The sequence below is a fragment of the Acanthopagrus latus genome, chromosome 7, assembly GCF_904848185.1.
Source record: "Acanthopagrus latus isolate v.2019 chromosome 7, fAcaLat1.1, whole genome shotgun sequence".
NCBI lineage: Eukaryota > Metazoa > Chordata > Actinopteri > Spariformes > Sparidae > Acanthopagrus > Acanthopagrus latus.
This window is the reverse complement of record NC_051045.1, coordinates 27,311,147-27,453,829: the sequence shown is the minus strand read 5'-3', so window position 1 is coordinate 27,453,829 and position 142,683 is coordinate 27,311,147. Positions and strand designations below refer to the sequence as shown.

The following is a 142,683-nucleotide window of genomic DNA, read 5'->3' as shown; positions in this document are numbered from 1 at the left end:
GCTGAGATCCCCAAGGTGGTTGAGTACGGTGGAACCCTCAATGACGATCCCTACATCCCTGACTTGTCCATCTTCATCACGCACAAGGTACAGAGCCATCGTCTCTGCTGCCAGCTCTTCTTCCACATTGACCGCTGAATCACCAAAATTCTGTAGACATTGTGAAGGAAACTGGTTATAGCAGGCAGTATGTCACCAAAATAAAAAAAGACCAAACTACATAAATCAGCTACATCACGTTGTAAGTTGTCTATTATTTTAACTGACAAATTTGAGTGATGTGAACAGACACATGCAAATAATAATAATTCTGACTTCACCACTAATGAAGGTATCTGTGCATATTTTCATTCATCTACTAGACTTAGCGATATGTCTGTTGGTGCCATAATGTAGTGGGGGGCCATAAACTAGGTGGGGCATTATGATAGCAAACAGCATACAGGTAAGACACAGGTGATGACCAGCAGGTGTACGAGAGGGGAAGCAAATAGTTTTTTGACCATGTCAGTGTGGCAGTGTTTTTAAACCAATAGAAACTATTGAAATGAAACATAATCTGTGAAGATAAATCCTCTCTGGAGATTACATCTGTTGTTAAGTGGCACTATATAAATAAAATAGATTTGAACTGAGCGTCACGCCAATATGGAATTACTTTAAATTTAGATAATATTTTATGTATTAGGTGTGCAGAATCCAAACTGATTTGGATATAAGCTACAAGACTAATGTACTCTTTCCAATAGACACAAAAAGTCAAAGTGCCAATTGTTACAGCTGACTATGTATTCAGCGGAAACACAAATTTACAGATTACTGTAGGGAGAATGCTGAAAGTCATCTATTGCACTCACCTCAAACTCCTTGATTAAGGCACCCACATCTTCACCCAGGTGATCAATGAGACATCGGATGACAACTTCTCTGGTTTTCTCTATGGGAATTCCACTCTGTTAAGGAGAAAATGTATTTAAACAGCTGACAAGATTCAGCTGTCACTCTCCTCAGTGCAGATTTTGGCCCTTTTACTTTACAGATTTTACTTTACAACAGATTTGACTACACTAAAAAAACCAAACAAAATTTAGTGAAGCAATTGGTAAAACATTGCAATTTCTATTAAAATTCATTATATCATTCAGCCCTTATCTGGAGTGATCGCCGCAACCTTGAAGTCATGTTTGCCATGTGATATATTCCTTAAAAAAGTCTACTCAGAATATACTCACACTGAAACAGAGGAAAAAGGAATGAAAGATAAAACAGAGTGGTAGAGGAGCAATAATGTGAAGAGTGTATGTTGCATATGAAGAAGACAGACAGAGGAGATTGAGAAACACTGTGGTGGAATAAAGGCTGCATGAGGCATATGACCTTGTGTTGAATGCAAGAGTACAGAAGAGTCAGTTATTAGAGAAGTAAATTAGGTTTAGAAGAGACACAACAGGTGAGGGAAAGAAGTATCTCAACAGAGGAGTAAACTGAAATACCTGGAGTAGAATATTCATTTCTGTACGACGTCTCTCTCCAGCAGCACCTTTCTTGGCTTGGAAGATGGCAAGCAGTTTAGGGGTGTAATGGTCTAACATGAACATGAATTTGGCCTCAAGATTTACGGTGGTAATTCGATGGAACTCAGCGTTGACCTGAAAAAAAAAGAAAAAGAAAAAGACAAAAAAGGACAGGGCCCAATTGTCGCGACGAGGTAAAAAGGGAAAACTATGAAAAGGGAGGTGGACCCAAATGCAGTTAATGGAGGCAAGATAAGGAGAACGAAAGGCGAGCTTTAATAAAGCAAAAGCTGAATGCAAAACACCAAGGCAGACAAAACGGGAACAACAAACAAAGTAACAACCAAAAAGGCAAGACAACAAAGTGCAAAAGAAAAAGGCAAAGTAGCAAAGCAAAACCAGCAATCCAAAGTAACAAATCAGAAATCAAAGTTCAAATCAAACAACAGGAACCAGAAATCAAAGTCCAAAACATACCAAACTGGGATGGAGCATGGGCAAGGAGCATGGAGCACAGAACACAACAAGACATAGAAAAAAGGACATGAATCAAAACCAAAAACCAGATACAAGGACAAAACAGGAGTCATGACAGAACCCCCCCCTTAAGGGACAGCTCCCAGATGTCCCTCAATACTAGGGTTCAAAGTCCAAGTGAAGCTGGGAGGGTGGAGGGGGTCTGGAGGAGGGCCAGAGTCAAATCCTGGAGGGTGGAGGGGTTCAGGGGGAGGGCCAAGGTTCAAATAAACGAGGTGAAGGCGAGGACTGGGGCCCACTGGGAACCAGGGACATGGACTGAGGCGCAGACTGGAACCTGCTGGAGACCGGTGACCAAGGCGTAGGCGCGGCCTCAGACTCGCTGGAGGCCGGCGACGAAGGCGTAGGCGCGGCCTGGAACTCGCCGGAGGGCGGCGACAAAGACGCAGGCGCGGCCTGGAACTCGCCGGAGGGCGGCGACGAAGACATAGGCGTGGCCTGGAACTCACTGGAGGCTGGCGGCAAAGGCGAAAGCGCGGGCTGGAACCCCCTGGAGGCTGGTAACGAAGGCGAAGGCGAAGGCGTAGGTGCGGGCTGGAACCCCCTGGAGGCTGGTAACGAAGGCGAAGGCGCGGGCTGGAACCCCCTGGAGGCTGGCGACGAAGGCGTGGGCTGAGACCCACTGAAGACCGGTGGCGAAGGCGTGGACGGAGACCCACTGACGACCAGACTACTGGCTGGGAAACCCTCAAGGTTCTTGGCCGGACCGCCGACGGAGTTTTGCCGGGAGCTGGTGGTCTGAGAGCCGATGAAGGGTCTCTGGCAACAAATGACCTCGGCCGGACCCCTGACCGAGGAGCAGGCAGTGGACTTGGCGTGAGACTCGGCCGGGCCTCCGACCGAGGAGCAGGCACTGGGCTTGGTGTGGGCCTCGGCCGTTTCCTCTCACCAGGACGCTTGTTTTTGAGAGAATTGCACGTAACTTCAGGAAATCCAAGATTTCTTAACTTATAAGAAAAGTTAAAAAGGACCTATAATTCCCCATCTTGTATTTTAGGCTGTACATCCATCCAATCCATCCGTTGCGACTTCCAGGTTCTGTTAGACATGGGTGTTTTTGGACTAAGGCTTCTGCAACCTGTCCGACCTGAAGGCCTGTGGGATAGGCAGTGTAACTGTACATGTAATCTGCCAGCCTTTCCAGTATTTCAGACTTCAACTTGGGGTTGTTGAGGACAGTTCCATTTTTCAAAAATTGTTCATTCGCATTCCTCAGTACTGCCTCTGTTGCAACTGAAAAACGTGGAATTTCAATTTCACTTGGCCACAATACCCTTTCGGGGCTTAGTAAGACAGTGCCTTGTGATGACACTGATGATGTGCCATCTGACTGGTAGTCAGCAGAACTAGAGGATGACTGTGAAGACAGTGTTTTTGAAGTCAAACTGGAGGTGTCACTCACATTGTCTGCATCTGCCACATTTTCAGTCTCCGGTGTTGCTAATGAGAGCACTATGGATGGAATAATGACCACCTTGATTGTCCTCTTATGTTTAACCTCGTTAGTAGAATGAATTGCGAAGAAATCACCAAAGTCCTCGTCAAAGTAGTGGAGGGTGAATTCCTCATGGATCTGGAAAGTGTCCTTCACAGTCTTATGCAATTGCTCCACTGTGTCTGGCATCCCTGATGACAGTGTGAGCTTCTCACTATGATGATCTATAATCACCTTCACAACAACAGGGTCCATCTGTGTGAAAACAATTCACAACTGGAAATCAGAGTAGGATTGCTGTACCGTTGATGCTTTTAGCTTTTTCACCTACTACTGGACAATAATGTGTCTTTTTAAACTGACCATGCGTTTCCCTCCCACACAGTATGCTGCCAAGGGGTATGTATCACTAAGTTGCTGTATGTGCAGCAGAGTCACCTTCCCAGAGTGCTCCAAAACAAGTCCCCTAAAATGTTCATAATACCAACTGTTAAGCAACTTAACAATGAAATTAAGATCACTGCCTACAATCACAATTTGTGAAATTTCCACAAAATCGGGTAGACCACCGGTAGCACCATGAGGCAAAATCATCCCAACTGCATATCTGGTTCCATGATATGACAGTGCATTTGTCAGCTCCACTGTGGTTTGTGTTGGATATACTTTTTTAAAAGACTCCTGTATTTCCTCATGCAGCAATGCCAATGGAATACTAGTTACTTTACTCACACATAATGCAGGTTTCAAAGCATCAGCATGTAAATGATATGACATCATCATTTGGTGCTTTGTGGCGAGACTGAGTAGAATGTTTCTGAAACTGTTTGTGTGTCTAACAATACGCTTGAAAAAACTATGCTTTGCCTCAAAGCGCATAGTCCAGACACAAACCAAAGGTCCAAAGCATTTTATCATGTCTGGATAATGTTCCAAGAAATGGAACTTAGGAGTTAACTTAAAGTCAGGAAAAACTTCCAGCAGTCTATGGCGATGTTCAGATATCAATGCATCAAGATAACTTATACTGTCCTCGGTATGAATCGGGGATACCACGAGTTCAGTAATATCTTTTAATATCATGAGAACTTGCCATGAGGGATCACTGAATGGCACCTTTCCACCAATTATAAATGGTAATAATCTTAGTAGTGTCCAATTCTCATGTGCGTTTCCACCGATAGATCTGCGAGAAGAAAGATTTAGTGGGATGGGTTGGGGGCGGTCAGTTTTATCGGTCCAATTATACGGAAACTCGGTAATCAAATCGTTCAGTTGTAAAAGAGTGAAATACTGCTTTTTTATTTATTTTTTCATTAAAACATAGTGCCAACTCCAAAGGTATTATTCCTTCCAAGAGGTCGTGGAGCACATCTGGTGGGTACCCTGTCACAAAATGGAAATGCTTCAATTTCTCTGTTAAGGGACAAACCTTCTTTACACCGTAACAATGTACCAGATCAGGGTTTTCCTTTACAGATTGAACATGTAAAGTATAATTCTCCTTTGTTCTTGGTGGAAAAAACCCAGAATGCACCTCTTTTTGCTGGTAGTCTGAATGGTCCCCAATACAAAATCTACATATGTAATGCCCAGTAAAACTTTCCACTAGGGCTGCACGATTATGGCCAAAATGCTAATCACGATTATTTTTATAAATATTGTAATCACGATTATTAATCACGATTATTCATTATGTTAGGTAAAACATACCTTTTTATTGCACTTTCTTATTCAAACAAACAACTCTTCAAATTGAAACAAAAGGAAAGCAATATTCTATTGCAAAATGCAATTATAAAGTGCAAACAAACAGTTTGTAAACAGACAGTTGCGAACAGTTGCAGGAAAGGCACAAATGGAACCTACTACCATACAGCAGGCCTACAGATTTTTAGCCAGGAACACCAGCCTGTCAACACTCTCAGGCTTTAACGAAGACCGAAGGCAAGTCACGATGTTCCCCCCGGTGCTGAAAACCCTCTCAGAAGGGGCACTTGTTGCGGGTATACCCAAATATTTTTTGGCCAGCTTTGACAGCCGTGGGTACACTCGCTGATGTTCCCTCCACCAGTCCAGTGGGTTCTCCTCACTGTCCAGGTCAGCACACTGCAGGTACGACTGAAGCTCAGTGGCTAGAGCTTGTTGAGGAGGATGGGTTGGTCTGGCTCTCTCAGTGATCTTGAAGAAGCTCCCCAAGGTCTTCTTCTTCTTGGATGTGCTGGGTGCATCATCCTCTGCCCTGTCTGCAGTCCCACCATCACTTGGGCCCTGCTCCTTGAAAAGTGCATGGTAAATAAGATATGAATAACAAATTTACTCTAATATATTTGTAAATATATAATAAATATTTTTGACAACCACATTCAGAATCTAGATTGCAGACAGCACATGAATTATTTTTTTTTAGCACATTTTAATTCACTTAGTTTCTTGAATTCATAATAAATGGTTTATATCCAAGTATCTACAATTATTACTTACCATGCTCAGAGATGCAGCCATCTCAGACATAAGTCTGGCTTGGATCGGTGCAACCCTGTCCTCACTTGTGTATCGCAGCTTGAAACGGGGATCCAAAGCAGAAGCCAGGTTGAGCAGGTCTTGTGTCTCGGGATCCTTGTATTTTTCCTCCAGGTAAGTTAGGATTTTTGTCTTGATGGTGTTTGTGAGCTCTGGATCATCATCGTTCACTTTGAGGATGGAGGAAGTGAAGAGGTGGAGGACTGGCTTCACAAAAGAAACACTGACATACTTCTCACTGGACAGTGCATCAGTAAACTCAGTCAAAGGGTGGAGGGATTTGTAGATGGCTTCGAGGATCTCAGTGTCCTGCCATGATGGGAGGAGATGTCTGGACTTTCTGTCAGAAGACAAAACTTGAGAGATGGCCTTATGCTGCTCCAGGACTCTTTCAATCATTGCCTGTCTTGACCCCCACCTTGTGGGGCATTCTGTCTTCAGCCCATGTTCTGGAAGCTTCAGCTCCTTCTGAGCCCGTGCTAGCTCCTTTTTACGCCTCCAGCTGTAGGAGAAACTGCTCACAAGTTTTTTGCAGATCCCTACTGCACGGTCAATGCGAGGATCTTTCATTGCATTCTCTGTAAAAGAACATGAGATTCATAATTAAAACAGAACAAAACCTTGCATACACTTGCTCTTTTATTTTCATGTGTTGTTTTAAGATTGGATTTGATTGAATTGAATTGAACTTTATTGATCCCAGAGGAGGGAAATTAGTTTGTTCCAGCATCACATGAAATAAAAGGCCAAAAACTGTACATAAATAGATAGACAAGCACAGTAAAATTTTGGTCAGTTAAGATGCACAGATGTTATGCTATTTCAATCACTTGTTTATTTATTTATTTATTTATTCACTTATTTGTATGTTAATTTATTTAAAATTTAAAAAATGCCTACACATATGATGACCAATCTCCATCATATTAGCACAGAATACATATATGTCGATTCAGTTATGTGTACTTTTTGTTTTTATTTGTCCTACTCACCAATTGCTAGATGGAGCCTATGGCCAAAGCACTGGAGCCTCATCCATTTATTTAGAGAAGCTGCCTTGATGACGTTAGATCCATTGTCTGTGGTGATGCAGACTTGTTTCTCCTCTCGCAGGCTCCAAGAGGCCAGTGCTTCCCGCAGTCCCTGGGCTATAGCTTCTCCTGTGTGATCTTGTGGGAAGAATGACGTCTGCAAGCACCGACTCTTCATTGTAAAATCATCATCAATATAGTGAATTGTCAGGGACATGTACGGCTCCATTGTTCTGCTGGACCATAGGTCAGTCGTAGTTGCGAAATACTCGACTGTTGTTATTTCCCTCTCTATTTCCTCCCGACATTTTTCATATAGTGCAGGCAATGCCACTTTGGAGAAATAATTGCGCGAGGGGATCACGTATTTCTTGTCCAGTATTTTGACCATGCTTTTGAAGCCTTTGTTACTTACAGTACTTATTGGACACATGTCTTTGGCCAAATAAAACGTTATTGCATCCGTTATTTCAGCGTGTCTTTGAGAGGTGGATGGATACGGTATCGCCCGGTGCAGAGTTGCTGTAATGGTTGTCTGGGTTGGCGCTGGACACTGACGGGGATTTGGTGGACCAGCGTTAGCTTTGGCCTTCATGCATTCATCATATTTTTGTTTGTGGTGTGTTTTCAAGTGGTTAAATAAATTGGTTGTGTTGCCTTTTGGCGCGGAAACAACTCTGTGGCACTCTTTACATATCACGTCCTTTTGGTCAATATCACTTGCCCTGAATCCAAAAAAACTCCACACAGTAGATTTTGCTGCTTCACGAGGCACCAGCGGCTCCTCGTCTCCAGTCGGTGCTAGCGCACTTGTGTCTCCTGCCCCCGACATTGCGCCTCACTCTCTCACAAATCATTTGAAAATGGCGTTGCTGCCTGCAGGGCTCGCTCGTTTGCGGTTTAGGCAGCGTAATGATGCCCAAACCTATCGGTCGCCCCCTGGTGGTTGGTTGAGAAAGTGCTTGATTTGACATGCAACAGAGCTCGCTTTTTAAATGTTAAAATCGCCGACGATCATCTTAATTTAATCGTGGCAGCCAAAATCGTGATCGTGATTAAAATTCGATTAATTGTGCAGCCCTACTTTCCACCAGGCCACTCAAGGAATGAGCACCTAGATTATCCGCTGAAACACAAAAAACTGTTCCTCTGATATTTTTGCCACTGGCAGGGAAAAAAATGCCTTCTTCCTCTAATGTAATAAGGTCCCTCAAGAGAGGCTCCAGGACAGTTTCATAGCCAAATTTCTTAACATCATTAGCTTTGCAAAGAAGTGCCAAATTAATTGATGTTAATTGGGATCTCATTTCTGATGGCACATCTGCAAGTAGCCAATACACGGCTGTCACTTTGTGTTTTTTCCGTGAGGTTCCAAGTGGATTACATATTTCAAAATCATCCACATACAGTATAAGTGAAATTCTTAGCTCCCCATCCGTGTGAAACTCATTTAACTTAAAATATTTGCCATCTCGAAAGGATGAAAGCTGTGATGCATTGCCTGAATGTCTTGTCAGTATTTTACTTACAACGTCTTTATTGTTTAACAGTTGCTGTAAGGATTGTAGGATGGGTACATATTGGAAAGAACAACTGTCCAGTGGATCAAATATATATTCAACTGGCTCGATAAAATGGAAGTTTTCTTTAAAGTATTTCTCCCTCTTATACTTAGAATGAAAAGGACCATCAGGACCAAACGCTTTAGTTAGAGGATTACAGAGTTGTAATTTTTCAACTAACTCACTGATAAGATTTTCATCAACAGTGCAGTTATTCTGTGTCAAAATGTCTCTCACTAAATTTGGAATGTACTGCGATGATGATGTGCAAATAAACTGGAGCTGTTCCACCAAGTCATCTAAACATTTACCTGTGACATGATAAATGCTTTCTAACTTCAACAAGAGAGAACTAATTACTTCCACAAATGCACTTGTATGTCCTTCGCAATCCAAATCTACAGAAGTATCCAATTCCACATCATCAGTTGATTCCACTGATGAAAAATGGCTTTCTTTCTGTTGAACACTGGTAGAAATAGGAAGTTTTACAATCACATCAGTCTTTAAGTCATCACATGAGTAAGATTGGTGCTTTCGACTTTTGTGAGTAGCATAAGTGCCATATATGTTTGTTTTGAACTCACAACCATCAAACACACACTCTATTGTTTCTAGTCTTTTCAGATGAGAGTTAATGTGTTGAAAATAATCTTTTGTATTTGGAAAGCACGAGTCACAAATTTTACATTTAAAAGCTATCACATCTCGTTGATTTTCAGTTTCCTCTGATTTGTGAGCTCTATACAAGTGTGTATGCAAGCCACCCCAAGTTTTAAAGGAACACGAACAGTTCAAATGAATACAAGGCAGAAAATGTCCACGACCAAAATGTCCATGTTTCAGTCGATAGTGTTTAAGAAGTCCCCCCTTCGATGATGCCACAAATGTGCAGAGCTTACACTGCCATTCCATACACTTTTACCTTACTGTGGGTTAAATGGGGTGCACCAGTGGCTCACAGGATGGAGATTATGCCGTAAGGCTCTCTTTTTCCCTTGGTGATCTGGGTTCAAGTGAGGCTTGCTGCCCTTTGCTGCTCGTCCTCCCTATATCTTTCTCCTTCACACGTGCATTCCTGTGGCTCCCACACTCATTCTGTAACATAGGGACAAAATTTTCAAAACAAGAGCACAATAAAAACCTCTGTTGCCACAGCAAGTTACGAAACTAAAGTCAATATTCCCACAATAAATTTGGAATAAATGTAGGGTATGCTTTGCTAATATTAAACAGAAACAACTTACCTCCCCTCTTTTCTTGATCAGTTGTTTCCCATGCTGAAAAGCAAATTTTGAAAATATATTGAATGCATGATAAAACCATCAATCTTATGGTATTTCCTTCCATAAGAACCTAACACACAAGTCACTATGAATTACATGCTTTTATATCTCGCTGAATACAAACCAGTCTTGGCTTTAATAATTAATTCTTTAGTTTTTTCCTGTGAACTTTTAAAATAAGGCTACTAGAGATACACGCACTCTGTCGCTCCAGTGAGTGAGACGAGAGACCTGCACTGGAAATTAAGACAGAGCCCAGCCTGAGACGTTCAGGTACATGGCAACTTATTTTTGCCATTTCCTTGCTCGTGCTTAATCTCAATCACTTACAACTCAATTTTTATCGTATTCTTTACACCTTAGAAATATTGTTTACCTTCCATGCATGCCGATAAAGCTTATGACATTAAAAACAGAAAGAGACGAGAGACGAGACGCCTCACAGCAGTCGGAGGGAGGTCGTGTTCACGCCACATAGTCCGCTGAGTCCGCAATACCTGCGATAATTCATACATTGTTTCACATTTCGGATAGTTTGCGTTTACAAAGCGAAGCCACCAAAACAGGCAAGGAAGCGGCGTGCCTTCTTCGACCGAGACCACCTCGTCCAGGTGGACTAGAGTCCAGTTGCTGGCAGAGGACTCGGTCGGCGTTTAGCGCCAAAAGACAGCCAGCCCGTGCAGAGCCAGCCTGAAACCACTGAAATGATAACTTTAAATTACATGTGTCCTCCAGCTATATCCTGTTAAGGTTTTAACGCAGTCTAGAGTTATCAACGGGCCTGCAAATTAAAACCCGACCCGACCCGCAGGTGCTAAAGCCCGGAGCGGTCGCGGTCTGACTCTCTAGCACTCACTCACAGCCCGCACGCGGCCAAAAACAAAACATAACAACGCGGTGCAACAGCGCCCTGTGAGCTGTTATGTACATCCGCGATTTTTGGTGCCAGTCGACACGGCACCTTTTGAGAGGCGGGGCGGGGGTGCTACTCCGAGCCCTCAGCCCCGACTCTAACCCGCGGGTCGGTTCGAGTTGGGTCGGGCTCGCCAGGCGCCTTCAGTACGCTAACGCGGTCTGAAACCTGCACAGCTAGTCTGTGATGCATCTTCGATACGGTTATAAATGGGTGCTCTGGTTAACTTGGCAGGGCGAAAAGTTTTAGGTTTTATTCCCAAACCTGCCTCAACAACATGTTGCAGTTACACACATTAAATGTTGGAGCTACGCGAAAGAAGCCTTTGACTAACTTCACAGTGCAACGAGTTGTTCAGACGCTAACAAGACAAGTTAACTAGCTAAGCTAGCTGTAATGTCGAATGGCGCGATAGTAATGTTTGTCAACTGATATTTCATGCTCATGTCTGTCTTCTGTAACTAAGGAGGCTTATGAGAAATTATACATTTGTTTAAAATTACTTACCGTCGAGTCAGGTTTAATTCAATCCGCCGTGCCCGCCAAGCCTGCTGCCATCAACCTGTTCAGATCTGTCCCAGAACCGTTAGAATGACGTCACTTAGTCAGTTCCGCTCTGTTTACTGGATTTTTTAAGTTGTTAAGTTACGTCTCAAATAAAATTGAGTTGAGTTCTATAATAATTGCACTTATTGAAACGAATTGCTTTTCGTAGTGTATTCTCAAAAATGTTGTTGAAACATACAGTGATTATTACAAATATTTAAACCATGTAATCTGTCAGTCAAATAATTGTTTATTTCAAAGAAATAAACTTGATGTACATGTGTATATTTCACACAAAGGTTCCTCTTTGAGTTCTACTAATGGATTTTGATGTAGTCAAATCAAATACTCATCATAATGATATTCAGCAGTTTTATCAAGCATACATACCTATATATTACTGTCACATTTACTGGGTCCTTTAATTATTTTTTAGAGTGTACAACAACTAATAATCTTAACTAGGCTTATGATTATGCTAATAAGTAATCCTTTATGATAATGACAATTTATCTTATATTTCAGGTGCCGCTTAGTGCTAGTATTGGGGCTAGTCATTGTCAGAGTAACATGAGGTACAGGAAGTTCTCCAGGAACCACCAGTGTACCTGCATGTCCCTCACTTTTCTGGCTTATCTGAACGAGGGCTGTCAGTTTAACACTGCTGTCCTTGATAGAGTGCTGGCAAAGGGAGGTTCACTTTATGTAGGTGTAAAACAACAGCTGATCCAGGAAAAAAGATTTCGCAGTGACCATCTCGCTGTGGAAGAACTGCCCAAACAAGTCCTGACTGACACAGATATGTGTAACGTCCACATGCCTGAAATCAGGTGTGGACTTGTGAAAGCCAGTGGAAGCTAGGCTTGGTATCTGCCCCTTGCCACATAGTTAGTGTCTGTCAGGTGAAGTTAATCTGGCTTTAGTCATAATAAGTCCAGAGTGTATTGCAGTTTTCCGTGACCACTCAGGCAGGTATGGTGTATTTGATTCACACTCAAGAAGTGTGATGGGCTTACCTCACCCCCACGGAACTGCAATTATGAAGAAATTCTCAAAAATCAGTGACTTGGCTGAACACCTGCATAAACTCTTTGCAAATCGCGGCCCTTCTGCCATTAATGAGTTTGTGCCGGTGTCATTCGAAGCCATTGGTTCAAGAGAATGCCCTCAGGCATCTCTGGCACACAGTGTATCCAGGACAGCTCTCCCACCAGCAGCAGAGCGCGTCCTCAATGCGGCTCCTTCACCACCAGCAGCAGAGCCCGTCCTCAAGGCGGTTCCTACACCACCAGCAGCAGAGCGCTTCTTCAAGGCAGCTCCTGCACCACCAGCAGCAAAACGTTTCACAAAGTTGCCAAAGCAACAGCGGCGAAGAGCAATGCGTCAAGCCAGCAAAAACCAACACGCATTACTGTCTGGTGAAGAAAAAAGGAAAAAGGTACAGCAGCTGTCTAGAATTTAGAAGAAAAAAAACTCTAAGCACAAAGAAGATATGCCGAAGACAGTCTCCATCAGAATCAGCGATTACTGTCCTTCAAATATTACTATGAAAATGTTCAAGATAAGAAGAAGGAAGAACTCGTCAAAAGATTCAGGGAGAATGCTACTTTCAGGAGACAACGGAAGACTTGCATCACAAAGAAATACAAGGAAGATGCCACGTTCCGCCCAGACAAAAGAAACACTTTAGAGATAGATACAAGGAAGATGCCACGTTCCGGAGCAGACAAAAATTTGTCATGTCTCAGAGATACAACACGGATGAAAGCTATAGCCAAAAGAAAAGGCAAGATTTCAATCTTAGATATCACAATGATCCAGAATTTAGACGTCATTCTAATCAACATTGTAACCAGCGGAGAGGAACCAAATTGGCCACAAATGCTGCCTTTAGCATATTTTACAAGATGCAGCGAGCACCTAGAATCAGGAGAAAATACAAACAAATTGTGCCCCACCGCCCCCAGCCCCTGATTGATCCGGTGATGGAAGCAGCCATAGCTGCCTTTCGTGAGTCCATTAGACATGGACCCACATACATTTGTACCATTTGTAACAGAACCATGTTTCCTAATCAGTCGTAAATAATTTGGAGTTGGCGCCCATCCCCCCAGAATTGGCTGCACTTAATTTGAGAGGCAGCTGATTGCAAAACTCTTGCCATTTGCAAAAATTGTTGCTCTGCCAAAAGGCCAACAGAGAGCAGTCCACGGAGCTGTTGTGTGCGTTCCATCAGAGGTGGAAGCGACCGTCAACAGTCTCCCAAGGCCCAGACTAGAAGCGCAGCTGCTTCAAGTGAAATTGAAAAGGCACATCAAATACAAAGGTTACCAGCACTTTTACAACGTTAATATGAAGAATGTGCTAGCTGGCCTTGCGAAATTGGAGGAGAGAGGAAGAGGAGCCCATCAAAGAAGAGGAACCCAGACAGGAAGAGGAGCCCGGACAAGAAGAGGAGCCTAGCATACCAGAAGAGGATAGGAACGTCGATTTAGAGGAAATTTTTAAAAGCCAAAACGCACCGGGACAGGTAGAGGCAGATGAGGAAGAACAGTAGGAGCTGAGACCAGGCCTCTCCCTGGACACTTGCATGCAGCCCCCCTGACATTGCACAGGGAATCCTTTCATATGGCGACGGAGTATTTAGTGTTGCACCCGCGCAAGGCAACAAACCGGTTGTTTTTTTCACCACACCCAAGTTAGAGGCCATGGCTTTTCCTGTACAATTTCCGACAGAAGAGAACACGTTATATGAAGCTAGAACCGTCTCCCTGTCCCCGAGCCTGTACTTTAATTCTAGGCTCTTTGCTGCAGATACGCATTTTGCAAGTGACCAGAGTTATCTTTTCTTTGCTCAGTTTGTTACAGAGACTCACCTCGCGACAAATAGTATGTCTATACAAATGCGCAAAGGAAAGTCGAAAACCAAAGACGGCTGTAGGATTAACAATGTCATTCTCCAGGACAAGGATGAGGTAGAACGGCTCATTATGAGCCAAGATGCAACCAGGTTTATGCAGCCTCTTAGAGTCACTCCAGCCTATTGGAATAAAATGCTTAAAGATGTGCACGCCATGGTTCGTCAAATTGGAAAACCAAGATCTTTTGCCACATTCTCCGCTGCTGAGATGAGATGGCCTGAGTTCACAGAGGCCATCAAAGCTCAGCAATGTGAACAAGGGCTGTTTTCAGATTTAGATTGGAAAACAAAATGTGACATTCTGAGCAGTAACCCCATCACAGTAATGTGCATGTTTGAAAAGAGAGTAGAGGCTCTCATGACGAACCTCATCCTCTCTCCTTCACAACCGACTGGTGAAGTAGAAGATTATTTTTATCGAGTTGAGTTCCAAGCCAGGGGAAGGCCACACATCCACATGCTTATTTGGATAAAAGATTCACCTAAATTTGAAGAGGACCCCGATAGACACGTCATGGAATTTATAGATAGATACATTAGTTGCAAAATGCCCGACCCTGACACAGATCCGGAACTCCACAAAATAGTGTCAGAGGTTGCACAGCAGGAAACATTCAAAGTCCTGTAAGAATGGAAATGTAGCCTGCAGGTTCGGCTTTCCAAAACTACCGATGGATAAAACATTCATCACCAGGCCCCCCACTATTAATTGCCACCAAAAGAGGATCAAGATGATGCAGACTTCGAAGCGCAAATAGAGGAGCAGAAAAGGGCCCTCGCAGAAATGCAAAAATTAGCTAAACAAACGTTCCAACCAGTTAGAGATCTGCTTGTGGATCCAGGCGCTTCGTTCAGCAGTTTGACAGACTTGCTTTGCCAGTGCAACTTAACTTACGAGCAATACTTTGCTGCCACGCAGCGCCTGGCAAACACCCATGCCGTGATGCTGAGGCGCCATCCAAATGATTGTTGGGTTAATGCCTACAATCCTTATTTGCTTAGAGCATGGAACGCAAACATGGACATCCAGTACGTCATAGACGACTGCAGCTGGATCATGTACATGATGTCATATGTAGCAAAACCGGAGCACGAGATGACGGAATTCCTTAAGAGCGCCATCAAAGATGTTAAGACATCTGATGTTAACAAGCGCGACAAAATGAAACAAATTATGCAGGCCTACTCTAAACACAGAGAGGTCAGCGCTCAAGAGGCTGTTGCCCGTACCTGCAGCTTACGCCTTAAGAAGTGCTCCCGATCCGTGGTGTTTATTCAGACCAACGAGGAAGGTCTGAAAATGAGTCACCCAATGAGTACACTGGAAAGAATGGAACCCTGATCAGTGGATGTATGGATGTCGGCGTTGCCTGAAAAATACGTCAACAGATCTCTCACTCGAGTTTGAACGTATGTGCCTGGCCGAGTTCGCTTTAGACTACAGGGTAGTCTACGGCTGGCAAACAGAAAGCCCAAATGCCATTCCATTGTTGAATGATCAAGGATTTATTCAAAAGAGAACCGTAGGAAAACCAGCAATCATTATATTTACTCACTTCTCTGAGGAAAAAACTCCAGAGAAGTTTTATAGAAGATTGCTGAAACTTTATCTCCCACATCGATCCGATGCCGATCTGAGAGATAAAGCGTACCCCACTTATGAAGAGTTTTATAAGTGTAGTAAGAAGTGGGGCATGAAAGTAGAGGAAATAGTGGGGCACAACATAAAACGTTATGAGGGCCAAGGAAAAAACATGGAAGCTGCGATTCAACCCATATGGAAAAGATATAGATACATTTTGCTAAGTTTTTATGTGTTTTGTCTGAAACTTGTAAGTAATATATATGACAGTCAAACCAAGAACAAGATCCTTAGTAAATTTGTGTAAAATCAAACTTATATAATTTGGGAACCTATAAGTACTATATATGACAGTAAATCCACAAACAATATCCTTAGTAGATATGTGTAATATCAAACTTATATGAGTTGGGCAATCATTAGTGAAACTGAAATCTTGCAAGTGTTGTATTAAAACTTTACAAGATATATGTAAGATGCCACATACATGAAACATACAAATAAAAAAAATAACAAATTCTAATAAAATTACAATGAAAATTACATTAGATGACCAAATGAGTTTTGGGTATTTTTTATTTTTTTTTTAACATTTTATAACACTTCCGAAACCCAGGTTTTTAGTTCACTTTCTTCTCTCTCAAATTATTATTTTTTCTAAAATGATCACATGGGGAATATTTGTTGTTATTTTTAATTTTATAATAAATGATATATAACAAAATAGGCAAAACTCATTTTTCAAGTTCTGTATGCAGCAAATATTCAACATTGTGTATTCAATATCAAGCAAAATAAAAATGAGATTAAAAAAGACCCACTCCCTCCTTTCTTGCTGTAGAAAGATTTTAATTTTTCACAAAATTAGCATATGACATTACACAAGTTGCATATTCACTTAAAATTCAGAAAAGTGGCAATTGATTTTTTTTTTTTTTTTTTTTTACATGACCCAACTGACCCAAGTTGATTAAGATGCAACTTTAAGTTGTTTTGCTCTTGTGTCCTTTTGGATGTTAATTGAAATACATACAAGTTGATGACATGCATTGCAAAGGTATCAAAGAAGAACAAATGTATTTGTCATCCTGATATGTGCCATTTCATCATAGTTACATTGGTAATAGATTTGTGTTTCTCACCTTAAAGTTAAAGAACTTACAGTTCAGTCACAGTACAACACAGCACATTCAATTACAATAACAGTAATAGCAATTAGTTACTTTCCAGCTCAGCGACCTTAAATTAATAGGTGACCATCTTCACATTTAGTTCACAATCATTCATTTACAGTAATATGTCTTCAGCAGCCGACATACAATCGAGCTGGACTGTGGACACTGAATATACATACATGGTCCAACTACCTGAGTAGTGTTTATGGCTTTGTGAAAGCCTGTGGGAAAGTGCACCGTTGACATATAGCTCAGTGGAGTTTTGATAAGAGAACCTCTGGCTAACTTCTGCACTGTGCATTTACCATAGTTCCCTATGGCGTATAAACACTGATCACCCATGTCAACAAAGTGGGAGACTCTAAAAATACTCCCATCCTTCAAAAGTACAATAGAGTTGTTTCTTTGTTTTGTTTTGCTGTAGGTATGTCCATGTACAACTTCTCCATTTACAGCAATTCTCTTGTAGTAATTCACCACATAGTTTGTGGGAACCTGTTTCACTGTGTGGAGAGCAGCTTGATCACCAACAGATATTAATCTTACATTTGGTGGACCAAGGGCAGTCACCTCAGCAAACTTTGCAAACTTCTTGACATGATGCTTTTCGGTTCTCATTTCATTACAGAAATCTTTAACTTCTGCTGGTGCATTTGTTAGGAACTGTTTTGCTAAACGGGGAAAAGCCCGGGACAACATTACTCGTTTGCATATTTGTTGTGGTACAGCTTGACTACTTTTTACTTGTTTCAGGAGGTATCCATTGAAAGCTTCAAACATAAAGGCTGAGTGGGCCCACAATGGACCCCAATGCACAACACTCTGGCTTAAATGCAGAAGTGAATGAACATTGAATGTCATGTGCCCTTCCCCATACAGCGCTTGCACACCTCCAACAAAGTATACTAATGCATCATGGGCGTGATTTATCTGCTCTGTACTTAATTCACATCCCAACAGAATGCTTACGCCCTCTATCAGTAACGCCCAATGAGAGTGATACTTCTGTGGAAGTATGCCTTTCAGAACTGGCAAGCTATAATACAGAAGCCAGTGTTGCCACTCATGGGCTTTCCAGAACTTGCGTTCAGTGAGAGATCTTGGAACTCGAGCAACAATACCTGGTGGCTTTATAGACAAGAGGTGTCTGTCCATGATTGCTGTTTGTGTGCCAATGTACCATGGCTCAGAATAGCTCTTAGAATCGATCCATAAAGTCGCCATTTGTCTACACACGCCAAGCAACACACAGTGCATATAGTCAGGGACCATCCCATTGATTAGATCAAACTTTGCTAAATCTACAATGGCAGATGGGCCCTTTATGCCCAATATAGTCTTCCCTTCTTTTTCAGCAATTTGTCCTATTTCTACTGTGGTTTTGTGATTTCTGTCACTTGGTTTTTCATCTGAACATGTGTAAACCCTTGAGTTTCCTTGTCCTTTCCTCGTTTGCACCCCAGGGTGAAGGCAGACTCCACAGCCATATTCACCATTAAATTGCTTAAAATTCTGTAGTAAAGGCCTTGCTACTGCATCACACACACAGCACAATGGATGCACCTTCACGTGTCTCCATGACTGATCAATAGGATGATGCCACTTAAAACCAGTTTGTGAAAGATTGGCACATTCCTCCACAAATGGTTTGAAGAAACAGGTCATGTCTGGCTTTTTGGAACCGAACCACAAAGCACATAAAAGTACATGCTTATCTCTACTCTCAGGGGGTATCTCATTAACACAGCACAGTATTGGCCAAATACTAAATTTAGAGGACTGAAAGACTGGTACACCATCACAATTAAATGTAAGGGACAGGAAATCCTCTTCACTGTTTGACTGCAAGGCCTGATATAAGGTGCCATCACATATATCATTTACTACTTGTCTACTACTGTCATCAGCAGGAAAACAGAGATCATGCATACCCTGATTCTCAAGAATATCTTTCAGTTGGTCCTTTAATGGAATACTGATAAAGAAATGTCCTTCCTGTAAACTGGCTTTTACTGTTATGGATGAGGAACATGACACGCATGTAAGTGTTTCTTCTTGTGACTGTGAAGTGCCAAGGTACTTAGTACATACGCTGCAGTAATGATGTTGTTCAAATTGATCTACAATACCAGCTAATGGTTTCTCCAAAAAATACTTGCTTGCTGGAACTGCACTTGTCCCAGCAGAATGTAACTTTAAAAGTTTCAGCAGGTCTTCCATCAATACAGCTGTAGTGTTGTGTCTCAATGCAAAGGAGAGAATCGAGATGCAACTTTGCTCTTCCGTTAGTCCATGGGTGTGGACATCATCTATTGCTTGGGGTACATTGTCCTAAAATTACAGAAAAAGAAGCGTTGTATTAAAACTTATCAGGTTCTGTGTTTTTATTTTTCCACTACATAACCTTGTTTTGGTGTACAGCACAGCACAATTAAATGGAATTCACAACACACAAAGAATCAAAACAGAGGAAGGACAGAAAGTGTCTGTACACTTACATGAACTGCGGAAATGAATGTGTGAATGTTGTCATTGCACTGGTTGTCTTGTGATAATTAAATGTCATACCAAATTATGTAATAAACTTTATAAATGTGTGCACCGTAGTTTTGTCTCACCTGTGGCAAGGTGAAAGGTTCTGCTCTCTGCTCTTCTCTTTGGCTGGCATCTTCATCACTTTCCTGAGAAGAACACAAGACCACTATTCACCAAAAACACAAGATAAAGAGGGAGAGAGATGGGGTGGGGGCAGAGACAGAGATAGTAGCTGTAGTTTAGGAGTGTGTGTATGTGTGTGAGAGAGAGAGAGAGAGAAGATTGTAAAATACTGTAGTTTTGTCTCACCTGTGTTAATGTGAACGGTTCTGCTCTATGCTCTTCTCTTTGGCTGGCATCATCATCAACTTCCTAAAAGGAACACAAGTTCATTATTCATAGAAAATATAAGATAAAGAGGGAGAGAGATGGGGTATGGGAGGAGACAGAGATAGTAGTTTAAGAGTAGTAGTTTAAGAGAGTGTGTGTGTGTGTATGAGAGAGAGAGAGGGACAGGAGAGAAGATTGTATAATACTGTAGTTTTGTCTCACCTGTGTTAATGTGAACGGTTCTGCTCTCTGCTCTTTGCTTTGGCTGGCATCTTCATCAATTTCCTAAAAGTAATACAAGTCCATTATTCATCAAAAATATAAGATAAAGAGGGAGAGAGATGGGGTATGGGAGGAGACAGAGATAGTAGTTTAAGAGTAGTAGTTTAAGAGAGTGTGTGTGTGCGAGAGAGGGACAGAGAGAGAAGATTGTATAATACTGTAGTTTTGTCTCACCTGTGTTAATGTGAACGGTTCTGCTCTCTGCTCTTTGCTTTGGCTGGCATCTTCATCAATTTCCTAAAAGTAACACAAGTCCATTATTCATTGTTGTTGAAATGTTCATGCCAGTAAAGCCTTTTGAATTGAACTGAATTCACTTCACGAGGTGAATAGAGCTGACTAACAGGAGTTGCTGTAAATGCTGTAACGTTACCTATCGTTTCAACATGATGTTACATCAGCCTTAAGGTCTTTAAACACCAGGTACGTTATGAATAAACAACATGAAAAACACCTGTGCCAGCTGTGCACATTTTGGTGAAGCTAACGTTATCCTTTCAGATTCACAACTGTTGCAGTATGTCCACACATGTCAGGGCTTGAATGATATTGTGTATGGCAGGCTATAAGTAAAATAGTATCTTATAACGTTACATAACTATTGAAATGTATACCTTAAGCTCCTAAACAGAGAGGACAAGAACCGGGCTGCACTTACATGTCGTTGAGCAGTGTGTTTTTCAATGTCACTCAAAGTTTTGTTGATTTTCCTGAGGAAACAGTCGACAGTAACGTTAACTGTTACTATATTAATTACACCAGCATTAAGAAATAAACGTAGCACAAACCTTTTTTTCCATCTTGTCAAAGTACGTCTTGGAACATTTTCTCTCAACCAATCTGTTTCTTCAGTGTTGGGAGTAACGTTGTGTTTTCTTTTCGACATAGCTATTACCGTTACTGTCTTGTAACGCAGCTAACGTTAGTCAACTAGACTGGGGAAGCAACGCTATCTCACGTCAATGTCCTCGGCATCCACGCTGTAACTTAAACATGCTGTAACCAATTTTACCGCTAGCAAGCGACCGGTATCTTTACATTCAGTGGAGGGATTGTGCGATGCCCGGGAAGGGTCACTGTGCGAGATCTCGCGAGATCTCACAAAAGCAAGCAAACTATCGGTAATTTTACATTCAGTGGAGGGATTGTACGGTGCCCGGGAAGGGACACTGTGCGATATCTCGCGAGACCTCACAAACCAACGGTACTTCTTTGAATGAAGACGAACGGCGGTACTTGACGGTGTGGCCAGATTTTGCTTCTACACAACTGGGTGAATTTAGAGGTATGTGAATTAACGTATGTGTTTAAATGTTTTAGCTTAAATTTGACTTATTCATGTAACAGTTGATCTTCTGTCTGGCTAAAGTTAATTCATTTTCAGCGTTCATTTAGCTAGCTAACTTAACAGTCACTTAGCTAACGTTAACCTTAACCGTTAACATTACCCAAAGTGGCGCATTTTAGAAGGTAACATAATGTTAATATAAATTAGCTCTAATAGGATTTATGTTTGCAGGAATAGATAAAGTTACTTTAACTCATGTAGCCTAGTAATTAACGTTAGGCTAACATTACAGGGATTATTGGAGAGCGAAAATGATAATTTCTTAGATCAGTGCAGATCTAATGAGAAACAAATTAGAGCAACTGGTAGGGGGTCTCTCATCTAGATACAGGTGAGTCACATAGTCTGCATGCAAGTTACATTTTCTCACTAGAGCATCGTGAGATGTATATACAGCATAGCCGCCTGTGTTTGCTTATAAACAAGGGTAATGTTAAGGTGGCTGGTGATCCGGACTGAACAGCTGTTAACTAGATTGATTTTTCCAATGGAATTATCAGTTTACAAGACAGAATCATGGGGAATGAATAGATTACAAAGGGTAGGCTTATCGTTTTAAGCACAAAATATATAATATTCTATTTGCTGCAATATAACAGAATATTTGTTTTTGATCCTAAACTTAAAATGTAACTTATCCCTTTACATCAGTAAATAAAATAATTATTTATATTATATATGTGCTATATCTGTTTGCACAGCCTTTGGCCAAAGTAACCATAATCAAGAACATCTTGTAACCAGTGATGTGTTTCCTGCATCTCTCTATTGTCTGTTATAGCAAACACCAGACCCACTTGACCCTCTCTGGTTGGTTGTAGGCTGTAGAGGCTCCTTTCAGATAGGGCTAGGCTATATGAAAGAAGTAAAAATCACAATAATCATCAGGACTTTTCAATATCGATATACTGTACATCACAATATGTGCTCACCTATGTGGAATTAAGATTTATGTCATATTTAACTGCGTGGTAATGTAAAGTGTGGTTTAAAACCAAAAATGCAATTTTCAATTATATTCCTTCAAACATTTCAGATCAAATTAAGGAAGAAATTATGGTTAATATGTGCTTGGTGTTATCAATTTAGATAACAGAATTGTATATAACAATATATATGACATTTGTCTTAAATTTAATTCTGAGTGGCATCAAAAAAACGTAAATCTAACTAGCCTAACCCTGCAGATACCTGAAGTGTTTTTTGTCCAAAAAAGGATGTTTAGGTTATTCATATTTTCTGTCTAAGGACACATGGAGAGGAAGTTTGCCGTGGTGCAGTGGAGTGAAGGGGAGGATTTTGGGAAGCTCAGCGAGATAAAAACTGATGCCATAAGGGGGTATGATGATTCCAAGATGGACCACGATGGAAATCCCATTTCCAACTATTCAGCTGTCATTGAATGGCGCCATGGGAAGAAACAACGAGGAGGGTGGCCTCACTACAGAGGCACCATCATCTTTGTTAGTGGTAAGATAGAGTTACTATGGCTTTAATTGCAGATTGTCCTCTTGAATTTACAGCATTTCAAAAGAATTTGTTAGTTGTTCAAACATGAATAGGGCGAGATTCAGCCTGTTTTAGCTCATGTGTTACCTTTCATTGCCAGTTGACAGAAGACATTCTCGCATTTGTTGTGTTGTATAAATGATAAAATAATTGGGAATGTTATTGGTGGAATGTGTCCACAGCAATAAAACTGTTAAAGTACAAACTTCAAACATTCATAGAAGTCAACCCATGTTTTAAAATGTAATTTGGTTAAACAGAGCTCATACTTTTGTTGTAACAGTTTTGTCACCATTTCATCGTGTATACTGAACTACAAATGCAAGAAAGTTGTTAGTTGGCAGTGAAACCTTGTTTCTGAAACATGCAATCATCTACAAGTTAACTTGACTAAAAGTTAATGCATAAGCACAACTAATACATGCTTGATTCCTTAGTTATACCCATTGTACTCTAGACAAACACAAGTACTGTGTTGTGTTTGCTGAAAGTGTCCTAACATATAAGTATGTCAACTGACAACCATGTCACTTGACTTAGCCTCTGTCAATTTGACATTGAAGGTGACATAATAATACTTTGACAGTTGACACCAGATGGAGCAAACCTTTTTGAATGGTTACGTATGTTTATGTCAGATGTCATGTTTGCCTAATGCATAACCCCTTCAAATGAAATGCACATAGGAGCACACATCACCAGCTTGAAGTATATTTTCAGTCTTAGTGTTACGAAAAAGTGATCTGCCATTTGAGTATAACTCTGGTGTATGTCTTTTTCTTTCGTTCTTTAGCTACTCGTTTTGAGACAACTTGTAAACTTAACTCACTGCTGAAGGAAGACGAACCTGCAGAGCTGACAAAGAGGGTGTCAGTGGCCTCCCAAAAATATGGGGATGATTCAGATGGCTCAACCGATACTGAGACTCAGTCATTGCAAGTTAAGGTGATGTGAATTTACTTTTAGCTCCTGTGTATTGACCATATTTCCCAGTAGTAATGTAAAAAGAATGTGTAAGGGGTTGGCACTACCTTGTAATAGGCATTACATCTAGCTAGAAAAGAAAATCTGTAAAGATTACTGATTCTTGATGTTGATTCTGTTGTACAGTATGGCTGCTCAACTCCAGCAACAACCAGGTTTTGTCTTTTGGTTTTCTATCTGATGATTCTTTTTTTTTTCTCTTGACACCCAGAGGTCAAAGGTTCCCACAAGGACAGACCCCGCAGACGAGTTTCTTAAGCAATACGGTCAATCACAGCCTTCTCCAGATAATCATAACAATCCGAGGAAGACTGTAGTTGAATTAAAGCAGGAGATCAAGGACCTAAAAGCAGAGAATGCTAAATTGAAGGAGATGGTTCTTCTAGCTATCATTATATCAATAATTGACCCATTAGACAACTACTACACTTAACTAATTTTTTGTTTTTGATATACTATGTCTAGATGTGCCAGGACTCCTACAGAGCATGAGGAATATAATTGATTCGGTTGCATCTCCTGAGAGATCCAGGTTGGAGCTTAACACAACACCGCTGGCCCTCCCAGGTTCTCCGCAGTCCGGGTCCAGTTCTCCATCTGCCACTTCACTGCTGTCCATGCCCAGATCTACGCTGTCCAGTTCCAAGTCTGCATCTGTCACTCCATCACTGACTGTCTCCCAGTCTTCTAAGGTAATTGTTTTATAAAGTATAAATAAATATAGCACATAAAATAGACCTTTTAATGATTATGGCAGATCTAATGTGCTTTTATGTCTAAAATCTGTTGGGCTGAACAAATCATACATTTTCTAACTTTAAATGCTTACGTTGTGTCCTTGTCTAAACAGGTTGAGATCCATCCTGGGACCGGAGTCATGGTTGAGAGACTGGCATGGGCCTATGCCCTCAATGCAAATTCGGCCTCAGTATTTGTAAGACATCTGCTCACCGCAGTCTTCCCGGTAGAAGTACTGCTGGTGAGCAATCTTCGGGGGAACAAACGAGGCAGAGGAGATGCTCGTCTACCACTGGACAAAAATAAATTGGATGCCATTTACAGTACGTTTTCAGCTTTTAATGGTCATTTATTTGTCATTTTGTCACACCTCAGATTCAATAGGTGTTTCCCCAATAGTCTGCTTTTGTGTGTTTCCTGATTTTAGCCCACTGTACTAAGGTTTTACATTCTTGTTTTTTGTTTGTTTGTTTTTGTTGATATGTAGGTGCAACTCTTGAGAGGTGGCCAGGGACCCAGCTCTCCAGCATTGGAAGCACGATCAACGCCAAGATTACCGAGCTCCGGTCAAAAAGTAAAAATGTTGCTGTGTCCACAGCTCTCCATTAAACTGTTTTGTTTGCTGTAAGAGTTACACAAGTGTATCACATAGGCCTTGGCCTAGCAAATACTGGTAATGACTACTGTCTGCTGGAAGCATGTATGGCACCATACTACGCACTACTTAGTGCTTGTTTATTGTGAGATATGCAGTGTGCAGGAAAAAAAATCGCCGTACTTGTAATCCATACTGTAGATGTGCTGGTACATTACATGAATGAAGCATGAAGCAAACAGTAGGCAGTACTAGCATTTGCTCAGAGATTTTTGCCAATGTTCAAACTTACCTCTATTCAAGTTAGGGTTGAGTGTGAAAAACGCCCGTGGTTGTTGCAGATGTTCTCTGTCTCTGGGGCGCAGCTCTGAATGACAGCCAGCACCGTCATTTGACGTCACTGGCGGCGGAACAACAGATTTTGCAGCTGCGCACCAGAGACACAGAGAACATCCTCAACAATTACAGATGTTTTTCACATTATATTGCTAACTCGGATAGATAGAAGTAAAATTGAAAATCTGCAAAATTTCCCTTTAAGCCCTGTTTCTCCTTTCTTTGAATGTGAAGAGGCAAATCAGTTAGATGTGTACACCTGTTTGTAATAACAACAATTAGTTAATGGTGACACTGTTCCCATATTAGAGAGGGAGTAGAATAAGCATGTGCTCTTCATGTCTTTATGCAGGCATGACACGTGTTTGAAAATATCTAAACAAATTGTGATTCATATTCCCATCTTGCTACTAGTTCATTCAAAGGATATCTTTGAAAACACGATCTTTTCTAAGATTAGAGTTTACTGCTGTCGGCACTGTAATCCCAGCAATGTTCCACTGTTAATAAAGACCACTGACTTGAAAGTTTGCAGCCATGTTTTCAATGTAACATATCTATACAGACTGCATTTATATCGCTATATGGTGAAATTAGTTGATCTGTGTGATGACCAGGCAAACCATGTCTTGCCACTTTTAAACTTGTTTGATCTAAGACAGTATCAGTATGGGAACAAATGACATTATGTCATTTTAATATGTGATTCATATGTTTTTGATTATATAAACTTGTATGAAATGTCATAAATTAATACATAAAAAGCATATATTTGTTATACTGTAATGGTAATTTGCATTGCCAGACATATAAGAATCTTGTAAAAAAAAACATAAACAAGCATAGTTTACACAACATTAACATACAAAAAACCTATATATGACTGTATATATTCATATATAAAAAGTATATGTTTTTATACTGATACGGTAATTTTAATGGACTGACATACAACAGTCTTATGAAAAACATATAAAGAAAGCATAGTTTACCTTTAAATTAAATGCACTTTACACACAAAAATCATATATATAATATAATAGTTTTATATAAAAAAGCACATGTCTTTATAACTGAGACATGTAATTAAAAAGTACAAACATTATATTGCACATATATGGAAAGCATAATTTGCCATGCGCATTCCTTATAAACAATATATGTAATGTTTACTTGATTCATATATAATTCTTATAATTATGTTGTATGAGAAAAATGCAAAAGTGGCCACTTTCATGAGTAAATCATAGTATGAGACATATAAGTCTTATAAGACATACAATACATATAAAACATAAACATTTACTATTAGAGGCTATGGGAATTCTCATAAGTTTTTACTATTTCTTTTCCATATGGGAACAGCTTCAGGTGTGCTGTTCTCTCATAAATGCCTGGAACTCTTTTGCGACCGAAGTTGAAGTTGACCAGCTGGAGTGCATGGCTGAAACCTCGTGATCAGGAGCAACACAGTGAAGATGTCCCAGAATTCGGCACTAAGAAGGTTAAGGGGAGCTCTATGCCTAGAATAGATGCTCCAGAGTTGAGTCCAGACTTTGTTAGGAAAATGTACCGAAGTCTGAATGAAACTCAGGCTTCTGTTTTCTACAGTGTTCGACAGTGGTGATTTGAACTAGTCTGGGGCCACAATCCAGAACCATTTTATTACTTCCTGTCGGGAGGGGCTGGATGTGGCAAATCGCATGTGATTAAGTGCATTCACCACAAGGCAACGAGAATTCTGCGTGAGCTCCTGAGATTTCGGGACCACGCAGACATGTCCCAACCCACAGTGCTGCTGACTGCATTCACAAGTACAGCAGCATTTAACATATCAGGAAACACGTTGCACTCCATTCTCAAATTACCAAGGTCCTTGAAGCGACCTTATCAAGTTCTTGGGAATGCACTTGACGAAGTCAGAGCAACACTGGCGAACGCTCTTTAGAGACCATATCCATGGTCTCTAAAGAGCTATTTGCCTACGTGCATTGGCGATTTCAGCAGATCTGGGGTAATCGGAAGCCATTTGGAGGCATGTCTGTCCTTGCTGTAGGTGACTTTTATCAACTGCCGCCCCTTGGTAAAGCCAAGCCACTGTGTGTGTATGAGGAGACTGAGTTTGATCTCTGGAAGGATAACTTCAAAATGGTCACCCTGACAGAGATCATGCGACAGAAAGACGATCAAGCTTTTGCTGAACTCTTGAACCGTCTCAGGGTGAAGCAAAAGGAAGATTCTTTGTTAGATGAAGACAGGCTCTTGCTTACACAGGCAGTGGCTGATAGTCAGCATTGCCCAGCCCAGAGTCTACACATCTACGCCACAAACAAAGAAGTAGACCGTCACAACGCCGACATTGTAACTGCTTCCTACAAGGATGCGATTGGCACTGCAGCTCGTGATTTTCGAAAAGACCCCAGAACTGGCTGCATGACGTTTGTGTCTGGGGAAATTAAAGGACGCAAGTGAGATTTGCCCGACAACATAATAGCTGCTCAAGGAGTACGCGTTATGTTGATCCGAAATTTAGATGTGGAAGATGGCCTTGTGAACGATACATTTGGAACCATTTCTAACATTGTAATTAGAGAACCGGAAGGCGTGAAGATGATTGGACTCCTGCTGGACAAACCTACAGCAGGACAGAGATACTGCAAAAAAATCTTAGGTCCCTCAGATGACTCTGTGTACATCGAAAGATCTGAGGAGAACCTAAGTAACAAGAAAGGGGTTGTTCGCCGGCAGTTCCCCGTGAAATTAGCTCTTGCTTGTACGGCCCCCAAAGTTCAAGGAATGACCATGCCGTCGGCGGTTGTGTGTCTGAAGCGTGTTTTTGAACCTGGTATGGCGTACGTTGCGCTCAGCCGCACAACCTCGCTTCAAGGTCTCACCATCCTTGACTTTGATGAGAAAAAAATTTACGCTGACCCCAAGATCAAGACAGCCCTGGAAAGTATGCCTCATGCATCTTTCCAGAGCTGTAGACCATTGTTAAAGTTTTTGAAATCTATACAACAAACTCCAAAGGTTTTGACAATTGTCCACCACAACATGCAGGGTCTGCCATGTCACATCACAAGCTCCAACAAGCAGATGTGATTTGCCTTACAGAGACACATTTGTCAGGGTCCTCTGTAGCTGAAAATTCAATTGGAGGTGTGCCAAAAAAGAGGGAGGTGGAGATGCAATGTACTGTAGAGACACTGTGCAAGCAGAGCCTCGCAGGTACATGCAACAGGTCACTGATTTGGAATTTGTTGTCCTTAAAATTGAGGCTCCAGTCAAAGTGCTAATAGCGACTGTGTACAAACTGCCAAGTTTTCAACTGGGAATCTTTCTCCAAAACTTGTTACATGTTAAACATGTTAAATCACCAGCCCATCATTGTTTGTGGCGATTTTAATGAGGATCTCATTTCAAAGGGGAAAAAAAAAGTATCAAAGATGTATTTCAGTCCAGAGGTTACACTCAATTAGTAGCAAATTCAACAACCGAAAAAGAACACATTGATTGACCACATTTATATTTCACATCCTGATAAATGTCTTCAATCAGGTGTTCTCCAAACGTATTACAGTTACCACAGTCCAGTTTATTGTATTTTGACTGAGTAATGACTTATCTCCAGCTGTTAGTCCAAGACCTGTTGTGCCACGTTTTGACAGTGTACCTGGAGCTGTGGTCCTCTCTGGGTGAGTATAGCATCCGAGTGTTTCTGATTTCAGGTTGTGATTGATCTTCCTGGTTAGTTAGGGAGTGTGCCAGCTGGGCAGAGCAATCTGTCCTTCCATCGGTGTACTATTTGTTATTTTGCCTTTTTTATTTTCGAGGCAATCCTGGGTGGAGACATATTTCTCTGGTGGGGGCGAGCATTTCAGGGCCTTGGTCATATGGCTGAGGTTTACTGAAGTTTTGCTTTAAAGAAGCCTTGAGCCTGGCACGTCTCAGAAGATAGTTAGGTTTAGTTTGGAGTTAGGCAGGTACCAGGGGGCTTGCTTGGATAATCATTTGCACTCTGCGATCTGCTCACTGTGCTCACTAGTGATTGATGTCATTTATTTCAGGATTTAGTCTTGTTTAGTCTTTTAGTGTGTTTAGTCTTATGTAATTGTTTTTCATATGTATGTTGTTGCAGTGGCATGTCTTGGCTGGAAATAGTTTAATCGCATAATGTAAATGTGTGTGTGTGTGTGTGTGTGTGTGTGTGTGTGTGTGTGTGTATGTATTTGTTTATTTTAGAATGGGGTCAGCAACTTTTTTCAGGTTCTTATTATCTCTTGAGATGATGAGAACGACCAGGCCAGTGTGTTAAATGTTTTGTAATTAATAATTTTGTAAATGCCTTTAAACATTTTTTAATATATTTATCATGTATTTATTGACATTGTTTGTAAAATCTTAACTCATGTTGTTCTCATCTATTTAGATGAGAATGGCATGTGTAAGATACAATGTAAGCTGCAATGTAATAGCTAAGCTCACATAAGAATTACATAAACTAAGCTTACGTAAGTTATGTAGTCATGTAATTAAGTAATTTAAGGATGTATGTTTAATGAATCATGTATTTTTTTATTATTTTGTATCATGTAATTGTATTTTTTTATTGTGTTTTTTGTTTGTTTGTTTTGTTTTTTTTCTGCTGGGTTGTTGTCACTACATTAACTACGTTAATCTTAGCTAATGTAGTGTAGGAGTGTCAGGGAGGAAGCTGAATGTCCAGCTGAGATGCAGACCAAGCTGCATGTCAAACCAGGTGCATAATAAAGTAAGTATGTTTCTTTTTTTTTCTTTTTTTTAAAGTGATTCACTTGCATTGAGTGATTTAACTCAATGATGATGTCATTGTCTTTCAAGGACGATCCAGTGAGAAGGACCCTCTCTCCAGCGAAGACAAGAACCCAGAAGAAAATAAGGGAAGTAATATTTCACTAAATTCTCAGCTTTCACAGATGTTTATATCAGTCTTTTAAATCTGTAACTAATTCATGTCTTTTAAATCTGCAAAACATGTATACAGGCTACAGGAAGAAGACCTCCAGAGGACTGCAGCAACAATAAGGGAAGTAATGTTTCCTTTAATTCTCAACTTTCACTTCAAATGTTTCCATCAGTTTTTGAAATTTGTAACTAACTGATGTCTTTCAAATCTGGCAACATTTATACAGACTACAGGAAGAAGACCTCAGAGGACTGCAGCAACAGTAAGGGAAGTAATGTTTCCTTTAATTCTCAACTTTCACTTCAAATGTTTCCATCAGTCTTTGAAATCTGTAACTAACTGATGTCTTTCAAATCTGGCAACATTTATATACACTCTAAAAGGTAATAGCTATGCTTACTTAAATCATTATAGTGTACTTTACTTATCTGTCCCTATCCTGTTGATTTAACTCATGGAATGTAAGTATGTACTCATTTTTCCTTAAGGAGGTTTAAATCTTAGTTCATTTGAGTAAACGGGACTTGTAACATTCTGTTCCTGGAATGAACAGGCTCAGCAGAGCACGTGCGCATGAGCAGTACAGAAGTTTCCAGAAACTGTGTGGACAAAAACGAGGGAAGAAAACAACATTTTCTGGGTCTTGTGGTAAGTTGTTCAAAGTCTTTCAAGTTTCAGCTATAATTTCATTACTTACAACTACATTTTTTGCAGGACATTTTTTTCAGAAGATAGATATTACAAACATTTAGCGATAACTAGGCTAATGCTATTGTTAGCAAAGATTAGCCAAGGCAGCTAACTAAAACCGCCATTATCATGTCATTCACACGATAATTTATAGCACATAAATGATGTGATCATGATGCAAATGCGAATTTGAAGCAAAATGACAAAATAAAAGAGATTATGGTCATTTGGCGGCAGTAGCATGACACTGTGTTTCTTGAGACCTGATGACCAGGCAGGCTGGCTGACCGACCGATCTCTTCTTGACCAGCCCGAGCTGCAAACACCCTGCGGGAGAAAACGGAGCGGCTGGTTTATGCTCCAGCCCAGTCTCTCCTCTCCTCTCCTCTCTCTCTCTCTCTCTCTCACACACACACACACACACACTCTCCCCTCTCATACACAGGCCGCTCCGCCATTCTGTTTTTTTTTCTGCTTCACCCGCGGGGTTTTTGCAGCCCAGGGCCGATCAGGAACGGCTAAAGACCGACAGACTGGGCGTCTCGATCCCGCTGACCTGTGACTCACCGCAACCGCGGAAACTACAGATCGACCGACGACTCTTTTCTGACAAGAAAGTCAGCCAATTACAGGCAGAGTAGGTCGGGCTGTCAGCCAATCAATGGCAGAGTAGGGCGGGCCTTCACTGAATAGTGGCGTTGAAAACAGCAGGTACTCTTGTGGCAGCAACAGTGACTGGGAAGAGAAATGTAAAGGAGTGAAAAGAGTGAAAGAAAAGCGGCGAAAGTGAGTCACTGTGCCATGGCTTGTGCTAATGTATAAATTGTAATGTACAATTAAATTCTAATGAAGCTTAAACATGATGATGCTGCAAATCATAATTGATTACCACTACTATAATTCTTTCATTTTGTTATTCTGCTTCAAAGTAGCATTTACAAATTTGGTAAATGAATTTGGGCAGAGCATGCAGGGCCAGAACCAAATAAGCAACAGCCTGACTTATTGCTCAGAACTGTATAGCTGTGGTCATTCTGGATCTTAGAATGAGCAAAAATGGCAATAAGAGATGCCCTGCTTGGTCTGCCAAAATTTATTGACCTCAAATGTCTTCACTTAAAGTATTTGAGCCATTTTTGATGCCATTTTTGTGACCTTATTTATTTATTTTACAGCTTGACGACAGACAACCAACACTGATGCAGTGGACGTGTAAGTTTTGCAACTTCACATGTGAAAAGAGAGGGCAGTTACTTAAACATTATAGATTGAAACATGGTGGTTACACAAGAACATCACCATTACCATGTGTTCATAAAGAGTGCCCCTGCACATTCAAGTCCTTTAATGCTCTTAAGGTACATCTATCAAGAAACTGAAAATGAAAGTGACATTGAGACGCAACTGATTTTCAAGAAGAGGATTTGACTGCAGATAATACTGATGACTTGGAGAGGCAGCTTGAGCATAATTTGGCAGCCCTTTTCCTTAGAATGCAGACCATACTTAAGATATCGGAAACTGCTGTGCAAGATGTAATACAGCAAATAAGGCAGATAATGGACCTGTCAAAACCTTTGCATTTTTCTGCTATTCAGAGAGTACTCTTGAACTACTATCCTGATGCAGACATGTCTATTGCAAGAGAAATAGTAAGTGCAATCTCAGAGAGTGATGTCATTCTGAAACACACTCAAAAAGGAGGTTCCCTATCCACCTCCTGCAAAAGAGCCTCTTACATGGTAAAAGAGTTTAAAATTGGGGAACCTGTTGAGTTTATTACAGGTGAACACAAGCAGTCAGTTGTCTACATACCTGTCATTAAAATGCTTCAGACTTTGTTAAACAAAGATGAAATCTTGGACAAAGCTCTCACAGTTAGCAATGGTGATGTGCAAGGATACAGTACCTTCAGGGATGGTTCACGTTTCAAAGAAAATCCTTGACTAGTGGAGGAAAATTTTCAGATTGCCTTGGCACTTTACATTGACGACTTTGAGGTTGCAAACCCTCTGGGGACCTCTAAAAATAAACAAAAAATCTGTGCAGTATATTGGGTTCTAGTAAATCTTGCACCCAAATTCCGTTCCTCTCTCAGCTCAGTACAGTTAGCTCTTCTTTGCAAGACAAACACTGTCAAAGCACGTGGGTACTCTGAAGTCCTTCATCCACTCCTTCAGGATCTAGTGCTTCTTGAGAAGCATGGTGTATATGTTGAAAGATTAGAAGATTAAAATATGATGCAGTTTCTTCAGAAAATGCTCTTCCTTATTTCACTGTTTTTCCCAATTGTAGACCCATGATATCGAAGCCATGAGGACTGCTGTCCTGCGATGTCTTCCAGTTTTCCTCGGGGATGATGGAAGTGATTTTTTCAAAGTCTGTTTTGTAAGTGTTGCATATGTAACACACTGAAATCAGACGCTGTAATTTCAGGTGTTATGGGGGGTTTATTTTCATGCAACACACTTATCTGTAAACACACAAACAGATAAACACACACCAGTAAAATTGTAGCGAGTATAAACTGCTAAACTGCAGCGACTCAGACCGGACCCCTTGAAGGTTTTGCACTATGAAGCCAAAATTTTCAAATTAGTTTTTAACCTTCCTTTATATCTGCAGGACACTGATACCATCGCAGATGTCACACAAGTTCCTGTTGGGGTCTTGACTGTTATACCTGAAGACAGACAGCAGCCAGGTACACATGCCCTGCACCTTGAACCCTCCAGCATTGCTATCATACTGGAAGGTAATATCGTCATGGATGACATTGGAAGCCACGCACAAGCTTTTTGTGTTACATTTGGATTATCCAAAAAGACTCAGGAACACCTTTGACTTCATTCAGAGGATGATGCTCAACCTGGGTGTAGGCAACCTGAGACCAAAACTTCAGAGCTTGAAAAATGCTCTTTTGCAGTAGGTGGGTGTACTGCCGGCAGATCCTTAAAATAGCAAGGGATCCTGAAGCATATTGATTTGAGTGTGAAACTCATATACAGTGGGGCAAATAAGTATTTAGTCAACCACTAATTGTGCAATTTCTCCCACTTGAAAAGATTAGAGAGGCCTGTAATTGTCAACATGGGTAAACCTCAACCATGAGAGACAGAATGTGGAAAAAAAAAAAAACCAGAAAATCACATTGTTTGATTTTTAAAGAATTTATTTGCAAATCATGGTGGAAAATAAGTATTTGGTCAATACCAAAAGTTCATCTCAATACTTTGTTATGTACCCTTTGTTGGCAATAACGGAGGCCACACGTTTTCTGTAACTCTTCACAAGCTTTTCACACACTGTTGCTGGTATTTTGGCCCATTCCTCCATGCAGATCTCCTCTAGAGCAGTGATGTTTTGGGGCTGTCGTTGGGCAACGCGGACTTTCAACTCCCTCCACAGATTTTCTATGGGGTTGAGATCTGGAGACTGGCTAGGCCACTCCAGGACCTTGAAATGCTTCTTACGAAGCCACTCCTTTGTTGCCCTGGCTGTGTGGTTGGGATCATTGTCATGCTGAAAGACCCAGCCACGTCTCATCTTCAATGCCCTTGCTGATGGTAGGAGATTTTCACTCAAAATCTCTCGATACATGGCCCCATTCATTCTTACCTTTACACAGATCAGTCATCCTGGTCCCTTTGCAGAAAAACAGCCCCAAAACATGATGTTTCCACCCCCATGCTTCACAGTGGGTATAGTGTTCTTCGGATGCAATTCAGTATTCTTTCTCCTCCAAACACGAGAACCTGTGTTTCTACCAAAAAGTTCTATTTTGGTTTCATCTGACCATAACACATTCTCCCAGTCCTCTTCTGGATCATCCAAATGCTCTCTAGCGAACCGCAGACGGGCCTGGACGTGTACTGGCTTCAGCAGGGGGACACGTCTGGCAGTGCAGGATTTGAGTCCCTGGCGGCGCATTGTGTTACTGATAGTAGCCTTTGTTACTGTGGTCCCAGCTCTCTGTAGGTCATTCACTAGGTCCCCCCGTGTGGTTCTGGGATTTTTGCTCACCGTTCTTGTTATCATTTTGACGCCACGGGGTGAGATCTTGCATGGAGCCCCAGATCGAGGGAGATTATCAGTGGTCTTGTATGTCTTCCATTTTCTAATAATTGCTCCCACAGTTGATTTCTTTACACCAAGCGTTTTACCTATTGCAGATTCAGTCTTCCCAGCCTGGTGCAGGTCTACAATTTTGTCTCTGGTGTCCTTCGACAGCTCTTTGGTCTTGGCCATAGTGGAGTTTGGAGTGTGAATGACTGAGGTTGTGGACATGTGTCTTTTATACCGATAATGAGTTAAAACAGGTGCCATTAATACAGGTAACGAGTGGAGCCTCGTTAGACCTCATTAGAAGAAGTTAGACCTCTTTGACAGCCAGAAATCTTGCTTCTTTGTAGCTGACCAAATACTTATTTTCCACCATGATTTGCAAATAAATTCTTTAAAAATCAAACAATGTGATTTTCTGTTTTTTTTTCCACATTCTGTCTCTCATGGTTGAGGTTTACCCATGTTGACAATTACAGGCCTCTCTAATCTTTTCAAGTGGGAGAAATTGCACAATTAGTGGTTGACTAAATACTTATTTGCCCCACTGTATTTGCAACTAACCTCTGCAAAGTTAAGTTACAGTCTGTCACAGATGGATGATTTTGGTTACTTGTTATACTTAAGTTTCTATAGTGTCTCAGTCTGTGGGATGGAGGGTTAATCCCATCTTGATTAATCTAAACTAGTTTGTGAAGTTTAGTAAATAAAAGCTTGACTGAAAGTGGCATTAGCAGTCTTTTGAAGAGCAGAGTCATTTTGAGAGGTCAGACTCAGGGAATGAGTCAGATGATTGCAAAAAACCTCCTTATGTACTTATCCAAATGTTTGTTTTAAAATGTTGGGACACACCACCCCTAAATGTTAAAGATGTTACAGAAAGATTTGATGGCAGTGAGCCTTAACTACCAGTTAAGTTGTACTATAGATGCACCAATTTTCTGTCCTTGTGAAAAAATATTGAATTTATTTGTTGAATTGTTTGGATTTGCTTAAATTATCTTGCATTCTAGATAACTCAGACCATACCAGCATTAATACACCTAGTTTGATAGTGACCCCAAAATCTTTAGGGATACTTCTACTGCAAGTTGTTAATGTCGATGGAGCTTTGGGGAATTCAAATACCCAGATTGCCTGTATAAATCCACCTATTTTTGCATTTTGTTTTGTTTATTGCATTTCAAGCATATGCATTGTTTGTGGTTCATTTAACTTGAAAGCTGGCTGAAGCTTAATTGAATATTGGTATTGTGATAAAAGGAGCTTTGTTGTAGTCTTAAGTAATGTCAGAGAAGTTTTCTACATTTGTTTAGAAAAATTTGCTTATAAATGATTATTTTACAAGGCTTACATTTTTGTTTTTATGGTGAAATATCATTCGTTTCCACAAACAGTGGCCTTGGCTTAAGGTGCACTGAATTACATGTTGTTCAAATAATAAAAGCCTGCAAACTTATCATTCTTTGTTCTGCTTACTTGATTTTTTTAGTGCAATCGGTTTCCTAGATTCTACTGAGTAAACACAACTGTACACTTAAGTAAGACTAACTTGGCTTACTTAAGTTGGTAACACTTAGAAAGATCAAGTTCATTATACTTTCTATTTTTAAGTTTAAATAACTTCACAAAATTAAGTAAATACAATTAGATTTGAAGTAAACTTAACAAGTAGATATGAAGTAAACTTAACTTCAGACTGTTAGTTATATTTACTTACCTTCTTTAGTGCAATCGGTTTCCTAGATTCTTTTAAGTAAGCTCAACTTGTCACATTTTAGAGTGTAGACTACGGGAGGAAGACCTCAGAGGACTGCAGCAACAATAAGGGAAGTAATATTTCATTTAATTCTCAACTTTCACTTTAAATGTTTACGAACCTGTAACTAATGAATGTCCTTTAAATCTAGCAAAAGTGATCCAGGAAGAAGACCTCCAGAGGACTGCAGCAAAATAAGGGAAGTAATACTGTTCTCTTCAAATGTTAACGTGATTATTTTAAACTAATTCCTGTCTCACTCTCCAGTGAAGATGTCAACCCAGCAGCAGAGAAGTAAGGGAGATTTAACATTGAATCTTCATTAAGTGGTCAGAGAACACTTCCAACCCATCTGACTAAATGAATATTTTTAATATTTTAGGAGGAACAACAACTCTCAGACTCTGGATGAAGACCTCCAGGAAGAAGGCCTCCTGTGCTTTTGGAGAGAAATAAATGTCATCCCTGTTACAAGATGTTGGTGTATGCCTGATGAATTATTTATTATTTGCAAGTTTAGTTTTAGTTTGTAACAATGAAAAGATGAAGACACTGAGAATGAATGGTAGGTGGTGAAGTGAACACATTGTAGCATTGCATTGTAGTATTATAGCACTGACAATCCTCATTTCCCATTGACAGTGAATGGGGCTGGGTGAAAAAAATGAAACTTTGTTTTTCAAACATCGACATCTCTGGCATACTTTAACCTGGACACACCATTCAAAGTTTAAAATGTATATAAAAGTCCAAATTATCAACGTGGGATTTTGCTTTAGCTTTCATAGTTTTTTCGTCACAGGGCAAAGAGCACCGCCCATTCTCGCGATTTCCCGGCGGGGAATTGTCTAGTTTTTATTATTTTTTCACTAATACAGCCCTGAATTAGCAGTAGCCTACTGAAGTCATTAAAGGTAATCCAAACAAAAGAGACTGACTGAAACGTCGGTTTGCGTCGGAAAGGCAGAAATATTTTTTCACATTCCACATATTTAGACTATGGCGGGTCAAGTTAGACTATGGTGGGCATCCACAGTCTCTTTAACGTATGGGAAACACTCAGTGCATTTACATGCGCAGCTTAGTCGGATTACAGTCATGGTTCGACTATGCTACTCAGTCAGACAACTGCAATTGTCCGAGTATCACGCTGGAGAAAAAATCGAATTGCTGGCCGAAGCATATCAAACCCCGGTACGCTAGGTGGTGCTGTACCCATTTCAACTAGTGGTAACAGACCCAACTCTGGCTGACCTCTTTACGTCACCAGCTGCCTCGGCATTCCAGAAAGATCCCATACGAAGAGCGAGGAGAAGCTACATTTTTGTACATTTCGTATATGGTGTACATGTTAATTACACAAACTAGATGCACAATGGCGCGCTTGCTTGCGGTTATTTCGAAGGAAAGCCGCCGCTGCCGCCACCACCGGCTCAGCTCCTGAATAAAGTCCTGATGCTATAGCCTTTGAAGTCATATATTCCACTTCCTGTACTGTCAAAAAGTTCAATTCAGTCCGAACATAAAAAAAAGAAAAACAACAGCATGAAACCTTCTACAGCGAAAAACCTCACATTTACAACCCATATGAACAGCGAGCATGACTACTCAATGCCGATGGAGACAGCTAACAGTAGCAACAAACGGGACAGAATGTCGACAACCACTTCAATTACTCCAGAAAAATCTCACACGGAGAAGAAAGCGAAAGGTACGCCTCAGGAACACGATTCCAACACATCCATTGACACCATACTGAAAGCTATTGTTGTTCTTGGAAAACATGTTGACGACCGCATGGAGGACGTTAGCAAACATGCAACAACTCAGCACCATGCTAGCTTCTATCACTAAGTCAGGGCAGCTTAACTCAGAGGAGCCGAAAGAGTGTAAGACGAAGATAAAACACCTGGAAAAACAGTTTGAATCACTCACAAAGGATAATGATGACATTAAAGGCTGCTTATTGAATCAAGTAATATACAAAAGGCGATGGTACCTTCGCATCAAAGGGAAAAAGGAGAAAATAAATGAAAATATCAGAGCAGAAGTGGTGGAGCTTCTGGGCAGAATTGCTCCTGACCTGAAGATGGATGAAGCGGTTGACGTTGTCCTCAGAGTGGGGCGAGTGGTGGGGAACAAGCATCAACAAATCGTCAGTCTGTTTGCGAGAAATACACTGAGAGATGACATCTGGAGACGGATGAGGGCTTCTCCTGTGTGTAAAGAAGAAGGGATCCGCTTTGCTGAAGACCTGACCCAAGAGGACTGGAGGTCCAGACAGGCAATGTGGCCAAAAATTACCTTTGTTCACGTGTTCTGTGTTCCAGTTGAAAACTGACATTTCTTTTAATTCTTTTAATAAAAGGGAACTTAAAGACTCACAAGCAAATTGCATCTTTCTCCAGAAAACTCATTCTGATGAATCTGATGTGAAGTTTTGGTCACAACATGGGGAGATAAAATCCTCTTCAGTCATGGTACCGACCGTTTGGCTGGAGTTGTTATTTGTTTCAACAGATGTCCTGCTAAGATGCTGTGTAACAGGGTGGATAAAGATGGACAATGGGCCACTTGTGTTTTGAACATTGATAACATTCTGATTATTTACCATTTATGGGTACAACAATGTTTCAAAAAATAAGAACTTGTTGAATCAAATATCGACAGTTATAAGGGAACTTAATACAAAACTCACCACTGATCATATGGTAGTTGGAGGTGATTTCAATGTTACCCCTGATGATCGATGGCCTCCAAACCTTTCTAGGGAATATAGAAACCCAATCATGGAAAATTTCACTAACAACAACAAATTAATAGATATTTGGAGAACCTTGAACACAGACGTCAGACAGTTTATATGGCACAAACCTGATGGTCAAATTAGATCATGTATTGATTACTGGTTGGTGTCAAATTCAATTTCTGAATATGTTACAGAGACAACAATCTCTAACTGTCATTTAAGTGATCATTGCACTATCAATCTGAATTAAAAAACAGAGACCAAAATAATACATTTAAAGATTATTGGAAATGTAATTCCCAGTTGCTAAGGAATGCAGAATACTGTAACTTTATTAAAAAAATAATTTTGGATATCAAAAATGATGATGCCTTTAGCACATCGATATACAAATGAGAATATCTAAAATTTAGCATTGAAAAACCTCAATTGCAGGTTGTAAACAAACAAAACGAAACAAGCAAAGGAGAGAGGAAGAAACACATGTGGTCAAAGAACTTATGAATCTCTACAGCAAGTTGAATTGGACTGAGGAAGAAAAAGAAAGAATTAATAACCTGCAATCCAAACTGGATATGTTGTATTTGTATAAAGCCAAAGGTGCTTATATGAGGTCCAGGGCCAAGTGGATGGAAGAGGGAGAGAAAAATACAGCCTATTTTTGCAATTTAGAAAAACGCAAACAAGAATATAACTCATTCTGTAGTCTAATAATCAATGGGGAGGAATGCACAGATCCTAAACGTAACCCAAATGAAGTTTTGAATTTTTACAGTAACCTCTACAAATTGTCATACTCAAAACAAAATTTTACATCCTTCTGACAAAATGAATGATTTGATTCTGGTAATTGATGATAACTTTAAAGAAATTTGTGATGAAGACATATCAGTGGAGGAATTTGGTTGTGCTATTAAAAACATGGCATCTGACCGCTCACCTGGACCAGATGGAATAACAACACATTTCTATAAACATTTTTGGGAAGACATAAAACCCCTATTGTTCCAAGTGTTAATTGAATGCATAAATCAAAAAGAGCTCATTGAAGCAATGAAACAAGGGGTAATACAATTGATTCCAAAACCAGGAAAAAATAAAAATATTCTAAGCAACCTAAGACCTATTACACTTTTAAACACAGACTACATTTTTTTTTTTTTTTTTTACAAAAGTCCTTGCAGAAAGAGTAAAAACAGGCATTTCTGAAATAATTAGCCCAGGGTTAAAGGAGGGTTGATCCATAATAATATCTGCTTGGTTTTGGATATTTTTGATTACAATCACCTAATTATGGACAGTGGTTTTATGTTGTTTCTGGACTTCCACAAAGCATTCGATTCTATCGAACATGCTTTAATTATGAATACATTTAAAAGCACTTTAGTTTTGGTAATGCATTTCTTGACATGATTGCTATGTTACACACTGATATTGACAGTTGTGTTTCCCTCTCAGGAGGAACATGCTCCAGGTTCAGGGTTGAAAGAGGGATCAGGCAGGGTTGCAGCGTTTCACCTCTCTTATTCATTGTAGCCACTGAATTACTAGTCATAACTGTTATAAACTCAAACATTAAAGGGTTAGATATAAACAATCATACACTGATTATAAGTCAGCTTGCTGATGATACAACAATCTTTCTTAAAAATAAAGAACAAATTCCGCTGGCCCTAGACACAATAAAACGGTTTTCTCAAGCCTCCGGTCTGCACCTGAACCTGGACAAATGTGAACTCATGAGTATCCATAGCTGTTCTCATTCTTCACTGTATAATATACCTGTTGAACATTAGATCAAATATCTGGGAATTTGGAAAACTAAGTGTGCAGAGGATAGTGAAAAAAAGAATATTGAAAACACTAGTGACAAATGCAAAAAACTTTTGCAATTGGCTGCAAAGGCATTTAACACTGTTCGGTAGGACGATGTTAACCAAGGTTGAATCATTATCCAGATTAATCTATCCAGCATATTCCCTAGCCATCCCACCAAGAATAATAAAAGAAATTAATAGAACAAATTTCAACTTCATATGGAAAAATAAACACCACTACATCAGAAATAGTAACTTGATAAAAGACTACGATGAGGGTGGTATAAAAGCAATTGACTTTGGAATCATGAATGGAATATTAAAGATCAAATGGCTCCAATCCTTCTTAAAAAATGATGATGAGATTTGGTTCTCAGTACCTTCTCTTGTTTTCAACAAAGTCAGAGGTATTGAGTTTCTATTAGTATGTGACTTTGAAATATCCAAACTGCCCATAAACTGTCCAAAGTTCACCAACAGTTTTTGTTAAATTGGAAAATGATGTTCAAACATAGTTTCAGCCCCAATAATGTCCCATTGTGGAACTATAGGGTGATATTGAGTCGAGGGAGGTCGATGTTTATGGAGGACTGGATGACAAAACAAATTTGGTCAGTTATATACATAATGGATGGGAATGGAAATATACTTGAACTGAATGATTTTAATGCTAAATATAACATGAGTTGTTCCAATGAGATCTATAAGAAAGTCTCACAGAATGTCCCAAAAGCCTTTCTTCAATCGATAAAGAATATTTGGAACATACCCACTCCAAATTTACCATACACAAAGTGAAGATAGATGATTTAGACTTCGTAAATAAAAAAATTAACAATACGTTTTTAAGGCAGTACTTGATAAACACCTTATATGCAAGTAGAACAAAAAGCTCACTCACTCTCAGAGATAACAAATTTGAAATATCAACTATTCGAACAAAATACTTTCCCAATTTCCCCAAAGTGTAAAGAAGTTCATTTTAAAACTATAAACTACATTTATCCTTCAGATGAATTAATGAAAAGTAGATTTAAATTTATGGTAGAATACTGTTACATATGTACAACAAATCTGGAAACAACAGAGCACCTGTTTTGTGAATGTGAGACTGTCCACAAGCTGTGGAAATCCCTCCACGACTTCATATCGTCCAGCTCCAGGAACAATGACTTCTGGTCCTTTCAAAAAATTCAAGTAGGAGTAATCATCAAAGACAAAAAAATGAGTTCCTAGTGAGTAATCTCATTATTATTACTAAATATTATATACACAAGTGTCGGTATGCCAAATCTAGGTGTATTAATCCGACTATGAGAAATCCGATCCGGTCCGATTTTAGTCAGACTAAGGCAGCCATGTCCAAACTATTCCACAAAGGGCCGATGTGGCTGCAGGTTTTCTTTTCAACCAAGCAGCAGCACACCAGACCTGACTCATTTAATCAACTGGTCTCAGTCTTCAGAAAGCTCATTGGTCAAACCGTGTGCTCTTGACTGGTTGGAACAAAAACCTGCAGCCACACTGCCCTTTGTGCAATAGATTGGACATGCCTGGACTAAGGTGTATACATGCATCTTAAAAATCTGATCATAGTCGGACTAACCCAGTAATTCAGTTTTCTTCAGTGTCATGTAAACGCACTGACTGCTCGATTCAGGCAAGAAGCAGCCCCCGACCACCCGCTGTCCCTCGATGGACGCTTCTCAGTCCCGCCTCCAGCAGGGCTCAGGCCAGGGTGGCCAGGATTCAGTGTGAGGTGGCCACGGCCACCCCCCTGCCACCCTACCCCCCCTCATCCTGGGCGGCCCAGGATGAGGGAGCCAGACCAGGGAGAGGAGAGACTGCTGCAGAGACTGGAGGCTCGAGCTGACCAGAGTCCGAGATGGGAGAGGAGAGTGAGGAGACAATAGCAAGACACGAAGGAGAGCGAAAGGAGAGAGGGAGGAGAGGAGGTGAAGAACCATGGAGACCCGAAAAGAAAAGAGCAGAGACACACAGCCTATCTGTTCTTGAATACAGCTAGTTATGTGTTCCCTGATCAACTTCGCAGTCAGTAACTAAGTAACAAACTTGATATGGTAATTTATTTTTGTAGATCAGGGATGTATTTTTTTGTTTTGTTTCAGCGAATGTGATATGTATGGTATTTTCTCTTTTTCCTCCTTCTCATTAAAAAAAGTGTTCATGTATTAGGTTAGTAGCAAAAGGACATGCGGGTCCACTTCTGGCAAAAACTGAAAGGCAGAGGGTTTAAAGGCTAAATGAAAAATGTACACAAAGTCCAGGCTGGGAGCTCTGGTGTATAGTCTGAATTGAATTTGAATTTGAATCTCATGTTGGACAATTTTAGTGAGCTTACGAGATCACCTGTTGAGGAGATCTCTGCCACTAGGGGGGCCCTTTCACTAGGAAAGGCTTCACCCCACACCCACCAGCCGGGAAAAGGGAGACAAGAGTAAATCCCCGAACAAGTTGCAAGACCAAGTGTCGTTCCAACCTTACTAGTTATTTTAGCTTAGCGGTTGCTATTATACCACTGATTGTGTTCTGTGACATGTGAAGGACAGAAAGAGGCCCTGAGGAGAAATATGATGCAACATAAGGGAATCAAAATGGTGTCGTTAAATGTTAATGGTATGAACAATCCAGTTTGACAAAATTTATAATGGAGGAGAGGTGCATTATCTTCCCACAAGAAACTCATCTATCAACACAAGGACATGAAAAATTGAAGACATATGGATACAATAATACATTCTATAGTTCATTTAAGCAAAGTTATAGGGGAGGGTTGGCTACACTAATTAGAACATTTGAAATAAACAAAGAAATTTATCATAGAGAGGGAAGTGTCAGAATAGTTGAGATCCATTTACTCCTGTCCAACAGAAATACCAGCATGTACACACGCATGCACTCAGACACCCAGACACACACACACACTAACATACACACATACGCACACAAACATGCAGACACATTGTCAGACTCATGCACTCCTGCCAGGCACAAATACAAGAAATGGACATCATACATAGTCCTGAAATGATTCTGAAATATATCAAAGCTCTGCCTGCTACTTTATGTTTGTCATAATTACAGTAAAAGAATGTTAAAGCGAGATTGAAACAAATGTAATGAAGATTAGAAGTTTTATGAAGGAAAGGTCAGTGACACTGCACTGTTTGGCAGGAAAAGGGGAATTGTGCACTCAGGCCCTGCCATAAGCACAATAAGAATTAAGTATTAAATTTGCTATGAGTGCAGTAAAAGGATGTGCAACTTTTAACCAAGACTGAAATAAATGGATTGAAGTTTAGAAATTTTTTGAAGGGAATATTAAATCAATATATTAAGGCTGTGTTGGAGGAGGAAGCCAAGAAGAAGTGACAGTACTGTGTGGTAGAAAAAGGGGAAGTGTGCACTCAAGGCCCTGTCAGGGGGAGAATGATCAATTTTGATTATGATCATGATCACAATAAGAAGTAAGTGTTAAACTTCATTATCAGTATACACTGTAAGAAATGTTCGTCAAATTTACAGTAAAAAACTGTTAAATACCAACAGTAAAAGACTGTAAAATTGAAACCAGTATATCAGTGTAGTAGATACATAGGATTACCCTAAATTAACAAACGGTTCGGAACTTTAATTTATACTGTAACAATATGTAAAAAACACATAATTTTACTGTGGAAAATATAATACTTTGGTAAAATTAACGGGGAAATACTATAATGTCACAAATATGTAATCACACTAAAATTAACACTTTAATGCTGTTTAAATTACAGATTTTGCTGATGTGTACTTTAAAATTTATGGTATAAAACTGTTTACAATTCAGCAAGAACATACCTTAATTTATACGGCAATAAGATGGTAAAAATATGGTAAAAAAAATGTTTGAAAAAAAGTGTGGTCATGGACAGTAAAACATCAGAAACCAAGAAGAGTTTACCACCCTAAGTCAAGAAATTATACATAACTTAAATTTTTTGCTGTCATAATCCGTTTTTACTGTGGAAATATACATTTTTGGTCAAATGACCATTAATTTGACCAAAATGTATATTTTCACTGTAATGTCAAACCGTAATGTCAGATTTTGCAGATCTATGTGTACTTTTGAGTAGGTGAGTTCAGCATTATAATCCTCAAAACGGGCCTGCTGTGACTGCAGAGTATGTGGAGAATATTGTGTGCACATGGTGTGTACTCTGCTCTCAATTGACTGGTGGGAGGAGAGGGGGGAGGGGGCCTGTGAGGCCCGCCAACCTGTAACGGAGATAGAGACGCGCGCACACACACACACACGAGAAAGAGACACGCGCAACGTAACGGTCACGCAATTCAAACTGCGCGGCGGTCTGCACAATGCAGTTTGTTTTTTTCTTCTGTGAGGATTAATTTGTGATGGCACAACGCGACTAAAGAGCACGTAAGTAAAATTATCTTAAGATATGCCTGCATGTCTCAAGAATGTGTTACCAGTGTGATAGCAAACAAAGCTTTGTAATAATGTTATTACGTCTGCGACATACGTCAGGTTAAATTCAACGCGGTCTTTTCTGCAGTTTTGTGTTGCCCTCGCTTAAAAGGTGAATGTTAGTTCTCCTTAACTTTACAAAATTTGTTAATTTTGCTAAATGTCAGTTGAGTTGAATTGTCTTTTGTCACACTGTGTAGCCTATGTTGTGTCGAACATTAGCTTAGCTTAGTAAGTCGCTGTATGCAAAATGTTGAATTGTAATTTCTGTGGTAAGTCTGTTAGGACTTTGAGAGGTTATGTGCTTCACTGCAAACTTCACAGAAATGAACCGCGCTGTTTATTTAAATGCTTTGGAGATGGATGCAAGCAGACATTTTGCAGGTATGGAGCTTTTAAGGCTCATTTTTACCGGAGGCATAATGTTGTATCTGCTAATGAAACTGTCGGGACGGCTATGACCACTTTTAAATGTGTAGTGGCCTTGTGTGAACGCCAGTGTCAAGACACCAAAGAACTGATTGCTCACTTGAAGGAGCATATTGTAGAAGGACGTGCTGTAAGTTGTCCAGTTAGAGGATGTAATACTGATTTCCGGGTCAAGTCTTCATTTACTGCGCATATGTCACGGAAGCACAGAGGTTTTACAGACAGCAGTGTAAGTAATGTGTACAGAGAATCTGCTTCTCATCCGTCAACATCTACTCCACCTGAGTCAGGTGACTTTGTCCCTCACTGTGATGCAGGTCCAGCTACAGGCACAGATGAAGTCGATTTGGACATATCTGAAAACTTCAGTGATCTTTATCTTAGAAACGTGAGTTTGTTCTACTTGAGATTGCAGGGGCAGTTCCTTCTGCCTGCTTCAACTATACAGAACATTGTTGAGGAAATGCAAAACATAAATGAGTTGGGTCAAACATATACTTTGAGTAAACTTAGTTCACTGCTAAAAAATGACACATCATTATCAGATGAGGACATAACCAAGGTTTGTGAATCTGTCAAGGGATTTGACCTGTTCACTGCATGTCATGCAGGACCAATGCGAACACCTTATTCAAGAGCCAAGTCTTTCAAAGAGAAATTCAACTATGTGGAGCCCAAGAAAATGTTTTTAGGAAGAGATGAGAACAGGATAGATAGGTATGCCTATTATGTGCCTGTGAGAGAGACTTTGAAATGTTTGTTAGAATCTGATCTGTGGCAGAACTGTGTGTCAGGAGAGCACTCACCAGAATCTCTTTCAGATGTTCTAAGTGACATTAGTGATGGTCAGATATTCAAAAACAATGATTTTTTTGCTCAAAATCCATCATGTGTCAAGGTAGTTCTATACCAGGATGCCTTCGAAGTAGTTAACCCTTTAGGCTCTGCCAAGACAAGACATAAAGTTTTAGCTGTCTATGCATCTGTTGCCAACTTGCCACTTCATGTACGGTCTGACATAGACCACATGTCACTTGTCTTATTGTGTCGAGAGAAAGATTTCAAAGCATTTGGGCATGCTAAGGTGTTCTCTGAACTAATAACAGACTTGAAGGAATTGGAGGAGAATGGGATTGTTGTATCAAATGAAATAGTCAAGGGAACCTTGTTTTGCATTGCTGGAGATAATTTGGGCTCTCATTGCATCGGTGGATTCTCTGAAAATTTCAGCTCCTCAAAATATTTCTGTAGGTACTGCCTAATAAACAGATCTGACTTTCAGGGTGATCCAAATCTGTGTGGACCAGAGAGGACCATTGAGAACTACAATTCTGCTGTTGATCGCCTCCAGACTGAAGATACATCACCACATGTGGAAGGAGTGAAGTTTAAGTCAGTATTTAATTCTTTGAAATACTTTAATGTCTGTCTGCCAGGTTTGCCACCTTGTCTGGGACACGACATTTTTGAGGGTGTTTTGTCTTACGATGTTGCACTGTATCTGAAGTATTTCATAAAGAAAAAGGCTTGGTTCACGTATTCCATTCTAAATCGACGCATTAATCAGTTTAAATACTGTGCTTCTGATGCTTCTACAAAACCATGTGAGGTCAGCCCCCATGGAGCTAAACTCTCAGGTCAAGCTGTACAGAATTGGAATTTTCTAAGGCTGTTGCCTCTCATAATTGGTGACAAAGTGAAAGATACAGCAGATAACGTGTGGCAGTTGACTCTGCAGCTAAAAGACATTGTGGACATGATATGTGCTCAGAAAATCTCTGTTCCTCAGGTTGCGTACCTTGATGTACTCATTCAAGAATATTTAGAGTCAAGAATGGCTCTATTCCCAGAAAGTGGCCTGAAACCAAAGCATCATTATCTACGTCACTACCCAGAAATGATTCTGAAATTTGGGCCCCTGATCAGACTATGGACAATGCGCTTTGAAAGTAAGCACAGTTATTTCAAGAGATGTGCAAGGAATTTGAAAAATTTCAAAAACCTCTGCCTTACTCTGTCTGAAAGACATCAGCTGTTACAGGCATATCTTTCAGCAGGATCAATGGGCAAAGCTGTCTTCCAAGTTAAAGATGGTTCTCCATTTTACTCAGGACTATACAGTAAAGCCATTCAAGATGCAGTCAGACAATTTGACTTCACTGAGACCAACACAAAGGTCACAGTAGAAATTCTGTACAAGGGAACATCATATAAAAAAGGGCAATTCCTTGTCACAGGGAACATTGACTCCATGCAGTTTGGTGAACTAGTGCTCATTTTGATTAAAAATGACACTGTTCATTTTCTGATGTCAGTATACACAGCAGAATTCCTTTCTGAGTACCACCTTTACTCAGTGAGGAAAGACAATGAAAAGATGCAGTGTCTGAACATCAGTGACTTGATTGATTTCTATCCATTGCCATCTTACATCAAAGATGGATGCCAAATAGTTCCTTTGAAACACAGTGTGTTATCACATTATTAACTGTCTTGGACTGTCATTCTGGGGTTAATTGTGCTTTATTCACTTTCACTCAGAAATGGATGATGCAGAGCAAATCAACATACGCAGTGCCATCACAAAGGTGTTGCCAGACCTCCCAGCCTCAATCTTGGATATTTTAGTGGAGACACTCCAATCATTGGGGGTAGAGACCACTGAGGACTTTCACTTCATTCAGGAAACTGATTTGCTCTCAACACTGAGACCAATTCAAGCAAGAAGATTGGTAGCTGCCTGGAAACAAACCAGTAAGTAATTTTGACAAGCTTTTTTTATCTCAAGTCTTTTTATATTTTTGTGTTAGGTACAAAACAAACATTCAGCAACATTCAACCCTCCCAACCCCATCGCACCCCAATTCAAAGTAATTAACAACAACAATAAGAAGAAAAATCAATATGGGGAAAAAAAAAAGAAAAGGGGGAGGACATCCATAGAATTTACAGCATTACAATGTCATTAAAATCCAGGGTTTCCACTAAAGTGAAGACAGGCTGCCAAATATAGCAGAATTTAAGACTGTTACCCTGGATATGAAACCGGCTATGTTCAAGTGTCAGATATTGCATTACATCATTAATCCAATGTTTAAATGTAGGAGGGGATTTGTCTTTCCATTTCATTAGTATAATACGTCTGGCAATTAGTGTTGTAAATGCTATAACTGTTTTACCAAAGTCGCCTATGTCGCCTAGTTCTTCAGGTGCTACTCCAAAAATACTAACCAATGGAGAGGGTTCAATATCCACGTTCAAAGCTTTAGACAAAAAGACAAAGACTGAATTCCAAAACTCAAATAATTTTGGACAGCTCCAAAACATGTGTACTAGTGTAGCGGGTTCAACTTTACATCTGTCACATGTTGGATCAATATCAGGCAGGCATAATCCTAGCTAGCCTTGTCTTGGACCAATGTAACCGGTGGAAGATTTTAAATTGAATAATAATATGCCTGAGACAAAATGACGATGAATGTATATTTTTGAGAGCAGATTGCCATTGTGTGTCAGATATGTCTGTATCCTAGCCTGGGAGCCAAACCCCTACAGCTAATGCTGTGCCGGGGTCTGGTAAGACTCGGCAGCAGTGTGGGCGGGATAAACGTTGTCTGTCAAGTCGTCTTTGCACTCAACGCCACGTTATAGGATGGGCACCAACCAATCAGAGCGAAGAAGAAGGATTACATAGTCAGCGCGACCGGAAGAACACGGCGGAATGTAGTCCAAACTGGGAGTGTAGTAAACTTAAATTAAACTTTTGCCGTACCCGGTGGGCAAAACTCCAAATACGTCCCTTTTTTCCCAAAGAAAAAGCTTAAGTGCCATTTTCTGCTCCTCTCGCAAAGAAAAATGTATTTTTAAATCGTCTAGCGTTGCTGCCAAAGCCAGATCAAATGACTGTTCGCGGTGAGCAGCCATTGTTGTCTACGCCTCTCTGGACTACACAACGAAATGTTGCGTTTATGTCGTCACTAGGTAGGCTGGCCTCCAATCCCGCTCCTCACGATTTGATTGACCCGATCCAATTTGGATTTTCAGCGCCTCAACATTCTAGACGGCTCCTGTAGCAAATTCAATTTGCGGCCACAAGGGGCGTCTAGATTTCTAGGCTATCTGTATCCAGCTCTTCCTCCCATTTGCTTTTTAACACTATTAATTGTTCTAAGTTGCTTGTATTAAGTACACAATACACTGTTCCTATTGTTCCTTTAAATTGAGGAAGGATTTTAATTAATGTATCTAAGAGAGAATCTGTCTGTGGTGATGGGAAAGATGGAAAGTGCATAGACACAAAGCTACGGAGTTGCAGATACTGTACCTGTAGAAGTGTGAGCTGGGGATGTGGTTTTGTGTTTGGAAATGTTCAAAGGATCCAAAGACCCCACCAACATAGAGATCTTTGATTGTCTTCAGTCCCCTCTCAGACCAAACCCTAAAGGCATTTTGACAAGATTTTTTGAAGTAGGTCTGTAACCAAGGATAAAACACAATTTAAATACATTTTGTTGATTCCATTCTTTACAGCACAAACCAATGAAGGCCATAGCCAGGCAGCATTGTCTTCTCCATCTTCCTCAACATGCTCTTCAGTCAGTCTCTCCCCATCGTCCACCCGCTGGATTACTCCTGCAGACTGGGTTAACGACTTCCAGATCCCATGGACGAAGTTTCCTGAAGACTTGATGCAGTGTTTAGAGAGGGGAAAAAGGCCAAGTCCGCGGCTACGCAGAGAAATGGTCCGGATTGTAGTTACTGAAATGATGAAAGCCTGTGCCTCTCCCAGTACAAAAGCCTCCACAGAAGTTGCCAAAAAAATGACTGCAAAGTATCCACGGTCACTGCAAGATGTCATAGCAGGTGATGTGGTTGGACTAGGATATCACTCACTAGTCAAGCAGTTACAAGCCCGAATTGAAAATGTGAAGCGGTCTTCAACACCAAGGATAAAGAAGCGCAAACAGGTGTCAGATGAGTATGACACAGATGAAATCCCAGCTGAACAAAGGGCAGCTATGCAGGACACCTATGGTTGCGTAAAGTGGGAAATGAAATATATGCCATTGAGTGAGACACCAGAAAGCCAACAGCAGAAGAAAGACAAAATGAAAGCGCTCAGTGAACAGACTAACTTCAGCCCAGGCGAGGTAGAAACTCTTATGAAGTGTACCTACTACTCCCAACGTAAAGAGATAAACCAGGGAACAGATCTGCAATCCCTCATGGAGGAGTGGCCTTTTTTGTTCCAGGAGATTGGCATGACAGTCCACTTCCAAGAGCTCACTGGCATATCGCTGAAAGAGACTTTCCTCACCAATGTAGAAAAAAAGGGAAAACGGCTTCTGGACTTAATGAGGACCATGTGTGCAAACAAGAGCAAAAGAATTCTTCAGGCTGTCACAAAGCTGGAAATTCTGAGAGGACAGTTGGAGGGCTGCTCAGAAGATGTCAAGGATATGGTGCTCCTTCTTCTCTCCTACTTTGATGAAAAAGAGGAGAACCTCTTCCACTATGTTGAACAAACATGTCTGGCAAAAGAAGTACAAGTGGAAAGCTTGCCTGTTACACCATGCATCATTGTATGTGGTAAGTTTTGATAATAAGTTTCACTAAGTTAATGTTTTCAAGTATTACATGAAAACTGTCATGCACTGTCATGTTTTGAAGTGCTGCTTCAAAGTAGGGATGCACCGATCCACATTTTTTTACTTCCGATCTGATCCTGATACAAGAATTTGGATATCTGCCAATACCGATACTATTCCGATACCAGAGCTTTTTTTCTTTTTTGTTTTTGCTTTTATAGTATATGAAGCTGTAATAAACTTCTCCCTATAGGCAAGTATGTATGCATGCATTAATGCTCCAAAAGGCAACTTAAGGTAAGTATGAGAACAGCAAAGGAAGTCAGAAAAATATATTTATTCAATATAAATTCCATGATAGTGTTAAACATCAAATAATACCTGTGACTATTTTCAACAAAATATATAATATCAATATAAAATAAATATATAAAACAGTGAGCACCTGCATAGCACAATTGAAGGTGACATGTTAGCCGGCTGCTATTGCTAGTGGCTCGGCAGGCTGCAAACAGCGGAATGGATTTCCTGAACAGATGTGTCTCATCACATTCCACAGTTTTGCAGGCACCAAGCAGAGTAGCCAGCAGGAGTAACTTTTGGAATTATTTCAGCAGACAGTGAAAACACATGTTTAACAGATCGAAAATTTGCGCAGGTTGGATTGGATTTTTCCGATCCGTGAATTACACTTGTATCGATACCCAATACCGATACTGTATCGGATCGGCCCCATCCATACTTCAAAGCCAAGCAATTTTGGTAAGACTGCTTTTGGATGGTAATCGTTGGTTTGTTATTCTACCTGTTCTTTGCAGGAACATCTTGCTATGCCTCAAGGCAGTTCATGCTGAGTGTAGATGGCAAAGTTGTGAATGACCACATCCCCAACTTCATCTCTGCCATCTGTTTGATGTTTGGAACCTACTACTGCCTCAATATCCATTATCCTGTGGGTCTGGGCTCCACACTTGAGTTCCTTCAGAGGTAAAGAAATGTTTGTTTGTTTTAATTAATAAATAAAAAAAAAGATTTCCTCATTTAGAAAAAAAAATCTGTATATTTAGTGGTTGATTATGAAATTGTGTTCAAAGGTGTTTCTTCATGATCAATCCTGAGAGGGGCACAAAAGTTGAAACAAAGAAGAACAAGAAGCAGCTGACGGTGAACCCAAGAGTCCTCACCCTGATCGCAGATCTCTCTGACCAGGATTGGAGAGGGACATGTTAAAGATGGACTTATCCAACTGAACTGTTAAGTCTGACCTCTTGCACAGCGCCACCTGTATGAACCGGTATGAAACAATGTACGCAAAGGCTGCAACTAATCATAGTTTTCATAATCAATTAATCTGTGTATTATTGTCTTGATTAATTGATGATTGATTGATTGATTGGTTTGGTCCATAAAATGTCAGAAATGGTGAAAATGTGGATCACTGTTTTCAACGTCCCAAGGGACGTCCACAAATGTCTTATGTCCGATTTTGTGTATTTTTTGCCATTTTTGTTAGAGGCTGTACTTTCAGTTAGGTCAAACAATTTGAAGGTTTTACTTGAACAATAAGATCAAGGCAACAGCAATATAGTGTATTATTTATTTATTTTTTGCCATTTTTGTTAGAAGGTAATACTGACTTTGGTTACACAATCCTAATTTTGCATTCCATGCAGGGAGTTTTCTAGTTTTGGCTTCTTGTTTTATATTATGAGAAGCAACTTTTCAGATGCTGTTGTGTTACAGGGAACATTGACTCGATGGAGTTTGTTTAATAGTGTTTATTTTGATGTGTTGTCTGAACATCAGTGACTTGATTAAAGTTTGAGTTTTGTTTTCCAGTTTTGACTTGGTTTTTGTTCCCAGAAGCAAGCTTTCGGAATACTCAGTAATTTGAATTATGGTACTAGCAGTAAGTTTGCAAAGCTTCTTGATGCATTGGAGTTGATTTGAAGGTTTACATTATATTAGGTTTAAAAAATGTACATAGTAATTTACCGTAAACTAAACAGTTTTCAACCATGAAATTTACAGTTCTATAAAACCATACCGTAATGTCTTATACATGGTCACCATATTTATTTCGGTAGTTTACTGTAAAATAGTTTACATTCTTTATGTTATTTTTACAGCAAATGACTGTAAATAGGTCAATGATATATCATTTTTTTAGTAGTAATTTACTGTAAATAACACCATTTTCAACCTTGAAATTCAGTTTTATAAAACCATACTGTACTATTTTATACATGGTCACCATATTTATTACGGTAGTTTACTGTAAAATAGTTTACATTTTACCTGTTATTTTTACAGCACATTACTGTAAATTGGTTGATGATATATAATTTATTTAGTCGTAATTTACTGTAAATAACACCATTTTCAACCTTGAAATTTACAATTCTATAAAACCATACCGTAATGTCTTATACATGGTCACCATATTTTTTACGGTAAAGTTCTGGCAACCACAGCTGCCAGTATTTTACCGTAAAATATACGGGTTTTTTTTTACAGTGTAGTAAAAAGATGTGTAATGTGTAACTGTGGTTGAAATAAATGTATTGAGGGCCAAGAGAAAGTGTTAAAGAACTGATCAAGTTGACATGAGAACAAGAGGAAAGGCCACACCTCGGCCGTGGGCACAGGACGGTTGGAGCGTTATGAAATCATAAACCATCATCAAGAGACCGTTAGCCACTGCCCAAAGTAAGAGAGTATATAAATCAGAAGCACAGACTAAGGTGTGTTCTTCCACTCGCCCCGGCCTTGAAGCAACATCTGAGACAGAGTACGAGAGCAGCCTAAACATTTCAGAAAGTATTATGTTACGGGCCTCAGTGAAGCAGGCCACGCGAACAAATAAAGTAACCTGTACAAAGCAGGTAAAGAAGAGAAGAATGATCAGGATGCGTCTCGCTCTCTCTCCAGATCGCTTCTGGTGTTTTTATTCACAACAATCAAAATCATGAATTTCAATACATTCCTGTTTCTTTAAATTTCAGTTTTCTTCTTTATGCAAGTCCATGTACTCATAATAACTCAAATGGTTCAATACAACGTTCTCTGTCTCTTTAGTCTCTGTAATCTCTTTATACTTCAAAATACACTTTTTTTTATCAAATAAACAATATTTATGTTTTTTAACAAATTCTCTTTTCACAGGGAGCTTCCTGTTTTTAACTCTCACTTTTAGTGAAAATAAAATACAATGAGATAACCCATTTCCCTTTTTGCTATCTTTGCAAAATACAATGTACACTCTCTTTATAAAATATACACTACAAAATACACTGTAATAATTACAGGATACTGAAATATACAGGATGCCTTGAAATATAAATGTATATGTAATCAAATGGCATTAAACACAATAGAAAATAAACCACAAAATAAAATATATAAATGAACAACTTCCTTATTACAATGTGCAGTCATAAATGTAAACAAAGTGCATTTTAATTAACCAGAAATTATTTAAGTCTGAATGTAGCCTTTTACAGATACATTGACGCTGTTAATTGACTTAAATGATGCCAGCAACACACCCAAAATGGCGCCGCTGTGTGCGAACTCCATCAGAATCAATGTACTTTTACTGACTTTTTTTTACATATTTAAAGTTCTCATAACAACATAAACTCTTCCTAAACACAATCATAAACACTTCCCGACCTCATAAAATACATTTCTAAGACACATTCACCATATACTGACCTGTACAAAGCAGGTAAAGAAGAGAAGAATGATCAGGATGCGTCTCGCTCTCTCTCCAGATCGCTTCTGAGGAGACAGCTGTCAGGTTGAAACACCTAAAACATTCATAAAAACAAAGACTAGACAGAGAAAGAACAATCAGGCGATTAGTTTTACTTGCAAGGAGAACAAAGTGTGCACACTTTCTCATGCTCCAAACTGTTCTGCCGCACTCCCTATTCTCCTATCTTTTATTTCCTCAGGGTGGTTACAGAAAGGTCATTGTGGTTAACTCTTGCACAACTTTATTTTTCTCAGCACATGCATCTGCTAATATTGTCTTCCTCTTTCAAAGTAGGACATAGTCAAGGTTTCTCTTATCTGGTTATGAAGCAGCTGCACAGGGAGTTCGTGGCCTCGCTATAGTAGCAAGTGTGTGATTTCTCTATGCAGACAAGAAGCTGACTCAGCAACAGTTACTCTTTGCAAAACATTCAATAAGCGAGTGATAATATGTACAGTGATTCCAACAACAGCGGAAACGCCCCTCCCTCAGGTGCTCCCCCACAGGTACCCCACAGCAACGATGAAAACAACAAGGTTCCACCTGACCAAAAACACATATTCTCCTCTCTCATTTCTATGTGCTAAATAAATAAAATTTAGAAAAATTAGTAATGAATGTGTGTCTTCAGAAAATAATAAATAAATGTGTACACTTAGTACAATAATAAAACAAATAATACATTTACTATTATTAAATTGTGGCCATTCCATGGGTGCCACACTCTCCCCAACAACAAAAGTGGCTCCCGACACATATTTTAAACCTTCACTCTCTACTTAACCCCATTTCAAACTGTTTTCACCACTCAGCACACATACACTGAGTAAGTAACAGGTATGTACGAATATTGAGGAAGTGGTGTGCGCTGAAATGGCAGTGTGTCTGGCGATGAGCACCAAAGGTAAGTGTAAGGCATGAGGTGAGTATAGGGGCTAATGTAAGTCTCAACAGCATTTACAGTGGGGCAGGACTGGTATGTTGGGTGACCCAGGGATGAGTAAGTGAGCATTTTGCCAGGCCGTCTTTCCCTAGTTGATCTTCTCAGTGGCATAGGAGGGCCAGGACCAGAGTGTTGCTCCTGCTCATCCAGGTGTTCACACTGAGGCAACTCTTGCTCATCCTCAGACTGGGGTACATGAGGGATTTGATGAGGAACATCCACCCCACTCTCACGTTGTGGTTCAACATATTCTGGTAAGTGTTCCTGTTCCACTTGACATCTTACTTGCATCTCAGCCTCGAATGTTGTTGGATCTCCTTCAGGTATGGCATGGGCCCCTGTCTGTTCCTTATTTTCACTGTGTTCTGCAACTAAGTCCTGTACATCTGTCTCTGGATGTGGATACTCATTGGTGAACAATCTCTCTGTCGGTTCATGTTGGACTCTGACCAGTTTGTTAGGGGTCTGCATAGATTCTTTACTATAAGAACTTCTTGTCTCCCGTACTGGTACTTGTTCTCTTTGACACATGTTTGGTTTCTCTGAGTTAACTGTTGTTCTTGGCTCATTCCAGCTTGCTGGTATCCTCAACCAGTATCCTCCAACTGACTCACTGTCTGAGTCTGAGTCCGATGTGCCAGTGAACTGGTCTCTTGCATCATTTACTTTCCCCTGAGGATTTCCTTTCCTCTGTGATGGTTTCACTTTCTGTTTGGTTGATGGTGGGGGAAACTCCGCTGGTAGGTCATTGACCTGCAAAAGCAGATTTGTGCAAAGTCCGAGTTTTCTCTTTGTCACCGCCTTCTAGGTGGACAATGTACACTGGGTTGTCTGACACTTGGGCTTTTACTACGTATATTCTCTTCTCCCAGTAAGAACGCAGTTTCCCAGGGCCTCCCCTCTCACCTAGGTTCTTAACTAGCACCCTGTCCCCTGGCTGTAAGACCACCCCTCTCACCTTCTGGTCATAGTGGGACTTTCCCTTTGCGCTAGACGACAGGCTGTTTTTAGTAGCAATCTGATATGCTTCTGTCATCCTTTTGTGCCACTTTTCAGCATATCCTCGGTGTGTCACTTGATGTGTCTCCTCTGACAGTCCGAACAGGAGGTCCACTGGCAGGCGAGGATGTCGACCAAAGAGGAGGAAGTGAGGTGAGTATCCCGTGGATTCGTGTCTGGTGCAGTTATATGAATGGACAACCTGAGGGAGATGTTCTTTCCAGTTATCCTTTTCTTTGTCAGTCAGCGTACGCAGCATTTGTAGCAATGTGCGGTTAAACCGCTCCGCAGGATTGCCTTGTGGGTGGTAAGGGGATGTGCGGGAGTGGCCTACCCCAGAGAGTCGCCCCAGCGTCCGGAAGAGTTCATTTTCGAACTCCCGCCCCTGGTCATGGTGGAGTTTGTTAGGGAATCCAAAGCGTGGTACGAAGTCACCATAAATGCGCTCAGCTGCTGTGCGCCCCGACTTATTTCTGGTTGGGTAAGCCTGCGCGAACCTTGTGAAATGGTCGATCACAACTAGGATGTACTCGTAGCCCCCTTTACTCTTTTCGAGGTGCAAGCAGTCAATACAGACCAGTTAAAGGGGTGAGCTAGATTTCAGGTTGCTCATGGGTGCACACACATGAACTGCAGGTTTTTTCGGTTTTATGCAGCAGCATTTCTTAGTTACATAGTCATCAATACACCTCTTCATGTATGGCCAATAGAACCTCTCTCTGACAAGGTGGAGTACCCTCTCTGTACCTACATGTCCCATATTGTTATGGAGGTGCTTCAGGACAACAGACTGATACTTTTGTGGCAATACTAACTGCTTTCCCTCTGGTGTGCGTCGGTACAGGACCCCATCCTCCAGCTGTAACTGGTTCCACTCATGGAGAAGCTTACAAGCAGTTCCTTGCACTGATCGCCGAATGTCATCTGTGAGTTTATCGCTTGCCTCTTTGAATTTTACGATTGGTCCAATTCTTGGACTAACTCATCATGACTTATTTCCTGCAAGGGCGGACCAGGCTGTGGGACAATGTCCAGGGTGAAGGCAGAGAGAGCAGCTACCCAAGCAGCATCCTTCCCCTGAGCTACCCGACTACCCTCCCACACTGCATTTACCACATCTTGCGACAGCTCCTCTGTGCATGTTGGCATATATTGCTCAATATCAAGGGGGACACGGGACAGCGTGTCTGCGTCAATATTCACCCGCCCCGGCCTATACTTGATGTTGAAGCGAAAGTCTGACAACTCCCCCACCCAACGATGACCCACTGCATTAAGTTTCGCCGTGCTCATAATGTAAGTAAGGGGGTTGTTATCAGTGAAAACTGTAAAGTGCGGTGCATAAAAGAGATAAACTCTAAATTTCTCGCACACTGCCCATTTAAGGGCGAGAAATTCTAGCTTGCCGCTGTGCAAATGATTTCCGTATTTCTCTCCGTAGGTGTCAAGGTGCGGGACCCGTATCCAATGACTCGCAGCTTTCCGTCCTGCTGCTGGTAGAGAACAGCTCCAAGGCCTCGCTCAGACGCATCAGTATGCAGGACGAATGGGAGGTCAAAGTCCGGATAGGCAAGAACTGGAGGATGAGTCAACAAGTCCACCAGTTTCTCAAGAGCTCCTTGATGCTCAGCAGTCTAAATTATGGGTGCCCTTGATGACAGCTGGGGCCCTTTGGTTTTACTCTGACAGGGTCGCACTTGTGCTGAAGATTTCACTTGAAGTAATTCATAAAGTGGCTTACCTATTTTCGAAAAGTCTTGTATGTAAGACCGATAGTAACTCAGGAAGCCGAGAACTCTCCTCAGATCACCAACAGTCTCCGGTGTTTTGCTTTTCAGAGCTAGTACCGCCTCCAGATCCCTGGGATCAACACCTTCAGCAGAGACAAGTCACCCGACATAGCGAACTTCCCTCCTGAACAGTTCACATTTCTCAGGTCAAAGCTTCACCCCATGCCTCTGGAGAGCTTGAAGCACCTTGCGAGTTACCTCCACATGCTCCTCAAATGACCCAGAGTAACAGAGAATGTCGTCAAGATAGGGTATGCAGCAGTCATCTCTTAGAGAACCCAACATCTCCTCCATACTTCTCTGAAATGCTGCAGGAGCATTAGGCAGACCGAAAGGAATCCTCACCCACTCGTCCCCAGGGTGTGACGAAGGCAGTGAGGTGGCGTGAGCCTTCAGCCACAAACCCTTGGTGGTAGGCCTTACCCTGGTCAAGGATGCTGAACCAAGAATAACCCCCCAGAGTGTCAAGTAGATCCCTTATTCGAGGCAGTGGATGTCGGTCTGGCACTGTTTTCTGATTTAGCAGACGATAATCTATGCAGAGGCGGAGTGTTCCATCCTTCTTTCGCACACACACAACCGGGGCAGAATAGGAGGACTTAGATTTTACTATCCATCCTTTCACCAGGAGATCTTGGACGTACTCTTTGACCTCTTTCAAGAGCGGTTTTGGTATGGAGGTGTACGCCCTCTGCACAGGAATGTCATCCGTCAGATTTATCACCATTTGCAAGCTCGGATTACATCCAATGTCATTTCCATCCTTGGCAAAAGCATTGGACTCCTCATACAGCACTTTCCTGACAGCCTCTTGCTGTTGTTGCTCCAAATGATCGAGGTTTACTGGTGGGTTCCATAAGGAATGGGTTGGCTCCAGTGGCTGAATAGTTACCTCATTAACCCTCGCAGCAGGTGTTGGACCACCAGGGGGCTCAACAACCCTTTCAATGTGCTGTAAGGTGCCAAGGGCCGTTTTCCGTGGTAAGTCAATGTCATGTCTTGTGTTATTGCCGACTGCAATTGTGACGTAAGGCTTTGCAGGATTCTGTGTTTCCAACAAACCTTCTCCTATGTCTAGTTGTTCTAGTGGTTGACTGTTTTCATCTGCTTCAAACAGGACCAGCCGGTCTGGAGGATGTACAGTTGGGGGAACCCGGCACCTAACCCATGTGACCTGACCAGCAGGGATCACCATGTCTTTGATACCTGTTCTCACACGTCCTGGTGACACCCTAGACTCTGTTGTTTGAATAAAGCTTACAATGGCTTCTGCTTTTTCACTGGGAACAGAGATTGCATTATGAAGCAGTTTTGTCAGGGTTGGGGCTAGACTTTGTGGCTGTCCCTCGATGAGCTGCTCCAGCACAAGAGGTAAGATCGGGCCTAAAAAATCCAGCCCGACCCGACCCAGGCCCGCAGGCATTAAAGCCCGACCCAGCCCGAGCCCGACCAATTAACTTGATTTGCAGGCCCGAGCCCGAAGCAAACCCGAAATTTCAAGATTACGTTCACGAAATGTGAGCCGTGCGCAAAGCGTGCTCTTGCTCTGCGCCTCCTGTTTAGTAGTAGTTATATAGCAATTACCTTACAGCGCCGCCTTCTCTGTTTTATCCAAATTATTTATTTACAACAAGTATTCCTTAGTTTAGTGTCCACACATCGTTTTAGTATACATTTTTATAAACATATATTTATTTTTAAAAAAAGTCAGCGAGAGAGAAGCCCGAGCCCGACCCGACCCGAACGTAATGATTGACATTTTAGGCTCGGGCTAAAGTTCTTACCTCTATCCAGCACATTAAAACCAACCAATGGCCTGTCCATGGTCAGACTGCTGACTAGAAACGGGACACAGATGGAGAGACTGGGGTCCTCATTTCCTGGCAGATTGGTCATTATGGCTACCCAGCCATCAAATGGGATAAGTTCGCCATTTACTGCGTAAACTTTCAACTCATCTATCTCCTCAATGATTTCTGACATTGGTCTGATTTCAAGATCAGGCAGATGCACGTCCTTCCAGGCACGGCTAATTATGCTGACTTCTGCTCCTGAATCGAGCAATGCAGTTACTGCCAAGCCACTTAGATTGCACTGGATCAGAGCCTTTTTTCCAATCAATTTAGCCACAGCTTCACGTTTAGCACTTGCTGGCTCAAAGGAAAACTGAGTTGTAGATTTATCTCATTTACAGCGGTTTTGGGTGGCAGACTTGGCTGGAGTGTTGAATAACTGAGGATCTGCTTCCCGGTCATCACCACTGTTCTGTGTTCCCTTTTGTTGCTCTCCGTGGGGCTCAGTTTTACATCCGATCACTGCTTGCCCCGCTGCAGCGACCGGGTTCGCGTTTCCCTGACGCTTTTGTTTTTTTAAGCAGCCCACCGCTCTGTGGCCCTCTTCGCCGCAGAAGAAGCAATGGCTACAGTTGGGTCGGTTTTGCTTGACACATTCTGGACAACCATATGGTCTCTCTTTCCTGGCTCTGCTTTTATTTTGGGAATCCTGACTTAACACATGTGTTGACTGTGGCTGCCTTTGTTGTTTCATTGTCTCAACCGTGTTTGTGAGCTCTTCGATTTTAGCTGTAAGCTCCTTAATTGGGTCTGACTTTGCTCTCACGACTGAGCTCTCGTGTTTAGTGATAGACTCTTGGGCTGTGTTACACTCAAGCTGTACACTATGTGCGCCTGTTGTGGGCTGACGACGAGAGGACCCTATTCTCTTCTGCCTCTCACTCTCCTCGCTAGTGATTCTCATTACATGTCGTAGAATAGTCTCATCACTTGCCTCACCGCCTGACGTCTTGGATGGTAGCTGCACTGTATTTTATGCTTGCATCCGACAGTTTTGATGTGAAGAGGACACGCTGTTTCAGCCCTATGACACGATAGAGAAACTGTTGCGGTGTCTCGTTTTCCTCTTGTTTAGCACACATTAACTCCTGGAATAATTCTGTGCTGTTTTTCTCCCTTAGGTGAGCTCGGAGGAAGCCCTTGAGTTCTTGCATGGTAAGATCATCCTTGCTGTTTAGCATATCCTTAAAGGTTCCAGGTTTTATTATTTTGAGTACACTACGGACTACTTCTGTGTCATGGAAGCCCTCTTTGATGCCTTCTTCAATTTGCTTGCAAATATTGTTGTAGCTTATGTCTGAGGAGTGATCACCAACTTGACCCCCTTGCACTTTAAACTCTCTCCTCTGTAGATAAGAGAGGTCTCTTAAGGAGATCATCCCTTCACGGATGGGCTGGGCAACGGACCTTGATGGTAAGTTGTTATCTGACCCGTCTCTATAAGAGTTACTAGCCTGTGCTGATGACATTACAGGATGTTGAGGTGTCTGCGGTACCTGAGTTATAGATGGCACAATCGTTAGTCTGAGCTTTCTGCCTAGCTCTTCATAGCTAGTGAGCATCTCAAGCAGCTCGGCATTTGGGTCATCAGATGCAGCCTTAGGTAACATTGGGCTCACTGGGTTGGCTGAGCAGGTTTCGCTGTACTTTCCTGAATAAGTAGAGTTAGTTGGGACAGGGGGGTTAGCTGCTATAGCTTGGAACATGTGGGTGGTGGTACCACCTGTCGTGGCCCCAGTGAGGGTTTGGTGTGACTTAGTAGCAGTGTCATCTGTTGTGTAAGTAGTCTGTGCTGTGTTGGTGGGTGTCTGTGAAGCATGTAGTTCTAGATCTGACACAGGCAGCACAACATCACGGTTCTTAATAACATCATCAATGGCATCTTTTAAAACCAATAATTCAACCATCCCACCATCTTCTGACTCAATTAAATGCTTACTGTACAATGAGCAGATGTAATCGAAGCAGTCCTCCTGATCTCCTTCCTGAAGCTCCGAATGATCCCTGTCTGACACTGGACCCATGCCTTTGGCAATGTGGAGGAGTTCTCCTGCGGACAACGTGAGAAGGCTCTTCCTGATGTCCCACATCAGGCTCTTCCTCCCACTCTCCAACATGGCAGCCGCTCCTCTCCGTCACTCACGATGGGTTGCGCAGGTCAGCTTGGCTCAGTCGCTTCTCCAGCTCACAGCTCACAGGTCTCTGCTCCGGCTCGCATCACCTCATGGATTGGTCCTTGATTTCATCATTGGATCAACCCCGACCAGGAAGTGGCGCTGATCCCGGACGAGCCCCCAAGATTTGTTACGGGCCTCAGTGAAGCAGGCCACGCGAACAAATAAAGTAACCTGTACAAAGCAGGTAAAGAAGAGAAGAATGATCAGGATGCGTCTCGCTCTCTCTCCAGATCGCTTCTGGTGTTTTTATTCACAACAATCAAAATCATGAATTTCAATACATTCCTGTTTCTTTAAATTTCAGTCTTCTTCTTTATGCAAGTCCATGTACTCATAATAACTCAAATGGTTCAATACAACATGTTCTCTGTCTCTTTAGTCTCTGTAATCTCTTTATACTTCAACATACACTTTTTTATTATCAAATAAACAATATTTATGTTTTTTAACAAATTCTCTTTTCACAGGCAGCTTCCTGTTTTTAACTCTTACTTTTAGTGAAAATAAAATACAATGAGATAACCCATTTCCCTTTTTGCTATCTTTGCAAAATACAATGTACACTCTCTGTATAAAATATACACTACAAAATACACTCTGTAATAATTACAGGATACTGAAATATACAGGATGCCTTGAAATATAAATGTATATGTAATCAAATGGCATTAAACACAATAGAAAATAAAGCACAAAATAAAATATATAAATGAACAACTTCCTTATTACAATGTGCAGTCATAAATGTAAACAAAGTGCATTTTAATTAACCAGAAATTATCTAAGTCTGAACGTAGCCTTTTACAGATACATTGACGCTGTTAATTGACTTAAATGATGCCAGCAACACACCCAAAATGGCGCCGCTGCGCGCAAACTCCGTCAGAATCAATTTACTTTTACTGACTTTTTTTTTTTTTTTTTTTTACACATTTAAAGTTCTCATAACAACATAAACTCTTACTAAACACAATCATAAACACTTCCCGACCTCATAAAATACATTTCTAAGACACATTCACCATTTACTGACCTGTACAAAGCAGGTAAAGAAGAGAAGAATGATCAGGATGTGTCTCGCTCTCTCTCCAGATCGCTTTTGGGGAGACAGCGGAAACGCCCCTCCCTCAGGTGCTCCCCCACAGGTACCCCACAGCAACGATGAAAACAACAAGGTTCCACCTGACCAAAAACACATATTCTCCTCTCTCATTTCTATGTGCTAAATAAATAAAATTTAGAAAAATTAGTAGTGAATGTGTGTCTTCAGAAAATAATAAATAAATGTGTACACAAAAAATAATACATGTACTATTATTAAATTGTGGCCATCCCATGGGTGCCACAATTACAAGAAATCTTCAGCAGCAACAAACCAAGGAAATAAGAGCACGAAGGATTGACCATATTTTACCAACAAGCTGTGGATTACAATTTGGACATTGGGATACTTTTATTCACTCGGCTGGCAGGAAGTTTCAACTTTGAGGAACTATACGAGACCCTGGGCAGGGTTGTGATTTACCTCAAGATCTTGGGCTTTCAGCAGGAAGGGAATGGCGAGCCATGGAACAACCAAACCCTCTTTGTCTCATCTACATTCAAGTAATTTAACCGACCTCAGCTCTTTTGAATTGATTCATTATTTCCAGTGTTTAGATTTTAGAAATTATTTTTGATAATGATTGATGGTAATTGAAATAAGTATTGAGCTATATGCTTTGCTCTTGCAATAAAAAGTCTATGCAATAAAATGAACATAATACAGTTGAAGTTAAAGTTGTGGACACTGATTTTATGTCTCTTTAGGGAAGTAAAAGTTAGGAATTAAGTGTACAAAATATCATGAAGGTTCCTAAAGGTTAGTCTAGTCAACCAAATTCAAACAGTCCCAACAGGGTTTACCAAAAGCCCCTAAAATCCAACCTAGCACCATACCAAGTGCACAGATCATTTAGAGGAGAGCTACCATAACGAGCGTGGCTGGTGGCCATATCTGACTCAAGGGTGTCATGTCAGGTGCCAAACCAGAGGAAGCAGGGTAGATGTTCGGACTCAGGCAGTGAGAAGCTAGGCAAGTCCAGCTTAAGAAATCCCCATTTAAATTCCAACTTTTTAAGCAAACTTATGTAGGTTTAGGGATCCAACCCTTCATAAAAATCGCGATCTAACAGGAGGTATGTGGGAAAATGTAAGGACAAACGGTAACATTGATGAATGTGTATGCACCACCGGACAGCGAGAATACATTCTTTGAGACGCTGTTCAATATCATAGCTCATAATAGAGGGGAGTCTAATGTGTGTGTGTGTGTGTGTGTGTGTGGGCCGGGGGGGTTGTACTAAAAGATATATGCATCCAGTCAGCCCTGTCAGAAGAAGGCTGTCTTGTAGTGTCTAGGGCGAGGAGCAGTTTTTAAACCATTTCCCAGGAAACAAGAGGTGGGCTAAGAAATGCCAAAATTTCCCAGTGGAAAAAAAGTAAATTTACTGATAAATCACAGTGATACATCAGCAACAGAAGGGTGTATGTAACAGGCTATCTGTCTGTCTGTCTGTCTGTCTGTCTGTCTATCTGTCCGTCCGTCCGTCCGTCCGTCCGTCCGTCCATCCATCCAAAAGAGCACACCTCAAAGACCAAGGAGTCCTCACTGTCAGGAACTCTGTGGAAAACTTTGTGGAAAATTGCCAAATCATGCTGGGATAAGGTGAGTCAGCAGGTTGTGGAGTCCATGCCATCTTGAGTGCATGCTGTCATTAAAGCTAAAGGGGGAAGAGACCCTGAGATATCTATGAATATTTTTCAAGGATTCAAAACTTACAAAGGTATTATTTATCCTCTGAATGATCTTGCTTTTGATGTGTACCATCACGTGTCTTTGAATCTTTGGAATTGGAGCACCAGCTTGTTATGTGAATTATACACTGGTTTGTGACACAGAGCCAAGCAGCTCCGGCTTGCAGACAAACAACAGCCTCTATCCTTACATACAATCTGGGAAAAAGACACAAGACAAGGCCTTAAAACAGTATTTACAATTTCAACATTTTTAATAGGGTAGTAAACTGCTGAGACACTTTATTTCTGCCTTTCCCTTCAGTGCAAAAATAATCGCAAGAAATCTGTCATTTTATTATTGATGGGGACTCCCTGTCGGGGAGGCCACAAGGGGGGTCTGGACTCAGAGATACGGCGGCACTTACCCAATTAGTTAATGAAATAATTGAGCATTTTGGGAATTAATTTGTTGAATATTTACATTTTACCATCCTAATTCTGATTACAATGACGCCCTAGAAGATGGAGGCCATGACATTTCAACTGTGTGAATAATGTGTGAAACTCCACCTCAGAGTGTCACTTGGAGAGTAGCAGGAAGTACCGATGTGGAATTTCCAAATTAAAGCCTTCTTATAAATAAAACAATTTCAGCGTTTCCATATGAATTCAGCTTTACATTAAAAGGACACTACCTGTTTCCACAGACATATTTCACTTCAACATGATAGTATTCCACCTCAGAGTGTCACTCAGGTAATATCAGGAAGTTCTGATGTGGTAATTCAAAATGACTGCCCTCTTAATAGTCTGATATTTGTACTAATATTTGTATTCAGGTTGACAGTCACTTGTATAATAGCAGTCAAATATTTCCAATATTGACCTTTCTATTCAGATTGATATTGGAATGAACTACTTGTTTCCATTAACCAATTTTAATGATGGGGAATTTCAAAATTAAAGCCCCCAGTATAAATAGACATTATCAATACAAAATATACAGTACACAGTATAAATACACAGTACTTGATAAGAATGCACAGTACACAGTATGAATACATAATATACAGTATAAACACACAGTACACAGTATAAATACGCAGTACATAGTAAGAATACAGAGTATGCAGTATAAATACACAGTACACAGTATAAAATAAAGACTGCAGCTTGTTCTTCATGTGCAGCTGTTAAGGGGACAGACAGCAAATCACAGTTGCAGTTTGTATAACGGAAGCTTTGTTTGTATAACAGAAGCTTTGTTTGTATGAAAATGAATTATCTGGATATCAGCGGGAGCATCACATCCTGACATGTCCAAAGAAAGATAAACTGTGAGAATGACATAGGAGGTGAATGTGAACAAACCACAAAACCAGACAGCAAAGCAGATGCAGTTCCAGCTGCTGGAGTTTCTCCAGAGATCAGCCTTTCATAAAATAAAGTGTTCATCCAGCAAAACTGTTTAAATATATCAAAATATATATAAAGGAGAGGATTGGTTATAATGTAGGACATAGACAGCAGCTGAAATAAGGCAGAGTACTAACTGCATGAGAAACGACATATTTAACCCATCCATGAATCAAGATCATCACAGTCTCATTTCCAAGTGTAGAGCTGAACTATATTCACTATAACTTTAATTACATAAATGTCTGAAGTGATTACACTTTAAACTGCAGACACACGTTTGTTCTTTTCGCGGTGATGATGTGCGTAACACAGGTAGGCATATATCCCTGGACAGAGCAGATAATCTGTGGATTGGGCGGTCCAGGTCATAAAACTAAACACTGTGATTAATATCAAAGGAGCTGCTAGTGGGTAAAATAATACATGTCACTAAAAAGGAGAACATCACATTACCTGCACTATAAGAAACTATATATGTGGCAATTATGTGTGGCACATTCCATTCCATGTGGCACATCAGTTTAACTTTATTGGTTATTAAATCTCTCGACAAGTTTTAGTTCAATATTATAATTTTAAGAATAACAGATAATGGAATTTTTGGCATTCATTTGTCTGACGTCTCTAAAGCTGTTAAAGCCAACTGACAGTTGGTCCAGCTGCGATCAGCTTCAGTCGTCATCAGAAACTGACGGCAGAATAAGTGCTGGATTTGTCATCTGTTTGAATACAATGCAACCATACATCTTGGTGGAAAAGAGTGCTGGAAAACACTGCCTTAATGTAGGTGAGTGCACACTGTGTTTGATTCCTCTAATGTAAGTGAATGCAAGGTTCACGGCAGTGTTTGCGAACACATTTTAACTGGACGTGGACTTGATCCTTGATTGTCTTTAACTGACAGCTCAGTAAAGGTGGTCTCCTTGTTTGAGTTTATCTACCAGCCCTGTCAATTCTCCTCTACATTCTTAACACTGATGATTGCAGCCATTAGGAGAACAGACACATCTTTGAATCTGCAAATTATTCTGCTATTGTCAGTATCCTACATGCCGCTGAAGATGATCATGTTTGTAATGGTCTGACAGGGCTTTTCTCCGACTAAATGTGACAAAGACTAAGGACATGTTCATGGATTTCAGGTGTAAACCCCCTGCTCCTCAGATCACTACTATTATGGGGCAGGCAGTGGAAACCAAGCACATGTGCCTTGATTGACAATAAAGTGAATTTTAATCCCAACATAAAAATGGCCTGTAACAACTCTGCCTTTCTTACGGATAGGACCATCATGACCATGTTTTGTGAATTTCCTGAGTTACATCTGTTTGAATCCTTTCTGCTCTGCTGGAATGATAATCTTAATGTCAAGGCCAACATTGTGCCCTCCAATTTGTAAAATGGCAAAATCACTGGTGTCCACAAAGATGTGACTTACGGTGGGACATGTCCTCACCGTTTTTTTAAATGACTGATTATGACCCTATCACTTTTTACATAACAGAATTTGTTAAAAATTGTCCAGCAAAAGTGACTCACTGGCTGTACAATAGGCAAGTATTACAAAAGGCAAAATCCATCCCGTTAGTCAGAGATTCAGATGCTAACTTTGGGTTCCTTGTTCAGATTTCCCTTTGTAGAAATCAAAAAACATAGACATACATGCACACATACTCATAGTACATACATTCTTTATATGCATACATATACACTAATATGAAGTGATGAGGCCCAACATCAAAACCACCAACAACATAGTAAACAACACCTGTCACACCACCAGACTGCCATGCTCCACTGGGAAACCTTGGACCCCAGTACCCATGGACCAGTGGACACACATCAATCTCCCAAACACCATCTCAGACCAAGCACAGCCCCCCATTGCACCACCACTCCCTGGCGCCAACTCAGCCCAAAATCCCTGCAGATACTGATCCGATCAACCAGAACATAGAGACCAAGTCAACACTGACAGCATACTACCCAGACACTGGGCTGGCAAGGAGTCTCCCCAGTCACATGCCAATGAAAACAGGGTTAATAATCCTACAAAGTTAAAGATTCCTTACCATTATCCAGTGGTATGGAATTAACTTATATGTCACATGACATATAAGTTAATTAATTACTGCATTGTCTATTTCTCTTATCGCTCTGAGTTCACACACACACACACACACACACACACACACACACACACACACACACACACACACACACACACACACACACACACACACACGACTGTTATAGCACACACGTACTGACAAGAAACACCAAGACACTGAAATCTTCTTGAAAAGTGTTGATATTCACAGATGCTCAATTTTAAAATGCAAACAACAACATTTGATAGCAAAATTAATGCATTTCATTCTGCAAACATATTTGTTATTTGTACACACACACAGTATTCAATATGTCTACTTTCTGATTACAACTATCATTCTCTTCATACCAGTGATGCCACTGTCTGGTTATTCCTCATCTCTACAACAGATAAACCAAAGCTTTAGAGAGGAGGATGTGCAACACATTTGTGAGTCCAGTCTAAGTCTGGTTTGGTCCTTTTGGTCTGTTTTATTTATGACAGAGCACAAAGGTGACTGTAAGGTGACTGATATACTGATTTCTACCTTAAATCACAACTTAGATGACATGTTCGACCAAATCTTTTTCGTCTGAGTCTCTGTTATGTTTGGAAATAAAAAAAAAACCACAGCAGCAGTAGCAGACATCGCTTTGCCAAATGTCAAATTTCTATTAAAAAAATGAGCTCACATAGATGTTTAAATAAAACCTATGAGCCACTGGGTTTTAGTTGGGTTATTTTCTGGACATTCAATAGTTTGTTTATGTAAACCATAAATGATTTTGTTAGTCTCACACCAAATCTATTATTCATTGAAGCAAAAGTGTAGATTCTAATTATGTAAGTCAGGAGTGTCTAAGTTAATAACTGAAGGGGCCATCTTAAAACATCAAAATCTATTTGTGGGCCAGACAAACTGGGGCAAAGTCAAAACTACTAGCATCACCAGGTAAGACCCTATGATTCTATTTTGACAAAAGTAACTGCTTCAAATGTACAGACTTAAACTCCCCCACACACTTAAGGTATCTGATGTTACTGTCCCTGTAACAGTGGAGGGGTCGGGGGCACTCTCGCTCAGAAGTCAGTTTCTGGAAGCAACCTTTAAAAATGCTAATTTTAGTTACTTTCATCATAATTTGTTATCCAACGACACACCTCTGGATGCCTGGTCCCCATGCTCGTTGTGTAACACTGTTAACTTTTCAGCAGGAGCCCTGGTATACAACTTTATAAATGTGCAAATATACATACACACACACACACAAACACACACACACACATACACACAGACACACACACTCAGTGAACTTGGTCCTTTTGCTTTCAGATGAGACATCGGGTCTAGGTGACCTGTTTGGTGGAGTCCACAAATGTGTCTGGAGCAGCAGTCACAGAGAAAAATGATCAGCCAGTCAGGTGACATGATTGCCTCTCATTGGCTGAGAGTCAAAGGCAGCTGCCACACCAGCAGTGTGTTTTCAGTGGAGTCTGAGCAGGGATCGACTGAGGCTAACTGTGCTATCCTGCGGTATCCTCTGCCACCGGAGAAGATGGCTGTTGAGGTGACTTTGCTGCGCCTGGTCTCCAGCTCCTTCACCCGCTCCCTAGGCCACCCCCTCACCCACACATCAGGGTCCTCATTCACTTCATAGATGGAGCTGTGTTCTGGGCTGTGCTCCAGGGAGTCGTGGGGGGCCCTTGGACTCCCCTTTTCGGGCTGGGCTGTCAGCACCTTCCCGGGCAGCTGGCAAGTTGAGTGGAGGCGATACTGCAGAAGGAGACGCTTGGGCTTCTCCTCCGTTGGTGGAGGAGCTCGTGAGTCCTGGGGGTAGCTGCTCTGCTCCAGCCTCTGCCCTCCCTCATCTCGTCCCACGTTACCTTCCTCACTGCCATTGAGGACAGAGTTCCGGCGAAGCAAATCGGACACCACGGTGCTAGAGATGGCCATCAGGAAGTCCACGGGACCACAGTGAGCGTTCAGAGACATCACAGCCCTACCTGAGAGTACAACAGTGCTTAGTATTAAAACCCTGCTACAACAACCAGAATGAACAGAATTTATTGTTAAGTAACTACACTGATTTGTATTTGGTTTTATTTTTGGTCAGTTACATTTAATCATGTCAATAAAGGTCAAGAGTTGTTTAAACTGGGGCGGCTGTAGCTCAGTGGGTAGAGCTGGCGGACTGGTTAGAATCCTTGCTCCCCTGGGCAGAACTGAGCTACATGTCGAAGTATCCTTGTGCAAGATACTGAACCCCAAAGTTGCTCCTGATGTGCAGATGGCTTTAAAGGGACAGTTCAAGTTTTTTGAAGCGGGGTCATATAAAGTACAGGTTATCCCTTTAAAGTAAAACTCTCACCAAAAAGCAATGGAGGTTTTATTTGCGATTGAATATGAGTCAAACCTTCCTGTAAAAGCATAATTACGATGAAAGAGGCACTTTTAAGATTGCAGCTACTAACATGAGTTGTCTAAAAACCTTCTTTTCAGTTGCAAATAAAGCCTTGGTTGGTTTTTGGTGAGAGTTCCACTTTAAGGAGAAAACGCAAATATAGCATGATAGCATTTTTTCTTTCAAATTTTTAATCATGATAATATTATTATTCAGAATTTGTTTGGTCATTTGGAAAATCTGAAATGGTGACAGCCCTATTATCATTGTATGAAACATACTAACAGTGGTCCACAGTAAAGAAACACTGCTGCAACCAATGTTACAAGTGTCTTGGGCAGGATTAATAATAGAATAAACAGAAAAGACATGAAACACACTGAGCAGAAAACTGATTTTCATTTTTTCTCCACACACTCCCTGCCTTGGGGGCCTTTAAAAATCACAGTTTTACGATGCTGCAGGTCCCAGTAGCAGTCAGCCATCTGTGATAGATGATGGTCCAACCACAAAAGGCAAATGTTCATATGATAAGACATCAAACAGAGGAGATACATGGACCCTGCTGAAAAAACACTTCAGGTCCTTCCATAAAAAACAAACCATGTCACTTTTTGAGTGTCAAACGTTAAATTACTTTCTTCAGTGTCTCAAACATGCTGTAAAATATACAACTGGCCAAATAAATTCAGTTTCTGACTTAACTGGAAGCTGCTGGGTTCAATTCCCCGTGACTGAGTCAACACAGACATATCATGCTGCAGGGATGTTATATGAACCACCAGGAATAATGAACACCTGCTGTGTGTAATTACATCCATGCCTCAGTCACAGAGAACATGCCTGCCCGGGGATGAACAGGAGAAATATTGTACTCAGTACTGACCTGTGATCTTGGGGATTCCCTCCAGAGTGGGTACAGGGAAAGTGAGGATGATGCCTTGGCTCGTTCCCACCCATAGCAGGCCCTGGCAGATTAGCAAGCTGGACACACTAACCTGACCTGCAAAACAAAAAAGACATCCAACTGTTAACATAACCATAAACCTTTATATTTATTATATATAAGGGCTGTCAAAGGAATGAAATCATTAACTTGTTATTTCAAGTGAGTCCAGATATAACCTTGTGACTGCTCCAACTGTGTGTATTGTTTTTCTACTATTATCAAAGATGAGGAGGGACTGCCTCCTTTAGTTATCATCTATGCACTGATGATGTGTGACTCTTGCATGCAAGCAATAAAGAACTTCTAGAAAAGCAGTATTGTGTCAAACTTGGTGTTTGACCAACTCTCAGCTGCACTAGTCAGGTGACTGATTTTCATTTGCCAAGAAAAGCCTCACCTGGTGTCATATGGGTGGTGCGGGTTGAGATTTTGACTTCCTGCAGTGGTTCCATGGTCTCTGTGTGAAACAGATGAATGGAGGAGCCCCAGGTGAAGGCCATCCATACCCCTGCACCTGAATGAACCATGTGGCTAACACTGTTGCCTGGATCAGTGTGGGCCTGGAAACTCTGCAGCCCAGAGAGAGGCAGAGAGATAGTCACAGTACGGTGGATCAACTATCAAGTATCATAGTTATTACAGCATCAACTTGAGGTTAATAAGTGTCATTATAAAGTGTGTGTCTGTGAAGTAGGTGGAATTTTAAATCTTTTCATCCAATACGATACAATATGATATGAAAACTCTGATCATCCCCAAAGCTTGTTGGAGTGTCACTACACATTTAGGACAAACAACAAGTAGGACAATAATTGACATCATGTCACCATTACATCAATTAACAGTGACAACATTAAAAAAAAATTCGCTTCAGCCATTACAAAAGACTTCCTAAATCTCTCAGTTAAGCATCTTGGCCTAACGAGCCTGTCACTAAAAGAGTGACATAGCTACTTGCACACTGGATGATCCACATTTTGCATGATTCTGTTAAGCTTCCTACCCATTCTTTGTTCCAAGACCACATTAGGTGAACCAGGGATCACGCCAATTATGGATCCTGGCCTCCTGATCAGTTTATTGATCTAATCCCCTTTCCTCATCAATGGTATTTGACGATGGATATTTGCAATTAGAGTTTGGAAATTGCAGAGGTAGCACAGTAAATTTACATGTCCACCTCCAGGCATCATTATTGTTACAGAGCGGGGCTTTAGACCACAAGACCATCAGAATAATACAGCTATAGTATTTTAGTCTTTTCATTATGTATAGTGACCAATGTGGTACACCTTTTAAATGACACTTAAATAAACACTTAAATATAGATATTGATTTTAAACTTCCACAGGGAATATGTACTAACAAACATCACACAAACTTTTTTGATTGTCCAACAGAACTGTTCACCTGTTGCTGATGAAATGGCTTACCTCTGTGTTGAGGCTGGATCCTTGGATGACTGTGACTTGGTTGGCACAGCTGGCCCATACAACCTCTTCAAGTGCCAGCAGAGTACAGACCGGCTGAGAGCCCAGAGACACCAGCCTGCATGAGTCCACGTCCCACAGTTTCTCTGAGAGGAGGAACGGTCCATGCTTTAGCACCTAGTCTTACTGCAGTATAATACTGTGAATGTTCACCACAGTGTTAACTCTGAAGCTCTTCAGTGAGAACTTACCTCCAGTTCTTCTGTGGTACACAGCTACTTTGCCATTGGCCAGTCCAGCAAAGAGGAAACCCAGCAAGTGTTTGAGGCAGAGGACTGGAGAGCTGTCAGTGTTCACCAACATCAGCAGGCACTGAACATCTGTGTCCACGCTGCTGTACACATGGATACTGGGCAGACAATGAGAGACATTACAGTGGTAAGCCAAATACCCCTCAAAAGTTGACTAAATAAGGCCTGACTTGATTAGTGTCTAGAGATGGGGGCAAAAAGCAAAGTAGAAATGACTGACTTTCCATCTTGCAGGCCCACACAGATGATGTTTCCTATCTCTGCAGCAGTCTGAGCCTTCTCAGCTTTATTTTCCTCTTCATTGGGACAAGGTTCCTTCACATACTCCAGACAGAGGACTGGGGCCCTCAGTGGCACAGTCTTGACAAGGCGAGGAGTGGCTCGGTTAAGGGAGAAGATCTCTACTTGGCCATGGTTGGAGCTGCACCCTCTACCAGCAACCTGAACGCCACAGGAACAAAAAGGTGATTAATTTTATCTCAGTACACAACCAACAAGAAGGGGGCAAGAACATTAAATATAGAGGAGGTCCACAACAAGTATAGCTAACTCTACTCACCCAGAGGTATCCTTGTGGTAACGATGTACTGATGGTGCAGAAGCCAAGCAGGCTGTACTGAGAAGGACTGTGAAGAGCCGCCTCCAGCTAAACAGACACAAGGGACATGTTTCATTTACTGTAGGACCCCTGAACAGCCAAAAATACAAAAAAATATACAAAAATATTGTTGGTTTCAAAGTGGACTCTGAACTGAACTCAGCTCCCAAGAATTCTTCAGTCTTTACACCTGGGTCAAAACACTGCCCTGAGACCAGGTAGTCAAAACTCCAGTCACTTCTATAGGTTTTTCTGCACAGCTGATGAGAGCCCACAGAACTTCTCCCCACAACAACATTGAACACTGCACAGCAGGATGCAACTGTTCCACCCTGGAGCCACAAGCCCCAGGTTCCCCAGCTTGGCATCAGCTGAGGAACCACCAGCACCCATTTCTGCATAGACTATTAAATTTGAACTGGGCCCAGATGGCAGACACTAAAACATTGATTGCTAATTCAATGATAGTTGAATAATTCTTCACACAAAGTGAGGGTCTTTGCATGCAACTAACTATCTTCTTTAACCTGGCATCACTTGACACACACACACACACACACACACACACACACACACACACACACACACACACACACACACACACACACACACACACACACACACACACACACACTTTTAGCCACATCAAACCTACATGTCATATCAGTGAGCACATGGTGTGAGTGCCACCACTATTTCTTTGTTTCTTCTCTATCAAAGAAACAAGTGGTGATCCACCATATTGGACCTATAGGTCAAACTCTCGTTGGCCATGTTGTAGATGACTTAATCCTTTTTATGAGATTAAATTATTGAATTGGCCATCTTTTCCCTTCTTCAAGGGTGGAGTTCCTGATATGATCTAATCTAAATAAAATTGTATTATTTATTATAATTAATAATCATACCAGATAGCTAATTTTTATTGATAGCCAAATTGAACCCAAATTTCCTATTAATGTAGCATAAAACCACAACAATAATAACATTACATATTACATATTATTTATAAGTGCCTTTAAAAGCACTTGAGGACACCTTACAAGACAATGCTATAAAACAAACAACAATGTGACAATAATAAAACAAATCTAGGCCATGATATACAATAAAACCAAACTCAATTACAGCAGACAAGATATGTACAGTAAGAGGCATATAACATACAGAGAGGTAGAATATGGATGTTATCCACAACTTATTTTCTTGCCTTTTCTTGTCAATTGAACTTAATTCACTCTGGTCTGCCATACAAAAAGTTAAGGACATACTGTTGGCACAGACAGAGAGGGAGACATACTATATCTCCTGAATGTTGCACCGTGCAGCAGTCACAGAAATTCCAAATTTAAATCACTACATAAATCACAGAGACTAGCCAAAAAGATTCTTGTCCAGTAACTTCTAAACCACAAAGACTACAAACACTTCGTCACAATTTGTTTTCCAAAAAATCATTTTCATGTTGACATGTTGCAACTTATTTTGCCTTTAGCACCAGTCTGATGTAAATATTAGTTCTTCACAATGTAGACCAGAATGTGTGGCTGCTTGGTGACCTGTAAACCTAACCGAAGACTGTTATTAGTCACCTTAAGTAATTGAAACCACAGATGCATAAATCAAACACATGAATAAAAGTTCCGCAGCTTCTATATGTTTTATGTAAATCAATAAACAGAGGCAGCTCTTACCTTCAGTGTGGGTGTTTTCAAGGAGAAGACAGGAATTCTGCAGGTTAACAGTGGACAACTGAATGGACCTTTTTTCTTCCCATCTTCCTCAGCAGATTCCCACCCCAAAATGTTCTCCTGTCCTGAGAAGACAAACCACACACACACACACACACACACACACACACACACACAGAATTAAAAACAGAAGCATGTTCATTAATGTTTCTACTTTTTCAAAAACTTTTCAAGACAATTTAACAAAGTTGTGAAGTGATACTGGTTTGCAAACATATACATTGGTGCCGCTCCAGTATACTGCTAGAGGAGGGAACTTGTTTCCCATTTGACTGGAATTTGGAAAAGGGGTGCAGCCTCCCATTGGAAGCAAATTGGTGGCCAAAGGATGGCATTTAATGGCAGTCTACATATTTTTCATGTTACCTTTATTATTTCATCATGTTTATACTACCAAAGAGCAGATTATTTTATGTCTCAATCTTTTTTTACATCAGTGACAAACCCGACGCTGTTGGACATCATCTGAACACAACTGTGAAGATCTGTTGGGTTGAATGTGTTTAACTTACTCTGAGCTATTTTTGCCAGGTGCAACTGGTTCACCCAGGAGATTTTACTGAGAGGGCTGGGGGTGTTGAAGACCACCATGATGCTCACTGGATGACCAGACCTAAGTGAAAAAAAGTATAAAGGAAATTAAAGCACAGGAATATTCACACACCTCTGTCTGGCGAATGCTGGTGCAGTTGAACCTCTCTGCATGCCCCTGCTCTGACCCCTGACACTCACTTATCAGGTCTGCCTGGTACAGACAGACGTAGACGACACTTGTCAGCGCTCTGGATCTCCTCCTCCTTCAGACGGATAAGCCTCTGCAGAGCCAGACACCAGTCCTGAGACACTGTGGAGTTCAGATTCTAACACAGAAGGGAAGGAAGGATCGATGGGTTAGACTCTCCTTTGCTTTATCATCAGTCAGATGAGAAAAAGCCAGGGGATCCAGGATTCAAACCAGTGACCCTCGGATCACTAGTCCACCAGCTCTACCCATTGAGCTAAAGCCACCCCGCTCCTAGCACATCTCCATCACATATCCAAGTCCTGTATTTTCAATCGTGCCATCTTACAGGGAGTCCAATAGCTCCTATTGATAACGTTAAATGTAATTAACCTTGTTTGGATTTCCCTTGATGTCTTATACCAGGACCAAACAATTTCCTCCCATGTCTCAATAGCTATTCCCCTCCAAAATCCTGAGACAATCAAGTTTGGGTGGGTGAGATCGTCTCATAACTTTAAAATCTAGATGCACTGCCTTTAATCAACTGGCTACCTTGAAATAGTTCCTGAATCGCTGTTTTAGATACAAGTAGAAGTTTCTTCTTTGTAGACAATATACAGTGTCTTTGAACTTTGCATTTGGGCAATATCTGTTCAACCTTTTATTGCTTTTGTAAATGGTATCATGCTCAGTATAATTTGTCTTTTTTGACAATCAAAAAAAACCGTGTAAAATAGGTGATTGCATAAATATTCCACACCTTTAAAGTGACTGACCTAATTCAACAAATGTACAGCCAATTGATGCTTATTATCCCACAACTAGTGAAATGGAGATCACCTGAGTGCAGTGAAGGTGTTTCAATTGTAGTATACAGACACCTGCATCTGAAGGTCCAGTCACTGGTTAATCCATATGCCTGGCTACACATTCACCATAAAGACAAAAGAACACTCCAAGAAACTCAGTGAAAAGGTTATTGAAATATAAATCAGGGGATGGATACATAACATTTCCAAGGCACTAGACATCTCCCGAGTTCAGTTAAATCCATCATTAAGAAATGGAAGGAATATGGCACATGTGTAAATCTGCCTAGAGCAGGCCAAACTGAGTGGCCATGCAAGACAGAGACTAGCGAGAGAGGCCACCAAGACACCTATGAGTATTGTGAAGGAGGACAACCTGATTCAGCCTGCAAGAGAGTTATAACTTGGGAGAAGATTAATACAATGACTCACAACACACAGCGAAAGACACACAGAGTCAAAGCCCAGACCTCAAGTCAACCCCAGTCTGGTGAGAGAAAAAAATTATGAAGCTGACAAGATTAAACACTCAGTGAATCTGTCAGTGTATGAACAATGGTGACTAAATCAAACTGTTACATAAACCTACTAGTTCATATTTAAGCTGTCTTTCACGCACCTATGTGGAAATATCGGCCATTGCTGATTGATGGGCTGACGGTGGCCAGTTGGAAAATGTTAACATATTGCCCAATCCTGATACAAAAGCAATCTTGCATCAACCATTTTGGTGGGTTTCTACACAAAGAAGAATAAGAGTTGCTACCTGGTAGGTTCCATTGAGCGTGCCGACCAGCAGTGATACCTCCTTCACCACAGCTAGGTCATGCTGCAGCTCCTCCAGCTCCTGGTACAGTCTGGGAGGACCCAGGAACATTTTACCTGAAATACAGGGAGTTGTACATCTACATCAACACATTGAAACCCAGATTTAGTGTTAATTCAACTTTTGATTGCTCCTTAAAGCTTAAAGCTTAAAGCTAAATCAAAGATTTTTTTAAATTAATAAGAGAGATAGAGAGAGATAATAAATTTACACTAATCAGATGAAATATGTACAGTACAATGATCATGTTAAGCACAGATTACTTGTGTGTTACGTTTATGTAAGGAAGGGAAATGGCCTGATTCAAGCCATAGCAGCAGACTTCCCAGCATGCATTGTTTTAGAGTTAAAGATCTCCTGAGGAACTTTCTCTTCTATAGCTTGAAGAGAACATATATGATGGAAACTTTCTGGTTGTCTTAAACTCATCTGAATCAAAGTCCTGGCTCTTTGTTTTTACAATAGTGAAGATATTATTAACCATAATAAAAATTAGTATTGAATTCCCTCTTGACCAAATCACACTGTTGGACACTGGTGGAGATCTGCTGACAGATTATTTATTTATGTATTTTCAAAAACCCAATGCTGGCATAAAGTAGTTCTACATGATTCAGTTTTAGCTTTTATGTACAAAGTGGAAGGACTGCTGTGAGTCAGCAATAGAATTGTATAGACATTATTTATTTGCACTGGTGATTTTGAGTGAAGTCGATTAATGTTAACTTGTTATGTCTACTAAATCTGATTATGATTCTGGGTTACTACAACTAGACATGTCTCCACGTCAACAGGTTTCCACACAATTTTCTTGTAAAGTCAACAAGATAGGGTCACAAATCTCTTTAATTCTCTTTAAATCTCTTTAATTCTCATATGATTGAATAAATTCAATCATATGAGAATTAAATTAATTATTCTGTGATCAATTACAAGTAAAAGTAAGTATTAGTTTGGATACTTCTAGTCAAGAAGTGATCAGTTGAGATAGACAAAAAATGCAGATTTGTTGCTATTGTGATGACAGCAGCTCAGTCTGTGGCGAGAGCTTGTGAATTGGGGGTTGAGGGTGTCTGGTTCAAACCAGGAATAGTTGATGGGGAGGTGCCGGTGATTCCTGGGCACGAACCCATGTGTTCTTGAGCAAGGTACAGAATACCTAATTCATGACGGCACTGTGCTATGTGTTAGCCCTATCACTTTGCCATTTCCACCTCTCAGTGCATGTCTGTAGCTAATCATGTGCGTGCATTGCATTCCATTGTGTGTCCTACTTCCGGCTCATGGCCCCGGTTAAAAACTCTCGAGCCTGTGCAGAACATAAAAATCTGATCCAATCTGATGCAGTGTGTATATGCAGGAATAATGCCACTATCAATCTAATAATCTAGGTGTATTAATCCGACTATGAGAAAACCGATCCGGTCTGATTTCAGTCAGACTAAGGTGTATACATGCATCTTAAAAGTCCGATCGTAGTCGCATTAACACAGTAATTCGGTTTTATGAGTGTCATGTAAATGCACTGACTGTGTGTTGAAGGGCAAGGTGTTGAGTTATAGATGTACTTGTGGTATTGGGGGTGGAGCTGTGGTGCCTGGCTGTGACGACACTCTGCAGACTGTCTTGGCCCACCTCCACCACCTGGGTCTGCAGCAGAGGCGCACACCATTTCACTGTGTACTTGGGACCAAGAGGAACCAGGCTGCTGATGTCAGGGGGACCCCTGGTGGACAAACATATTAATGCTTACAACATGGCAGTTACTTTGTGCAATTGTGTAAAAATCCAGCTCATCAGTGGAAATCAATGAGAAAAGCATCCTGTCCCCACAGACCACCACTTCCCATGACATTATCTGGGTACTGGGTAAACTGGGTTTGGCTTTACAACAGAGCTTAAACCTGGTAACTCTATCAGAACAAGGCTCATTTATTTTCTTGATTTTTTTGAATCTTTACCACAGTGAGATTTCCGAGGATGACAGGCCCTTGTTTTGCGATGTCCAAAATGATATAAGCTTAGGCTCCCAAAGAACTTCCTCGGCTAAAGCATAAATGTAAAGATTTAGCTTATTACTTTTATAGCTTGTCTGGGTTTAGCCCCAAGTTACATAACAAGTTACATATGAACCTATTCACAGCCTTAGATCCTCAGGTGGGGCCCCTCTGGTTGTTCCAAAGTCAGAGATCAAAACTAAAGGTGACTATCCTTTTGCCATCAGGTCCCCCTGACTTTGGAATGACCTAGCCTAAGGCCTGTGGAATCAGTAACTTTTATTCAATCACTTCTTAAAACTCACTTTTACAGACCAGTCTTTATGAGCAAAAACAACCTCTTTCTTTGACTTTTTTTCTTACCCTCCTTTACTGCTTTTATTTCTTTATTTGTAATCTATTTATTATCTCTATTATACTGCTCTTAATAGTTTTATCTGTTTTAATCTTCACTGATGTGACCGTCCTCTAACGGTCTTTTATTGATTTCATGTATTTATTATTCATGTATTTACAGTCGTGGTCAAAAGTTTTCATCGACTCATAAAGAACATGTGTATGGCAGTCTTCAGTTCCAATGATTTCAACAGCTCTCATTTTTCTGTTATGAATGAGTGGAACATACACCACTCTGTCCCAAAAATATTCATGAAATTTGGTTATATAGATCTTCTGAAAATGTGACCAAATCTGTTGGACAAAAAATATACATACATAAAGTAACATAATTTTAATATTTGGTTAAATGTCTCTTGGCCATTTTCACCTTAATTAGGTGCTTTTGATAGCAATCCACAAGCTTCTGGTCGTCCTCTGGCTGAGTTGTTATTGATGAGTTACTTCTGATGTGTGTTTGGGTTCATTGTTCCTTTCTCGCACCCAGCTGCACAGAGGAACCAATCTTCTGCTGATGATTTGAGGTTTTCCTGATGAATTTGGAGGTAATCCTCTTTCTTCACTATTCCATTTACTTTCTTTAGAGCAGCAAATCCACTGGCAGTAAAACAGCCACACAGCGTGTCACTACCAGCACCATGATTGGCAGTAGGTATGGTGTTCTTGGGGTTAAAGGCCTCACCTTCTCTCCTCCAAACATATTGCTGCTCATTGTAGTCAGACATCTCAGTTTTAGTTTCATGTGACCACAAAGTTTTCCTCCAGAGGGTTTTTACTTTGTCCATGTGATCAGCAGCAAACTTCTGTCCAGCTGCTGCGTCTAGATCAAGGGGTTTTTTTTTTGTTTTTTTTTAAACATGGCAGCCTTTCAGCTCATGTTGATGTAAAATATTGGAGCTCTTTAGACTTTCCCGTTGCAGTGTTTCTGGCTGATTCTAACGGGTGTATCAAACAAGCCATATTAAAATGGGTCCAGAAAAGTCACCAGCTGTGACCAATCAGAATCACTCAGACGAAGGTAAGGCCATGCTACAAAGAACACTTGATTCACACAACTTTTGGTAGTTGAAGTTACTGTATTTACTTTTCTGATCCAACACATCTGGTCGGCTGATATTTAAGATACAGGCAGATATGTAAACTTTTGATGCCCACTATATATTTCTATTTCTATATTTATCTCTTTAATTGCAGAGCAAAGCTTGTTCCCCTGCTTCCAGTCTGGTAAGGCTATACATACACTATATTACCAAAAGTATTCGCTCACCTGCCTTTACTCATTCTATGAACTGAAGTGCCATCCCATTCCTAACTCATAGAATTCAATATGATGTCGGTCCACCTTTTGCAGCTATTACAGCTTCAACTCTTCTGGGAAGACTGTCCACAAGGTTGAGGAGAGTGTTTATAGGAATTTTTGACCATTCTTCCAAAAGCGCATTGGTGAGGTCACACACTGATGTTGGTCGAGAAGGCCTGGCTCTCAGTCTCCGCTCTAATTCATCCCAAAGGTGTTCTATCGGGTTCAGGTCAGGACTCTGTGCAGGCCAGTCAAGTTCATCCACACCAGACTCTGTCATCCACGTCTTTATGGACCTTGCTTTGTGCACTGGTGCACAGTCATGTTGGAAGAGGAAGGGGCCCGCTCCAAACTGTTCCCACAAGGTTGGGAGCATGGAATTGTCCAAAATGTTTTGGTATCCTGAAGCATTCAATGTTCCTTTCACTGGAACTAAGGGGCCAAGCCCAGCTCCTGAAAAACAACCCCATACCATAATTCCTCCTCCACCAAATTTCACAGTTGGCACAATGCAATCTGAAATGTACCGTTCTCCTGGCAACCTCCAAACCCAGACTCGTCCATCAGATTGCCAGATGGAAAAGCGTGATTCATCACTCCAGAGAACGCGTCTCCACTGCTCTAGAGGCCAGTGACGGCGTGCTTTACACCATTGCATCCGACGCCTTGCATTGCACTTGGTGATGTGTGGCTTGGCTGCAGCTGCTCGGCCATGGAAACCCATTCCATGAAGCTCTCTGCGTACTGTACTTGGGCTAATCTGAAGGTCACATGAAGTTTGTAGCTCTCTAGCAATTGACTGTGCAGAAAGTCGGCGACCTCTTTGCACTATGCGCTTCAGCATCCGCTGACCCCTCTCCGTCACTTTACGTGGCCTACAACATCGTGGCTGAGTTGCTGTTGTTCCCAAACGCTTCCATTTTGTTATAATAGAGCTGACAGTTGACTGTGGAATATTTAGGAGCGAGGAAATTTCACGACTGGATTTGTTGCACAAGTGGCATCCTATGACAGTTCCACGCTGGAATTCACTGAGCTCCTGAGAGCGGCCCATTCTTTCACAAATGTCTTGTTTCACAGTCTGCATGCCTGAGTGCTTGAATTTATACACCTGGGGCCAGGCCAAGTGATTAGAACACCTGATTCTGATCATTTGAATGGGTGAGCGAATACTTTTGGTAATATAGTGTATATTAGACCTACCTCCATTAAAGACACTTGATGAGACAAAATTCTGTTCCTTTCAGTGACAACTAAGACCCCAAATTCAGAAATGATCTTAAACCATCCTCTCTAATATCAGATTTTACAGCCAAACTGTAATGGTGGTAATAACAGGAAAAATTATGCAGCTAAAACAAATGGACTTACTTCAGGTTGACGTTGGCACAGATCAGGGTGTCGTTGAGGAGGAAGACCTTTCGCTCTTTTGACTTGAGAACTTGACCTTTATCACCATAAACAATTTCCATGAGCAGTTCACACTGACTCAGCTGCCTCTGCTCCGAGTTCAACAGCTGGAATCACAAAGCAGTTCACTCATTAAAACACTCTCAACTCCAATAAATCAGCTCCTGTAAAGCCTGTTCAGAGCTGTAATACTGATCATTCATGATCTACAAATAAAATGCTGTATTAAGTCTAAGTCTATCTCAGTGTCTACTGGTCAGATCCATATCAGCACGGTTACCAGAAGCAGATCCTGAAGATGAAGACCCTCCCCTCCCTTTCCCTCTGTCACAATCATCAGGCAAAATAGTTTCATGCACACAAGAAATCTGTGTAAGTTTAAGGTCAAGGGACATTGTCATGAAACTGAATGGATGGATTCCTGCTCCCCAGAAGATCAACTGTTTTATTTCTGGATATTATATACAGTAAATGTTCTTCTAACACAGAGAGGAAATGGATAATAGTAAGGATGGTCTTATGATCTTTGAGTCAAAAAACCACTACACTACTCTTTCCATAAAAAACTAATCTATTGATTCTAGATCTACCATGACCTGGATGACTAAGCACCTTTATCAACACAAATCTGTTGGTTTCATAAATAGCTTGTGCACAAGGATCATAATACATTCTGTGTCACCTTATTGAGGTTGCGGTTGCCCATACTGTGTGCTATCTGCTGGATCTCAGCCTCCTGATCAGCCAGGCGCTTCTGTTCATTGAGTTTCTTTGCCAGGGTCTCCAGCTCAGTGAGAGCAAGCTGCAGAGGCAGCCGGTCAGTGTGGGACTTGGGAGTGTTCTTCAACATGTCCTGATACAAAACACGAATAACAACACAACATCAAATGCTACCTCACCTGAGCGTGACATCATAATGTACAGAGAGTTCAACGGATACTTTCACATCTCTTACAGGGGGATACCAACACAACTGAAGGAGTTATATCAATGAACATAATTAAAGATAATAAATATTGCTGTCATAATAAATAGATGATATTAGTCTGAAGTGATTTACATGGTTGAACCAGGATTACAACATCAGGAGTGATGCAAGTAAAAACCAAAGTAATTGAATACAAAATCTAACAAAATTTACAACTAGAATGGCACTCAGTAGAGTGCATACCTCTGCTCAGGCTCAACAATCCCCTTCAATTCAATCATATCTAAATCCAATCTCAAACTCAATAACTCTGTCTCACTCTAAACTTTAAACCACCCAATAACTGCTTCATCATCATCTAAGCTCAGTGGATGTGTAACAGCCCACCACAAGACAACTAAACACTGCTGTTGGAATGATAATCTCCACTGTGCTGTGGAAGAATAACAGGTTGATGGCCAGCTGAAATGAAAATACCTTTGAACAATTGTAGATCACATCAATGGTAACAGTGTGCGACTGTTTAACAATATATGACCTAAAATTTAAAAAAATCTATTTCTTTGTATTTTTACGTGGAAATCCAAGATTTAAACCATTTTAAACCACCCCAGACCCACAATGCACTGCAGCAGTGGGTCTGACTGCCTTTTACTTCCTCTTGTCAGAGACTCCAACTCAGACTTTCGGGCCTTGAAACGAAACCAGTTGTTTCACTTGACCACAAACCACATACTGCTCTTTACTAAAAGGTTCACACTTCCTGTTTGAAAATGCTGATGAGCTTCATAACCAGAGATCTAATTCAGTGAACAGATACAATGATGAGCAATCAGCTGTTTCAACTGAATCTCAATTATTAATAGCTTTTTAATGATTGGCTCATTTAATGAAGATCCTGAATGAGTGGAAATTCAGCCATTATAGGGGTAAAAACAAGAAAGTTAATTTTTAACCAAATGTAGTACTGATTCACCAGATCCTTCAGGTCCAGATGGCAGCTGTCAGGTCCAGAAGACATTCTTTCATAATCATGCCCACCAGGTTGTAGCACATTTGAAGAATAATGACAATGACTGGAGGTCATATTTTCTTCTCCATTTCATTTACATCATTATGTGTGTACACGATGATGATGAAACAACAGATTACTCATGTGTGATCAGTGTTACTCACCTGCAGAAGCAGAATAAACTGAGGGAAGCGTTGGATAGGTTTCACCATTAGGCCATACAGCGTGATTCTGTCTGGACTGGAAGCCTGCTTCTTCTAAAAGTCACATGGAAATGCATAAAGATTTATGTCTGTTTTTTTTTTTTTTTACTAAAATCACTAAGGCACCTAACCCATGTACTTCTCTGTCTCCCAGTCTGAGGACAACAGCATAAGTTTAGGCATTTCATTTCCTTACCGCTTTAGCCCTGCTCTGTTATAGCTTCAACAATGCCATTTCTACATTTCAATACAGGGATGATAAATATTAAATTGCTATATTCTTCTGGGACGAGATTGTGTCAGGAAACTCGCACCTGCTTTGTGAAGGCCTCAGCCTAGTTTGCTTCTTTGTTAACGTCCTTGTCTTCTGAAAACTACAACGAATCTTTGTCGTCTAACCAGGACTTTTTATTGCAATTAATTTAAACTCAACTTATTATAATAATAATAATTATTATCATCATCAGTATCATCGTTATTGATAATATCAGCTTTTTTTTTTTTTTTAATGGATCAAGTTCAGTGAATGTTACATTGCAGTCTGTAATGTGGCTGGTGGATTTGTCAAGACAAAAGCATTGGATAGAAATAGATGTGTTTCAGTTCCAACAGACAGACAAGTGAAATACTCAGAAGAGAGCCAAGGCTGGGCTGCATGTGTGAAAGGGTTTTAAACAACAAATTCTGAGCACCTTGAGAAAGTCCAAGAAAGCAGGTTTAGACATGCAGGCCTTCTTGATCAGAGCCATGGTGTTGGTGAAGTTGTTGATGTAGTCGCTATATGCATTCAGTACCATGGACTTTGAAAACTGTGGAGGAAGGAGTGTGACATCAGGACACTGTGATATTATAACAGACACCAGGGAGAAAGACATTTCCGTTCTCTGGACACCAATTTAAACAACCTCTGTAGAAACTCTCTGCCTGTGTTCTTTTTGGAAGATTTGCAAAAGATTCTGGTGGAGATGCAAGATAACAAATGTCCAAATGTCCTTGACTGTGTACACGGAGGCTCTAATCAGACTGTAAAACAAGACAATGCTGATCAAATATGAACCATGATTCTGTCACTACACAAAATATTTCTGCCTAAAATGATTTCAGAAACAGTTTTTAGTGACTGTTCAGCTGTAATACCATATTGGTTGTTACAAGATGACCAACCTACTGTTCCATGTTTCAAGACGGACTCTGAGCCAAAACCAAGCACCGCCCACAGCAGAGCGTTTATTGATATGATGTGCCACTATGCATTCTGGTTGTTGTAGGTTTTCTACCTTTTACACAGAAGGGAATACCACAGCTCTCATCTCTGTTTTCTCTGGTCATGTACAACCAATTTTGTGTCTTTCTACTGGAAAGACAGTCCAGTTTTATGCAAGAACCGTCTTTCAAGCAGTCAAGTTGTCAACCTTTGCCATCAATTCAACGATACACAGTAGCTCCTTTTGTATTACAAAATTACTTTTATTAGGGCTGTGCATATTAAAGGGGGTGCCACAGATTTAAAAGATCAGTTAATTTATTTTTCATGTTTACATCCACTCAGCCTGTGAAAACTGCTGTTTAATGTAATGTCCGTTTAATGTAAAAGCTGTGTTACAAATGGCAGGTATGGTGTGATCTGCTGGACACCCATCAGAGGGAAGAAAAGAAAGAAATGACTGTGTGACTGACCGAGGCGACAAACAGGTCTCCTATCTTCTCACTGTGATCCCACTCAGCCACGCGGGATGCCAGGGCAATCTGGAACATTGAATGGCACTGATAGATCTCCTGCAGACGGTAAAAGATCTGACACACCTTCTTATGGTTTAGGATCAAGTTCTGTGGCTCTAGCAAAGGCCTCTGGTACTCCTGAGAGAAAAAGAAAGGTCTGCTTGTCATGCCATAGATGGCCAAGATTACATGGCATACATAGCATTCTATCTCTTTATCAGCAGGGTGGTTCAATATGTGCATACTTTCTACCGTATTATTTCTACAAAGCTAAAAAATGAATTGAATTGTAACTTAGGGTAAGGGGTTATTATAATGTGTTTATGTAAATAAGTTCCATCTCACCTGCAAGATTCTTTTGAGAGAGTCTAGGTAGCTGCTCTCACTCTGCACAATGGAGCTGAGGATGAGACGTCTGACTACCTGGAAGAGGCAGTGAGAAACTCTCACACTGATGCAGTTACTGCAGTAACCGGAAAAGTTTTCAACGACACAATGTAAAATCAAAGCTTATATTAGTAAAGTGACAGTGTCTCAAATATTAGCAGTGGCCAGCAAAATCAAAAATGAGGCTCTCACTAATAGAGGTCAAGTAAAAAAACAGAATTATCACATCACTGTTGTATGCCTCTGCATAACAGTCAAGTTGCTGTTTTTAATCTGTGGCTCGAATCGGGCAGAAAACTATGATGTCACAGTATAATTGACCGTTGACCTTTTGGATATAAAATGTCTGCAATTCACCTTTTTATCCTATTAAATTTATATAATATTTGTCATACTTATTATATGAATTGTTGAAAAGAATGGGACAGATGGACAACCTGAAAATATTACGCCTCCAGCCACAGTTACTATCAAAACATGATTAAACTTTTAAACATGATTATACTAGTTTCACCTGCAGGCCTGGTTCTTGACATAGTTGTTGCATAATAAGAGCCCTGAACACCAAGTGAGAATTGGAGGTATTTAATCTGATTGTATATTTGATGTACAATTGATAAATATTGCAGATACGTGAGTTAATCATTAGCCCCATTCACACTGCTTTTTCAAGGCAGGAAACATGCGGAAATAATCCACCTCACCATCTGTGTGAGTGTGTAAGTTACAGGGCGGAGTGGGGGAATGTGTGTGAATGGAAAAGCAGAAGTATGATGGACAGATAGTGTTCACAGTCTGACAACTAAACAGATCCATCACTCATCGAATAAAAGAGAAGAGAGGTCTCACTTCACCCCACAAAGCAATATGACAGGACCAAACATCAGCCTAATCCGGATTTACTGTAAATAGTGTCCGCCACACTTTTTCGTGAACATTGCCGTCACGTTTGCTTTGTGTCTGGTGCAGGAAGAAATGGTACAAACGGGCTTTTGTCACAAAAGTGTCCAAGCAGCAAGTTTGTTTGTTGAGGAACGGGAAGTTGTGGGAGGGACGACGGCAGGCAACGACGGTCAGTTTAGAGACAGCCAGTGATATTAAGAATTGAGAGATTTGTGACATTTAGTGTGCTTGGAGTGTATAGTTAGTGTGCTATGTAGTGTTTGGTGTAGTATGTTTAGTGTGTAGTGGAGTCGTTTTTTTGTTTAATGAGTCAAAACAATGAGGAGACTGCTGAATGTGGAGCAGGCAGTGCAGCTCTTCATTCAGCTGGAAGGAGCTCAGGCAGACCTAAGCATTGCCTGCATTTAAATGTAAATAATTACATATAACTTTGTAATTTTTTAAAATGTATGCACATATTTAGCAAACAACAATTTATATTTGCATTATAAGTAATAAAAAATGGTTTGTTAAACATGTTTGTGGTTTTCACAGTAAAAAAATAACTTTTTCTACTCAGATTTTATGGTTTTTTTTTGTGATTTTAGGTCCATTGTGTTAATACAGTATGTCAAAATGAAATAAAAATAACTGTACAGTAATACACGTGAGGTTGTACTGAAAATAATGACACTAAGTAAATAGTTTTTAAGGTGAAATATAATGGCAAAATCAAAAATAGTCCAATACGGCCAATTATACCCTGGATCACAGATTTCACAACAAACCCAAATATCCCTGACGTCCCACCTTCAAACACTGCCTCATTTGGCCATCCATGAAAAAGCTACTTAAGCTCCCACTTTTCTATAGGAATACATATTTCCTACAGGCACTGCACTAGTGTAATTAAAGCAAATAATTATCACACTCAGACAGAGATGTCAAAGATTCAAAATGATTTAAAAGAGGTCTTCAAGTCCCTTCAAAGGAGCCATTTGAAAAAATCTAAGCTTTTCAAGTCTAATGGACAGACGAGTTTGAGCGTGTTTCCAATAAAGGAGTATGAGTCAAGTGGCCAACAGGGTGGTAAAGGGTAAAGGCAAGAATAGTCTGCATGACTTTAGTGGTAATAGGATGCAAGGGGGCACCATGTAAGGCCAAGAGAGGTTAAGGAGTGATAGTAGTATTATATGCTGTGCTAATGGTTTGGAAGATTTCGGACCAGAATGTGGCAAGCCTGGGACAGAACCAGAACATATGGGAATGGTTGGCTAGAGATTGTTTGCACCTATTACACGAGTCACTTACACTGGGGTAAATCCAAGAGTAGTGAACTTTACACTGTAGGAGGAGATTTAATCTTCTAACGCATTCATTATGGCTCATTTTCATGAGAATAAAATGACCTTCTAAGATTATCTGGTCACTTTGATACACTGGCATGTGCAGGTGGCCAATAAGCATGAGAATATGTACACACCTGCTGACTACTGAGCCCCTCTGGCATGGGGCTGAGTTGTGGAGGAGTGTGCTTCAAGTCAGATACAGACACATCCACATAACCTGCATCATCCTGTCCCTCATCTGCAAAATAAAAATACAACCACTTTATTCACAGAGAGAAAGACACACACACACACACGCACACACACACACACACACACACACACACACTCGTAGCTTTCTCACAGATATGTACAGGGTGACTGCAGCTTTAAATGCAAGTCATTCTCTGTAATGTTACTTCTGACTTCATTCACATTTGCAAGTATTTTGCAAAAACATCATACTCCAAAGAAGTACATACTGTTTAACAACAGATGTTTGTTTGGAAAACAAACATTTCTGTGTCCAGTTTTGTCCTGATACGCTGTTGTGGTTAGCACTTGTGGAGTGTTTGTGCCTGTTAATCAAATTACCCATGGCTATACCTGTCTGCCACTAGGAGTTTGTTGTTTGTTACCTCATCATGACTGGCTCTAAATGTCTCCACATTCTGAAATCTTTGCCATGTTGAAATTGATAAGAAATGAATACATTCTTTGATCTTCTTGATTTCCAAAAACTGAATACCTTGATTGGCTTTGATAATCTCACTTCCAGTTTCTGTACCTGTTTCCTTTCTCTGCAGGAATGACACTTTGCGAAACATAGCTAGTTTTGTCTTTTCTAAACTGTCCTTGGTACCATTCCTTGCTGCTTTCATCAACTGCTGCACCTGGAAAAGACAATAAAGTACATTAACCAAGCTTACTGCAGATAGTAAAATCTAAAATAAATATTTGTTAAAAAAGAACTCATTCAATTAGACTAAACTCAGCATTCATTTCTATCTCTTTACTCTTCTGGTGGATCCCAGATTCTCCACTGACATATTTTATTTTATTCAAGATCTGAAACCTTTTACAGGCCAGCAGAAGAAGCCCTGAGAGAATGGGACAAAACATTGGAGTGATTAGTTTCAGTCAGAACCCTACCTTAACGTCACAGCTCTGTCTGATGTGAGTAACATGAGGTGAACCAAGACACACTGCCAACTCCCTGCTGGTGACAGCACAACGTTCCTTCAGTCTCAGTACATCTGTAGGCAGCTGACATCCAACAGCAGACCGCAGAGTGGAAAAACAGGGTTCAAGATTAACACAACTGGCAACATTTCAAGATGAAAACATTCAAACAAGAAAATGCAACAACAGCAACTTCATACACTGATACCAGGGATTCAATCAATATCACACAGTCAACAACTTCACCTTTGATGCAAAACATTCATGGAGTTGGTGAATTAGTCACTGAAAAAAGAAACCTGCGTCTGAGGTCCCGCATTACACATTGTTGTGAAATTTCGGTTCACTTGACCATTCAGGAGAGATGAAGAAGACTCAGAGACACCGATGGCTTACATTGAGATTTATTTATTGAGTTTATAAAGCATGGTCATGGAAGAGCAAAATAGCATCACGCCTGTCTGCACAGAGTGTTGCCATGATAAGCCTAATGAGTCTTCCCAAGTGTCCAAATTATGTATACATTACAGCTTCAGGAGGCAGTGCTTCTATATGTGGTTATCTGTATAACAACATAGCAAGGGTGGTGATGCAGAGTGTCTCCCCTTTGGTCTGAGGACTAAGAGGTAAAATAGGTTAGAGACAATTAGTCTGTAAACATAGATAGACAGAAGGCCTCCTTATGATGTTTACGCATGAGGTTTACGCAAAAAGTTAGCTAAGCTAATTTTTTTTTATCAGCAATGAACAGCACAAGGACCAACATACATTAAAACTGACTCTTAAATTCTTCTTCATTGTTAATCTAGCTTACACAGAAACTCATTTATATCCAATAGAAGGTTATCACATCTGTTGCAAACCTGCATAAAAACCAACCGATTAATAGCAGTTCAGAAATTATAAAACCCACTGAAACTTCTAAAACATAAACACACTGACATAACCATCACCCTAAGAGCTAACAAAACAAACCAGCACCTATGAAGCAGCATCTCCCCTTTTAACCCTGGTCTACATTTGCCAAATTGCAGTTGTTATCAACACCCAAAGGACAGACACTGAACTCCTTGAAATGCATTTATGTTCAATGCTGTCTTGAGAATTCATAGCCACACGTGAATTCTGTAGCATAACCTTATCAAAATACTAGAATAACTGCCTTCCACTTGTATGCTCCTACACACCAGTCAAGTTGAGAGTTTCATCACATGGATGAACAATCACATGAAACTCAATAAAAAAAACAACAAAACAATGAGCTTGTGGTGGACTACTACTATATGTTAAACAAAAAAAGGCTCTAATTCCTTATGGTCATGCTTGCCAATGTTTGGCCAATAAAGTTCAGAAGCTGAAGTCACATATTCCAAAACCTGGATGCCTCAGACATATGTTTGACTAATGAGCACAGAAGACCTCCAGCTTCAAGGTGGGTACCAAGATTAGTGCCCCCAATTTAGTATCTGACCAAATGTAAAATATATCACATCACAATCTTTCTTCTGCTCCCAAGGTTTGGTGTTAAACAATGGCTTCAAAAGTGTTTTTGCAGAACATTCTGATAAAATGTCATCTCTTCATAATTTTATCCTAGACATTTGTGTGAAATGTTGTCAGAGTAATCATATCAATTCTTGAATTATGCCCAAAATGCATTCTGTGAGGTCACATCAAGTCCAAGTGGATGACTGTGCCAAATTTGAAAAAATGTGCTCAAGGCGTTCCTGAGATAAGGCATTAGAAATTAAAAATAGGTCAAATTTTGTGAAATAAAAAGTGAGCAGGGGCTCAGGATCTGCTCAGATATGCTGTCATCCACCTAAAAGTATCAACAGTTTTTCAGTAACCAGATTCTATCTGTGCTCTAAAATGATTCCATACTCAATTTCAGTTATTGCAATTATTTACCTTGACTATAGCTTCAGAAGACAAAGCACCTACCTCAATCAGACAATTCAGTCCTCCCTCACACACTCATAAAAACATACAGCTTAATCCAGATATTGTGAGACATCTTCCACATTTAAAAACAGCTGATGAACTCCTCATTCCTGATGATTTACTTCATGACATCTCCACGCTGAAAGCTGTCTCGTGTTTCATGGTGTTGTCTTCTAAACACTAACACACAAGCTGAGAGGGGAAAGTCCGACAGCAGGAGTCACACATGGTGACAAAAGCAGAAGACAGAAATGCTGACAGAGTGAGAGACTGCCAGAAATAATTTACTTCTTCTTTTTTTTTTTTTTAAACCAGGTTTCATTCATACTGTACCTTACATAGAAACTAGCCATGGTTAATCCCCACCAAGGTAACTTTTAGGTTGGACCAATATGGACTTTTTGAGGTCAGATTTAGTCACAATTCAGCAATGTAAATTCCTCCTCTGAATCCGCCCAGAAAGCTTACCTGATCTTAAATATGCACTAACCATCCGTCTGATATCAACATTAGGCTGAATGGCTTTGAAAGGTGTCACTTATGGTGACAAACCTGCAGAGAATTCTCACCAAGAAATGAATGTAAGTAGTTATGACCAGAAGGTCCAGTCATTTTGTTACTCTGACACTGGGAACAAACTTGGTCTATCCGCTCAGTCTCTTATGTGGGGATAAGTGAAGTAAGTTCTCTGATTTATGCTATGGGAAGCAAGGCTGAAAAGATGACCACTTCCTTTGAATTTATGGCAGAACCACAGACAAAAAGGACTGGACAGAAAAAAATGACAACTACTTTCTATAAAAAGGAGAAAAACTCACCTAGCGGTTCCAGCTAATGGCTGACATCAGGCTCACATAAGTCATACACAGCCTGCCAGGGCTGTGTGCTCAGCCCCCTCCTGTTCACACTGTACACCAATGACTGCATTGCCAGACATCAGGCAAGCTCTATTATTAAGTATAAGGACAACACCACCATCATCTGCCACATTATAAACAATGATAAGTGGAGGAAATCAACAATCTTGGAGTGTGGTGCACAGAGAACAATCTACTGCTCAACGTCAGCAAAACCAATGAGCTGATTGTTGATTTTAAAAAGAAGGAGGCAAAGACACATACCCCTGTCTACAGTGGCGCTGAGGTGGAGTGGGTGAACGGTTTAAGGTTTATTGGAATTACCATCTCTTAGAATCACATCTTGGTCATCGCACATCACCATCCTGATTAATAAAGCACAGAAAAGCCTCTACTTTCAACAGACACTTAGGAAGGCTAAATTCTAGAGCAAGGCTCTGGTCAACTTTTACAGAGGAGCAATAAAAAGCATGCTGACGGGAAACATCTCGAACTGGCATGGCTCATCAAGGCCCAGGACAGGAAGGCTCTACAGCGGGTAATTAAAATCAGCAGAACATCTCTGGTACCATCTACAGAACATCAATGACAAATCAGTGAAGTGAGATTTCTGCAGAGAGCCCAAAGATACTAAACAAAAACACCCACCCAGCCACAGTGTTCACGCTGCTGCCATCTGATAACAGATACAGAAGTATCCATTGTCAGACCACCAGACTACAGAGCAGCTTCATCCCCCAGGCTGAGAGACTCCTGAACTCACCTTCAACATTCCACCATAAAAAAAATGCTTTTCCTGTGTAGCATAAAGGAGAACACTACTTCCATTTCATAGTGCAACCCTACATTGTGGATTGACAATTAAATGAACAGGTGTGACTGGTGGTGGTGAAAAGAAAAGCAGGTCGACTCAGGTAAATCGACCAGGAGACTAACGTGCAAATGTTAATGTTGTCTGGGGGCATTAAGGCACAGGAAAGAAAAAGGGTTGGCTGCCACATGGAAAAAGCAAAACGGAGGAATCTGGGAGATGCACATAAATTCCCTGGCATCGAAAAATAAGTGCAACATGTCACAAAAAGACACTCGGAACATAACTGCCACTCAAAAGCTCTACAAGCTCATAGAGGAGGTGACAAGTGGGCACACAGACTTGGTCAGGCTGACTGAACTGCTAGTCTTACCATAGATAAAATATCAGTAACATTCAAAATGGACACAGGAGCTAATGCTAAAGTTCAAAATTATGAGTTCCATACTACAACAAAGCTAGTGGGAATGGCGAAAATGTGTTGCTTCTGTTTTGTTTATGCTAAGCTTTTTTGTCACCGTGGAAAAAACATGCTATCTCCTATGTTGAAGAAAATTCAGTGATATACCATAAATTTGCATTAAATTGTAGGTTGACACTAACATTCAGCAATATTTGAAGCTAGCACTGATTGTATTTCACAATAAGTGTGCTGTCATGTTACTTGCTAAAATCTACTTAAGTACTTGACCGATATATGTTGTTATGACCCTGGGTCATTATTATCTTGTGTGTGTATATATATATATGATGCTGCTCTGTCCCTCCTCCTCCAAGTGTGTGAGCAGTCTGCTCTGAGTGTGTGTGAATGATTGATAGCAGGTTGGACCTGCTGATTGGCTGGAGATGTCTGATTGCTGCTCCAGGATTGGACAGAGGCGGGAGAGGAGCCCTTTTTGAACCACCGGCGGGCTGCAGTCTCCCTCTCCAACAATTCACCCACATCCAACTGGGACCAGTGTCTAGCTTGACTAGGATTTTGAGTTTGTGTTTTGTGAAACCTAGTGTAATTGTCAACCTGAGTCTTTTGTAAATTTGTACATCTAAACATTATGAGTAGTAGCCCAGTAGGAGGGAGAAGCCTTTTCTTTAACCCTTTTTTCTCCTGTTTTTCCTTGTTTAGGAGTTAGGTAAGATTTTGTCTTTTTGTTAATACTTTTGATTTGTCGATTTGTTTGTTGTTTTGGCCTTCTCTCCCTCTGAAGCAAAATAAAATGCTACCTTTAATTTAAAGGTTCCTGTAACACTCGCCTTCTTGGGAGTGGGAAGAATGGGGAGCAGCACATCATGCTATGTCTCTGATTCCCCCAGATCAGGGGTGTAACAATGTTTTAAATATATATATAATATTATCATATATAATATGTAATATATAATTTGTTTACAGTTGCATTTTGCACCAAAGGGCAGTTATTGCAGCATTTTTTTTGCCATTTTTCCTTTTTCATTAGGAATCTCCCTCAAGCACACCAGTTGTTAGCATGTTCCTGGTTGGTCAGGTTTGAAGAAAATCTCTGAGTGAGTTACCTTGCTGTTGCTGCTGCAGGCTGGAGGTAGAGTTTCACTGTCAGACAGATCGTCATAACTTTCAAACTCACTGGAGCTCCAGATGTTGGAGCCACACTGATCAGGTCTTTGGATGTCCTCATAGATGTCATCAACATCTACACATAGATGCCGACAGATGAACAAATTAGTGTAGTGCATATTTCATTTAATACAATACTTCTGTGTCTTAAGCTTCTATTGTATGTGCCGGTCTATTGAAACGATGTAGTCCACAGTAAGATGTGTACAGTGTGGTGGCTGGGTACCTGGCATTGGGTACTGAAGGTTCTCAGCAGGCACATCATCATAAATGACCTCTGGGTTTCTGACCACACTGTCTGGGCTGCAGGTCATTGTCCTCTGCTTGGTTGTTCTGTCTACATCAGCTGTGGGATGGTTTCTCTTTGGAGTGAACAGCTCATTCTCAGCAGTGTCTTGTTGACTGTCCTGCTGAGCCTTGTGGCTGTTCACTGCACTGCAAGACTCAGCCTGCCTTCCCTCTTGCATTAAAGATGGGTTTCCTACAAAACAATAATGCCATCAATGTAAACGTTCAGTGTTGACATGACATCTAGGCGTCTGGTTGCAGATTACAATCAGTTAAATACCCCTAGCCTCACCCTCTCTCACGGTGGCTGCTAAAACTGCAAAAGGCCTGGTTAGAGCCAGTGTTTGGTTTGTCCCTCAATACCCCACAAGACATAACGTTCAGAAAAAAATGATCATTTAAAGATGATTCTTAGACGCTATTACAACAAGAAGCGGAAATGTTTGAAGAATAAAATTGTAATATGACTGCAAGAAAAAAAGTGACTACAATTTAACTTTTTTCTTGTTGATGTAATTTGTGTATTTGTTAGTTTGACCTGTTATGGCTGTGTATATGGCCCACATCTAAACAATGTTTTGGTTTTAATGTGGGATTTTATGTCATAGTACATATGTCTGTATATTGCACTCACTATCTTAGCCAGCAGAAGAAATGAAATGGTAATCTTAGGCCACAGCATTGAGATTTTGTTTTTGGAGAGTCACAGTCAAAATTCATGTGGTGACTCACTCACCCAGGTTGTTGTCAAGAAGCAAACCTGTCTTGCATGTGAGTTCTCTCAAGACGAGGAACATTGCTATACTTTCTAATGAAAGGTTCACTGCCCTAAGAGGAGGATTACTCATTTAAATTCTTGACACCGGGAGCTTCTGAAGAACAGGTCGAACACACACAATACTATGACTTGTCAAGATTGGCACTGGCAGGTAAAAGTGGTGACACATCACTGCAAGCAGGAAATCCTCATTAGGAAAATAACTGCTCTATAGTGCTCTTTTCAGTGGTACATTAAAAAAATGGAACTTCACTAAAATGAAGCATCTGTTTTTCACTACAAGCTAGCTACTACCAGAGCTAACACCACAGGCAGCTTGTGTACCTTTGTTTAAGCGCAGTGTGAGCTCTGAAACCACACTGAGCCACTCCTTGGCTGGATGTGATGTCTGGGCTGTCCAAATGCAAGCGCACACAAAGACATCCTTATTTTGGTTAGTAACTCAACAACGACCGGGTGTTCTTCACAGTGGAGTGTGAAGGCCAGAAGAGGTTTGTCAGGCTGTCCCATCACATACTGCTGTTCCTCTAATTTCTTACCTTCATAGAGGCCCCCCATTCTCCAGGAACTCTCTGACTCTCCAGTCACTTCCAGATCAATGGGGGTGGAACATCTGCAACAAGGATGGTAATCTAAAGATTACTCACAGAACTTTTCATATTCATCGCCAACATTCATTTAAAGTGGCACTAATCTGATTTTTAGTGGCAGATGTTCTTCTATGCCCTTAAAAGCACAAACAAGACAAGTTATTCATCTATGTATAGGTTGACAAAAAAGACCTCAATTCAGGGCTTAAAAAAAACCAAACACAAAAAGCCTTTTTAATGGGGGAAACTATGGAAGAAACCTCTGAAGTGGTCCACGTAATGTGACAACAGTCCAGTGAAAATCCCATACAGGCCTCCAGTGGGAGCAGTGAGAAACTTGTGTCAGTAGTGGTCTGCCTGCACATGCCTTTCCCCCTGCACAGATGCCATTGTCTGGATTGTGCAGTCTTATGGGACTGTAGAGTCTAAGGTCCTTTTGTGATTTTGCTGGATTGGTCATATGACCACCTTGAATAATTTTACAAGGTTTTTGAAGGTGCTATTTGTAAGAAAAGTAGAATTTTGAGTCTCAGCTCTGAGGAGGAAAACATGCATTTGGAGTCAAGTGTGGGAAGAGCCCTTTTGATCTCTTGATGTAAATGGTGATTCCTGACTCCTAAACCCTGCAGATACACACATGCATAACACCAAGAAGTGTCACACTGCTGCTGTGGCAGCCTGGTTGTGTTTGTGTTTTCTGTGTTCTGCCTTCCCTCCTCTTTTCTCCCTCACCTGCTCCTCCCCTGTGTGTGTCTGTGGGCCTGGCAGCAGAGTGGCACACCTGAGGAGGATCAACTCATCACCCACCGACTTTATCTACCTGGTCTCTCCACTACTTCGGCACTAGAGTGCTGCTATTTTGTGTTCTCTATACTCTGAGTATTTTGTCTTTCCTGTGTTTTGGCTTTTGCGTTCATGCCCTTCCCTCTGTTTGTTCATGTAGAAATCTCCAGCGCCGTTCTGCTTTGTTTCCCGCCCATTTCGCCTGCTCTCCTGAGCTCCTCCCCTCTGGCACTAGTCAGCTCTGTTTGCCTGCCTGCCTGCAACCCTGGTCATCTCGTCCACATTACCCTCCAGCACCGTTTGTTGAATAAATCATTTTCTCACTATTTCCTCTCTCCGTTATCTGCATTTGGGTCCGAGAAATACAATCACATAAACAAGTAGTTAAACAAAGGACGTCTAGACCTGGTTTGATCACTATGTCAGGTGTGCGCCACTCATGTAAAATGAGTTTAGTCAACCATTCGAGATATTTTCAAATCTATTTATATTAGAGAATGGTGACGTTCTACATACTGTGGTCAGTTACATGTTGTTGTTTTTTAAAAAACATTCATGTACAATAATGCATTCCTTCATAACTTACCCCTCTGGTGATTCCCTGACCTCCATATCTGGAAAAAAGAAACACCATAATGCAATCTAAAAGCATACAAATCCTCAGTTTACAACAGCAATACCCATGGGGATGCTGTAAAACATGAATAAAAACAGAATCCAATGATGTGCAAATCTGTTTTGACCTCTATTCACCTGAATGAAATACAGACACAAAATATTCAGTGTTGAAACTGATAACTGTGTCCTTGGGACATTGGAATGTTTATCACTGTGTGTCATCACTTTCACTTAGTCATCTTTTGGTAACAGACGATACAAAAGAATGTGATGTACCACTTTGGATGGTTTTCACTCGGAGTTGCTACAACCATGATTTCCAAAATAATTGTGCAAGGTGGACTCATCAGACCACAGCACACACTTTCACTTTGTGTCAGTCCATCACATCAGGGCACAGAAGTCTGCAACGTTCCTTGATGTTGTTGAAATGAGGTAATCACTTTGAAAGGGTCAGTGTTCCTGAGCTGCAATAATATCCTGTCAGCTATCCTTGTCAGTTTTTCATACAGTAATGCCTGACGGTTGGAGGGTCTTGGCCAGTCAGTGTTGTTTTGGTTCGTGGCTTCTACATTCTCTGAATCTGTTGATGGTGTTATGGGTTGTAGAAGGTGAAATCTACAAATTCTTCCAAATGTGCATTCATATTCATTTTCAACTGTTATTTACCCCCGCAGTTTTTCACAAAGTAGTGCAGGTCTCTGCATCCTTGCTTGTGAGCAACTGAGCCATTCCATGATGCCCCTTTCATACCAAGTCATGATCCTGTCACCTGTTTCCAATTAACCTGTTTACCTGCAGAATGTTGCAAGATCCAGGCATTCTTGGAGCATTCCACAATCTTCACAATGAACAATGATGTTTCTGCTCTTGGAAGGTGCAATATAAGTAAGGGATAATGCCCGACAAGGTGTCCATAAACAGGAGTTAATGGACGACGTGCAGCCCATTAACTCCTGTTTATGGACACCTTGAAGGGCATTATCCCACTTATACCATGGTCACTTGCCAAAGAAAATAAATTAAGACCATTGATTTATATCTCCATGCATTTTATAATAAAAATATAAAGTTTTTCACAAGCCATAACTAAGTTTCCCTGGTAACGCCTGAGGGTTTGACTAAAACCTGGAACAATCATTTCCCCCCTGTAAGGTTGTTATGCAACAGAAGTGGTGTTCACTCCTCTAGTAAATAGGACGGACCATAGATTTGACTTGGCAACGGGAGATATTCTAGTCTGCTGAGTGATGAGCCGGAAAGCCAAATAAAGTCAATAACATTGTGTACGTTGACAAACAGTAAATATAATTTGACAGCATGCTAGCTAATAAGACCAGCTAGCTAACCAGTCATGTCATTGTCCCCAAATCAATACCAAGTGACCATGGTATAAGCGGGATGATGCCCTTCGAGAGGTCCATAAACAGGAGTTAATGGACTTCGCGGAGGCAACCGTCCTCCGCTGCACGGCGGATGGTTCTTAGGCCTCCGCGTCATCCATTAACTCCTGTTTATGGACACCTCGTCAGGCATTATCCCTTACATGTTGAACAGATGGTTGTCCAGATGGCTGTTCAGTGTCAAACTGAGCAGCAAACAGGAAACAGCAGCCATTGAAAACAGAGGATTAGTCACTGTTGTGCCATGACGGGGAAAGAGATTCAACTCTAAACATATGGCTCTTAAGTACTAACCCTTCACCTGTAACTCCTCATATGCAGAGACTATGCAACAACAAGGCTAAATTAACAACTGGGTAAAGCAGGGAATTGCCTCAGAGCTCTAGACCCCTGTGGGCCTCAGTTCAAAACAGATGTACCAAAACATGTTTCATGTTTTTGAGGAAGTGTCTCTTCTATTACAAATCGTGGTCACGATAAAAAGTAAAGGGCTGGTGGTACATGCTTATGTATAATTTCAGATTTCTTAAAACAGCTGTCCGAAAATCACATTTGATTAAGCGAATAATTATAAGGCCTTTAAGGTAAGGCCTGTTTTGAAGAGAGCCCCTGTATAGAAATCTAGTTACCTTAGCCAAGGAGGTTATGTTTTCACCTGAGTCCGTTTGTCTCTCTGTTTGTTGGGTGGTTTGTCAGCAGTATTATTACTGAACAGATGTCTGCTAAACTTGGATGGCGGATGGATCTCAGCCCAGAATAGACCCCACTAAATATCTTTAACATTGCGAGATGGAACATTTTCTCCCATTTTCATTCATCCTCAGGAATAATGCATGGATCTTGAAGAATAAAAAGGTGTATACATGGCTGGTATCTATTAAAGAGCACAATTTGATGCAGATCTTAGAGGGACTGCTGGGCCTTGATGTTCCTGACATTGTGCTCTCAGTACTTCAGATTCCAGTCCTAGACTGCAATATATTTACTGTACTTTGCTGCATTTGAATGCATCCAGAGTTCACTGTGCCAGTCCTTCTGGTTGCTGCTCTGTATTGCCTGGTGGGTAGATTTGTGTCAAGGTTATCTCTGAAGCATATGGCCTGCAGAGGCTCGCTCCCTACCACACAGCATATGGTAACCAGGCTAGACGGCCCTGTCCCCAGGACAGCAGGGGATTAATAAGTTAGGTTTCAGGTACAGGTGACTCTGCATGTGTTGGGTCCAGACCTGACAGTAATATAATTCTATTCCAAATGTGTTGAGAAGGTGCCAAATTAAAACAATAATATAGTGTAGAGTAATGAATACACAATACATGGGGTGTATCACTGAAGGACCTGCCCAGTACTGTGTTGACTTGTCTTGTAATATTCCAATCATTGTTGTGTGTGTTTACAGACCACCCTGAGCTATCCAGTGCAACTGATAATTTAGCAGACTTACTTGCTCAGTACAGTAACTCAGAACTGCTGGTTCTAGGAGACTTTAACCTAATCTTGATGCTTATGACACAGGCCTGTACTGATGTGCTAAAAGTGCACATAACTATCAAAATGCAAGATTCTCTTTTTTATGTACCTGAAATTAGTCCTTGATGCAAACAAGACCATATCCATGATATTCTCAAGAGCCAGAGGTATTGAAGACATTGGTCTCCATGTTACCACTCTAACAGGACACAGCATTGAAACGGATTTTGAATAGGAATATTTGGGTATTTGGGTTGGATCAGACACATAAAGAATTCATATCAACACACGTTTTAACAAGCTAAGACAAAGAATTGTTATCTATACAGAAACAGAACTACTGTTTTTTGGGGGGGAAACTGCTTTCACTTGGAACATTTTACAACATACGTTTAAACTTCATACAGTTATACCTGTAGGTCAGTTTAAGACTACTCTGCATATGAATGTAACTGTTTTTACAGCCGTCTGCTCTGAGTTCAAGCCACTGAACGTCGTTCTCAACTCACTCACTACAAACTGCCACTGCCACACCAGAAATCACGCTTGGTGAAGGACCTAAAAGTACCAGATTCTACCGTAGTCCAGCTTCACTGATTAAAAATTAATTTGCACTATTTGCAAATGTTTCACTTTTGGAAAATATTGGCATATGTGATTAAGATTAATTAATCCCAAATCTCATAAGGTTAGTTTTTGAACTGCAGTATAACTGAAGTATACTTCTCTCTCCATTCTCTTATAGATCATTTGATACCAACTCTCCTCAGCCCTTCCAGTTCATGATTTACTAATATGATAACTGTAAACATTCAGCAACAACTGTTTAGATGAATACCTGATGTAAATGATCCTTAGGGTGGTCTTGATGCTCAGGGCATATTTCAACCCAGTGACGTGAAAAATAAGTGATGGGTGAGGTTTGGAATGAACATCATAAAAATGCTGAAATTTAGCCCTGAGAGATGAGCTTAAAAAATTCAGGACTAAAAAACAGTGTTTGGGGTACAGCTTTAGTATGTTGTAAGGTGCCATGAACTTAAAAGATGTTTTTAAATTATTTTTTTTCACAGAAACCCATGACATGAACTGGGATTGGCTGAATTCAATTTTCCTTTGAAGAATAATGAATCAAACTTAATTAACTTTAAACTTCATTTAGTGGGTTGGAGCTGCTGACTGTGACTATTAACTGGCACAATGGCAGACCTGCCGGTAATGAATTGATAAAATGTCCACATCTGTCACAATTTGAAGTCTAAGTAAAAAAATATTACAGAAGCTACAGGTAGAATCAGGCACCTGTCCTGAATCCATGACTAGAAATATTCACATATCACAGAACATCTAAACATCTATAGGATGGCTAAATGACTCACCCAGACAGTGAAGTGGATGTGGGGAGGTCATGATGGCTCCTGTGGATACACATATAATCTCATTAAAGACACAACCATAGCTAATTTCACATAAAATCACAAACACAATGTGTACAGCCGTGGTCTAAAACAAACTTCTTTTCATAGAATTAACCCTAACTCTAACCCAAAATATAAGAGACAGTGAGATCCTCCCAGTGGCATTGGCAGGTAGTGGCACTGCAGTGGCAGTCTGTGGCAGTCTGCAGCAACCTGTGGAATGTCTGTAGCATCTCCTGGCACCCACTCGGCAGTTCAGAAACGCAAGAATAATATAAATACAGGGAAAATATAAATATATATACTATATACCTATAAAATATAACATTATACCATAGTATGATATGTACAATATTTTACATTCACATTTACATTATGGAACAGATATAAATATATATTTAATAAATATAATAATAATAATAATTTAATAATATAATAAATAATTTAATAATATTAAGAAGGACTTTAAACTGTGTAAACAAGTAACTGATTTTTCCCTTATATTTTTATTTTGTATTCATCTTGACTCTATGGCGAAAGTGGTTAAGTAAATAGAAAAAGCACTAAAAATTTATAACATACTGCCCAAACAATCCCGTGACTGCCCTTATTGGCAGTGAGTCAAGGGAGGCGTTTCTGAGCTGCCTAGCGGGTGCCAGGAGATGCCATGGACATGCCACAGGTCGCCACAGACTGCCACTGTGGTGCCAGTATCTGCCAATGCCACTGGGAGGATCTTGGTGCTGCTGCAAAATACATGACAGGTCATACACATTTTCAAACTTCATGCTCTCATGTGAGTCAGCATTGTCTGACAGGGCCTTCTACAGTAAAGAGCGAGCTCCAGTCACTGTATACTACATGACTTACCAGCTAACAATGCAAAGGCTTTGTACTTCAAATACACTATGTTGACTTTCTTAACCAAGGGCTCACAACACACATGATTTGATGGGCCTCTGCTTTAGAGAGAAGAAGCTGTCCCAAACCAACTAAAATACTAATTTAAAGAGATTTTGCTGTCTTGAAATCCTACTGCACATATGTAACTGTCATGAGGCGAAATGTGATTTTGATTTTATTGTCAAGCATGCTTTTACCTTGAATTAGTGTTTTTAGTGTTTGTTGTGTTAACTTTATTTTATTGCATGCTTTTATTTTGAAATGTGTGTGTGTGTGTGTGTGTGTGTGTGTGTGTGTGTGTGTGTGTGTGTGTGTGTGTGTTTAAATGTTGGTTTTACTTCCGCCTCGTGATTAAGATTAAGGACTTACACCTGAAGCCCCCCAAAAAGTTTGGACTAGGTAAGATAAAAGGGGGCAGTAGAGAGGCAGAGGACAGAGGGGAGAGGCCGAGCGAGATCATGGGGGAACAGAGAGAGAGCCCATGGACTGAGGAACGAGAAATGGAGCACAATGGCACATCATGGAGGGCGAAGAATGGTGTCAGCACTGGCCTGGAGGAAACTGAGGACCACACACAGAGGGAAACAAACAGCGGTCGCTAGCAGCTACAAGTGGGAGAAGGAGACACTAATCTGCATAACAACTCAAGTCCATTTCAAGTTCCATCGGACAAAGCTAAAACGTAAATATCAGGAATATTTTTCTGACTATAAATTGATAATATTTATAGTCTTTACACATTTTCCAACTTCATGCTGTCAATTGAAATGTACTAACCCCTGAAACAAGATTTCCATCTGACACTGGCCTACTTCATTAGTGACAGGTTTCTTTTGACAAAGAGAAGCATTTCCTATTTCTCTTTTCATCGACAACATGTGCTGCAGCAAAGAAATTGTGTTCACTGTCGACAGATGTACACGGAACTGAGAGGTACTTGTTTGCCACTTTGGCTAGGGCAGACATGCGGGACATGTTGCTTTTGTTCCTGTGGATGGTGGGTTCACTCATTTAGCCATGCACCTATAGAAATATACGTGTATAACTATACATGCCATGCTTAGCAAGAATTTTTAGCAGGAATCAGGACATACACTGACCAGGCATAACATTATGACCACTGATGGGTGAAGTGAATAACACTGATTATCTCTTCTTCATGGCACATGTTAGTGGGTGGAATATATTAGGCAGCAAGTGAACATGTTGTCCCCAAAGTTGATGTGGGCAAGTGTAAGGATTTGAGCGAGTTTGACAAGGACCAAATTGTGATGGCTAGACCTGCTCACCTGGGGAACACATGGCACAAGGATGCACTATGGGGAGAAGACAAGCCGGTGAATGGAGTGTGATGCTTTGGGTAATGTTCTGCTGGGAAGCCTTGGGTCCCGCCATCCATGTGGATATTATTTTGTACCACCTACCTAAGCATTGCTGCAGACCATGTACAGCCTTTCATGGAAACGGTATTCCCTGATGGCTGTGGCCTCTTTCAGCAGGATAATGTGCTGTGCCACAATGCAAAAATGGGTCAGGAAGGACCACATCAAGTTTGAGGTGTTGACCTCCAAATTCCCCAGATCCCAATCCAATTGAGCATCTGTGGGATGTGCTGGACAAACTAGTCTGACTGATGGAGTCCCAACCTCGCAACTTACCGGACTTAAAGGATCTACATGAGGACGGTGCTATTCCATCTGGTTACTACATCTCATCTTGGTTTTCATGCCCAGTCCATCTGTCTTTCTCTCAGAGATGCTTCGCTGGCTTAACACTCCCTCTCATACTGCAAGCTGCAGTGTATGAGCCATGCAGCCCAAGCGTTTAATACCACCCTTTTCATATTTTGTGCATTGTCATGAATTACAACATGTATATTCTCCTTCGGTATTGTTGTCAAACGCACTAGCTATGGCAGTCCCTCTTATGCACGCAACACAGCTCTTGTCATTTTGAAGTTAATGTCGACCTATTGAGCAGTTAGGCTTTACATACTCATCTGACTTACGTCAGAGCGCCATATACCTGTTGTGGAGGCTAATGTAATTCACACTGCTGTCTAACAACTTCTGATTATGAGTAGATACCACGTTGTGCATAACAGTGAGGGTGACATCGGAAAAGTAACAGCGACTTGGAAGACTATAGCGGGGCTCAGTGTGCTCAACTGGCAAAATCTGTGCTGCCACTGGTTTAGGCTGTTTGCACTGAGACACAGAGTGGCAGCTAGATAGAAACAAACATTGGTTGTTAACATTGGACCGGTTTAGCTTTAGTTTCATCAGATCAGTGCCACTGTATGAAAAAATGACAATCACTGGCAGAGTCGGTTTCACCTTTTTTGCTGGCTGGGTTTTTTTCAGAGCCCCCTGTGCCTGCATGTCACAGATTAGAATGGATGGGAAAACCTGCGTTTTTGCCACACAGCTGGCTTTTCTTCTGAAAACAACCTAGGAGTCCGAATTCAAGTCTTTTAAGCCTTGAACCATACTTACTAGATTTTGGCCATTTAACTAATAAAATGGAGTTGGACATATAAAGTCACTTGTGCTGTGGACTTTATACCATGTGGTATTAGTAAGCGTGAATTTTCTTGTTCAAAAGCAAAATAGCTCTTCTGTCTACTGCAACTTGCCAAAAGATGGCAGTAGTGGCACTTCAAGTGCCAAATGGGAACCTTAGAAGTCAGTGAGTGTTCTGCACAAGTTCCTGCAAAAGTGTTGGTATTAAGAATGGTTTTATGTCCTCTGAAACGTGAATGTTTTTAATTTGCAATGAGTGCAGAGTTGTTGCTGTTGTATTAACAGTGAAATGTGATTCATTTTTCAGGGCAAATGTGTACAGATCATCATCAAGGGAGGAGAGAGGGCTTTGTTTTATCTTAGTTAGCCTATATTATTTTTGGCTACCGATGCTTCATATGTCTGAACGTCAATCAACATTAAAGTACTACTAGTAGTATACAGCTTCCAAGGGGGAACACTAAATGTTGTAAAGCTGTTGAGCTAAATCAGCTTAGCCACCTTTTAAAAAAAAATGTGAAAGAATGACCTGAATTTCTGAAAACCAAAGACTGAAAATGAGCTTTTCTCTTAATGAGCCCTCACAGTACAAGGTCAATTTAATGTAATTTTTGTAGATCACAAGAATTTTCAAAAAGAACCAATGTTTTGAGTCCTGCTACACTTATCATTTATATATTTATTATCTATTTCTATAATTACTATCTACAAATTTAAGAGCATGCATACCTGAATAAACACATTCAGCAATATGTTTGTATAATGATAAATAAATGTGAAATAGATAGTAGTAATATGGTAAATCACAATGTGAGGTATTCCAAACAGAGGGGATGACCTAACTTTGGAGAAGTCCAATGACTCACACAGTTTGCACACTGTATGTTACAACACAGGAATAATGAAGTGTTTTGGGGTTGGGAAACCAGTCTTTATTCACATGGACAACTGGCTATGGCAGTGTTTTGCTGCATTATGCCAGAGGCATCATGAACATGTTACATTCCTTTACAGCAAATCCAGACGTGTCCTTTCCCCAGACTAATACTCAAGATGAAAAGCAACTTAAACACGAAACCTTGGCTTTGCATCACTACGCAACTGGACATAAAATGGTATTCCACTCAGACATAAGAAATTAAGTGTTCTTTCACTTAATTTTTACAATAAGTCATGTTGTTAGCATCTATCTAAGATATACATAATCAGATAAAAGGTGCTGCAAAGAACAATCTTTTCTGCCAAGTCTAATTAAAAAATAAAATCTATGAATAATTCAGCAGTCCATTCTGAAGAAGTTACTGTGGGCCTGGCAGCTCAATGGACAATAGCAGAGAAAGACGGAGCTGAGCTGTCAGCTGTAATGACAAAACAGCCAGTGGGTTGTCAAGACTAAGTGATCTGCATTTAGTTAGCCCAAAGCTGAACATGGAAACAAGATGAAGGCACATTCTTGCATGATGTTTCACTGAAAGCTGATGAATTCTGTTATATGAGAGTTGTTGCCCTGTTAGGATCAGTGCTTAAGGCAGTGTCAGTTAGGCAAACACAATATATGTTAACAATTACTGGCCATAACGACCTGACATTTGAAATGGATACTCATGGTACCCAGATGATGAATCTTAAGGATTTTAACTAACTCTACATCTGACTTTTATATGTAGAGGCACAATCAGTGAATAAGCATAAGTGTCCCCTTATGCTTATGCACAGATGGCACCTCTACATATAAAAGCATAAGCACAAGTGTCCCCTTGCCCACCATGAGTGGTCTCATCAGGGATGAATTCTGTACCTGGCATGTACCTGGCATATGTCTATGTGCTGTTCATGTCATCGTCTGTAACCACTTTATCCCTTTTTCAAGGGGTCGTGGGGGTTGTTCCTGGAGCCAATCCCAGCTGTCTCTGGGTGAAGGCAGGGTACACCCTGGACAAGTCACCAGCTCATCACAGGGCCCTCACCGATGGCAACCGCACATCAGGAGCAATCTGGGGTTCAGTACCTTGGTCAAGAACACTTCGACATGCAGCTCAGTTCAGCAAGTTTGGCTAGCGACCTTTCGATCACTAGCCGACCTGCTCTACCCGCTGAGCTCCATGTGCTGTTCATATAAATATAAAATATTTTTCAAGGATCCTGCTGTTGTTGCATTGTGCAATATAAAATAATTGGACAACTGTCTAATACATACACCAAACTAGGACTGTCACGTATATCATTTTAAAAAATGTAACACTGATATTTTGTTCATAATACACAACTAACAATATTATCTGAATAATCCTTTGAATATGTTGTTGACTTTGTTTGAGGACATTGTTCTCTACTCTAACATCTACTCTGTCATTCTGGATTTTTTTTTTTTTTTTACAGTGGCTGGTTAAAATGAATGCTATATGGCACTGAGGAGTAGATTAGCCTACAACATATATTGTACTCCTTGTTTATACTGTGGTGAAATAAAAGCAACATTTTGTGAAAATTGTCATTTTGTATGATTTGGCATCCCCCACAGCTTCTGAGTGTAACACCACTGCGGTCAATACAAATCCTAGGTCTTAACAGTTTGTCAGATGTAACATGGCTGCTAAGTACAAACAGAATTCATGACATCATAACAATATGTGTTGAAAATGTGTATGCCGAAGTTAGTATGTATGTAACACTTTGATCCTCCCCTCTCACTCACTCAAGTTACATAGAGCAGAAACAAGTGACAGAGACACCAGTCACCCTGATACATCACACTGTACAATCAGCATCATTTGAGGTGAAAACGTTGCATCATGTTGCTTTAACACAACAGTCATATGCTTTCATTCGCTACAATCAGGTGAGCTGCATGAAGACAATCTCCGCTTGGTGCTCGTCATATGAGAATGCATGTGGTCAATATCAAGCAGATATGTAGGATTCCTCATCAGCACACAACCGTAAAACACTACAACCGTTTTTCCGTTTTTATGATTTTCCCTAAGCAGCCAGTGGGTTGGTTCGAAGGTAAACGGACTAAGAGACTGAGTAACTAATAGCAACCAGAGTTCAGAAGTAAGAATCGCAGCCAAACATAGAGGCAAAAAAGACCTGCCGTCCCGTTTGCCCCCCATCTCTGGTTAGGACATAACTTACCTCACGGTCGCTGCTGTTCAGTCCACCGGCTCCCTGACAGCCCTGCTCCACACACAGGTTGGACTGTGGTTTAATACAGGCTTGTTCCCACGGTGTTCCTCTTGGGTTTCCGTCTCTTCTCCTCCACCTACTCCTCCTGCCCCCCTACCCCCGCCCTCCTCTCACCCTGCTCACAGGCGCTCATTACCATCCAATCAAGTAGCCGTGAGAATCAATGCTAAAAGTCGCCTTCAAACATTAATAAATATATGACACGTCACCACAATTAACAACCTGCACCAACCAAATGATATCAAAGCCTACATAAAAATAGAAAGTCTGTTGGAGTGTTGATTGACGAAAGGAAGGTAGGCTATATATATATATATATATATATATATATATATATATATATATATATATATATATATATATATATATATATATATATCTTTATAATATAGTTTTATGTAAATATATAATATGAGTGTTATTATGTGGATGCGTGTAAAGCTCCACTAGAGGGCGCTCTGTGACAAAAAATTTTAAAAAACAATTTAAAAAAAGAACTGCGTCTCACTGTGTTACGGCCCTGCATAAAGCCTGAACTGGAGATATAGGTCAAACTGCAGTACAGCTTTGTTCAACAGAACTTAGTCACAGCACTGTTCTGAGTCATTCCGGGGAGACAGGTCTATGTAAGGGATAATGTATTACACCTAAATTTATTAGTTGTTCACAAATTAAATTTATGATTCGGTTGAAAACATACATTTTGATTTAATGTTAATACATTTTGTATTTTAAGACAAAGCAAAAAATTTGCTTTCATTCAAAGTAAAAACATTATTCATTAAAAAGACCATAAACTTTTTTTTTTTTTTTTTGCTTCTTTACAACTTATTTTTTTTTAATTTGGGAAAACCTAATATTTACTATTACATCCAATTATAAATTTTACTTTAGAATAAACTAATTGAATTGCTGTAATTATGTTACATGCATTTTTAAAACATTTTCTCAAGTTATATTTCTGATTCAGTACAAAGTATTTTTTTTAATTATACCATAATCAATACATTTTCTTTAGTCACAAGCCAAAGTATTACTTACTTACATATACAATGATATTCTTTACCTTTTTAAAAACTGATATATCACCATAAACAAAATTTCATTCCCTATAATATAGGACTATAATTCATTGACCTGATTCACTTAAGAGAGAACAGGAAAATTCTCTTCAAAAGACCATTTATTTTTGATGACTTTGAAATAGGCATCACCTCAAACTCACAATCAGCAGCCAGGAAAGTATGTGTTTTACACATAAAAAATAAAACTTGTGTGTAAAATAAAATAAAATGTGGTCTTTTCAACACGTTACTTTTTAAACCTTATGAATCACATCAATTTACATGCACATCTTAACATGTATAACTGGTTGTACTCTTCAAAGGTTGAGATGCAACGGAACAGCCATTAAGTAAAAACAGATTTTCTAACAGTCCATAAAATCTTTGCTATCCTTTGACAAAAAGGTATGAATATCATTATTTTGAACCATTATAAATGCAAGGAAGCCAAAAAAATAAATCAAGGATACACACCGTTGCTATGGATGCAATTATGAACAAAGGCAGTTAAAGAAAAAAAAGGAACCATTACTAGCGCTCTTGCTGATCATTCTGAATTTAGCATCATTCATATTTTCAATGTTAATATCAGCGCCACAACACAACACAAATAATTCTGTTAACAGAGAATATCAGGGGTCATTACAAATAAGAGAAAAAACAGCTTTGATTCAAAAGAGGCTTTCATTTCTAACATTATCCTGGGATGTATTTGAACACAAGCTCAAGATCAACATGCTGTATCCAAATGTCTTTCTTTGAGCAACTCCATATCTAGAGCTTGACACTCAGACTGCACACTCTGCGGATCCTCCTCCTCTCTGATGACAAACACTGCCATTGTGCACTGTTGAAGCTCTCTTTCAGAGTCATCCTTCTCACCAACCTGACAAAAGACAAGAAATGTATTGTATAAAAGGCTACTCTGTATGTAAACACACAACTCTGTCTCCCCTTTGTGTAGCAGGAAGTATTTAATCATACAGCAGAAGACCAAAAGACCTTTTCTCTCAGCTGTACTAAACTTGTAGCGGACAGTTACTCCTAGTTTCTGCCAATGATTTTAGATATTTTCCTTTGGAAGGATGCTCTTGTGACACTCTGAGTGTACGGTGAATAAAGAAAAGTAAGTACCATTTCTGTTGTACTTACATTGTGTATATTGTGTCACATCTCATTAAAATCCATACTTGTATTTCTTCAGTGATAAATAAACCTGTAGTAGTTGCTAATGTTTCCGCATCCGACCTGGTTTAGCTAGCATTTGCATAACACACAAAATTCAAAGCCAGTCTTTAAGATAATGTCAGTTGTTCACTCTGCCACTGACCATAAATGTACACAGAAGGCGCATGTTGCACTAAAACAGCACAATTTTGAATTCTCACCTTGTTTTAACGAGTTTCCAGACAGGACAGACAGTCCACTCAGGGTTCTCCCCAGAGGAGGGAAGCTCCTCATCGTCAGCGGGGTGGAGATCGCTCCTCATGGACTCCCGTAGTTCATAAAACGGCACTGTCTCATTAGTAGTGATGGGAACGGCAGCTTTTTTTTACTGAACTGAATCTCTAGAATCCGTTCAGTAAAATGATTCGTTCAAAGGATTCATTAACCGAATCGTTCAGTGCTCTCCAACTCCCGAACTGATAAGCAGCCAAACGATCTGTCATTCAGTTAATAATTCAGCCCTGAGGTTCACGTTCACTTACTGAGGGACAGTGCGCAATCATTCACGGGAGACGCAGTGCTGCTCTGAGTTGTATACATGCACTAAAATTATTACACGGTTAAAGTGTCCTCTGTGCACAGTAAAATCACTTAACATGATGCTACACGGATGTTAGCAACACAGCGCTAATTTTAGCAGTACGGTTACTGAATGTGTATCATCTCCTCTGCCCTGGCTGAGTGAGAGACAGAGCGCCACTTTCAGCACAGTGCGTGAATGAGAATCACGTCCTCAGTGACAGTTCTCTGCCTGCAGTAGGTTCACAAATCATGAATGAATCACAGCACGAATGTGATTCCTGTCCTGGCGTCCCTCGTTCGCAAACGACCTGCTGAGGACGTGAATCACGTTCACGCTGTCACTGAATCAGCGTGAACGTGAATCATGTTGGCAAACTTGAGTGATGGCAGCTGCTGAGAATCACGTTCGCAAACGTGAGTGACTTTTACTGTTAAGTAAAATCACTTAAGATGATGCTACATGGATGTTAGCAACACAGCGCTAATTTTAGCAGTACGGTTACTGAATGTGAATCATCTCCTCTGTCCTGGGTGATTGACACAGCGCCATTTTCAGCACAGTACCTGAACAAGAATCACGTCCTCAGCGTCAGTTCTCTGCCTGCAGTAGGTTCGTGAATCCTGAACGAATCACAGCGTAAACGAGAATCACATCCTGACAGTGAGTCGCAGCAGTTCCACTCATGGCCGGCATGATCGCGGCTGAGCTCAAATGAACCGAGAAAGGAACGAATCAGTCCATGAAGTGATCCCGTTCACTTATTTCACTGAAAAGATCCGTTCGTTCGAACGACACGTTCCTGACCAACACAACTACTCATTAGTAGCTTAGCTTTGTGGCGTCGGACCTCATCGGACACTTGTTGTACACTACGAGAAGACCGCGGCAGCCCACAAACATCTGCTATAAAACAGTTAACATCAAAAATGAGTATAGTGGCGCTGAGCTAGCAGTATAGAGGCACAGCGGTGTTGTTCCACCGTCTGGGAGAGTCCTGCCACTCTTGCGGTCCGCACTTGATGCGAGGAAACAACAATGGCGGACTTCAACGTCGAAAAGAGCGGTCTGACGTGACGTCACATGGTCACACGACAGGAAAGCGTTTGGTTTGAAGTGAAAATACCATTTGAGTAGAAGTGTTTCTTTTAAATTTATCCACAGGTAGTGAAATTTGCTTTGAAGCAAACTGAAAACATCAGGTTTCAAAATGAACCCATAATTTTTCATTAGACCAATTAAAAAATACATTTTAGAGGAATGACACAGTAGTTTCCTTTTTTTTAGAGTATAGTTTGCCAAACCTACACTGTTTCGCTTCTCCCTCTTCGCTGCTTTCCTCTCTTTGTCTTTTCTTGACTGGTGATGACAACTCAGCCTTTTGCCAAGACTCAAAATCGCTGTATTTTCCCAAAATATTAAAGTTAACGTGAAGCTCATCCATACTAGTGGCCTAGGAGTGCGTTTTTTCTGATATGTAGGCTACAGATCTGCTGACGTTGCTTAGCGACCAAAGACGCTGGGGTGAGAAGTGACCGGACCACTTGCAGAGCAAAGATTTTAGAGCGCGAAGTGATACGAAATATGTGAATCAGAGGCAAAAAGGCCACTTGACTTGTCCTTGACAACGCTCAAATATGCTTGTAATAGACAGTTATAATGTAAACTACACAAGTCCCTGCCGGGAAATCGCAAGAGTGGGCTGTGCGCTTTGCCCTGTGACGAAAAAACTATGGAAACTAAAGCAAAAGTTGAATCCCACGTTGATAATTTGGACTTGTATTTACATTTTTATTTACATAAAGTTTGAATGCTGTGACATCACGGAGACATCACTTTTTGAAATCTTTTTTTCCATCTTTTCAGCTGGTCTCATTCACTTTGTGTGTGTGTGTGCTTGTGCTTGTGAGTGTGTGTGTGTGTGTGTGTGTGTGTGCATGTGTGTTGAAAATCCTCTTCCCGAACTTACATTGGAGTGAATGGAGCAGTCGAGAGCTACTCTTGTCAGTTAGAGGCATATAATTCAAAATCCGTAAATCCTACCGATAAAGTAGACACATTGTGAAAAAGAAGACAAGTGTGGCTGCAACCTGAAAATATCACTGTTTTTGAGTGAAATTTGTGACTGGGAGCATCAGGTAAAGAGAACATTTCTGAGAGTTTTTTTTGAATGGTGTGTCTAGGTCAAAGTATGCCAGAGATGTCGATTTTTTAAATCTTTCCACCTGGTCTCATTCACTTTGTTGTGTGTTTGTGTGCATGTTTGTGTTTGTGTGAATGTGATTGTGTGTGTGTCTGTGTCTCTGTGTGTGTGGATGTGTGTGTGTGTCTGTCTGTCACTCTCTTTGTTGGCCCAGCTGATCTCGGATGCTAGGTGATGGTTGGCGAGGGCCCCTAGCAACGGACTGTGAGACAGCTGAATGGTTTGAGTGGTTTCAGCCTCACATCTAGGACATCAAACTAGTGCTATATATTCAAAATCATACATGATATAGGCAAAAAATTTTCACGATCAAACCAGAAAGGCCTTAAAGAACACACTAATCAAGGTTTGTGGTCCTCGTTTCAACTCTGGAAAAAATATTTGTTTTTGAGCATGATTTGTTGCTGGGATCATCATGGAAAGAGAAAATTTGAGAGATTTTTTGAGTCTCCGCCACTCAGTTGGCCCCAGCACCCTGCTGCACAAACATTCCGCCATACACAATCATTGAAAAGCCTGAATTTTTTTCTGAAATCACTCAAAATCTTTAAAGGGTCACTGTTCAAAAACTATACATTGTAGGAAAAAATGTATGCCAGAGCAGGAGATCTTTGAAAAACGTCACAGATTTGTGACTTTTTTCGACCTCGTCCCATTCATTCCTTATGGGAAATTTTTCACGTTTTTTCGTACTTATGTCGCGAAAAATTAATATTATGGAGAAAAAAATAATAGCATAGCGAGTGCGATCGAGCTGCATGTTTTGATATATTTTTCATTTGTATGCGCTTAATGGTATGGGATGAGTTAGGGACCGAAATTTGGCGGAGGGGGAATAATAAGAAGATGCGCAAGCAATAACAATAGTGGGCGAGCAAAGCCCACTAAATATCCAATAGTTGATAAATCTCTAAAGCCCAGTTCTAGGTTCTCCACATTAATCTGCCAGCAGAGGGTAGTTATCCTTTATGAGGTGCCCCGTTATCATTATGTCAGGTGAACTGCTTCTCTGGTGTATTCCTGGAGTTTAACTCATCTCCATAATGTAAATGGACAGAACAGTGTGACCATTCTTTTGTCAGAACCCACAGTGACGTCTCTTTCTTGCTGCCTGTCAAATGCATTTCCACAACAGTACTGGCTGAATCACTGCCATAACTCCTGCATGAATCACTTCCTGTCTCTCTACACCGTCAATTCATTTGATAGCTATTTGAAAGAGATAGATTAAATTAGTTTCCATTTATTACAGCCAGTTATCAGGGTCAGGGTTGGACACAGACTGGAGCCTATCCCAGCATGCTTTGGGTGAGAGATGGGGTTTGAAGGATGACGTTAGTTAATGGACGCAGTGTCATAATGTTTGGTTCAGACATTCATGCTAACACACTATACCAAGATGGTGAACATCTTCAACACTATACCTGCCAAACATCAGCATGTAAAGGTTGTCACTGCGACTAACCCAAAGCACCATGTGTCCAAGTACAGCCTCTTAGCTCCTGTCGTGACTTGTGTTGCTTTGGCTTTACTTTTTCTCTTGGGGATTTTATCTGCTAAAAAACAAGTACAGGACGTCAAATGTGGGGACATTCACACTCTCGTTATTCCAATCTTTACTGTTATTATTTCAATTTATACTTGTTTTAACTCCTGCATGCTTTCAGCTACAGAAACCATTCAAACATCAACATGTCAAACTCTTTTGGGAATGCTTGGTTTTTATTTTGCTTTGTTTTATACTTACTGACACTACTATACTTATACCTACTGTAATTTAAAAAAAATATTTCTTCAAAAAAATGTTGCCATAGAGTATGAATAGGAGGCATATGATCACAAATATGGTGGTTCCAACTGTGCATCCAACTGCTTCTACAACCTTTAGAATGACTGCTGCTACTACCACTATTACCATTACTACTACTGCTACTACTACTTCTACTACTACTTTGTTTTAAGTGTAACATATATATAACAATTATACAATATATACAACAGATACATAAGGGGGTTGGGTTGTGCATTTCACATAATGTGGGAAGAAACTGTATAGATCTATACCTGTTCTCCTCCCTGCCCTCTGGCAAGAGATAATGTCTGGGGTGAGTGGGGTCCTTGACAATACAGCTGGCCTTCTTTTGGAGTCGACCAGTGTAAATGTCTTTGAGAGGGGGTAGTGTTGTCCTGATGACATGCTCCGCTGCCCTCACCACCCTCTGCAGGTCCTTCCTGTCCTGTGTTGTGTAGCTGGAGAACCACACACCATACAGCAGTAGGTCAGGAGGCTTTCTATCACATTACATAACTTTTGGTAAGGTAATGGGATTTTAACTATTCCAGCAAAGGGTATTTTGACATGCACACTGCATTATGAGTAGGAAAATGCATTTTCTAGTTTTCTAGCTCAGGTCCTTTGGAGTGCAGGGGGCACTCCTGACAACTTTCTATAACTCTGTGTTGGCATCAGTCATTTTCTCTGAAGTAATCTGGTGGAATAGCAGCATCTCAGCAGCAGGTAGGAAGAGACTTGATGAACTTATCAAGAAAGCCACCTCTATCCTGGGATGCCTTCGTGACTCAGTGCAGGTGGTGGGAGAGAAAAGGATGATGGGCAAGCTGTCATCGCTGCTGGTGCAGGAGTCCCACCCCCTGCAGGACACTGTCACAGCACTGGGCAGCTCCTTCAGCGATAGACGGATACACCTCAAGTGTTTGAAGGAGAGGTTTTGCAGGTACTTCCTCCCTGCTGCAGTCAGACTGTACAACCAGCACTGTGCCCAATAGACCTCACATGTTCACTATGTCATAAAAGAACCCATTTCTCTGTTTTTTGCAGTGCATTTATTATTTATTCAACAACCCACTGCCAAACTGCTTACAATTATACTGTTATACTGTTCACAGTGTAAAATATTATGTATATACAGTGTATATGAGTCTATTTCTATTTCTTACTCTTTCATTATATTGTATATATTTTACTGTTCTTATCGTTTATTACAATATCACTGCTGGGATGAATAATATTCCCTGTTTGCGGGACAAAGAAAGTAAATTCTGATTCTGAGCTGAGTTAAAGATATTTTTCTTTCAATGGTTCTTTCAATGGACTTTACCTGACTCTAGGATCATTTAAGAATAAATGTACCCAAATAGTAAACTTAAGTCATCATCTCCACCCCCGATGCTGAAGGAAAGTCAGGTGAAGTTTTGTAGTCTGTCTAAACAACACGTTATTTACAACTTTTTTGAAGTCAAAATCTTCATTGTAGCTGCTAAGTTAAAAGTGTTAGGGCGCACCCTACCTGAGGTGGATGCATGAGCCTAAATAAAGCTGCTGATAATAAATAATAATAATAATTAATAATTCATTTTAAAAGTCATTTTGGGATCTCTGGGCTTCCATAGCCATCTGTAGCCAATTCATTACATTTTGAAACAAGCCCTTAATTAATTTAGTGAAGCTCCAGAATTGTTTTGTAGACTTCGTTATTTAACCTTTTGGGTGAACTGTTCGTTTAAATCAAAGTATGCTGCCATAGTACTAGTCATCCTAAAAACAAGAAAATCAAAAATGGTAGAGTCGCTTTGGGCTTTGGACTGCTCCTCAACTGATTATGTACAGACAATTCAACAGCAAGTGCTTTATGATGGTTTCCACTTGAATACTTAAGTCGATTTCAACATGCAGCTTTATCGCTCAAGCTACCCTTTACTTGCCAGTACCGAAGACGCAAACACTTTTGGTGCAATCGTTACAGGGCTCCTTGAACGGAGAGTTAGCATGGACAGCTAACAGCATGGGATCAGATATATACTGTGTTTTAAGCGTCTAAACATGCTCAAAATCTCACCCCAAAAGTTATGCAACATCAGCAGATCTTACAAAACAGCACTGTAGCGTGTATGACTCAAAATGAACGAAAAAGTGGTTAAAACAGTGTGTTTGTGCAAGCAGCTACATACCGGTTTGTTTACATCCCTGTCCTCCAGTAGTCCAAACTAGTCGATCCGTCAAACGTGCGCTTACTCCCTCACTGGTTGAGATGGAAATGTATTCCAGCATTTTTGTTTTTCTGTTCATAACATGCATGTCCATGTTACAGCCTGTCATTAGCCCTGAGACCTACAATAGCTTGTTATAAGTCTATTCGCTTTGCACTGAGTGCTAGCTTGTCTGCGCATGATCGAAGCAGAAAGGACTCCCCCTTAGACAACTGTGAATATCTACTGTACCTATTGTAGTGGTGTAGGTTTGAAGCAAACAAACAAACAAAAAAGACAGATCACATTAAAAAGAGAGTTTATTAATCTTTGTTAGCAACCCACATGCAGTTGTGTAGTGAACTCATGTCCTTTAGGATGGTAATGTTACTATTGCATTACATTACACTTCAAGTTACACTTCTGTCAAATAACCAATTTGTCACTTCAAACTGAAAAATACATATAAGAGATACACACAGTTGAACTGTCTCTAATGCAGAATCATACATGTCCTGTTTCTTTGGTTGGAAGTGATACTCTAATCCAACATGTGTCCCAGGAAACTGTCAGACTACCCTGATGGGGAAATGAAACAAACACAAAAAGAGAAAGGATTATATAGGTTATAAAGACCTGTTCATGTGCCAACACTGGATTGTATTGATATTTATTTAATGTTAGTAGAATCTACAGGCTGCAGTGTTAATTATATTCTGCAATATGAGACAGGACAGCATACTGATGATCTTGTCATTCAATAGTCGCTCCAACCTTAACTCACGTGAGGATTAGAAATTCCACATGTGAAAACCAAAACATGGCACACAAAATCAGATGAAATCTGATTAATTTCTGTACATTTTCACATATTATTGGCCATTTTTACATTTTGAAAATTTGACAATATTGAAAAAAGTAATTCTAGAATTCTAGAGAACTGGACATTTTAATAAGTAACTGACTTTTTCCACATATGAATGAACATTTCCACATGTCAAATCCACATTTTGAACAACATGAATTCATAGTAATTGATTTCATTTTGTTGGTCATTTTTGATATAGACATACACCTACTGTATATTTTCATGTTTTCACCTGCTTGTTTATTAAATGGTGATACATTTGTTGTTACCTGTCTTTGATAACTTTTGTTGTCACCTTGTCTTCCTTAGCTGTATGTCTATTTCTATCTTCGGGAAAATTGTGTGTGACACTGGTAGCAATATAAAGCAGGAATTAGATTCCTTCTATGTGTACACATAGTTCCCTAAGAAAACTTGTTTTGATGATAATTATGGAATACTTGTCAGCTGTTTGGTATTTAAATAGATAAACTCACAAAATGTTATTTCCCGAGTTAACAAAATAATTTTCTAAAGAACCCTAAAAGAATTCTAAAACCCTGGAACATGCAGTCTACATCCAACTGTCCTCCTATCTTTCAGATAATGATCTTGACCCTAATCGGTCAGGCTTCAGGACTGCTCACTCCATTGAGCAACCCTCCTCGTGGTGACTGAGTCGCTACCACTGTTATGCAGACGACACCCAACTGTTCCTCTCTTTCCCCATCCTCCTCCAACACCCACATTGCAACACGCATCTCGGAATGTCTGACAGACATCGCCACCTGGACAGCTGCGTATCAACCTGTCAGTCACTGCTGAGGATGTCACGGTGTCGCTTTCGTTGACAGCAAGGAACCTGGACGTAATCCTGTGCCCCCAACATCACTGCAGTGGCCCGATCCTGCAGATTTGCCCTCTACAACATCCGCAGGATCCAGTCTTTCTTCACAGAAGATGCAGTGCAACTCCTGCATGCCTCGTTTACAATCCACCCAAATTTTCCCATGTGACCCCCCTCCTCTGCGACCTCCACTAGATTCCTGTAGCGACACTCAACCGATTCAAGACGATGGTGCTGGCCTTTAAGGCCGTCAATGGAACTGCACCCGTCTACCTCCAAACACTGGTCAGACCACTTGGCCTAGTGAGAACACTTCGCTCTACTACATCAGCTGGCCGGCTGGTACCTCCATCACAGAGAGCAAACAAAGCCCACTTCTCTCTATTTTGGCACCTCAGTGGTGGAACAATCTCCCGACCAATGTCAGGACATCGAAATCACTCTCCATCTTCCTCAAAAGACTCAAGACTCAGTTGTTGAGACTTCACCCCGACCCTGCATAGCATGACCCCCCCCCCAAAAAAGTATCAAAGTATCTTTGACAGAGAACTGTTACGAACCTCAGATGTCAGCTTAACAATTGTTTCTATTTTTCTTTTTACTCTATCAACGGTGATAAGTTTTGGTTTCTCTCCTGCGACATATGTATTTGCTTTGCTAGTTGCTTTGGACAAAAGCGTCTGCTAAATACCCTAAATGTAAATGTCATGTTCTAGACAAGAGCACTGTGATTGCATTTTCAATCAGTACCTCCTATGAAAAATATTCCAGCTATTATTTCTGACCCTCATGTATGATTTTACTGAATCCCTTCTTCAATTTCATTCTGCCATCCTTAGTGACAGTCTTACCTCTTCCATTGTTGCATCCCAGACCACTGGCATTTCCTATTCGATCCATCCTGGCTCCAAAGCAGCTAGAGGCCCGTTTCCTGGTGGTCAAAAGCAGGTCCTGCAGGCGGCTCCTCTGACTTGCAGTCCTGCTGTGGCCCTCACTTGGTGATTGAGATCTTTCTGATATCAAAGGTTCTTGGTCCCCCTCCTGGTCCAGGCTCCACCCTGGGCTGGCCTGGCTGTGCTCAGGATCTTGGTTCATCCCTTCATAATCAGCTTCAGAGTCCTCCTCCTGGGCTGCTTCCATCAGAGTCTCCTCAATGCGCCCAAGTAAAGACTGGTGTGGAGATATGAAGATGGGTTACCTTAAAACTGAAATATTTGGGCTTGGGAAGTTTTAAAGGTCCCATATTATACGTTTTTGATCAATTTCACACAGCTGTCAGAGGTCCAATAGCTCTGTATTCGATATGCATTGCCCCCAAACCCATCTGTGCTCCTGGTTAGTGTGTCTGTATAATGTTAGTTTGTTGTATATGTTGTTACAGTTACCACCATGAGGCTAATGGCTAACAGCTAGCGAAAGCTGTGTTTGTCTCCAACACAGTCTCCAAACTCTTGGACACTGTTAGCATCGTCTCTGTCTCCAGTCTGCACATGTTTCCGGACTTTTTACTGTGACAACCAAGCTCCATCGTAATATTAACATTAAACTTGCATCAAACGCCATTGCATAGCGGACCGAAGTGGAGCTAACTAGTTAGCCGATTTCCAGCTGACTTCACCAGACTTGTAGGCAACTGTAAACACTTTTCGGTGGCTTGGGTGCAGTTGCTGGGTCCAGTATGGTTGGCACTGATCCTTTTACGAGGGTCAGTGTCGAGGCAAAGCCAGCTTTGTACTGACCCTCCATACTGAAGCAGTCCGATGTGAAGTGGTTTTTAACACACACATACAAGCAAACACAAACGCAGCCAGCACGTTGTCTTCAAATATGAAATGCAACCACTGTCTCTTCTGTTGTTCTATAGCTGGGTCAGAATATAGGCACTTATGTTGTTTTTATGTCCACATGGCATAATTTACAGAATGCGCACATATGTACCTAATATGGCAACTCATTACTACTTTATTTACTCCATACACAATGCACACATGGCTACTTAATATGGTAATTTATTCACGCGACTTTGGCTGTGATTGGGGTCCAGCGGTCACTTCAGAAACAATTTCGGGACATAAGTCTAACAACAGTGTCTGGGCGCTATATTTTTCCACCTGTCTTACAGGTTAGTACCGGGTAAACTGCCCATCATTGTTGTTTGTTTTCACCTCTGTGACGCCATTTCCATGTGAATTTAAATGTTACAACTTTACTTTTTATGTTTAATGTATGAGGCTGTTTGTTGTGGCTAGTTGTTTTTAGCATCACCAGCTGTTAGCCGCAGGTTTCGGCTCCAAGTGAACTTAAAACAGACCAGCGGCTCGTTGTTTACCGTGTCCGACCCCAAGGCTCTGGTTTCCGGGTTTCTGTTGAACTCTCCGGACGTTGGGTTTCAGATATCGACTGTCAGCTGAGCGGCCAAACACGGTAAACTCGCGAGCTGACGCTGTTTATCCGCAGATTTTGTCTCCAAGTTGAATAAAAACACAGTATGTCCAGAAGCTCCAGACAGTTGCGTTTGTTCATATAACACAAGGGGAGGTTAAACATGCAGTTTATATTTAGGGTAACGGAAGAGCTATTTAATGTTGTACAGTTCTTTTGTGGTCTTTTAATGCATTTTATTATTTGTTACCTCGGTCCCTGTGACAGGGACCTGTAACATAATGTATTATTTTGATTTCGAACCCAGAGATGCAGGAGTGCTTTATTTTTTGTTTTACTGCTGCAAATTTTCAATTTGAATGTGGTTGCTGAAATAAATATTTGTGCTTCCTTTTTTTCATGTAGGCCAAATGCATCAGTTCATTTCTGCTGGTTATTCAAAGATCCAGACAACATAATCTGATATGATTGTATAGTTTGAAGCACTATTTATGTTTTTTTTTAATGATAAACAAGTGCTAAAAAAAAAAAAAAAAATTAATTATCTGTGCCCCAGCACAGTAATTGGTCTAGTGACGCCCCTGTCTGGATACAATCAAATTGCTGCTTGGCTGCATGTTCTTAATGAAATGCTGATTTATGTTTGGAAACATGTCGCTGTGTTTGCTGACAGCACTCGCTGCCTGTTCACACCTTTTTTTTTCTTAACCCAGCACGTCTGGACAGAGCTGTTTGAGCCTGACCACTGAGAGCTCGGACTGACCCAAGGACAGAGATGGAGCCTGTATGGCTACAGTCTTTGGCTGGAGCAACACAACTTTTATAATGTGTGTGAATGTGTGTTCCAGATCCGGCTCTTTCTCTCTATAACTCTTTTAGACAGAAATAATGAGTTGGTTATATTTTTCCATCTTTGCTGAGCATAAGATTTGTCCAGAGTTAAATAAAAGCCTCTCCCATATAGAGAAATACCCTACTATATTGACACACATCTGCATCTGGACATAGGCCTATGCAGTTGCATCACTAGGAGTGCAAAATATCCAGGGCTTTAGCCCTGCAGACAGTGTTACCACAGTTACCTTGAAAAAGTAATCTGATTACTGATTACTCCTTTAAACTCATTTGAGGCTTGATAGTACTTTGTCGCCAGCACAGAGTGTACAACAACCTTAACATTCTCATCTTTAGCTGACAAACTCAAAATAATGTCTGTATTTCCAGCTAGAAAACATGCATCTCTCTCCTCCCTCCATTGTTATTTGTGTTTGTGTCGCTGCGTGGTGTTACACTTGAGTTGTCCTCGTGCTGAAAAAGTGACTTGTCGCAGACGTGACGTCACTCCCCGAGACGCCCCGAGATTTTTTTTTAATAAGGAGAATGACAAAAATAACAGTGACGCACAGTGACTTGAATAATATATCCACCGTAAACATTAGTGCATGCTACTGCTAACACAAGGAGCTTCCTCTTCCTGAGAGTGAGGTAGCAGGCAGGGCTCTCCAAGTGGACGTTGACAGACAGAGCTCATTAGCATTTAAAGGTGCAGGCACAGAAACAGACTGCTCTGAATAGAGCTCTGTAGAGCGACTTTTAGACAGCTGAAGTTCAGGACCACAGACGGGTTTTGGGCAATGCATATCGAATACAGAGCTGTTGGACCTCTGACAGCTGTGTGAAATTGATGAAAAACAGTATAATATGGGACCTTTAAGAACTCCTCCTCTCCGTCCTCTTTAAGACAGCAACATTTTCCTCCTTCTTTTCAGACATTCATGTTAAATGTGCAGTGTCTGTGCCCTCTGAGCCAGCTTTTACATTTCTTCTCCTGACTACAGACACCCTTAACAGCCATTAGTTCAATTATTTTTTTAATGCCATTATCTCGAAATCACCACTTCATTATTACATTATCTTGAGATAAAAATAATAACAGATTGATTCAGCTCGTTATCTTGAGAAAACAAGCTTCGTTATCCTGTGAGAAAAAGATAAGTTAACCAGTTATCACAAGAAGGCAAAAGGGCTTTCCCTCTTATTACTTAAAGCCTAATATTTATGAGATCAGCAGTGCTGTGTCAACATGCATACATGGCATAAAGTGTAGCAGCTGATTTAAAGTGAAAAGGTCAGATCAAGGAGTGCCCTTTATTAATCTATGCACCAGTCTGCACATTCATCTTAATTGTGCTTCATTAGGCATGCAATTGAGACAACCACCAGTGTGGGCGGTTTATTTTACCTCAGCCAATGGGAGGCTGTAAACCTACTACACATTAGATTTTGATTTGATCAATGTGTGGAGGACTATTTTTTCTTTCTGCCCTGATTACACAGAGTGGAACATCAGAGCATTTTATAGTTGCTTACACTGTTCTCAAATCTGTAGCAGACTCATACCATTGAGTGTCTCACTCTTAGAAGTAAGATCTTAAGCCCAAGCCCGAGTCCGAGCCCGACCCGACCCGAATTTTGGGCCGGGTCGGGCCTAAAATGTCAATCATTACGTTCGGGTCGGGTCAGGCCGGGCTTCTCTCTCGCTGACTTTTTTAAAAAAAATAAATATATGTTTATAAAAATGTATACTAAAACGATGTGTAACGCTAACATCACAGTGCGCTGAGGCGTTTCGAGGCCGTGAGTAGTTTTGGCCACGAGAGACCGTGGTCCGCAAAAAAACAGAAGTCGCCTCATCACAACACGTACTGTACTAAACTCTTGCAATGACAATTCAAAGAACTCTTTCCTGTCTCTGTCTATTATCCACCCGTCATTGTTCTTCTTTGTCTCTCTGCCTCTCTCTCTTAAAGTGCCGCGCTAGATTCTTAAGGACGTACTGCTGCTGTGGTTTATGGCCCAATTTTCAACCCGTCAAAATGACGGACGGCCTTAAATTTTTCCCGTCAACTCTTAAAAAAATCCGTCAATGATGGAAAATTGTCGGTTAATGTAACCTCTGCAGACACAGAAATATAAAAGACGTAAATGTTTATACAGTCTTGTTTAACTTAGATTTCGTTACAAAAGACAGGCTTTAATTTGTTATCATAAATCACCCCTCCTCCTCCCGAGTCCTCACAAATAAAATATGAAATTTCGGGTTTGCTTCGGGCTCGGGCCTGCAAATCAAGTTAATTGGTCGGGCTCGGGCTGGGTCGGGCTTTAATACCCGCGGGCCTGGGTCGGGTCGGGCTGGATTTTTTAGGCCCGATCTTACCTCTACTCACTCTTAAGCATCCATGTAGGACAAGCACTACATTACAGTACTATTGTTATGCCTATAACTTACAGTTGTCATAATGTAAATGCCCTCAATCAAATAAACAAGTAAAACATTTGAATGGCTAATGTTGATAAAATGTTTATATGATTTTCTTTGAAACTCTCAAACTAACCGCACAGTGTATGTATGTAGCGGTTGATTCTGAAAGTCATGAACTCATTATAAATGATCTCATTATCTCAAGGAATTAATATCTTGTGATTGTGACCAAAAAAAAAAAAAAAAAAAAACGTTTCTGTACCTGACAGTTACAATGTCTATTCACATTTTAAACAGGTTTTAGGTGAGTTTCCTTATCCGTGATCTCTGGGAAATATCAGCAAGATATCAAAGTGGAGATGATATGTTGTTGGTCAGCTATGACTCATGAAATCTCATCCCAACTGTTTTACTAAGGAAAATTTTTAAAGATAATGGGTAAGCGACAACTTTTACCAATTACATATTGTACTGTAGTTCCTTCCAAAAAGCTTAAACAGAAGAAAGAAAGAAAGAAAGAAAGAAAGAAAGAAAGAAAGAAAGAAAGAAAGAAAGGAGACAATTGCAAATAAAGAAAATCACAAATAATACTTCTTTACTTCCAGTGTTTCCATTGGATTTTACATAATTTAATTCGTAGTTTCTCCCAACACCCTCATCCTCATTCTGGGTGATATTACATTCTGGTGGAGACATACTAGAAATAATATTGGATAAATAAATACTGAAATGGGAACTTATTACTTATAAATTCTGCAAACAGCACATAGGACATGTCCTCAGTCCTATAGCCACAGCCACAGGGGAACTAAAGAGGTGAGAAAATGTGTGGTTTTTTAAAGAGGTAAAAGCTAGGACTTTCTCAGTGATGTAGAAAAACTTCTTAACGGCTCTGACACAGCTCACTCCCTGTATTTATGTACCTCACCTTCTACACTGTAATTGCTAGACAACAGGTCTGACATATACAGCAGTGATGTGGTTCCTTACCTTGAACTGAGCCAGGTCACTGGTCGATGAGGGCCTTCCCAGTACATGGCCGCTAACAAGCGTGTGCTGACACAGCAGGACCAGCAGGCCCCACAGGACCGCAGTCCTCATGTTATCCTTCTGCTGTTACTACGGCTACAGCCTGCAGTGTAAAGCTTTATATACATGCCATCACAGACACATGGACACGCACACACTCACTATGCCACAGACAGTCGGTGTCAGTGGCGCATCATTTTCTAGATTTCTTCAAGTGCATTCTGACACCTCTGCTTGATAAGGCAACTGGTCAGATGTCCCTTCAAGTGGTGCTTGGTGGTAGGTGATGTCTGTGTGTGTGTGTGTGTGTGTGTGTGTGTGCGTGTGTGTGTGCATGCGTGTTTGTGTGTGTGTGTGTGTGTGTGTGTGTGTGTGTGTGTGTGTACAGTAGCCTGTATGTGTCTGTGCATCATCAGGCTAAGCAGATAGCAGGGGCATATCCTGAGAAGCCATCTTGAGGCTGTGAGCTCAGATGTGGTGTGTAATGACAGGAATGCAGCATTCACTATGCAAAATATTTAACACTGTCTACACTCCTGAAAAATACCATAGTAGGTTAAAACTGCTGCACCTGGGATAGACAGAGGTTACAGGCCCACATGATAATAAAATGTGAGCTGGTCAGCCAAAGACATCACTAGAACTATAATAATATGCAAAAGGTCACTCTGAGAAACCTATGTTGTTGGGTAATTAATTGGCATGTTGAAGCCAGTAAGATATGCTGATAACTGGACACAGCATCAGAGGTGGAGCCCAATTCATTCCTGTGAAAGAAACATATTTTTGGGGCTTGTGCATCATGTGACATTATAATACATGCATGTATGTTGTATGCTATGTATGTCTATTTTCCTCAGTAGTATCATTCAGCTCACCAGCAACGTGAGATAGGCCACTAGATTTAGAATATACCAATGTGGTTCAATTGTGAACCAATTTACACTGAATCACGTCAAGTCTTCTGCCCAACTTTTATCACATGTTGTGGGCTGATTCAGAGAAAATAGATATGTAAATAGAGCTGAGTGATAATATTCTTGAAAATCAAGATTTCAAAAGAAAATCTATAGGTATAGAACTGGGAGATGATGGGGGTGCACACTAAAACCCTTGGCAAAGTTGTGCATCTGCAAATATCTGAAAAATGATTTTTTTCCGGAACCAAGAACTTTGTCCACACAAAGCTCTTTCAGTGTTTGGATACCCAGGTCATGCCACACAAAAAACAGAATCAGAGGGACAGAAATAGGTGCCCCCAGAGGCCCAAAATGTTGTCTTAATTGTCTCCATATTTGGAAGGAGGATTTTACTACAATATTTTTTGTGTAGCAGCCAATAGGATAGTTTAGAGGGGAGTATAAAATAGCAGAGAGCAAGCTGGGAGTGCATGATACTGATTCTTGTTGTTGCCATTCTGGCGTTGTGGACATTTCTGACTCCAAGAGGAGCCTAGAAACTGGGCCACAGAGCACTGCCAGACCATGACAAGCAGGCATTGGTTTCACTCCACTTAGATGAAGAAGTAGGCTAGTTTGAAGAACATTATTGTCCATTATGATCTTAGAAGAGTCTCGACATCTGCAGGACAACTCTTGTCCTTGTGTTCCCCACATCTATGTCTGTCTCTCAGTCTCATGTTAGACACATAGACATTGGACAACTAACAACAGGACAAATGTTTGACTGTAACACTTATTTCCATTAGCAGACATTGGGTTTCTAGTGTTGATACGAGGCTCTCACCCTAGGCTCATAATTAGCCAGAATGTTTCAGCTCTGACAATTAAAGTCTGAGATGGATGAAGATTCAGAACCAATGCCCAGTATAGTGGCAATCTAACCACAAAACTGCCACTTGAGGGAATTTGAAGTCATTTTCAACTTGTCATTGTGCAAAAGATGAGGTCTGCCATGACATATACGTTTTACCGTTTATTTTATGCAGAGAGAAATTATTTATGGAAAACCAGCTGTGTTGAATGAATTAACTGAAACCAACATGTAAATATGAATGAAAACTGAAAAGCATAATATTCAGATAAAATAGAAAACATCTCGGATGAACACACACACACGGTTGAAGTGTGGCCTCCCCCTCCACTGGTGCACAGGTGGACCAGCAAAACACCTATTTACATGAATCACCAAAAACATTCACAGCATAACATATTCACACATCAAAATTGGCTACAACACCCAGAATTCAATTGCACTTCCCATCAGGCAGGATTGAACTGTTTTGTGCACTCTCCATGGTGCTGAAAACTTTCACTCCAAGATCCATACAGGTTATTTCTGTAACATGACATGTCTGGTATCAGTAAAAATTCAGCTTAAACAAATGTGATGAGGTTGTAATTTCAGTCATACTTATCTTGAAAAATTACAGAACATCTTGAATGCACCTGCTTGTTGTTGATTTAGAATGGCTACTTCATCAATATCATGTATATCAGATGTGTTTTCATCATCTCTGTCTTGTCCTTATCTACTCCCACATTTTCTACCCAGGGGAGCACTAACAGGTCATTATGTATTGTGACATTCATTCGATGTGTTATGACCTTGCCGGGTAATGGTCATTATGATTTAAAAACATTGTCAGGCAATGTTTGGAAACAACCATAATTTAGATCTAAATCTGCCATTTCTTGTGTTATTTACCTGGAATGCTCCAGTAATATTATCAGTCAGCTGTCACTATGCTGAATGTAGGAAGTGAGCTTTTTTTTTTTGTCTCATTGGAGGTCAATTGAGGAATATTGCATGATAGCGTCATTGTTTTGATTCAAATTGCAATCTTTCACATATGTAAATGCAGTGGTCTGTTGCTCTTCAAATTTTGCTGCATTCTTCTTCTTTTAGTTATTTTTCACCATTATTACTGTCACATATATAGGAAACACACCTTTTGGAACAAAGGCAGCAGGCTTTGAGATTACTACCACCCATGGCATCTTTCAGCCATCCAATTTGACCAGTCAGACTGCTCCGGGAGGGGATGAAAGGCGTCCAGGAAGGTAGCCATGCTAATATAACTTGGATTTAAGGCTGCTTTCATCATTGATGCTTGGTGCTAAAATGCTGCCAGTTAATGGAAGTGTTTATCTGATGTTGAACTTTTACGTAACTGCTGCTTACATCCACCCCCATGTAAATACAATTTTGTATTACATAATCACCTAATGTATGTATGAAGGAGTTTACAAATGTTTCTTTTGTATGCAGCCCTGTGTTATTAAATGACAAATAAATCACCTTGAACCTCAAGAACACTCAGTTTACTGATTTGCAGTTGTAAACATTTATTCAAACTTTTAACAGTACTTAAAGAACAGTCGTACATCATTTTAAATAAATATGTTTTTAAGCCACAAACAATACTCAATAAATATTACTAAATAAATAGCACTCAAATAAAAATATCTTTCGGTAGAGACGTTGCAGTTCCAGAATTTAGATGGTAAGACTTCATCTTTACTTTGCATCTGTAAGAGAACAAGAAAACAACATTAATTCTGCCATCAGGACTATTGATATTTTAAAATTCATGTCATTATCTTTATGAGGTGAACCTACGCTACACTATCCTTGAAGTTTATTAAACATTTCTACAAGGCTCTAGTTTAATCAGAGCACGAGTCAAATATTTTTTTCTTGTTGACTGTTATAATGATTTATTGTTATATCTGTGGCCCAAACAAAATTGTGAGCACTTAACCTTGAGTGGAGTTACTTCAACTTACTGTATTTGCCGACAGTGTTGCACCCAAGAGAGCTCATGGAGCCTATCCTATCCATCCGTCGACCGAAGCAGCCTGAAGATCTCCTGGATGAATCATTGCGGACGTTCTTGAGGTTCTTGGCTGAGAAATACTCCCTGATTGCTGCCTCATCAAGTCCAGTTTGGGGCTGCTGTCCATCTACATCCTCTATATTCAGGCTGTCCAGACCGCCCCTCTCTGCAGGGAGTCTTTGGTCCACCTCAGTCTGCTGTGAGATTGACTCATCAAGTCTGTGAAGGATCACCTGAAACATCCACAAAGGCACATGTTACAAGTTTTATACATCTTAAAAAGGATAAACATTTACAGGCAGGACCCTTAAACGTTTCTGGTAGTGCTTTGAAGCATTATTTTATCATTACTTATTCATTACACTCATTATTATTCACTGAGAGCACCAATTTAACTTCAATGAGCACACATCACAGTCCCATTAAATGGTATGAGACATTTATACAGTCCCAGATGGGGGAAGATAAAATGAAACTGTTCTGCTCCGCTGCTGCAGACTGGATCCATGGTGGAGCCGTTTCAATATTGATTATTGGGGCCTCACCTTTAAGATGTCCATGTCAGCGTCAGTCAAGCCGGTGCTGACGGGATATGTACTGATGAGCTGCAGGTTTAAGATGAGGAGGAGGCCACAGAGGGGAATGGAAGACAGATGCATGTTTCTCTGTGAGATCCTGTTGGCTGTATCACTGGATAGATGGATGGCTGCTCTTTGGCTTCTTGTCCTTAGATCTGTTTAGATGCTGGAGCCTACAGCAGCAACCTCTGCTCTTTTATACTTGGGCTCAACACACATAGGTATGCCTGGAATTTCAGTGGCATTCCTGACACCTGATTCTGATAACAGGGGCTGTCGGAAACTGCTCCTTTTAAAGCCTTGTCTCTTAGATATGGAGCATGCTACTTTGTCTTAGAAAGATACTCCACCCTCTCCTACACGGGACATTGTTGTCATTGAGCTACGGGAAGTTGTAAACTAAAAGACAGTGTGACCGTGTTACTAAATTGAGTGGTGTACGTGATTGTGGCAGAGTGGTCTGCAGAGATCAACCTTCAGTGGGAGAAACCAAACCATGTGATTGGTATTGCATGTATTGCTTGTATGATGAGCCCACAGAGAATTATTTACCTCAGAAATTATATAAGCTGACTGCATTACTTGAGGTTACAACAAGTCAGAATACCGATTCCAGCCAGGTTCACCAATATTAGTTATTGTCACCAATGCCATTTGCTAAAAACACATACATGGTATTCTGCACATAAAAACATCAGAGCAACATGTCTTCAGATTAGCCTAAAACTGATTTAAGGTTACACAAATAAGAAGGTACTAATAAACAGTCAATTCTACAGCTTTAACAGCTGTTGATAAGCAGACTGGCCATTTGGATTCAGAGGTTGGTGTAAGCAAGGTGCGTCCATTTTTCCAAGTCAGAAATCCAACTTCAGGTGTTTAGTTGAAATTGAGAACTGGGCAGTCGGTCTCAATCTGAGTTTGAACTTCCAAATTTTATTGGAACTTGCCATGATCACAGACTCTGCTGCTCTCCTCAGCTCCACTCAGCCTTTTTGCATCTTTCAGCCACTTGTGTTGGTTTTATGGTCCACAACTTTGTTTACTGTACCAGTTCAGTCAGCCAGCCAATTGTGCTACAGGTAGAACAGCTAGGGCATGTGCTTATTAATTAGGACTGACCAGTGCTAGGACCTATTGAATCTGCTCGGATTATTATTATTTTTCTTCCACAAATTTAAGCCCAGTGTTGAAGGTCTGAACATATCCCAAAGCTCACCAAACTTGAAATATGGTCACATCTGGACAAAATTGCGAAATGGCAGCGTCAACATCACATAAAGTCAGTATCATCCTCAGACCTTGAAGATGAAAAGTTATCAAAAGCTTTTGCCTACATCATACCTGGTGGGCGTGGTGGTGTGGTCAATTCGCCAAGCAGGAAGTCCTTAAAACATCAACATACAATTTCCCATCTACACCAAATTGGTCACACATGTGGCGGGTGTCACCCTGAATACGTCTATGCACCAACTCTGTGTCATATCCATAGCTCCCCCCACTGGACACGGGAAATCAGATAAACAACATCAGATTTACATGACATTTACTGCTTGTTTCTACACATCATACAATACAACTTGACATGCAAGCAACAGGTGAGCGCATTTTATTAGTTTTATAAATAAAAAATGACTAATTAAGAACATTTTTAAGAATCTTCAATTATGTGGAGAGAAACAAGCTTCAGGCACTCATAAAAAACTTTATTCAAAACATGGGTATAAACCTTGTGGAGGGAACAAAATGGTGGACAATGATCAAGCAAACATTTTAGAAACTTGGCAAGCAGCGTCTTCCAATCCTGACTGAGTGAAAGCAAGTGATGATATCACTGAATCCCATTTTGAAGATGACATGTCTCCCCAAGTGTTAAAGAACATCCTGCTTACAAACATCAAAATACATCCATCACATGAACACATTTCAAAAAGAACCAATCCATTATTTCTATTATGTGACCCTCTATATAATTGTAATGCATCTCTTTATCTCTGCATCTCTCTCTGCATCATTATGTCCCTGCTTTTCTTTTTTTTTTCAATTTAATTTTTATTGATTTTTCAAATTTTGTATACATATACCTCTCATCCTACAAAACAGAGAACAGACAAAGCCACACTAAAAAGCAAAAAAAAACAAAAACAAAAAAAAAACAGAAAAAAACCCCCAAAACAAAACAAAAAACAAAAAAACAAAAAAACAAAAAAAGCAAAAAAAACAAAAACAAAAAAAACCCAAATACACAAGACAGTCCCGTTGGGAGTTGCATTTCTTCCTGTTCATTCAATGGTTCTCTCAATTTCATCCTCTGTAGCTAATGTTCGTTCAATAGTCTTTGTCGCTGATCCTGGTCCTGAAAAATGTCCATTTCAGCCATTTGTCCTCCAGTTGTGTTTCTTGTAATCTTAGGCGATGTGTTAATTTTCCCATCACATAGATTTCTTCTATTATCTCCATCCAGTTTTCCTGGGTTGGAAGGTCCGCTCTACCCCATTTTCTTGTGATAGCTTTTTACCAGCTATTAACAGTATTTTTACCAGATATCTATCCCCTGCATGGACATTTTCTTCGGTGAAATTACACAGATAGAGTACCTTACAACACAAAGGAATCTTATATCTCAACACCTCTTGCAAGATTTTATGAACCATCTTCCAAAACAGTTGTACCTTATCACAGTTCCAAAATACATGTGAATGGTCTGAACTTAATGCTCCACATTCTCTCCAGCATGGTAGATTCACACTCAAATACTTACTCTTGACCTTGGGCGTGATGAAGAATCTGACCAAATTTTTCCAAGAGAACTCCCTCCACGTCCGTGAACTGGTGGTTGTTTGATGCATTTTCTACATATTTAACCAATCTTTGTCCGAAATTTCTATATTTAACTCTGACTCCCACTTTTCTTTTATATAGTTAGTTGTATTCTTGTTTAATGTCAATTTTTGGTACAGTGCTGATATCATTTTAATTTTGGTGTCCTTATAAATACTAATTATTGTTTGTATCACACCATTCACTCTACACTCCATCCTGATTTCTTTCCTGTAGTAATCTCTTAGTTGTATGTTGTAAAGTCAGAGTCAGTCATAAATATGCTTAACCCTTTGAAACTTTTTAGATGTGGAGAGTGAAAAGAATGTAAATGGAGGAGAACATTACAATCTGTGTCTTTGCAAAATAAAGTGGTATGTAAATTGTTGTCATTACTTTTACAAATGAAAAATTCCTCAAATATTATTTTGAGATATAACATATTAGGATGGCTTGAAACATTTTTTTCGTGTAAATTAAATTTGCTGTCAGCCTGTAAATGAATACCTGTGAACTCTCCTGTTCTGTTTCAGTCATAACCTCATTTTGCAGCTGAATTGTAGTCACTGCACTTTGGCATTGTAGGGCAGAGCTGTTTTCAAAGAATACTCCATGATAAACCCACTGTATACTACCTGCTAAACAGCAAAAAGCAGATGAACACAGTGGTGCATTTAGCAGCTTAAAGAGCCAGATTTAGTAAATGAATGCAGGTTTATATTACGTTGCAGTGAAGCCTGTCGGCATCTATTCAGCTGCTCTAGCAGCATGGCTCCAGGAATATCACTGTCAGTCCATGCATTAGTCTATTGCAATTGTGCCAGATTATAAACCAGGACATGCAGATGGGCCAGTTGTTCAGTTGTTTAAATATGTATAATTATAAACTAAAGCAGGATGCGTTCCTTTATTAGTTGAGAAATGCTCCCACTTCTTAAATGAACAGCTCACCCAAAGATAAAAATTCAGTCATCGTCTACTGACCATGATGCTGATGGAAATGTTAGGAAAAAATCTTGTTGAAACAAATTGACTCCAAGGTGTAATCCAAATCTCCAGAAGCCCTGAGATCCCAAACTGATTTGAAAATATGTTATTTACACCCTTTAAGTGCAGTTGAGCTCATGCACCTCTTCAAACCAGGCGTGTCCTAATACATAGAGTTCAGCAGTGACAGTGTAGATTTCAGATTTTAAAATGGTGTAAATAACATCTTTTCATATCAGTCTGGGATCTCAGGGCTTTTGGATTGGATTCCAGCAGACCAGCTCTATGGAGCCATCTGACGTTTTGCTGCAATGCTGCAATGCTGTTTGTCTGTTTTAAGCTCCTGAGATGTTTTCTAGAAATCATCATCCCCATCAGCATGGGGGAGGAGATGGTGACTGAGTTTTACTTTTATGGTGAACCAAAAGGTAATTCAACTATTTAAAACCCTCATGGCTTAGTAGAAAAATGTTGCAAATCTTGACATTTAAGAAATAGAAGCAGTTTGCCTTTCATTATCCTAGTACAACTTGGCATGGAATTCAGTCAAATCAAATTGAAAATACCTTGAATTTATTTAAATTACTGTTTCTGGGTTAGGGTTAGGGTTAGAAAATTTAAAACATTTCAATAAAATGTGTTCCCATCTACCACACAGGTTTATTTAATGTGCACTGTATGACGATAGTCCCTCTGAAAAAGGTGTGGCCAGCAAAGAAATTCAGACTCAGTAATTATGCAAAATAATTATTTTACTACAATACATTCTATTACAAGGCAACTCTATCCAACAATTAAATTAAATCAATTAAATAATAATAAATACATTTACAATCATTTAATATTCAACAGCTCACATGTGAAAAAGGGAATCACAGTTCTGCATGAGAAACAAGGACAGACTGAAGTAAGCATCCTTTAATGTGCCAGTCAGGGCTGTGTGACGGTGAGGAGCTATGCTGTTGGATGTGGTCACAGTGTAGCGTCATCCATTCCTGTTGACAGAACAAAGTCACATTACTACACCAGGTTAGAAAGCAGTTTGATACAGTTTTCTGTCACTGGCTGTAATTGGAGCTGTTGCACATCTGCCTTGAACCAATGAGCCACTTCAACTTCAGCTGCTGCCCAGCAGATATTCAGTGACACCCTGATCAATGATCTACAACAGCTGCTACAATTATATTTAATGCCAGTGGCATGTGGTTGGGTTTCTTTGAATTGCTTAATCTTAATTGCCTAACCTGCCCAAAGTTATGCCTGCCTTCTGCCTTCTGCCTTCATGCGTTGGTCGTGTGCGTGTGTGCTGCATTATGTTTAACCTGAATGAAGAAAAAAAGTGGTCATATACGCATACTATTTCAACCAGGCCTAATGTTATTATATTATATTATATTATATTATATTATATTATATTATATTATATTATATTATATTATATTATTAGCCCTGCGATAGACTGGCAACCTGTCCAGGGTGTCCCCTGCCTTCGCCCTAAGTCAGCTGGGATAGGCTCCAGCCCCCCCCCGCGACCCTGCAGAGGATTAAGCGGCGTACATATAATGTGTACAGATGATGGATGGATGGATGGATATTATATTATATTATATTATAGTACTCTGTGTTCATGTGGCTAGTAACGTAGTAGTATTTAAATGTGACCCATAATTATCTGAGCCTATATATATATATATATATATATATATATATATATATATATATATATATATATATATATATATATATATATATATATATATATGTGTGTGTGTGTGTTATGTTGAATCGATTTAAAAGCCAGAACATATTTGAAAATACAGCAACATCTGTCCCGCATTTCATCAACGCTTTGAGTTTCAAAACAAATTCATGTATTATTTCATCTCATCAGAAGACCGTAGAAACTCAGATGGAACCGTTTTGGTTTTTTTTGTTTGTTTGTTTTTTGTTTGTTTGCCCCCCCGTGTTGAAGTTATCGAAAACGAACGTATACACGCTGATATGCTCCCCGGCTGTCCTCCTCTTCCTACCTTCAGCATCCCAGCCCGCTGAAGGAGCCGATCCTCTCCAGGCGCACACCAAAGCAGCTCCTCAGCCCGCCCTTCTTGTAGCGACTCCAAGAACGCTTCGACGTCCTCATGAGGTCTCTTAAGAGACTTGCGAGAACGTTTTCTTTAGCCGCCGGCGGGTCGGAGGGGCTGCTGTGGTCGGAGGAGCTCCAGGGATCCTGCTCTGGAGCTCCGAACACCGACTTGTCTCTTTTCACCTCCATCTCCTCGGAGGACGGGTAGTACTGCGCTGTGTTGATCTCCTCCAGCAGCTGCTTCAAATTCTGCACACACACAAGTTGAAAGTCAGTTACAATGGACAGTAATTCACTCTGTTTTCCAGCGCAGTTCAGCTCCTCACAGTCAGAAAATCTCCTCATCTACAGTACAGTCACCTCTCGTACAGCCTGTTAAACATTACATCCACTCTGTCGTCAAACAAACTCAAACATCGTCCTTCTCCGCCTGTTGACAGCTTTCCTGTCACAGTAGTTTCTGGTGTGATCAAACAGCATGGCAGACCTAACAGACTTACCTGGAGGTCAGAAACTGGTTTGGCCCTTACGAAATGAAGCAGCAGAAGCAGAGACAAGCAGCAAACGGAGATATTTGCGTTCATTCTATATTGCAGTTTGGATATCTTGTTCTGTAAAGACTCGCTGCTGTGGCTCAGTCGTCTCCCGCTTGTCCGGCTCTGTGACGCTGGCCAGGTGCCCCTTTATACACGACCTGATTCCGTCACAAGGCCCGGGAAATTAATGAGGTGTGACTAATGGCCCCACACGTGGGAGTACAGGCTAACTTGAACATAGAGACTGAAGTGTCGAAGCTGTCCAACAGTATGAGTTAAGACTGAAGTCACTGAGGTTTTACTGGTTTCATTAGAGTAACTATTTCTTCTAAAGAAAAAACAAAACCTGTAACTATAACCCCTCAGCACTTGGTTTCCATGCCCTTGTCATTTGACAGTTCTCCCACTGAATACAATACAATAAAAACACACACATACATATCCAGTCTTCATTGTCTCTCCACAGAATTACAGGTCACTCACAGTTTTCCCTGAAGATGTTGATATTAGATTCTCCTGTCTGAGCGGGGTCAGTGGTTAATGTCACTCAGACCTGAGACCTTTTTTGTTTTGCTAATTGTTTTGTTGTCCCTTCAACTGCAGCTGTATAAAAAAGGTACATTTTTGAAGCTGCCTTGCCAAGAAAATTGCTCTACCTGCCATCCTCTTTTAGTTTATAGTGAATGAGATTCTCTTGTGCAGAACCCCAGGGAAATGTCCAACACTGTTTTGAAAATAACTTCTTTCTACAATATCACTGCATGGCAGCAATGGTTCATTAGTCCAGACCTGCTCCAATTGGAGAGTGTCATGAGTGTTATGTTACTTGTCTTAATTGACTTAATTAATTAATTAACACACTGAAGTATACTGCATAAGGGCTGGGTGATCTACATCCAAACTGACCTCTTAAACACTGAATTTCACATCTCTTTGTAAGGGTACTCACCTACCTATACACCTTATGTCAGTGTCAGCCCTGGTTTTACTGTGCACCTTGGATTACTAGCTGTATCAAGGGAAGAAAATGCCTCTGTTAATAGAAATACAAATGACAAAACAGAAGTATTTATTCCAAGTCAATAATAAAACCTTCACTGTTTGGTTTTAGCACTTCAAATTGTATATTGACTATAAATCGATAAAATATTGAATTTTCAAAACTGATTTTGAAACCTAAAAGGATTCTTCCACATTTGTTCGTTCCAGCTTCCTTCACTTTTTGTGCTAACTGAGGCTGAGCATAAACAGCACCTATCTCTAAAGTGAGTCAAAATGCTTTGTATGCTTCCTGCATTATTGTGTAAACATGTTACAGGTTGTCAGAACCAACCACTGCTGTAATTCGTCTGTCTCTTAGCAATCACAAGGTGGAGGTGGTGAAAATTAGCCACTATCCAGACATGTACCAGGGGTAAATGATGAGCGATTAGCCTTGGACCCTGCGAAGCTGAGCGCACTGTGGAGGTGGATAGCAGCTAATTGACATCTCACCAGCTTCTCAACTGGAGAGCTATCCAATGAAATTGACTCCAGCCTCCGGGCAGCTGTGAGTGTTTCACTTGTTTTTTTATGGAAAGAATCTGAGCTCTGTTAATTCTATCACAGAGACAGAAGTGATCCTGTCAGACAGATGTGATACTGATGGCAGAGGCAGTACTTTCAGTGAATTGTTGTCAAAATGTCCATCAGATCATAACGAATGAGCTGTGAAAGAGGAAGTATCAATACCACTCTGTAAAAGCCGAGAAATATTGAGTATCAAACATAAAAGTGCTCAGGGATTTTGCGGGAGGCCGAGGTCGTGCCTCCGATTCTGAATGAGTGTCCATTATAGTGAATGGGAGAGATATTGGACAAGTAGAGAGCATGGCAGAAGTGTTGGTGGAACCAGAAATGAATAATGCCACCTGTCTGTACTTGGATATGAAGAGAGGGTCTTCCAAGGTTGCCCTCTGAGATTTCCGCAATTGCAAGTTCAATCAGGAGAGACTCCTGAATGAAGTTCGGAAATTGTTTGTTACAACAGATGATACGTGATAATTTCTTGACAATAAATCTTTGGTCCTAAGACTCTACAGTGAGATTTTGTGATTGAAGCATGAGCAGCGGCACAAAGACACTCCCATCCATGGAATCAAGACACTTGGTGGTGGTGAACAACTATGACTCTTCTGAGACAGATGAGCTGATGAAATGATGAAGTTGATGTATCTATTAAGACTACACAATGATGTGGCGGTGGAGGGTGTGCAAAACAGCAGCATAAATAAACTAAAGGCACAGAGATGATCATATTTTAAAAAGACAGCTGCAAGATAACAGGCTAACAGTGAAGGTGTGTCGCTTTGCTATTGGATAGATAGCTGATATCAATAGACAGCCCCAGATAGTGACAGGCAATTATGAGTGAACATGAGTGAGTGGGGTTAATGAGGGGAAGATGAGAGATAAAGTGATGACTAAGCCTGTGAAAGTATAGTCTTCCTGTCTTCCTTCTTTTGGTGGTCTATGGCGCTCGGTCTAAAGTCTGGTGTGTGCAGGCCGAGTCCTGGCCCATTTTGCTTGTTAAACGGCAGATAATTTGGGCACAAAGTGCAGCGCACAGCACAAAGGGGTTGTAATTAGACTCTGAATTAGTCATGGGTGTGTTTTGGGCGGAACATTTACTAAACCAATTCGAGTGGTGTCTTCCATTCTCTGTGCAAGCCAAGTGTACCAGGACATATTAAACAGTGGCACTCATTTTCAGTGAGGGACAGAGATGTGGTCCTCAGCTGCTGAACC

The 142,683-nt window shown here is 40.6% G+C and overlaps 9 protein-coding genes and 2 long non-coding RNA genes across 20 annotated transcripts; 3 read left to right on the top strand and 8 right to left on the bottom strand.

Annotated features, from left to right (window-relative positions):
• Window positions 1-2,927: 2,927 nt before the first annotated feature.
• On the bottom strand, window positions 2,928-11,427 carry LOC119023279. Of its 3 annotated transcripts, none has more exons than XM_037105089.1 (4): window positions 11,309-11,427; window positions 9,850-9,882; window positions 8,125-9,700; window positions 2,928-5,088 (listed from the first exon to the last, which is right to left on the bottom strand). In XM_037105089.1, the coding sequence occupies exons 3-4, from the start codon at window positions 9,515-9,517 to the stop codon at window positions 4,730-4,732; spliced, it is 1,752 nt and encodes a 583-aa protein (XP_036960984.1). In that variant the 5' UTR covers window positions 9,518-9,700; window positions 9,850-9,882; window positions 11,309-11,427; the 3' UTR covers window positions 2,928-4,729. The 3 variants fall into 3 exon arrangements, 2 of the variants coding, with proteins under 2 accessions (XP_036960984.1, XP_036960986.1); XM_037105091.1 differs by lacking the exon at window positions 11,309-11,427 and adding an exon at window positions 10,265-11,137; XR_005076221.1 differs by having other exon boundaries at window positions 4,765-4,872; window positions 9,528-9,700.
• Window positions 5,096-8,117, bottom strand: LOC119023278 (E3 SUMO-protein ligase ZBED1-like). The gene is made up of 3 exons (XM_037105088.1): window positions 7,002-8,117; window positions 5,971-6,587; window positions 5,096-5,763 (listed from the first exon to the last, which is right to left on the bottom strand). Exons 1-3 carry the CDS (start codon window positions 7,870-7,872, stop codon window positions 5,371-5,373), a joined length of 1,881 nt encoding a protein of 626 aa, XP_036960983.1. The 5' UTR covers window positions 7,873-8,117; the 3' UTR covers window positions 5,096-5,370.
• A 1,087-nt stretch (window positions 11,428-12,514) lies between the features above and the next one.
• On the bottom strand, window positions 12,515-21,304 carry LOC119023611. The gene is made up of 8 exons (XM_037105698.1): window positions 20,960-21,304; window positions 20,830-20,881; window positions 20,346-20,408; window positions 20,112-20,174; window positions 19,869-19,931; window positions 19,643-19,705; window positions 19,184-19,355; window positions 12,515-12,666 (listed from the first exon to the last, which is right to left on the bottom strand). The coding sequence occupies exons 1-8, from the start codon at window positions 21,055-21,057 to the stop codon at window positions 12,515-12,517; spliced, it is 726 nt and encodes a 241-aa protein (XP_036961593.1). The 5' UTR covers window positions 21,058-21,304.
• Window positions 21,304-26,208, top strand: LOC119023486. Its single transcript, XM_037105459.1, has 7 exons — window positions 21,304-21,456; window positions 22,768-22,989; window positions 23,822-23,973; window positions 24,224-24,278; window positions 24,478-24,704; window positions 24,863-25,073; window positions 25,238-26,208. Exons 2-7 carry the CDS (start codon window positions 22,773-22,775, stop codon window positions 25,357-25,359), a joined length of 984 nt encoding a protein of 327 aa, XP_036961354.1. The 5' UTR covers window positions 21,304-21,456; window positions 22,768-22,772; the 3' UTR covers window positions 25,360-26,208.
• Window positions 26,209-30,675: 4,467 nt separating this feature from the next.
• On the top strand, window positions 30,676-37,613 carry LOC119023296. The gene is made up of 6 exons (XR_005076225.1): window positions 30,676-31,274; window positions 32,492-32,528; window positions 33,612-33,704; window positions 33,942-34,020; window positions 37,160-37,431; window positions 37,520-37,613. It is a non-coding gene; the product is annotated as an uncharacterized LOC119023296 (long non-coding RNA).
• A 133-nt stretch (window positions 37,614-37,746) lies between these two features.
• On the bottom strand, window positions 37,747-56,433 carry LOC119023297. Its single transcript, XR_005076226.1, has 3 exons — window positions 55,930-56,433; window positions 39,836-39,903; window positions 37,747-39,673 (listed from the first exon to the last, which is right to left on the bottom strand). It is a non-coding gene; the product is annotated as an uncharacterized LOC119023297 (long non-coding RNA).
• Window positions 46,034-54,058, top strand: LOC119023295. 4 transcript variants are annotated; one of them, XM_037105122.1, is made up of 7 exons: window positions 46,100-46,147; window positions 46,942-47,012; window positions 47,907-48,016; window positions 49,166-49,378; window positions 51,155-52,213; window positions 53,031-53,199; window positions 53,307-54,058. In XM_037105122.1, the coding sequence occupies exons 4-7, from the start codon at window positions 49,168-49,170 to the stop codon at window positions 53,440-53,442; spliced, it is 1,575 nt and encodes a 524-aa protein (XP_036961017.1). In that variant the 5' UTR covers window positions 46,100-46,147; window positions 46,942-47,012; window positions 47,907-48,016; window positions 49,166-49,167; the 3' UTR covers window positions 53,443-54,058. The 4 variants fall into 4 exon arrangements, with proteins under 4 accessions (XP_036961014.1, XP_036961017.1, XP_036961018.1 ...); XM_037105119.1 differs by lacking the exon at window positions 46,942-47,012 and having other exon boundaries at window positions 46,034-46,147; XM_037105123.1 differs by lacking the exons at window positions 46,100-46,147; window positions 46,942-47,012 and adding an exon at window positions 46,289-46,307.
• Window positions 56,434-70,224: 13,791 nt separating the features above from the next.
• On the bottom strand, window positions 70,225-111,796 carry LOC119023522 (rho guanine nucleotide exchange factor 10-like protein). 3 transcript variants are annotated; one of them, XM_037105532.1, is made up of 27 exons: window positions 111,675-111,796; window positions 105,076-105,114; window positions 100,793-100,820; window positions 99,373-99,446; window positions 97,994-98,248; window positions 97,707-97,843; window positions 92,538-92,651; window positions 92,173-92,278; window positions 91,541-91,644; window positions 89,134-89,211; window positions 88,747-88,926; window positions 87,762-87,878; window positions 87,031-87,123; window positions 85,609-85,779; window positions 84,888-85,033; window positions 81,392-81,549; window positions 79,764-79,879; window positions 78,197-78,324; window positions 77,977-78,077; window positions 77,408-77,529; window positions 75,675-75,761; window positions 75,336-75,556; window positions 75,056-75,213; window positions 74,808-74,950; window positions 73,772-73,943; window positions 73,312-73,428; window positions 70,225-72,027 (listed from the first exon to the last, which is right to left on the bottom strand). In XM_037105532.1, the coding sequence occupies exons 2-27, from the start codon at window positions 105,104-105,106 to the stop codon at window positions 71,462-71,464; spliced, it is 3,723 nt and encodes a 1,240-aa protein (XP_036961427.1). In that variant the 5' UTR covers window positions 105,107-105,114; window positions 111,675-111,796; the 3' UTR covers window positions 70,225-71,461. The 3 variants fall into 3 exon arrangements, with proteins under 3 accessions (XP_036961427.1, XP_036961428.1, XP_036961429.1); XM_037105533.1 differs by lacking the exon at window positions 105,076-105,114 and having other exon boundaries at window positions 71,462-72,027; window positions 111,675-111,713; XM_037105534.1 differs by lacking the exons at window positions 97,707-97,843; window positions 97,994-98,248; window positions 99,373-99,446; ... (1 more) ...; window positions 105,076-105,114; window positions 111,675-111,796 and adding an exon at window positions 94,512-94,673 and having other exon boundaries at window positions 71,462-72,027.
• A 9,232-nt stretch (window positions 111,797-121,028) lies between these two features.
• nppa (natriuretic peptide A) lies at window positions 121,029-129,211 on the bottom strand. The gene is made up of 3 exons (XM_037105372.1): window positions 129,055-129,211; window positions 123,272-123,590; window positions 121,029-121,305 (listed from the first exon to the last, which is right to left on the bottom strand). Exons 1-3 carry the CDS (start codon window positions 129,163-129,165, stop codon window positions 121,301-121,303), a joined length of 435 nt encoding a protein of 144 aa, XP_036961267.1. The 5' UTR covers window positions 129,166-129,211; the 3' UTR covers window positions 121,029-121,300.
• A 3,170-nt stretch (window positions 129,212-132,381) lies between these two features.
• Window positions 132,382-133,648, bottom strand: nppb (natriuretic peptide B). Of its 2 annotated transcripts, XM_037105375.1 has the most exons (3): window positions 133,438-133,647; window positions 132,843-133,125; window positions 132,382-132,584 (listed from the first exon to the last, which is right to left on the bottom strand). In XM_037105375.1, exons 1-3 carry the CDS (start codon window positions 133,549-133,551, stop codon window positions 132,574-132,576), a joined length of 408 nt encoding a protein of 135 aa, XP_036961270.1. In that variant the 5' UTR covers window positions 133,552-133,647; the 3' UTR covers window positions 132,382-132,573. The 2 variants fall into 2 exon arrangements, with proteins under 2 accessions (XP_036961270.1, XP_036961269.1); XM_037105374.1 differs by lacking the exon at window positions 132,382-132,584 and having other exon boundaries at window positions 132,814-133,125; window positions 133,438-133,648.
• A 4,217-nt stretch (window positions 133,649-137,865) lies between these two features.
• On the bottom strand, window positions 137,866-140,025 carry nppal (natriuretic peptide A-like). Of its 2 annotated transcripts, XR_005076179.1 has the most exons (4): window positions 139,861-140,025; window positions 139,308-139,609; window positions 138,522-138,599; window positions 137,866-138,272 (listed from the first exon to the last, which is right to left on the bottom strand). XR_005076179.1 is itself a non-coding variant. In XM_037104836.1 (3 exons), exons 1-2 carry the CDS (start codon window positions 139,942-139,944, stop codon window positions 139,310-139,312), a joined length of 384 nt encoding a protein of 127 aa, XP_036960731.1. In that variant the 5' UTR covers window positions 139,945-140,025; the 3' UTR covers window positions 137,873-138,272; window positions 139,308-139,309. The 2 variants fall into 2 exon arrangements, 1 of the variants encoding a protein (XP_036960731.1); XM_037104836.1 differs by lacking the exon at window positions 138,522-138,599 and having other exon boundaries at window positions 137,873-138,272.
• Between the last annotated feature and the right edge of the window lie 2,658 nt (window positions 140,026-142,683).

Excerpts from the sequence above, each read along its gene's own strand:
- nppal (XM_037104836.1), bottom strand. The coding sequence starts at position 139,944 with ATGAACGCAAATATCTCCGTTTGCTGCTTGTCTCTGCTTCTGCTGCTT. Across the intron at positions 139,610-139,860 it reads AACCAGTTTCTGACCTCCAG|AATTTGAAGCAGCTGCTGGA; the intron begins GTAAGTCTGTTA and ends GTGTGTGTGCAG.
- nppb (XM_037105374.1), bottom strand. The coding sequence starts at position 133,551 with ATGCATCTGTCTTCCATTCCCCTCTGTGGCCTCCTCCTCATCTTAAAC. Across the intron at positions 133,126-133,437 it reads CTGACATGGACATCTTAAAG|GTGATCCTTCACAGACTTGA; the intron begins GTGAGGCCCCAA and ends TGGATGTTTCAG.
- nppa (XM_037105372.1), bottom strand. The coding sequence starts at position 129,165 with ATGAGGACTGCGGTCCTGTGGGGCCTGCTGGTCCTGCTGTGTCAGCAC. Across the intron at positions 123,591-129,054 it reads GTGACCTGGCTCAGTTCAAG|TCTTTACTTGGGCGCATTGA; the intron begins GTAAGGAACCAC and ends TCTCCACACCAG.
- LOC119023486 (XM_037105459.1), top strand. The coding sequence starts at position 22,773 with ATGGAGAGGAAGTTTGCCGTGGTGCAGTGGAGTGAAGGGGAGGATTTT. Across the intron at positions 23,974-24,223 it reads CTCAGTCATTGCAAGTTAAG|AGGTCAAAGGTTCCCACAAG; the intron begins GTGATGTGAATT and ends CTTGACACCCAG. Across the intron at positions 25,074-25,237 it reads TAAATTGGATGCCATTTACA|GTGCAACTCTTGAGAGGTGG; the intron begins GTACGTTTTCAG and ends GTTGATATGTAG.
- LOC119023522 (XM_037105532.1), bottom strand. The coding sequence starts at position 105,106 with ATGACCTCCCCACATCCACTTCACTGTCTGG. Across the intron at positions 89,212-91,540 it reads AGGGGCTCAGTAGTCAGCAG|GTAGTCAGACGTCTCATCCT; the intron begins GTGTGTACATAT and ends TGCCTCTTCCAG. Across the intron at positions 87,879-88,746 it reads GAGACCTGTTTGTCGCCTCG|TTTTCAAAGTCCATGGTACT; the intron begins GTCAGTCACACA and ends CTTCCTCCACAG.
- LOC119023611 (XM_037105698.1), bottom strand. The coding sequence starts at position 21,057 with ATGTCGAAAAGAAAACACAACGTTACTCCCAACACTGAAGAAACAGAT. Across the intron at positions 20,175-20,345 it reads AACCGTTCACATTAACACAG|GAAATTGATGAAGATGCCAG; the intron begins GTGAGACAAAAC and ends TATTACTTTTAG. Across the intron at positions 19,932-20,111 it reads AACCGTTCACATTAACACAG|GAAGTTGATGATGATGCCAG; the intron begins GTGAGACAAAAC and ends TGTTCCTTTTAG.
- LOC119023295 (XM_037105119.1), top strand. The coding sequence starts at position 49,168 with ATGGATGATGCAGAGCAAATCAACATACGCAGTGCCATCACAAAGGTG. Across the intron at positions 52,214-53,030 it reads ACCATGCATCATTGTATGTG|GAACATCTTGCTATGCCTCA; the intron begins GTAAGTTTTGAT and ends TGTTCTTTGCAG. Across the intron at positions 53,200-53,306 it reads ACACTTGAGTTCCTTCAGAG|GTGTTTCTTCATGATCAATC; the intron begins GTAAAGAAATGT and ends TTGTGTTCAAAG.
- LOC119023279 (XM_037105089.1), bottom strand. The coding sequence starts at position 9,517 with ATGGAATGGCAGTGTAAGCTCTGCACATTTGTGGCATCATCGAAGGGG. Across the intron at positions 5,089-8,124 it reads CTTGAGTGGCCTGGTGGAAA|GTTTTACTGGGCATTACATA; the intron begins GTAGGGCTGCAC and ends CCCTAGTGGAAA.
- LOC119023278 (XM_037105088.1), bottom strand. The coding sequence starts at position 7,872 with ATGTCGGGGGCAGGAGACACAAGTGCGCTAGCACCGACTGGAGACGAG. Across the intron at positions 6,588-7,001 it reads TAGGCTCCATCTAGCAATTG|AGAATGCAATGAAAGATCCT; the intron begins GTGAGTAGGACA and ends GTTCTTTTACAG. Across the intron at positions 5,764-5,970 it reads TGGCTGCATCTCTGAGCATG|GAGCAGGGCCCAAGTGATGG; the intron begins GTAAGTAATAAT and ends GCACTTTTCAAG.